We start from the raw sequence: 114,217 nt of genomic DNA, 5'->3' as shown, positions 1-114,217 counted from the left end.
GTATGCAGATCCCTCACTACCTGGGGTGATATGTTCTGGGGGTCTTGCGGCCCACCTGCACATGTGGGCGGAGCTACAAACAGAAAATGAGATTTCACCCATTCATGTCAATGGAAAGGATGTAAAAAGCTGCCATTCTCACAGTAATTCCAACTATAAAACACTTTCTATGACACTATAACCACTAGGGACATCGTTTCTATTCTACCACGGACACCATACATATAGAGTTTGTATGTTCTAACTGTGTTTGTAACTGTTTCCTTCATGCACCCCAGTTCATAATGTTATTACATTACATGAGTACTCACATATGCTGAACTAGGAACACAGGTTCCATTCTGAACCGGGAAAAAACTGCATGGAGTTTCTTTTCAACCTGAGTTTCCACATATTGAGTTGTTTAAATCAATACTGAAACTTTTGGATGCCACTTATTCCAACATATCTTCCTTTTCAGTTTAAGAGATTGCAAATTCCAGTGAGACTTGCATTCTCTATCACAATCAACAAATCACAGGGACAGACTATTACATACTGTGGAGTGGATTTAAGATCCCCCTGTTTTTCCCATGGACAACTCTATGTTGCTTGCTCAAGGGTGGGTTCACCCAAGAATTTATATGTTCTTGCTCCTGGAGGTGAAACTAAAAATGTTGTTTATAATCAAGTTTTGTGTTAGTTGTATTGTATTCATTTTGTCAAATATTTCACATTATAATTTGAATATTGTACTTTTTATAAAGCTGTTAAAAAATAATTTCATTCACCACTATAAAGTATCTTTATTTGAATCCATTTACAGTGTTATTGCTATAATTAAATACCCATGCAATGCCGGGGCATCAGCTAGTCCTTTCATATAATCTTGAAACTTGAGATTCAGAGACTGACGCAAATGTATGCCAAAAGCAGTCAGATGGAATTTCCTCTGTAGAATTTCCTCTGTAGAAATTCCTCTGTAGAAAGATAAAAAGAATGATCGATTTCGATTGCAGAAAAAGATTGTCTAATAGTAGCAATTTTATCTTGAAAGAAGCAAGCTAAGATTTCCACAGAGGGAGATGAAGATTGATCAGATTTGGAGGGAGTGGTAGTCAAAGAGTGCCAAAACTTGAAAAGAGTGCTACTTTGGTTAGAAGACTTGACTATTTTACAGCCATAATAAGATTTTCTTGCTTTTCTAAGTTCGAAATTGTAGGATCTAAGTGCATGTCGCCATATTAACTTGTCTGAGTCTGAGCGAGATTTTTCCCATCTCTTTTCTAATTTTCTACAATTTTTTGGAATTCTGTGAGAGGGTGAAAAACATGGTGCTTTCTGGGTTTCTGAAACTTCTTCAAATTTGGACAATTGTTCAAAAACTACACACTCTACAATCTCTATGATTTTTGAAGTAATTCATAAATTTGCGTTAAGATGGTAGTTCTCTGGTTGGAGAGATGACAATGATGAGTTTTAAAGAATTAGGCGACTGGTTGCTGTTTTCTAATCAGGTGGAATTTTACCAAGAATAAGACTTGAATTAACCAAGTACAAAATGGGTGGCAAAACACCATGCCTAGAAATTTTTATCCAGCTAGAAGGGATGGGGTCAAGCCAAGAAGTAGTGAGATAGATTTTGGAAATAGTTTTTGAGAGCTGATTTGTGAAGGGATAGCAATGTGGCAGCACCGCTCAAGCAAGGAACAAAATGTTGGTAGATTGCCTAAGGTTTAAACCATGGAGGGGCATAGAACATGCATGTGCACATGTACGTCAGCGGCGCTAGACATCCCTGAGAAACACGCAATAATCAAAAGATGTCCAACTCATTCGATTATTTGAATAATAGACGTACTGCGTACAAATGTCCATAGAAGAAATATAAAGATGACTAAGAACTGAACATGACCCATAAGACATCCAAAGTTGGCCCAGTTCCATTGATTATACGACCCCCCTAGATGTATATGTTTGGCCATCCATTAGTTGTTCTGGCACATGTCATAATGATGTCAAAATGTTGTCACACGGTCCTCACCAGTGTACTACATGCCCATATATAAACCTGCATGTGGCATGATGATTTTTTGTGGGTGTAGTAGAATGGAGTGTGGAGGTTGGAGATGTGTTGGAGGTGCTATGTGGTTAGTGTTCAAAACATCGAGTTCTGAGTGATATTGGGGGATAGGAGAGAGATTGTGAGTGCCAGTGTGAGAGAGACTGTAAGAGTGACAGACAGGAGAGACAGTGGGAGAGTGAGAGACCATGTGAGTAGTGCGAAAACTGATGGCAGCCATTCAGAGTACAACATGGGACCAAGCAGGCATGCAAAAAGCGCGCACCTGCATCATGCACTGCTCTGCCGCTGGTGAGTGAAGTACCTTCATCCTCGGAAGCACCTAGCCACCTGTATCCAGCGTTCTTCCTTTGGCAAACAGGGGCAAGTTGCGGAGACAAGACGCCCGGCAGCAACATGCCTCCATCCTTGCTGGCACATGCATCAACAGCTGAGTCAGCGCGGGAAGCAACAGTGAGGCTTGAGAGCTCCGGTGGTATGAGTGTGTCAGGAGCGTGAGTCGGGTGCACCGCATCATTACACCCAGTGAAGTGCTTCCGTTCTCGGGAGTGCCCAGCCACCTGTGTCCAGCATTTTTGTTTTTTCATTGGCAGAGTTGCAGCAGCGATCCAGATCAGTAAGTATGGAAAAGCTTGGGGGCCTTGAGGGGGGGGGGGGGATGAATTGGACATAGGCCTGGAGCTCTGAGAATGGGGTAAGGCTGAAACCGCTGCACATGGGTCCCCACGTAGCAGCAGCCTTTCCTTATTTCATGGTGACTAGGTAGACGGAAGGCTGCATTTTTCCTGTGTTTCAGCCTGACCGCTGTGTGGCTGGCCAGTTTCCAGGGGCAGGCACAAATAGGGAACATTAAAAAAAAAAAAATGAAATAACACTATAGGCACTATTCTGGCAAGTTTTAAAGCAGCTGGGGCAAAAGTTAAGGTAATTTATGGAAAATATGTTCAATAAGGTACTCAATGTGGGGAACGTTTTAGGGATTAGGGATGTATCTGCCCAGCAAAAATAAAATAAATATTTCAATTGCTTCTATTGTCTCAACTAGATTACTGTATTGTATTGTATTTTTGCATGCTTGCCTGGTCCCACACTGCACTCCGAATGGCAACCGTCAGTTCTTGCGAGTCCCGCAAGAACTGACGGCAGCAATTCGAAGTGCAGCAGGCGCAAAGCAGGCACACAAAAAGTGTGTGCCTGCCTCATGCACCGCTCTGCCACTGCCGGAAGAGAGCAGGGGAACCGAGGCAGGAGTGTGGAAAGCGCGCTGGACCGCCGGGATGGGAGAAAAGGTACAAAGGAGGAACGGGACTGCCTTGGGGCTAGCTGGCTGCCATTACACGTGCCTACCACTAGACCTGCCCTGTACCCTGTCCTGGCCTACCACTAGACCACCATAGGGGGGACGGTACAGGGCACACTATTTGGTTCAGAATTTTTTTTCTTGGTTTTTCCTCCCCTACAGGTGGGTGCATCTTATGGTCAGGTGCGTCTTATAGAGCGAAAAATATGGTATTGTGTTTGGGCGACTGGAATGAGGATGACGCTGAAGTAATCGCTTGCCCTTTCTAACAGTGGTGCGGCAGTATGTAGAATTTTATTTGGTTTTTTTTTTAAATCGATAGCGGGACACTCTTCACGAGTTGCTGAGGATTACAGCTTGTTTATCTACAGCGTGGTTCCTGTATCGATATTGTTGGCAGCCCTGCAGTGCTTATTGTCAGCTCCACCCAACTGAGAAACAACTTTTTTCACAGCTAAGTACTTGGCTTTTTTGTTTGACTACATGTAGTACACTGTTTTGTATTTGAGCACTGAGTTTTTTTGCTCTACATTCGGGTAGGTGCATAGGTTTTTCTTAGGTCTCGGCCTGAGGTTTGTTTGTTTGTTTGTTTTTTAAAGTTCCCCCCCTCCCCCCCACACACGTTTCTAAGAGAAGCCTGTGATTAATAGACTGTAGCCTTTGTGGCTTTGAGTATCTGGCTTGGACGGAAATGTCCTGCCTGTATGTCTGAGGCTCGTTTTGTTTAAGAAATATTGGAGGTCAGTGGCTCATTACAACACAGCACAAGTTCTATTTTTGTCAAGTTATTCTGTATGGTATACATAAATATTTTTTGACAAAATTACCTTTTGAAATTTATGCAGGATTCTATCCTATGTCATGTCATTGCTGCCACACCTCAGAGCTCACTCCCTTGTGCATGTGTCCTTACCTGCCAGCTGTTCTAGTATGCAACCCATGCATGATGTGGTCATCCTAACTTTGTTCTTACCACACAGGCCAAGGACAGCATGCTGCTGAGGAGCTGGCCCATGAGGTAGCACAGGAGCCAGTGTTGGATGCTATAGAGGAGGTAGCGGAAGAAGTGGCTGTGGAGGATATGGCGGCAGAGGATGCTGCTGCGACCGAAGTGATGGTGGTGGAGGTGGCAAAGGATGTGATGGTGGTGGACCAGTGTTCATGAGCGGTACCAGAAGACCTCTACATAGTCATGCTGCCTCCGAAGGGGGATGAGGATGGAGTATGAAGGTAGCTGCCCAGCCCTAACGACCTGCTGTCCTAGAAGTGCCCCTAGGAGTCATCACCCCCCCCCCCCCCCCATAATCAGACGACTTCTAGGCGGTTCACACTGAAGAAAGTTGGACAATCAGTGAATTGCAATATGCAAATTATTAAAATACAACATTTTACACAAGAGTGGACATATTAGAAGTATTAGATTTAGATTTAGTGCAACTTCTGTTTAGGAGATAAATCTATCAAACAATGCAGTTTTAATTTTTTTCCTAAAGGCGCCGTAGGTCAGTCTAGCAGCTCCATTAATGTAGTTGCCTAACCAAGATTGCTATTTGCTTGCTTGGTACGTAAGAGTCCTATCCAGAAAGGATTTGTATTTACAGCCAGTAATGCTTGGGTATGCAAATAGATTGCAGTTTCTGAAATGAGATAGCAGGTACGTAGGAGCTAGTCCCCAAACATAAAGAAGGACTCCCTGTCACTTCATGCCCCTGAAATGTCTCGCACACACACTTGCAGGGTGCTCACAGAATGTATCTAACACCCACCAAGGTAATATTAAAATAGCCTGAATTTCTTACCTGGCCCATACGCACAGATTCTGGGTGGTACATAAGTACATAAGTACATAAGTACATAAGTAGTCGCCTCCGCCGGGGCAGACCAGAGATCCATCCAGCCCAGCGGTCCGCTCACGCGGCGGCCCATCAGGCATATTGCCTGGTCAGCGGTCCCTGACTAATTTTATTGCCTACCTCTACAGTTATCTCTAAACCTTCCACTGCTCTTATCTGTACCCCTCAATCCCTTTGTCTTCCAGGAACCTATCCAGGTCATCCTTGAAACCCTGTACTGTGCTATTTCTTATCACGGCCTCCGGAAGGGTGTTCCATGTGTCCACCACCCTCTGTGTGAAAAAGTACTTCCTTGCGTTTGTTTTAAACCTGTCCCCCTTCAATTTCATCGAGTGACCCCTTGTTCTTGTGGTTTCTTTCAAATTGAAAAATCTGTCTTTGTCAACCTTTTCGATGCCCCTCAGGATCTTGAAGGTCTCTATCATATCTCCTCTGAGTCTCCGCTTTTCCAGGGAGAACAGCCCCAGCTTCTTCAGTCTGTCAGTGTATGTAAGGTTTTCCATACCCTTAATCAGTTTAGTTGCTCTTCTCTGGACTCCCTCAAGCATTGCCATGTCCTTTTTGAGGTACGGTGACCAGTACTGTACACAGTATTCCAGATGCGGGCGCACCATAGCCCGGTACAGTGGCAGGATGACTTCCTTCGTTCTGGTCGAGATACCCTTCTTAATGATACCTAACATTTGGTTTGCTTTCCTCGAGGCTGTGGCGCATTGTGCCGACGCCTTCAATGTCGTGTCTACCATCACTCCCAAGTCTCTTTCCAGATTACTGACCCCTAGCATTGATCCCCCCATTTTGTAAGTGAACATCGGGTTCCTTCTCCCTATATGCATGACCTTGCATTTCCCTACATTGAAGCTCATTTGCCACTTTTTCGCCCATTCTTCCAATGTCGTAAGATCCCTTTGGAGATTCTCGCAGTCAACCGTGGTTTCAACCTTGCTGAATAGTTTGGTGTCATCTGCAAATTTGATGACCTCGCATTTTGTTCCCGCCTCCAGGTCGTCAATGAATATGTTAAACAGGAGCGGTCCCAGCACCGATCCTTGAGGAACCCCGCTCGTGACCCCTTGCCAGTCCGAGTAATGGCCCTTTACACCAACCCTCTGCTTCCTGTCTGCCAGCCAGTTTTTGATCCATCGGTGGACCTCCCCGTGCACCCCATGGTTCCATAGCTTCCTGAGCAACCGCTCATGTGGTACCTTATCGAAGGCTTTCTGGAAGTCTAGGTAAATTATGTCTATGGGTTCTCCTTTGTCCACCTGGTTGTTTACCCCCTCAAAGAAGTACAACAAGTTTGTGAGGCACGACCTACCCTTGCAGAACCCATGCTGGCTCGACCTTAGCTGTCCATTTTTTTCGATATGGTCACAGATGCTGTCCTTAATCAGTGCCTCCATCATCTTTCCCGGGACCGATGTGAGGCTTACCGGCCTATAGTTTCCCGGGTCGCCCCTAGAACCCTTCTTGAAGATGGGCGTGACATTAGCTATTTTCCAGTCCTCCGGGATCGCTCCAGTTTTTAGGGATAGGTTGCATATTTGCTGAAGTGTCTCTGCTATTTCATTCCTTAATTCCTTGAGCACCCTTGGGTGAATGCCATCCGGACCTGGCGACTTGTCGCTCTTTAGCTTGTCTATCTGCCTGAGGACATCCTCCTGGCTCACCTCTAATTTGACCAGCTTGTTATCTTGATCTCCATTTTCTATTTCCTCTGGTTCCGGAATGTTGGATGTGTCCTCCCTCGTGAAGACCGACGTAAAGAAGTCATTTAACTTGTCAGCTATTTCTTTTTCCTCCCTCACTACTCCCTTTCTATCCCCATCATCCAAGGGCCCCACTTCCTCCCTCGCTGGTTGCTTCCCCTTTACGTACCTGAAGAATGATTTGAAATTTTTTGCCTCTCCCGCTAGTCTCTCTTCATATTCCCTCTTTGCTCTCCTAACCACTCGGTGGCACTCCTTCTGGCTTTCCTTGTGTTCCTTTTGGTTGGCCTGCGTTTGATCCTGTTTCCATTTTTTGAACGATGCTTTCTTGTTACTGATCGCCTTTTTTACAGCTGCCGTTATCCATGCTGGGTTCTTTATTCGATTTTTCTTGCACTCTTTTCTGAACCTGGGGACGTACAGGTTCTGTGCTTCGTGCACCGTACGCTTGAGCAGGGTCCAGGCGCTTTCTACGGACTCTACCTTCCTTGTGCTGCCGTTGAGTTTCTTCCCCACCATTTTCCTCATTGCATCATAATTCCCTTTTCTGAAGTTGAGCGCTGTTGTTGTGGTTCTTTTCACCCTGGATGATCCCAGTTCTAGTCTGCACTGGATCATGTTGTGATCGCTGTTTCCCAGTGGGTCTAATACCGCTACTTCCTTTGCAGGTCCCCCCAGTCCACTGAAGATTAGATCAAGAGTAGCTTCTCCTCGTGTAGGTTCCATGACCAGCTGTTCCAGGAAGCAGTCCCTCGTGGCTTCCAGGAATTTGGTCTCTCTCTCGCAACTTGAGTGCCCGATACTCCAGTCTATCCCAGGGTAGTTGAAGTCTCCCATCACCACCACACTTCCATTCTTGCATACCTGCCGCAGTTCCGTCTCCAGGTCCCGGTCGATTTCTTCCGATTGGCCAGGCGGACGATAGTATAGACCCAATTTGATGTCTGCTCCAGATCCTCCTGGTAGCTTAACCCATATTGATTCCAAGCCTTCCGACCTTACTGCTGTTTCCATTTTGGTTGAGGGTATGGAGTCTTTTATGTATAGCGCTATTCCTCCACCCTTCTTGTGTGTCCTGTCTCTCCTGTAAAGTTTGTACCCTGGTATGACCACATCCCATTTATTATCATCAGCCCACCACGTTTCTGTGATTCCAATTATGTCCAGGGCTTTTTGACTGGCTATAATTTCCAGCTCTCCCATTTTGGCCCTGAGGCTCCTCGCATTTGTGTAGAGGCAATATAGGTCCTGATTTGTCGCCCGCCCTGCTGTTTTCTTTCCATGGCTCGGCGCTCCCTCCTGGCTTGCCTTTACTCGGTCATCCACCTCCCGTGGCGTGTCCGTTTTGCCCCCATCCAGTATCTCCTTTTTTGGATGGTCCTCTTGCTCCCATTGTTCTCTTTCAACCATGCCTGTTAGGCTCGTTTGTGCACTGGGCCCCTGCATTGCATCTGTGGGCCTTTTTTCTGAAGATTTCCACTCAACCCTTTTGTTTAAAAGTTCCCTCCCAGTCCCTTTGTCCAAAAAGTCCCTCTCAGTCCCTTTGTCCAAGAGTTCCCACTCGGTCCCTTTGCCCAAAAGTGTCCCCTCAGTCCCTTTATCCAAGAAGCCTCTCATAGTCCCTTTGCCCAAGAATTTTCTCTCAGTCCCTTTGTCCAAAAGATCCCACTCGGTCCCAAGCTCTCTTTTGCAATGTCCTTGTTCGGTATCATTTTTTGATACCAATGTCCGGTGTGTCGAGGCCAGATCGACTTCCGTCACATGACTACAGCTCCAGCTTACTTTATCAAAGCCTCTCCTTACAAAGAAAAAAAAAAACAACCTCTCAGGCTGCCTGTCAGTACATACTGGACCCAATGTTGGCAATTGTGAGACCGCTGAACTCAGCGGGACATGTCTCCCTGCTGCTCTATGACTCTGGTCCAGGCAATGATGACATCATCCTGGTTAAGAGCCCCCAAGCTGTGAGAAAAGGCACTGCCTACAAGATGAGTAAGACTGAGAGACTTTGAGTCAAGTAAGCAATATAATTTATTTACATTTTGGGTCCAAAATGGGTGCCCTCTGCACAAAATTGGCAAGAAGGACACACCCACAATCTTTAGTTGGGCCATCCTGCACATCTGCTCATTGGGTACAGCAGTACAGTTCACAAATTCAAATCCTTCACACCTACTTCCTATCTCTCAACCCCTTATTCTTCAGACCCTGGCCATATTCACAGTTGCCCATATTTGGGCACTGTTCCCTCCTTTCACATACTCGCCCCTCACATGACATGCTTAGGCTATCTTTTTAAACAATAGTCCTTATAGTAAATTCTGCTGATCCCTCTTGATACAATGTTCACTCAACTGCAGGCACTGTATTCAGTGTCCCAGGAATGCCCTCTCCCATCTTTGAGTCAGCAATACTTCTTACTGCACAATGTTTTAGACAAACTCCTGGAATTTTACCAGTATTTCATTGTTTTCCATTACCATTTTATTAATATATTCTTTATAATATTACCTCTTTAGTGACCCCTGCCTTATTAGAATTATATGTATAAGTAATATCTTTATAGTTTCTCTGTAGTTATTTGACCACACCTGATCATATGCAAGTGTTATACAATTACAATTTAAGTGTTCACCTCCTCTGTGTTATTCTGCAATAATTAACACCATTAGAAAATATTAGTATTTTCATTTTTTACACATCCCCTCAATTTAATTAGGGTCTAATTAAGAGCTTGATTTTTTTTTTCTTTGAAATGTGCAAAAATTTAACATAATTTTTCATTGTAAGCTCTATTTTTTCTTTAAACAAGGTTACTCGTGAATATTTGCAAATGATAAAATAAAATAATTAATTAGTAGTCTTGTCATAGAGCTTATGGGGACAGACTTATGGACCTCATTATGTATACTCTGGAAAAAAGGTGGTAGATAGGAGCTATGATTGAGACATTTAAATATTAAATGGCATTAAGGTCTCCTTTTACTAAGCCGTGTTAGCGGCTTTAGCGCGCGTGACTTTTCATCACTCGCTAACCCCCGCTCTGGCCGAAAAACTACTGCCTGCTCAAGAGGAGGCGGTTGCGGCTAGCGCGGCTTTTTAAAAGGAGCCCTAAATGTACAGAAACAAACCTTTTTGTTTTTTCAAATGAATAAAAAAGTCTGCAGTGAGAAGGCATAGAATGAAGTTGAGAGGTAATAGGAGTAAGCTAAGGAAATACAGTGGTACCTCGGTTTACGAGTGCACTGGTTTGCGAGTGTTTTGCAAGACGAAAAAAACATTCACAAAATCGGTGCCTCGGAAACCGAGCGTGCCTCGATTTGCGAGCAGCGCCCCCCGCGATCCGGCACCGGCACCCCCCCCCTGTGATCCAGCAACCCCCTCCCCCGCGATCCGGCACCCCCCCCCCCGCCGCAATTGGGCCCCCCCTGCCGCTTCTTACTGTCATCTGGGCACCGGCACCGGCATGTCCTGTGCGTTGGTGCCGGTGCCCAAAGATCGGCCTCCTCGTCTTGCTGGGTCTTGAGCATCTGCGCATGCTCAAGAATCTTGGAGAGAGCGTGAACTCGCTGACCTTGAGCATGCGCAGATGCTCAAGGCCCAGCAAGAAGAGGAGGCCGATCTTCGGGCACCGGCACCAATGCACAGGACATGCCAGTGCCCAGATGACAGTAAGAAGTGGCAGGGGGGTGCCCAATCGCAGCGGGGGGTGCCGGATCGCAGGGGGGGCCTTCAGGGGGAGCAATGCTGGTTCTTATAGGGGGGGGGAATAGAGCAGCGCCGCTGCCCTCGGGGGTTGGGAACGTATCAAAGCAAGTTTCCATTATTTGCTATGGGGAAACTCGCTTTGATAAATGAGCATTTTGGATTACGAACATGCTCCTGGAACGGATTATGCTTGTAATCCAAGGTACCACTGTAACTTCTTTTTTTTACACAGAGGGTAGTAGATGCCTAGAAGCCTCCCAGTGGAGACTAATGCTCCCTCTAAGGATTTGTTGGGTACCTGTAAAAAACTTTTTGTGCGAGTGACAAGTACTTAAAAAAAAAAAATAAAATTGTGTGAGCAACACATTCTAAAAACCAGATTTGCAAGTCTTTTTGTGAGTGACTATATAAAATCTGTGAGCAAGAAAGCGTGAGATAGACAAGTGGAAATAGTGGGTGCTGTGGATGGGCAGACTGGATTTATCTGCCGCCAAGTTTCTGTTTCCACGTTCCAATACCTGCATTTTTAATACACCGAAAATCAATTAACCAACATAAAACAACTGTATATATAAAGTTTCAAGTTTAATGGTTCTTTTGATTAATAGCTTAATCATAATTCTAAGCGATGAACAGATATCTAGCGTTCATTACTTGAAACCAATAAATCCCAGCCATTGGTTGTCTCTGCACAGTTATAGTTCCTCTTCAAACAAAAAATTTAACTCTGAACTAGAGGTCTGTACGGGAACAGGGGTCCTGCGGGGATGCCCTCCAAGGCCCACAGGGATGGAACTGGGGCTCCTATCTTCCCGACTCGAGGTCTACCTTATTTCCGGTCCGGCGCTGCATTGAACTCCGAGTCCCGACGAATCAGCAGCATGTCATGTAGGCATGGAGCTCATCACATAGGCAGTAAGCTCAGCACAGGCACATATTGGTTCAGCTACAGCACAACGGGCCAATCACAAACTCAGGGTTCTAAGGTCGTTTCTGATTGATCCATTCTGCTGCAGCTAAACCAATGTGTGCCTGTGCTGAGTTCCAGAGGAGGGAGAGCCGGCGGATGAGTTGCTGCTTCTGGGGATCTGCAGCGCTTCACTTTCCGTTGCCTTTGTGCGAGGAGCGGGATGGCTCTCTGGCTTCTAGCTGCGTTCTGCCCTGCCCCCACCTGAGCTGGCCAAAGTTGTGTGGGGTGTTGGCACTGGATCTGGAGAAGGGAAGGACCTCGGAGGGATGGACGGGCCAGAACCCTGCACCTCCCCCTCCATGGCTCTCCACTGCCATGGTGAAGGTGGCTGCAGCTCCTGGGCACTGGGGTGGTTGGCTGGGAGAGGGCCTACTCCCCCTGCCAAACCACTTGGCAGGAACTGCTGAAGTCAGGTTAGTGGGGGTGGGGAGGGGGAAAGGCTTGGTGGGTTCTGGGACTTGGAATGCATGTGGCAGGTGGGGGAGGAAGGAGAGGAGAGTCAATCTGGCCCACAGGTTAGGCAGGGGTGGGCTTGTGATTGTGGGGGACAGCAAGGGGGGAGGGAGAGGAAAGTGACAGGCAGGCCTGGGTAAGGAGAAGAAAGAGTGAGAGCTAGCATGAAGGGAGAGAGTGAGGCGACAGGGAGACGAGGTGGGCACAATATTGCAAAGACAAGTAAGCAGGCAGTATGGCTAATAGGAGAACTAGCAAAAGGGACAAGTGACTACCATCATGAGGGGTAGGGAGAATGAGGCAATGGTGACATGGAGCAGGGGATGACAGGTGGCTAGAGAATAAAGTGGCAAACTGGCCAGCCAATGTGATAGCCTTCCACCTGGGGCAGAGAGAGGTAGGGAGAGTGAAGTGGCAGGCTGGATGGGGTGAAGGGGAAGGGTCAGGCATAATGGGGTACAGAGATGGTGACAAGGAAGCAAGTGGGCCAGTGTGAGGGGTAGGGAGGTTGTGTTCTTTATGTATGAAAAGGACTGTTTTCTTTTAGTGTTGACTGTGCAGGATTGATCTGTATTAATCTGGCTTCAGTTTAACAATGGATATATTGATGTTCTAATGCTCATTGCAGTGTTTATGATGCTCCCTTCTCCTAGGCGCACCCTTGCTTTGTGACTCATGGATTATTACTAAAAAATATATTTTTTATAAAAAGGAGAGTGTTAAAAAATGATTGTATTTTGTTGGTGGTTTAAATAAACTAAGGCTTAAAAAAAATCAAAACTTTCTGAAGTAATTGCTGCTTTTTATGGGGACAGGTAACTTTTATGGGGGGATGGGCGGGGAAGGAGGGGATTCCTCACGGGGACGGGTGGGATTTCTGTTCCCGTGCAACCCTCTACTCTGAACTGGCTGACGAAAGCAGACAGTGCACCAATCGCCACAAAGGATGGTAAACACCAGAATGAGACTTTGACACAGATAGAGACAATTGGAGCACCAGAATGAGGCTTGGGACGCACTAAGAGGCAACCGGCATAACAGAGTAAATCTTGGAACGTTCATTGGTTTAATAGCGAATACTAACCCCCCCCCACCGCACACACACAAAAGCACGCCGACGCGTTTTGAGAAAGTACGCCAAAAGAACACATTCCGCAACCATAAAAAGTCTCCCGCCTTCTGCCTATGTGCTGTCATAGCATTTTTTTCCCTGCGCATGCTCAGAACGTTATGTTTGTCTTTCGGTGTTTAATGCGACTTTTGCTGTTATGGCGGCTTCTTTGAGTGGCATGTATTCGAATCAGTCTTCGGTTCCGACAGCCGGGCATCTCACTACACCTCCGGGGCTTAAAACCCCCAATGGCACGTTAGTGGACGAGTTAGAAGCATCATTCGAGGTAGGAGCTGATGGTTTCTTTTATTTTTCTTAGCCATTTATTCGCCAGTGAGCGAAGGCAGTTAGTTGCCTTCTTTCTGGAGGGAACGGAAAGCGGCGTAAGTGGTATTTTAATGGACAGGGAACTGGAATATTGGTAATATCTTTTTAAATATGTAAAATATTTTTAGGAAACAAGAGGGCTTTGATATACTACCTTTCTGTGGTATAATCAATACGTGGTTTCCATTTACAGTATTATATACCGATAACTATCTTTTCTTAGTGGGCTCACAATCAATTTTTTTTTGTGTGTGTGTATGTGGGGGAGGGGTACATGGGCCAACCTAGAGTTAAGTGACATGTCCAGTATTACAAGGAGCTGCAATGACAAAAATCTTCCCTTCCTTTTAAAGCTACTGATGTTTCCCGTTTAGGAAGGGAAAACTGGGTGTTTGGCACTCCAAAGATATGCCCCCAAAGACACAAAAAAGGGGAGGCTGCATTAAGATTTTGATTTCAGTTTATCTGAGACTGATAATGTAAGGTTTTGAAAGTGTAAACACCATATTTTGTGTATGATAATCATCTATAATAATAGCAAATAGTGGATATTAGCAAGCAAAAATAAAACAGCAGGTTTCCAAAAATGTTTGAAACAACTTATATAAACTGATGATCACATTTAAAGTATACATTTAAAGTGTGACCAATTCTTCGATATAAGCAGATATCTATAGGGAATGGGGGATGTGGTGGCTCTGCCATTCTAAAGTGTGTCTCACAGCAGGAAGGGATGCGTGGGTGGGAGGGTATGTAACGTTAAAACAAAAACCTCTAAGACCCAGGACATTTAGACCCAATTCTCTTATACTGTCTCCTAACATGAGTTCTTTATAGCATTCCGGCTATGCTTCCTCCCTGGCTTCTCACCAACAGTGTTGCTTCTCTTTCTGGTTCCTTCTAAGCTTCCCATGATCTCACTTTCCTACCTCCTCCATGGTTGCCGCCATCCCTGCCAACCAGTAACCCCTCTTCATCCACAGCTTTTTCCAATGGGGCTCCATAGAGAGCAGCAGTACAGAATATGAGTAGAATGGCTGCGCAACATCTGCAAATTCCTGGGGTTTGCCCGCCTCCCTGCAGACCACTACTGCTGCAGAGCTTTGTAGCAGCAGTGTATAGTGGTGGGTAACCCACAATGGTTTCTCCATGGAGCCCCGTTGGAAAAAACTGCAGAGGAAGAGCTGCATAAGAATAGCCTTACTGGGTCAGACCAATGGCCCATCAAGCCCAGTAGCCCGTTCTCACAGTGGCCAATCCAGGTCTCTAGTACCTGGTGTAGCAATATTCCATGCTACCGATACAGGGCATGCAGTGGCTTCCCCCCCGTGTCTTTCTCAGTAACAGACTATGGACTTTTCCTCTAGGAACTTGTCCAAACCTTTCTTAAAACCAGTTGCGCTATCTGCTCTTATCACATCCTCTGGCAACGCGTTCCAGAGCTTAACTATTCTCTGAATGAAAAAAAATTTCCTCCAATTGGTTTTAAAAGAATTTCCCTGTAAATTCACCAAGTGTCCCCTAATCTTTCTAATTTTTGACCGAGTGAAAAATCGGTCCACTTGTACCTGTTCTACTCCACTCAGGATTTTGTAAACTTCAAACATATCTCCCTCAGCTGTCTCTTTTAGAAGCTGAAGAGCCCTAACCGTTTTAGTCTTTCCTCATACGAGAGAAGTTCCATCCCCTTTACCATCTTGGTCGCTCTTCTTTGAACCTTTTCTAGCACCAATATATCTTTCTTGAGATAAGGAGACCAGAATTGAACACAATATTCCAGATGAGGTGGCACCATGGAGCGATACAGGGGCATTATAACATTCTTAGTCTTGTTAACCATCCCTTTTTTAATAATTTCTAGCATCCTATTTGCTTTTTTGGCCGCTGCCATACATTGGGTGGAAGATTTAATTGTATTGTCTGCGATGACACCCTGATCCTTTTCTTGGGCGCTAATCCCCAAGGTGGACCCTAGCATCTGGTAACTGTGATTCAGGTTATTCTTCCCAATGTGCATCGCTTTGCATTTGTCCACATTAAATTTCATCTGCAGATTGATGGGGATGGCGACAACTGTGGAGGAGGTAGGGAAGTGAGATCCTGGGCAGCTGAGGAACTAGAGAGGCAACGGCACTGTTGAGGATAAACAGTGAGAGAGCTCAACTGGGATGCTGGAGAAAACTACAGGAATTACAATGAGCTGCTGTTAGAGGTCACAGCAGGCATTTTGAGGAGTAGCTGCTGCAAGGGGCAGGACCACTGACCCCCTGCTGGACCACCAGGGACAAAGGTAGTCTCGGGACGCGGGGTTTGTTGCAGTCTGGGAAGAGAACAAAGGGGACATGTTTTGTTTTATTTTTTTAATTAAAAAAAAAAAAAAAAGCTTTGCAGGTCCAGCCCAATATTCATCTGAGGCAGCATAATTTACATAGCCATAGCCGAATAACAGCCTGGAGGGGGCTGGGATACTCAGATGATGCTCCCATATTCAGTGCCAGTTCCTGGATATTGCCAGGTGCTGAATATCAGGGCATAATTTAGACAATGATAATAATCAGTGTTTAAAAAAAACACTGACCACCACCAGCTGAGTATGGGGTGGGGTGGAGGCAAGTGCTTAAACAGTGGGATCTCAAAGATGGCACCTAAATATCTGCTCCTGGGTGGGAAACTTGCCAGCATTTCCTTGTTTCGCCATGTTCTGGAATGTGAATGTAGATATTTTTTTTATTTTTATGTACACTACCCCTGCCACCAGCACAAGAAAGCAAATCTGGGGCCTAGCACCTTCCTACCTGCAAGCACACTTTGCTCTACACAACCCCACACGAACAACCAGAAACAAAAACATCTTCGCCTATCCTAAAATTACTGGCTGCAAATACAAATCCTACCTTGACAGAACCTTCATGTTCCAAGCTAACCGACAACAATCCTGGCTGGGAAACTACATAAATAAAACCAGACAGACCTACAATGCATTCCGAAAATCTATCAAAACCACTCTGTTTGACAAATTCATCACCTAAATAGACCATTCTGCGCTCTCTATGCTTTTTCCCCCTTCAAACCCTAAGCAATCTTCAGGCAATTCCTACCCCCCCTCACTTTCCTCCCCTTTTTCACCCCCCCTTGCTTTCCCTCCCCTACAACCCTTTTCTTCTGTAACATTCCCCTCATGCATTTGCAATTCGCTGAATGTCAAGCCTTCTTTCGATGTGAACCGCCTAGAAGTTGACTGACTATGGCGGTATAAAAAATAAAGTTATTATTATTATTATTTACCTCTTTGGAGGAAGTTTTGCTATATATTTTTGAGTTCTGGGTATATTGGTGATAGTTGTGCAAGGAAGGAAGCCTATATTCCCACAGCCAGAGGTCCCTTTTAGACTCTCCTGTACTTTTAGGCATCCTTGCACACTCGTCTTCCCCTCCCCTAGCTTCCTATCACCTTGTCTCCTGCTTTATTCACAGTTGCCATGGTCCTACACTTTGCTTTCCTATGCTGGTGGCAGGGGTAGTGTACATAAAAATAAAAAAAATCCTATGGGCCATCACTTCACCTCATCAACACCAGAAGAGCCTGGACCTGCAGCAAATTAAAAAAAAACCCAAAACCAATCATAGGGAGTCTGTCAAAAGAGAGGCAGGAATGTTGCAGGGTCATGAGCCCTACAGTGACGCTGAGACTCTGTGCATGTTTTTCACTTCTCTTTGGCAATAAAAAAGGTCCAAGGGCTGAGTAAAAACTGCATTCAATGCCATGCACCTCTAGATCTGCTAGCACTTTTAAGTGGAAGTGCTTCAAACAGCTTGCTGCCACCCCCATATCCCTGAGGCACAAAGACGTAAAAGCCCTATCCTCCAGAAAAGTCAGATTGCCCAGGTCTGTCGGTATTTTAAAATAGTTTGGGCGCCTATCAACACTTTGCAGATTAGTACCTCCTCTCCGGTGCCTCTTTCCTCATTCCATTTCTTGCTTCTCATAGCCTATGCTTCTGTTTTTGAACATGCAGCACATATGTTCAGATAGAAGAAACCTTCCTAACATACGCTCTCATTGAATGCTATGGGTGGAATATCACCTGGATAGTGGTTAAAATTATTTGTTTGTTGAATCTTAATGTATATATATATTTGTTTAACCTAATAGGCTTGCTTTGCTTCACTTGTAAGCCAAGACTATGTGAATGGAACTGATCAAGAAGAAATTCGAACTGGTGAGCCTCATTTGCTTTGTGGATTTTAATTTTGGAATGCGATATTTCCAGTTTAGTTGAACTATATATAATATTTACAAAGAAATTTCTTAAAATATGCTTTCTTCTTTCTTGATCAGTGTTTGTATAAAAATCCTCTCCTGGAAGCACACTTAACTAATTGAATTTTCTTCAAAATTTACCCAATTACTTAACAATTGAATTTTCTTCAAAATTTACCCCCTCTGCCGAAGCCGATCTGGAAAGCTTCCCTCCGACGTCAGCTCTGACATCAGAGGGAAGCCTTCTGTCGGCTTTGGTGGAGGGGGGCCTATTTATAAATGGAAACCCCGGCGCTGGTGAATGCATTGGGTGCGAGGGTGGGGGACTGTTCGACCCACGATAGGGTTGTAGGATAACTGCTGAAATCGCAAGGGGGGGATGCTGACCCGGAGGAGTGGGAATGGAGGCAGCTAGCGGTAGATCCTTTACTGCGGGGACAAGGCCATTCATCGCTTCATGGGGCGGTGAATGGCTTTGTCCCCGTACGTGCGGCAACCAGATGAATTCCCCCCCCCCCTGTTCTGGTGGGTTACCCGCAGGTAACAGTCACCATGTCATTCTCTACTTGTGGGTACTAATTGATTGGTATTTTTCCTTGCTCCCTAGACCTAAGGAATCTCTTACTTCCAGGTGCAACAAACATGTTATCACAAAAGCTCCTTTCTTTTTTTTTTTTTTTACCTGCCCTTATGGTCATCCCACTGTTTGTTAGAAAACAGCTGTAATGCATGGTTATCTGCAGCCTAGCTACCAGCCCTCCAGCATTGCCCTTATTTCTGCTGAGATAAAGACCCAGGTATAGCTATCCATCACATGGGTGAGCAACACAGCCCACCTGTTGCTGGTGTGCCCTCACTATACCGACAACTTGCTCCTGCTTTATTCCTTACCATTGTGCAGTCAGGGAGAGGTAGGCTATATAATGTTCTGACTAGTTCAAATAACTCTAGTGAAATGTACACTTGCCTCACCCAGTTTTCACTGAAGCCAGACATGCAACTAATTTATAAGGGAGCATCTTACTACTAAAAGTTGTCCTGGTGAATACTTGGTAATTTGGGGCTAAGAACTGCAGAGACTGGTCATTCAGAGTGATCAGATCTCCATTGCCTGCTTCTCGCTCCCAAGATAGTACTGCTGAACACTACCCCATTTTATCTATGGTGAGTTGCTTAGGTGTCTGTTGGAGTTTCTCACTTACCACCTTGTTGGGAGAAAAAGGCTGAGGGTTCAGCTTAGAAAACTGATCCTTCTTTTCTGCAGTTTTTTCTACCATTGCTTTTCCAATGATGAGGCTGGCCTGGCTGCTTAGTTGCATTCAGTAAGGTAAATGACTAGAACAATTTCCCGCACCCACAAAAACCAAATACACTTCCAATCCCATCCATCTCTCTTCCTTCCAAGATGGAGTTGAGCATATGTTGGGGAAAGAGTGATGAGTCACCATTGTCTCATAGCCCTTAAAATGAAGTGGAGGTTATTAGTAAAATTAGGCCCTTGGTTTTTGTTCGCTAGGAAACTGGGGGCCAGATTCTCAAAACAAAATCTGCATTTAATGTGCTCGCTAGATTCCAGCTGATTTAGCGAGCACATATTATAGCGGTGGTTATCAAAACAGCTTACTGAGGTCTTTTGCGAGCTTTCTAGCATCTCAGACATTGAGAGTGGTGTCGACTTTTGGCGACAAAAGTCAGCGACTGGTCCGGGGGTGCCCAGCACTACGGAAAACACATTTCTGGCGTGTGTTTTAACATGCAATTTTTTTTTTAAAAAACCCAACCCAAATTGATGTTTGGCAGGAGAAATGCCCTCTCCTGCTTCATCGCTGACAACCACCTCCTATCCTCCCAACCACCCCCTACAGCAGGAGAGATGCCCAATCTCTCTCACTGCCAGCTAACACCCCCCCTGCACTAGGATAGATGCCCAATCTCTTCCACTTCCAACCGACACACTCCCATGTAGTGGGAGAGATACCGAATCTCTCCCGCCACCAACCGACACACATCCTATGTAGCGGAAGAGATGCCCAATCTCTCCCGCCACCAACCAACACATGTAATAGGAGAGATACCTGTGCTCTCCTGCCGCCAACTGACACCCCTCTCATGCTCTCCCGCTGCCAACTGTCACCCCTCCCCCTCCCGTGCCTCTAATGACCCCCATCCTCTCTCCCTTACCTTACTTTAGATCAGTGATCCTGGAGTATCCCCTTGCCAGTCAGGGTATCCACAATGAATATGCATGAAAGAAATTTACATATAATGGTGGCAGTGTATGCAAATCAAGTTAATGCATATTCATTGTGGATATCTTGAAAACTTGACTGGCGGCAAGGGGGTACTCCAGGACCGAGTTGAGAAACACTGCTTTAGATGGCTGGCATGAGGAATGCTTACTTCCTCCGGCCAGCTAGCTCGCCTCGCCTGGGATGCATTGGGGAAGGGCCTGAGGCTCTGATTGGCCCAGACTCATAAGGCCTCTCCTATAGGAAGGGCCTTAAACAGCCTGAGCCAATCAGAATCTTAGGCCCCTTCCCGGTGCATTTGGGGAGGGTCTTGAGGCTCTGATTGTCCCAGGTTGTTTAAGGCCCCTCTCATAGAAGGGGCTTTAAACAATCTAGGCCAGGGGTAGACAATTCCGGTCCTCGAGAGCCGGAGCCAGGTCAGGTTTTCAGGATATCCACAATAAATATGCATGAGATAGATTTGCATCTCGAGGCAGTGCATGCAAACCATCTCATACATATTCATTGTGGATATCCTGAAACTTGACTTGGTTCCGGCTCTCGAGGACTGGAATTGCCTACCCCTGACCTAGGCCAATCAGAACCTCAGGCTTCTCTCTGGTGCATCCCAGAATTCACTAGGGAAGGGAAGGCCCACCATTTTTAAGAGGCATGCTAGCTGGCTGGAAGGAGTAGGCATCCCTCTGACCAGCCATCTAAAGTAAGGTATGGGGGAGAAGATTGGTGTATCGGAGGCATGGGCGGTGTTGCGTGACAGCAGGAGAGCGTGGGCATCTCTCCCGCTGCCAAGTGGAGTTAGGGGTGTTGGTTGCGAGAGATATTGGGCATCTCTTCTGCAGGGTGTATCGGGTTGGCGGCGGAAGAGATTGGACATCTCCCGCTGCTGGGGGGGGTGTCCGTTGGCGGTGGGAGAGATTAGGCATCTCTCTCGCAGCTGAGGGGTGTGTTGGCGGCACTGTTTTGGTTGGCGGTGGAAGAGTTTGGGCATCTGTCCCACTGCTGGGGGGGATATGTTGTGGCAGGAGAGGATGGACATCTCTCTCCTGCTGGGGGGGGTGTTGGTTCGCGGCAGGAGAGGTTGGGCATCTCTCCTGCTGTTGGTTTTTTAACTTGCATTTATTCTGCGCATGTGCCCATCACTATCACCAGCGATGGGCATATGTAAATTAAGCGAGTCTTTGTTACTCTCCACCAACCTCATTTACATGAGTGTTTTTTGGAGAATGACTTGCTTTTTTAAAATCGTTACTATAACAGCTGCAACAGCAGCCCGTTGGTTTTTTATTTGGTTTTTGAAGAGTCTAGTCCTGGGTGAATAGAAAAAAATGAGGCATGGAAACGTTTCAAAATCAGAAGCCTCTTCTACAGAAATCAGAAGCCTCTATAACAGAAAGGTACAGCTTACCTTTCTGTTATAGACACTGGCAATAAGGATTCTGCAAATTGACTTTCAAGTTTGACATTGGCTATTTTTTAGACTCTAAATGTACTGCAGCTACTGCAGAGAGCCCAGCTTTAGTTTATCAAATTTATTTGTGAGTGATTTTATTTTTTTATATTTGCAGGAGTAGATCAGTGTATTCAGAAATTCCTGGATGTCGCAAGACAAACTGAATGTTTTTTCCTACAGAAAAGACTACAGTTATCAGTTCAAAAACCAGAGCAAGTTATTAAAGAGGTAAATTCTTCAATTTGTAGATTTTCATTATATTTGGATTTAGGCTTGCTTACAAATTGAAGAGCAAAGCAAGCTATGCACAGGTAAAGTAGGTAGACTATAATTGGCTTTAAGATGGTCTTTGTATTATGTCTGCATTTTGTCTGATAATTTTAACCATTTTTTGATTTTGTGTATTAATCTTGAATTTGCATTATGGCTGTTTCTCTTTGGGGATTGTCTGCCAAAAGGTGTTAAGCGCTAATGTGCCTGTAACACACATGAAAACTTACTGTAAAGTGCATTAAAGCGTTTTGTGGTACAGGGCCTTTTTGTTTGCTGCCTAAGGATTGGCTGGGTATGTGCAAATCTTTTCTCGTGTAAGCTAAGTTCTAAAAACCAACAGTCTTTGTGAAGGTGGTATATCAGGGGTGAAGAATAGGTGTGGATTTGTTATTCAGCCAGCACATTTTGATTAACGTGCACTAACTGGTTAGTGCATACATAACATGGGAGCCTTTAGTGCCTCATAAATAGGAGGAAAGTGCTCCAGCATCAATATTTTTTCAGGCAAACATTAGCGCACAACCGGTAAAAGAATACAGGAAAATGTCCTATTTTCTGGGTGTATTAGAAACGGGCTTAGCACACTGGAAAGTCCTATGTTGGCACAGGAATTTGTCCAAACCTTTTTTAAAACCAGCATTAACTGCTCTTACCACATCCTCTGGCAATGCATTCCAGAGCTTAACTATTCTCTGAGTGAAAAAATATTTCCTCCTATTGGTTTTAAAAGTATTTCCCTCTAACTTCGAGTGTCCCCTAGTCTTTGTAAAACTTGATGCAGTAAAAAATCGATCCAGTATATATATTTTTTGAGATTAAGGAGACCAGAATTAAATGCAATATTCAAGGTGAGGTTGCACCATTGAGCGATACAGAGGCATTATAGTGGCACTAGAAAAGGTTCAAAGAAGAGCAACTGAGATAATAGAGGGGATGGAACTCCTTTCGTATGAGGAAAGACTAAAAAGGTTAGGGCTCCTCAGCTTGGAAAAGAGACGGCTGAGGGGAGATATGACTGAAGTCTACAAAATCCTGAGTGGAGTAGAACGGGTGGCCGGGAGAGGATGAAACTCGCTTTGATATACGAGCACTTTGGTTTACGAGTATGCTTCTGGAACGAATTATGCTCACAAACCAAGATTTCACTGTATTTATTATTTATATGGCCTTACTAGACATATACAGCACTGTACACATTATCCCAGGACAAGCAGGCATGATATTCTCACATGTGGGTGACGTCATCTACGGAGCCCCGATGCGGACAGCATTTCAAGCAAACTTGATTGAAGATTCAAGCTTGCTGTGCTGCACCACGCATGTGTGCCTCCTGCTCCACTAGAGGGCGCATCCCCTCCTCGTGGTCTCCAGTTCGTTTTTTTCCGCTGTGCTAAGAAGACACGTTTTTTCTTAGCTCTGCCCCAGTGCCTTCTTTGCACCGCGATTTGTTGTTTTTTCTTCGTTAAAAGTCGCTGTGCGTATAAAATTTTTTCTTCTTCCTGCTCTTCGCGCTTTTCGTGCTTTTTTCTCGCGATCCGGGGGCTCCCGGGTCGTTGCGGCCGCATGGCCTGATTGGCCGCGGTCGCCTGGACTTCCTATGTCCCGGCCCGTTTCAGGCTTTAAAAAGTGCACCGGGTGCGAGCGTCTTCTATCATTCTCAGACCCGCATCGCTGGTGCATCCTCTGCCTGGGGGCCGATCATCCAACATAAACTTGCCCCCGGTGCGCAACCTTCCAACACCGGGCGCTCCGCCGACGACGGGCCCGCATGGCGGACCTATTTGCTGCCGATCAACCCTCGGCCTCGAGATTGGCCCCGGCCTCGATCTCGGCCTTGGGTACCTCTGCCCCGCCTCGGTACTCGACCTCGAAGACCCCGAGCTCTCAGAAGTCTTCGGCTCCGGGTAAGTCCCCTCTTCCTTCCTCAAGTTCCATACCTCCAAAGAAGCCAACCTCGGGGACAATGGCCGGACAAGGGGTGAGTTCCTTGCCCATGGCCCCGGCGAAACCCCCGAAGACCTCGGGACGTGCCTCCACCACTTGGGAATGCTCTGAATCGAGATCGCCCCCGGTGGAGTGCACCGCGGCCTCGGACATGCCGTTGATGCTGTCCGTGCCGGTATTCCAGGAGCTGCTCCGAGCAATGATCACAACGGAGCTCTCCGCTGCCATGGCTCACCTTCAACCGGCCTCGACCTCAACCTCGCGTGCGCCGGACCAGCCTGAGCAATGCGTCGAGACCCCTCGAGGCAAAGCACGCCGTTTTCGCCGCCTCTCTTCTTCCTCGGATTCCTCTCCGAGGCACTCGAGGCGCGCGTCCCCAGCGGCGCACCGCGGGGCAAAATGAAAATCGAAGTCCCTCTCTAAAAAGGCCCGGAGTTCGCCTCCGGTTCGAGGCCGCTCCCCCTCGACCCGATCAGGGGGACCGCTACGGGTTACCTAGCTGTCTCTTGAGGCTCCAGGCTTTCGCCGAGAGAGTCCGGGGAGGGGTCCCCGACCCGACATCGGTCGGTACCCCGTACCCCGGCGTCGTCCCCGAGGGGCTCCTCGAGGCGACGCAGGTCCTCGACCCGGGAGCATTTCCATAGCGCGTCCCCGGCGTCGGATTAAGGGTCCGAGCGAGAACCTCGCTATTCGAGGGAGGCTTCCCCTTCCGTCTCGGTCACCGTCCACGCAAGGGGCCACGGGATCCCACCGACCTTCCTTCACGAGGTTCGTCCAGGACATGGGACTTGCCCTTGACTTGGACTTACAATCCGACTCGAGGTACTCCAAGGAGTACCTGGCGGAGCTGGATATGCCTTCCCCGCCCCGAGAGTCCCTCCGGCTACCGCTGAACCCGGTACTCCGGCAGACCCTCATAAGGAACCTCAAGACTCCCTACATGGTGACGGCGGTCCCATCTAAAATGGAGTCTAAGTACCGAACGGTGCCTTGCCCGGGGTTTGAGCAACCACAGTTGTCCCACCAATCCTTACTGGTGGAGTCTTCTCTGAAGAAAGCTCACCCCTCTAGAGTGTCCGCGGCGGTTCCTCCTGGACGCGAAGGCCGGACACTAGACAAATTCGGACGCCGTTTGTATCAGAACTCTATGATGGCCTCTAGGGTCCTGAACTACACTTTCACCTTTTCCTCCTACCTGAAACACCTCATTGGGCTGCTGGCTTCCTTCTCGGGGGACCTACCTGCCCCTCATCAGGCAGCGTTTGGCCTCCTCCTCGAGGATTTTTCCAACCTCCGACTGCACTTGTTCCGTGCCGCTTACGATGGCTTTGAACTGTCTTCCAGGGTCGCAGCCTTCGCGGTGGCCATGCGCCGACTGGCGTGGCTAGGGCTCGTCGATATGGACCCTAACCTGCAAGATCGGTTATCTAACCTCCCTTGCGTCGGGAAGGAACTGTTTGACGACACCATCGAGGCAGCTACGAAACGGTTGTCAGAACACGAACGTTCCTTCGCATCCCTTGTCCGGCAAAAACCTAAACCACAAGCCTCTTGCCCCTTCCGGGGATTGCCTCGCTGCTACCCCCAGAAGTCTACTCCGGCCTTTTCCAGACCGCCGCCGCGACGCCCCCAGGCTCACTCTAGGGCTCCACCAAAATCACAGCCCACTGCGCCTACGAAGCCATCTCCGTCCTTTTGATGGGATGAGCGGACGGGGGCGGGCCCCCTCCGCACCTCCACCTGGTCTCCTTCCCATCAAGGGCCGCCTACAAGCTTACTACCCTCGCTGGGAAGCCATAACGTCGGACTCATGGGTCCTTGGCGTGATCTCATCAGGGTACTCGCTCAACTTTTGGGAGGTTCCTCCCAACAGCCCACCGAGTGTATGTCCTCCCAATCGAGCGCAGCTGTCCCTCCTCCTCTCCGAGGCACAGCACCTCCTTCGCCTGCGGGCGGTGGAACCGGTTCCCCCAAATCAAAGGGGCCAAGGGTTTTACTCCCGATACTTCCTGGTACCGAAGAAGACGGGAGACCTGCGCCCGATCTTGGACTTGAGGCGCCTGAACAAATTTCTGACGAGGGAAAAGTTTCGGATGCTTTCCCTTCCGATTCTTTACCCCCTGATCGACGAGGGCGATTGGCTCTGCTCCCTCGATCTGAAGGAGGCCTACACCCATGTTCCGGTGCACCCTGTTTGTCGCAGTTTCCTCCGCATTCAGATGGGGGACCTCCACCTACAATACCGGGTCCTCCCCTTCGGCCTGTCCTCGTCCCCCCGAATCTTCACGAAGTGCCTCGGAGTGGTCGCGGCTGCCTTGTGCTCCCAGGGTCTGCAAGTATTCCCATACCTGGACGATTGGCTGATCAAAGCCCCGACCAGGGAGGGGGTTATCTCAGCGACCCGACAGACTATTACTTCGCTTCAGTGTCTGGGGTTCGAGATAAACTTTCCAAAATCCCAGCTGTGCCCCTCTCAGTCCTTACAATTCATCGGGGCCGTGCTGGGCACGGTCCGTCTTCGTTCCTTCCTCCCCCCTCAGCGGCGGGAGGCATTGGTAAATCTGAGCTGACAAGTATCGAGATCGACCTCGGTCTCGGCACGACAGATGATGACGCTCCTCGACCATATGGCCTCCACAGTCCACGTTACCCCGCTTGCTCGCCTTCACCTGCGGTTACCACAGTGGACTTTGGCATCACAATGGCGTCAGGGTCGGGACCCGATCAACCGCCATGTGACAGTGACTCCTTCCTTGCAAAGATCGCTCCGTTGGTGGACCGACTCTTCGAATCTTTCCAAGGGTTTGCTCTTTCTCGCCCCTCCACACCACAGTGTCCTAACCACGGACTCTTCAGAGTACGCTTGGGGGGCTCATGTAGACGGTCTACACACTCAAGGTCTGTGGACCACAGAGGACCGTCGCTGCCACATCAACGTGCTGGAGCTTCGGGCCATTTACCTCGCCGCGGTGGCTTTTCAGCATCTGCTTCACGACCGGGTGGTTCTTGTCCTCACAGACAACCAGGTGGCGATGTACTACGTAAACAAGCAAGGAGGGACGGGGTCTTGGCCCCTCTGCCAGGAGGCCTTACGGCTCTGGGAGTGGACGGTCTCCCAAAACATCTCCCTTTGAGCGGTTTACATCCAAGGGGAACAAAACTGCCTGGTGGACAGGCTCAGCCGCCTCCTCCAGCCACACGAGTGGTCCCTGCATTCTCAGGTGCTGCGACAGGTGTTCGACACGTGGGGGACTCCCCAAATAGATCTGTTCGCCTCCCCCGACAATCAAAAACTGCCTCTCTTCTGTTCAAGGATATACTCCCCGGACCGTCTCGAGGCCGATGCCTTCCTCCTAGATTGGGAGGGAAAGTTCCTCTATGCGTTCCCGCCGTTCCCTCTGATTCTGAGGACGCTGGTCCATCTAAAATCTCTGAGGGCCACTCTGATCTTGATCGCTCCTCGATGGCCCCGCCAGCCTTGGTTTTCCCTACTACTTCAACTCAGTGTCAGGGAACCTCTGCTTCTGCCTGTCTTTCCCTCTCTGCTATCTCAGAGTCGGGGTTCACTGTTACATCCCAATCTTCAGTCTCTTCATCTGACTGCTTGTTTTCTTTCCCCTTGACTTCCTTACCTGTATCTCAGTCGGTCAGGGAAGTGTTGGAGGCTTCTCGGAAAGTCTCGACTAGATTCTGCTATTCTCAGAAGTGGACTAGATTCTCGTCCTGGTGCTCCTCTCACCGCCATGACCCGGTGTCGGTCCCTGTGTCTTTGGTTCTGAAGTATTTGCTCCATTTATCTCACTCTGGCCTGAAGACCAAATCCATTCGAGTCCATCTCAGCGCCATTGCTGCCTTTCATCAGTCCCTGGAAGGGAAGGCTCTTTCACTCCATCCCTTGGTTTCCTGTTTCATGAAGGGGCTTTTGAATGTTCATCCTCCCCGCAAACCGCCTCCGGTGGTTTGGGATCTTAATGTGGTTCTAGCTCAACTGATGAAACCTCCATTTGAGCCCATGGATAAGTGTCATCTTAAGTTCCTCACTTGGAAAGTGATCTTCCTACTCGCTCTCACTTCTGCTCGGAGGGTTAGCGAGCTGCAGGCCTTGGTGGCGGACCCACCTTTCACAGTATTCCACCATGACAAGGTGGTCCTCCGCACTCACCCTAAATTTTTGCCTAAGGTGATATCTGATTTTCATCTCAACCAGTCCATTGTTCTGCCTGTGTTCTTTCCCAAGCCCCACTCTCACCCTGGAGAGGTGGCGCTCCACACTCTTGACTGCAAGAGGGCGTTGGCTTTTTACCTTCAATGCACTCAGTCTCATCGGACAGTTCCACAATTGTTTTTGTCCTTTGACCCTAATAGGTTGGGACACCCTGTTTCCAAGCGCACCTTGTCCAACTGGTTGGCTGCTTGCATTTCTTTCTGCTACGCTCAGGCTGGTCTCGCGCTGCATGGTCGAGTTACGGGGCATAAAGTCCGAGCGATGGCAGCTTCGGTAGCTTTCCTCAGGTCCACGCCCATTGAGGATATCTGCAAGGCTGCCACATGGTCTTCGGTTCATACTTTCACCTCTCACTACTGCCTGGATACACTGTCCAGAAGCGATGGCCGGTTCGGCCAATTGGTATTATGTAATCTGTTTTCTTAAATTGCCAACTTCCCTCCACCCCTTCGTTATTAGATTGGAGGTCACCCACATGTGAGAATATTATGCCTGCTTGTCCTGGGATAAAGCACAGTTACTTACCGTAACAGGTGTTATCCAGGGACAGCAGGCATATATTCTCACAACCCGCCCACCTCCCCGGGGTTGGCTTCTTTGCTGGATATGTGAACTGGAGACCACGAGGAGGGGATGCGCCCTCTAGTGGAGCAGGAGGCACACATGCGTGGTGCAGCACAGCAAGCTTGAATCTTCAATCAAGTTTGCTTGAAATGCTGTCCGCATCGGGGCTCCGTAGATGACGTCACCCACATGTGAGAATATATGCCTGCTGTCCCTGGATAACACCTGTTACGGTAAGTAACTGTGCTTTATATGCATGTCCCATGAGTCCACTAGGTCGTTGTCCCTAGTTGGCCCACAGTCTAAGGTGTGTTTGTACCTGAGGCAATAGAGAGATAAGCAACTCATTCAGGATCACATGGAGCTGCAGTGAGAATTGAACCCTGTTCCCAGGATCTCAGCTCATTGCACTATTAGGCTACATGTAAATACAGTAATATATTCAGAAAAATAAATTTAAATATTCTTTGAAGGAGACATTCATTAAGTACTTTCTCCTGTTTTATTGCAGGATGTTTCAGAGCTAAGAAATGAATTGCAAAGGAAAGAAGCTCTTATTCAGAAACATTTAAGTAAACTGAGAAACTGGCAACAGGTCCTTGAAGACATCAGTGTGCAGCACAAAAAATCCACAGAAATACCTCAAGGACCACTGGCCTACCTTGAACAGGCTTCTGCAAATATTCCTGCTGCTATGAAATCAACATGATGAACAGATGTAGAGATCTTCTCTACATGTTTAATTATAGGGACTGATTGACTTCTATAGGTGCTGATGTGCTGGATAAATGCTCTTAGTAACCTCAGTGATATTTGGTGCACTTGACTGTTGCCAATAATCTTATCAGAAAATGAAAAAACTTCTAATTAGTGCCAAAAGACATACCAGCTATGTGCTTATGCAAAAGAATTTAACACCATTGAAATTATGAGCCAGAACATTTAAGGACATTTTAACTTGTAGTGCATGCTATATAAAGATCTAGTATAGCCAAAGACCCAAGTGGAGTACTGTACAAAGTCGATTGGCAGAAAAGCATTTTACATACTTACAGATAGAATCCACCTTATGCTGATTGGCTACAAAAGCTACCCTATCACAGGATATTTCTGAATCTACATGCTTTGTTTTTGTCAAGAAATATAAACATTTATTGTAGTTCTAGCTCACAGAAGTGGGTAATGCCATTTTTATACAAGTAAATAACCATGGAACTGGGCAGAATGTTTGCTGAATTGTCAGTTCCTTTAGCAGAACAAAACATAGTAAACAGTGTTATGGTTTAGATTTTTGTTAAACTCGTTTCAAAGTAGATGATGCAAGATAAAGACCAATGTGACCCATGCAATCTACCCATTATGGGTTTAAATTATCTTCTCTACTGAAGAGGCAGGAGACAGGTCTGTGTAGAGTTCACCTGGTAGCTCTCCCATTGAAATCTAGTCACCCTACTTATCTTTAGTGCAATCTGCTCTTTCCCTAACTGTAAAAAGAGATGAAGACAATGTTCTGAAGACATGTACAGTTAAGAGAAATGGTTTTCATAGTGCATTGTAAGCCATGAACCTAAATGGATACTGGATGAGCTCCATGCCTCCTCCAGTGTCTGAACACGTCTCACTCAGGAGTCCTGCTCTCCTTAGGTCCCTTGCTTCAAATGGAAAAGACTGGGAAATAGTTGCTGAGATTTTGGTGAGGGTGGGAGTCGGGGGAGGTAAGCCCCTTCCTAGTACTCACCCCACCAATGTGGTGTGTTGGTTGCTGATCTTGGCGTCCTTACTGCCTTTCCTCTCAGAGCTGGAGTGGTTTGGTTACTACAGAATATATATTTTGTAAATAAATAAACTACATTTCCAGTGCAATAGGAATGGTATTCTGAACTTTATGGTACTCTGTCCATTCTCTCAAGCATACTGCAGAAAGATGTCAATCACAGCTTTTAAAACCTCCTCCCAGGAGTCGGCTGCCTTCAGTTTCTCTTTCTGCAGGCAAGATGAAAGGTGGCTTCTGAGCTGCTCGGTTTATTTCTTTATTTTGCAGTTGTTTTGTGGTTTTTCACGCTAGTCATGGTATTTTTCATAAAATCAGAGATCCTTTTCATAAGTCTACTCTGTCTGTGTAGAGAGGCACAGATTTTAAATCTGCAGGTGAGGGGGAGAGTGTGGTGCAGTGGTTAGAGCTATAGCCTCAGCACCCTGAGGTTATGGTTTTAAACCCAGCACTATTCCCTGTGACCCTCGGCAAATCACTTAATCCTCCAGTGCCCCAGGTAAATTAGATAGTAAGCCCTCCAGGACAGATAGGGAAAAATGTTTGAAGTACCGCTTTGAGCGTGGTTGTAAAACTACAAAAGGGGAACCCTTTCCCTCTTTCAGGGACCTGTTTCAGCCAGCCTCCTAAAGATTATTGAAGCTCAGGGTTTGCTCGCCCTTTTGACTTGGTCAGGGACTGGAGTGCAGGCTGTTTAGGTGTTAATAGCATTCCTTTGGGGGTACTCGTGGTTCTGGCTTCATTTCATTTACCCCCCTTTTTTTTCCGTAAGAGGTCTAGGGGGTGTTGGTCTGTCTGTAAAGACCTGTCTGGCACCCCAAAGATACCAGTGAAGTAGCTGAATAAGTGGAAGCAGAGGTCCTCTCCTAAAACAGCTATACCTGAGAGGAGCTGAAGCAGGCAGCAGCAACAACACCGTTTCCCCAGCACATGGTCTGTGAGTAAGACTGTAACAGCCTATGGGAAAACTTGGGGGGGGGGTTTCAAAAGCTGTTTTTAACTGTTTCTGCTGCTAGGGCCTTGGCCCCCTCCCCTAAAATCCTGTTTCTTAAGGTTTTTAATCATCGCTGAGGTGATTTTAAGTTGTTTTTATTTCTAAAATTCACTACCATTGGCCTTGGATTTTCCCAATTTTTATTTCTATGTTTTCAAACTTCTCCAAAATACCTCATTTTGCTTCCAAAGTTGCAGGGATAGCAGAAGAGTGCCCTTGGGCCACATGCTGTGTAGAGTGAAGTAAGAACATAAGCAGTGCCTCTGCCGGTCAGACCATAGGTCCATCCTGCCCAGCAGTCCGCTCCCGCGGCGGCCCAAACAGGTCACGACCTGTCTGAATCACTAGAAGGGGCTCCCTTGCCACCTTGGTATCTCGTTTAAGTCCTGCCTTCCTATCGAAGTCCTAGCCCTCCAGTCTTGCACATGCACGACCTGGTTGGTTTATACTCATTACCTGGTTAACATTCTATACTTGTGTTACATCCCAGCTCCTCCCTCAGTATCCCATGATCCCTTTATCCGTCAGGAATCTGTCCAATCCCTGTTTGAATCCTTGGACCGTACTCTGCTTGATCACTTCCTCTGGTAGTGCATTCCAAGTGTCCACGACCCTTGGAGTAAGGAGGCGGGAACTTCAAGTTTAGCTCCTATGCAGCCTCGGGGGCATGGCACACAGCTTTGGAGCCTATTAGGGGAGTGAAAATTTCCCCAGGAGCCCTGGAACAGCGGCACGGCTGCCAAACTGCCACAGAGGTTCCACAGCCAAAGGAGAGGTATCTCCCATCTAAAGGGGAAGGAGAGTTGCATACTAAGGCCTTTACCCCAGAGTTCATTAATCTTCTCTGACAAGCAAATGCGCACAGCCAAAATACACAATTTAGGACTGCTGAAGAGCGACTCGGTGCATGCCTCTAAAATCCTCAGAGCATGTCTTCTATGAGAGTGGAGCGCCTCCCTGACTGTTGGACAGGGATTCGGGAGACAAAAGTTCAGTCTTGGAAGTGAGTCCTCCCAGATGAGAAATTCGGTCTTCTTTGTTGAGGATCAGGATGGAGTCCCAGCCTTGGACCCAGGAAAGGATCCCTCCATACAGTGGCTGTTCAAGTCTTCGGCCCTGCCAGACATTATTACTGAGTCTCTGCGAGTCAAAATTTGATCTGCTTCAGCCCCAGTCATCTCAGTGTTCTGCGAAGGTGTTATACTGAAGGAAACACAGGACCACAGAGTGGATATGGTCTTCAGGAGGCAGTTTGAGACTTTGATCCTAGGAGTTAAGGCAGCGTCAGCTGCTTTTTTCATAGGCACAAAAATCCAGTAACATGACCATTTTCATAACTTCCAGGAAAACATTTATCTTTTTTTTTTTTTTTTTTTAAAAAAAAAAAAAAAAAAAAAAAAAGGCCATTTCATAAATGTGTGTATAGACAGTGCATCAATCCTTTTAAACCATTTTTGGAAAAAAAAAAAAAGTCCAAAAGAAAAAAATGCACAAAACAAGCCACTGGCCATAGACATCCCAGCAGAGCAGTGGGGTACCTATGAATTTCACATAAAAAGTTCCAAGTATACATCTTACCATAACTTCCTTATATTGTGTGGTGAGCCTTCCAACACCCACCCACAGAAACAGAAAGTAGGCAGGACCCGGCAACAAGAAAGGCCCAAAGCAAGTAAAAGCAGCAAGTTGTAAGCTTCCCTCCGTCGCTGACCTATGAAAGATAGGTCAGCGATGGAGGGAAGCTTACAACTTTTCTAGCGACTCTACCGACAGGTTTGTGAGCTGGGAGGGATGGGAAGAGAAATGCTGCTGCTGCACCGAATAGGGGAGGAGAAGGAGAAGAAAAATATTCTGCTGCTGCACCCATTTTGGGGGGAAGGGAAGAGAAATGTTGCTGTTGCACCCAATTTTGGGGGTAAGGACAAGAGAAAAGCTGGTGCACCCAATTGGGGAGGGGGAGGGGAAGAGACATGCGGCAGCAGCACCCAATTGGGGAGGGGGATGAGAAGTGCTGCTGCAGCAGCACCCAACTGGGGAGAGAGGGGAGAAGGAAGACCAGGGAAGGGAGAGGAGAGGCAAGAGACACCAAGACCATGGGAGGGAGGGAGGGAAAAGAAAGGAGCTACCAGATCATGGAGGGGGGAGAGATATCATCGCATATGGGGTGAGGAGGGAAATGCCAGGGCATGGGGGAGAGAAGGGAAGGAGATAGAAATGCCAGACCATGGGGTGGAGTGGGAAGGAAGGAAGGAAAGGAGAAGAGAAAGATGCCAGAGCCTAGGGGAGGGGGTGAAGCTGAAATGAATCATGTACAAAGGAGAGAAAGGGCACAGGATATACAGTTTATTGAAGGAACATAGAAAGAGGGAAGAAGCCATATGGAACAGAGAAAGGGTGGACACTGGATGGAAAGGGCAGAGAAGGTGGACAGTAGATGCAAGGGGCAGAGAGGATGGACAGTAGATGGAAGGGGTATAGAGAGAGAGGGCAGAGGCTGGGTGAAAGGGGCAAAGAGAGGACAGATGTTGCATGGAAAGGAATGAGGACAAATGCTGAATAGAAAGAAGAGAGCGAAGAGAAGATGATTAAAGCAGAAACGACAAAAGGTAGAAAAAAATTTATTTGTTGCTTTATGTAGAATCAAGTAGTATTGTAACTGTATTAATTAAAGTTTATAAATAGGAAATTGAAATAAGGCAGGTTTTTTTAGGTCTAAACCCCTTTTCTCAGGTCAGGACAGGATACCATAACAGCAGGGGTGCCCAAATGGTCAATCGCGATCGACCAGTAGATCGCAAAGGCAATGTGAGTCGATTGTGTTGCCTTTGCAATCTTTTTCTTCCTGCCTCCACGAGCCAGGCCAGGTGCATACAAGTGCCAGACTCACAAGACTTCACCTCCGACGTCAATTCTGACGTCGGAGAGGTAGTTCTAGGCCAACCAATCGCTGCCTAGCTGGCCTGGAACTTCCTCTCCGACATTAGAATTGACATCAGAGGTGAAGTCTTGTGAGTCCAGCACTTGTACGTGCCTGGCCTAGCTCAGGGAAGCAGCAGGGAGAAATCGGCGTGGTGGCTTAGGGGGTAGGGAAAGAATCGGGGAAGTGGAGAAATCGGTGTGATGGCTTGGGAGGGTAGGGGAAGAAAGAAAGAAAGTCAGGCAGGGGGAGAGAAAGAAAGAAAGGCAGAAATAAAGGGGCAGGGGGAGAGAGAAACAGGCAGTCAGGGAGAGACAAAGAAAGAGACAGAAAAGGGAAGTGGCAGAAAGAAAGAAATATTGGATTTACAGTCGGAAGAAGGAAGTGCAACCAGAGACTCATGAAATCAGACAAAACGGTAGGAAAAATGATTTTATTTTCAATTTAGTGATCAAAATGTGTCCATTTTGAGAATTTATATCTGCTGTCTATATTTTGCACTATGGCCCCCCTTTTACTAAACCGCAATAGCGGTTTAGTAAAAGGGAGGCCATAGTGCAATAGGGAGCCTATGAGCAACGAGAGCAGCACAGGGTATTCAGTGCATCTACCTGCGCTAAAAACCGCTATTGCGGTTTAGTAAAAAGGAAGGGGGTATATTTGTCTATTTTTATATAGTTGTTCCTGAGGTGACATTGCATAAATCATCTGCCTTGACCTCTTTGAAAACCCGCGGAATATAAATGATAATTAACATTTTCTCTGCGTACAGTGTGCTTTGTATGTTTTAACATTTTATTGTTGGTAAATCATTTTGAATTGGTCATTTTAAAAGTAGCTCACAAGCCCAAAAAGTTTGGGCACTCCTGCTGTAGAGCCATTCTTGTATGACTGGATGAGCTATATTTATCTATTTTTTTTTTAGTTGTTTAAATTCATGCAGAAATAAATGGCTAGATTGAACCTAATGATTTCATTAACACCTTTCCCTTTTTAAACCTCTATACCATGGGTGTCAAAGTCCCTCCTCGAGGGCCGCAATCCAGTCGGGTTTTTAGGAATTCCTCAATGAATATGCATGAGATCTATTTGCATGCACTGCTTTCATTGTATGCTAATAGATCTCATGCATATTCATTGGGGAAATCCTGACAACCCAACTGGATTGCGGCCCTCGAGGAGGGACTTTGACACCCCTGCTCTGTACCATTTAAAAGAGGGCAAATAACTAATTCCCTTCTAGCATTGGATGCTTCTTAAATTTAGTAAAAATATTCTGGCACAAGTGTCGGACCTTAAAAAAGGAAGTCATATTGAGCATTGGAAAATAATAATAATTAACTTTAAAAAAGTACACATTTAGGGCTCCTTTTACTAAGTTGCGAAAATGGTTTTAACGTGTGCTTAGCGCATGCAGAATTACCACGCGCGCTAGACGCTAATGCCAGCATTGAGCTGGCGTTGGTTTTCCCGCGTAGTGCAGGAGTTTGCGCATGCTTAAAATGTTAGCGCACCTTAGTAAAAGTGGGGGTTAATTTTCCCCACCACCAAATTTCCCCATCCCGCCCCACCCGGCTACTTTTTCATGCCACCTGGTTGGAAAAAATTTCTGGGGAGAACACTGATAAATGCTACTCCAGAAACCTGCTTGCTTCTCTGATAGGAGTAGCTATAACATCTGAAACTGCCATACAGATAGATATTTACTGTTTCATTCATAGTTTTGGAGGGGTGGGATGGTGTCAGTGACCACTGGGGGAGTGTAGGGGGGTCATGCCTTCATCCTTCCAGTGGTCATATTTTGGGCATATTTTGCACTTATTCATTATTAACCACCCCCCCTTTTATTTTTACAAAACTGCCGGCTGCGCTCTGACGCTCATAGGAATTTTATGAGCATCAGAGCTGTTACCGCCATTAAAAACTATGCTACGGTTTTGTAAAAGGGGGTGTAAAACAGGTCTAGCCTTAAACCTCTAAATTCTTCCCTGGATGTATTCTGCAATGTTTCATTATTGCAGAAAAACTTCTAAATCATAAGCCTACCTTTGTCCTGCCCAAAATATGTCTCCAACATGCCCCCTTGAGAGATTTAGATGCACTGAAGACAAACAGCATAGAAATCCATCTACAAAATTGGTTTAGAAATAGCGATTTGAAAGGTTTGATAAGAAAAATGTCCTTATGCCCCAGAATTGAAAAAGCTGAAATATGCAGTATTTCATAAATACATCTTCACATTTTTTCCAATAAACTAATAGCTTTTCTTTCTTTGACCATGTAACTGCAGAAAAACAAAACAGGAATTAAAACACAGATATGCATATTTCAAAAATATGTCTTCAGACCTTACCTTAAAAAAAATAAAATCTTTTTCTTGTGTATAAAAGTTGGCAACTGATTCCAGAGTCAGGGGCCAACTATAGAAAAAAATTTATATATTATATACTTTTGCACCATCTGAATTTTGTACATGAGACACTGGAGCGTGAACTAACTTACCAAAGGTCACAAAGAGTGCTAGTGTGAAATCTTGGATTTGAACACTGCTTTCACTGATTCTTAACATGCTGTCTTTAACCACTAGGCTACTATCCCACCTGTAACTACCTTTGAAATAATTTGCTCTACAGCATTTCCTGATGCTTCATATTTCTTTCAGGAGTAGACCTTAAATCTACATTGATCATATGTGTGATAGTGTTTTGCGAGTGTTGAACATAGAAGGTTCGCTGTAGAAAACAAAGAAGTGGTGACACAAAGTGTCTACTCAATATGAACATTTATTACAAGACCCAATCAATTAAACAGTTCATGGCATTCACAGAAGCCCATTTGACATATTCCAAAAGAAATGCCAACTGATTTTAATGAAGTGCCAAATTGAAAGCACATTTTAAAATGAAAAATATTTAGTAAACCATTCTGGACGTTTGGGAGCATGGTCCTGAGATTCTTTGGTTTTGGATATTTCTTTCCCTTGGGTCCTGGTAAAATAAGAAGAAATATATATATAATAGTCATAAAAAAACATAATATGAAAATTGCATTTGCTCTTTCTGCACTTTGCTCCTTTGCTTCTCAAGTTTATTTGAGATCAAAATACCATACATTTAAATTGTGTTTGTAAAGTATACCAGAACCAATTAGCTTAAATGGGTGTGCCTAAAAGCTATGTAACACACTGGTGCTTAGCATGATTTTATTAGGTGTACATATCTTTTATAGAATCGCGCTAAGCACCATTCTAGACGGTGCCAATTGTTTTGGTGCCATATGTAGAATTTGCTCCTTCTTGCCTAATTTCCAGTATTAACTGGTTAAGATTAGCCAGGTCACCCAGCTGCATTAGACAGTCAAATTATGACCAGCCAGATGTAAGAGAATATTTAGTTGAAAATCCAGCCATTTTTGCTTTGTTTTGCATATAACTAGCCAAAGTTAACATATCGTCTTTTCAACTTAGTAGGGTTTTTTTTAACATGGGCCTGAGTCATATTATTAGAGTGACTGTATAAAGTCTGCATAGCGTGGCAAATCAATAGGAAAAGCTAATTGGCTTAACCACACATGATGAATGAGACTGAAATTGTTTCTGGCCAATATGCAGCTAACACAGTCATAAATGTAGCACATAGGACTTCAACAAATGACAAGCAGAAAAAAAAGTGCCTATACTTATGCAGGGATTGGCTTAAATGTTTTCAAATCATTAAACGTAGGATTTGAAATGTTTGAAACCTTCAACATGTTTTATAGAGTCTGGCATAGAGAGGGCGGTTAATGCCTGGGGTGGTGGTGCCTGGCCATGTGCACCCCCCCCCCCTTTTCCCTACTGCTTAAGCACCCTCCCCACACTCCCCACTGCTTGAGTGCCCCATCTTCCGTGTGTCTCATGAAATGTTCGTAGGCATGAGCAGCATGTTCCACCTGCTGCTTGCGCAGGCCTTAGCTCCCTTCTGATGTCGCATCCTGGTCCTGAGACCAGGAAGTGAAGTGGGAAGGGAGCCAAGGCTCATGCGAGCAGCAAGTGGAAGATGCTGCTCATGCTGGCAAATGTTTAAAGAGGTACGCTGGGGCAGTCCACCCCCTATCCCCTCTTACTGCATCACTATATAGGGTCCTTCCTCATTAACCCAGATTTTGACAAAATCTGTCAGACTCGCTATACATTGGCATACATAACTCTGAAATTCAATACAAATATATTTACAGTACCTTATTATGGGTTTAGAATCCAAGAATTCAGCTGATTTTTGGCAAGGTCTTCTAGTGCAGGGTGTCTGCTCTACACCTGGAGATTTTGCTATTGGAGGGGTGCCACATTTCAGGATTAAGTCACCCTTTGAAAGATTCTCATGCGAAGCTAAGTTTGGAACGCTGACAACACGGTTGGGTGCTTCTTCCATTTTCTTTCTCTGTTTTGTATTTTACAAACCATTTTTATGCATGTACAAGTCATCACATTATGCACACCAAATACACAGTAAATATCTTGAGTTTATGTTAATTTTTTAAATGTCAATTTATTACCCATGTGTGATTGTGAGGGCAATTTTGTATGCAAATATTTTGCAGCTTATTTTCAAAGGAAAACCACTGGATTGTTTCCCTTTGAAAATTAACAAATACAAAGTTTGCATGTAGAAAGGACATGTGCTTTGCAACTGGTATCTGTGAGGTGGCCAATCAGGAGCAAAATATCTGAAGCTGTAAATGTACAAATACTGTTTTTTCTCTCAGACTAAACAAATGTTCAGAAACCCCTCTTTTTAGCCCTTTTACCAGTGGGTCCACCCAGTGACAGCATCACATTGCTCTCCTCTCAACTGCATGGTTTCCCAGCATCTACCCTTCTATATCTGAACCCTGTCCCTCCCAGGTGTACCTTACAGGTGTTCCCAGCACCAGCAGTGATTTATTTTTGTTGCTGGTACCAGCCCCCCAGGCTTCCCTCTGCTGCCTTCTGTCAGACAGGAAACAGGAAGTGACATCAGCGAGAGCTAAAATAATCCAACTTGTGCTAAAATAACATACATGTCTTAACTTCTCTCCTTAGCCTCCATTTTGATAAAGTGCATTATCAACATGGGCTATTGTTAAATTAACATGAGACTTAGGGCTGTATTTATCAAAGTGGGTTACTCTGCAAATGTGTTAAGAACATAAGACTAGCCCAGTATCCTGTTTCCAAAAGTGGCCAGTCCAGGTCACAAGTCCTGGCAGAAACCCAAATAGTAGCAATATTCCATACTACCAATCTATAGGAATAGCCATACCGTGTCAGACTAAGAAAGTCTGAATAGAACAGCTCTTTTCTGCTCCTCTCTTGTGCACAGAAAGGGCTTGTATGGGAACTGAACCCAGGATCTCTCATTCCCAAAGTGAGAATTATACTGCTAGAACAGCGGTCTCAAACTCAAACCCTTTGCAGGGCCACATTTTGGATTTGTAGATACTTGGAGGGCCTCAGAAAAAAATAGTTAATGTCTTATTAAAGAAATGCCAATTTTGCATGAGGTAAAACTCTATAGTTTTATAATCTTTCCTTTTAGCTAAGTCTTAATAATAATTTTGTAATTTATAGCTAAAGAGACATATGATCAAGAAACTGTTTTATTTTACTTTTGTAAAATGCCCAGATTGCCAAGATTAAAAAATGCTTTTGCACCCTCTGGAAACTCTGTACCATCAAACACTACTTTGACTTCCTCTCCTTTCGATTGCTGGTTCAGTCACTAATCTTAAGCACCTTAGACTACTGTAATATCATATACTTGGATCCTTTAAGAAAACCATCAAACGTCTGAGAATCATACAGAATACTGCCGTCCGTCCCATTTATGGTCTCAAAAAGTCAGACCATGTAAGCCTGTTCTACAGAAAACTTCACTGGTTGCTAATGGAGGCAAGGGTCATCTTCAAATTTGCCTGCCTTTGCTTCAAAACCATAACAGGTTCATCCCCAATCCACCTGTCACACCACTTCGTATTTCCAGGCACCTCCCGCACACGTAACACCTATCTGTTTGCCTTCCCCTCCATGAAGGGCTGTATCTACAAGAGATTCCTTGATAGAACACTGTCATTCCAAGCTGGCAAATGGAATAAATGTCTAACCACCCTCATTTTTAACACATCATCCTACCAAGCCTTCAGGAAATCAATCAAAACCTATCTCTGACAAATTTTTCTGATTCCTCCCTGCCTTGTTGTATCTCTGACACACCTATTGCATTTCCGACTACTCTACCAATGTAACTGACAATATTCTCTGTAACATCGCTGTCTGTGTAGTCTCTTCCTATGTAAACTGCTCTGAACTGCTTCTGGTATTGCGGTATACAAAATAAAGTTATTATTATATTATTATGATAACCAAACCGAGGGCCTCAAAATAGTACCTGGTGGGCCGCGAGATTGAGATCACTGTCCTAGACCATGGGTAGGCAATTCCAGTCCTCGGGAGCTGGAGCCAGGTCAGGTTTTCAGGATAGCCACAATAAATATGCATGAGATAGATTTGCATCTCAAGGAGGCAGTGCTTGCATACATATTCATTGTGGCTATCCTGAAAACCTGACCTGGCTCTGGCTCTCGAGGACCAGAATTGCCTACCCCTGTGACTTAGAGCAACAAGCCACAGATAGCTGATATGGGAAATTAACCTGAGTCCCCTGTTTATAGTCCACTAGTCTACTTCTCAGCTCTAAATACGTCAGAGCCTAAGTGCTAGAAGTTATTCCTAATTTCATAGGGTTACTAGACATCTGGATTTTTAGAGGACTGTCCAGGCATCCAGACTGGGTTTCAAAACTCGGCATGTGCGTGGATGTTATGTTATGCGCATACGTGTGACATCCACATCACATCCATGCATGCACAGACGCTGCCTTGAAGAAACGGGGTTTGTGTGGGATTGGGGGTGGGACAACGTGTTTGCTTTTTTTTTTTAGGACAAAATTTGGCAATCCCATAATTTCATGTTAGTTGTGACCCCAGTACAAAGTTCCACTAGTGGTATTTGAACCTACCCCCCTGGATGATACGTCACCTGCTATGACCACCTACCTGCTATGACCACTAACCTGTGCTATTTTAGTATAGGTCCCAAATGCCATAACCATGCCATACAATTTCTTATATCCCACAATTTTCTACATGGATTCAATGCAGCTTACAATAAGATTTGTAACAGACATAGCAGTTATGGTAGAATTTGTGGTTACAATTCGACAAAGGTCATAAGATTAGAGAGAGAAAGGATCTAGTGCTGCCTACAGTAAGATTAGTACCGGTCATGGTAGTTACAGTGGAGTGTCAAGAATGCAAATGACCATTAGTTGCTAGATTGCAGAGTGAAGAGGTGTGTTTTCAATTTCCTGAAGTGTTAGTAGGAAGAGACTTTTCGTAGATTTAGTGGGAGATGGTTCCATGTTTTGGGATCTTGAAGTGCAAAGCTGGTCTCAATTTTTTTCTGTGAACTTTTAGAGGTGTTGGAAAAGTTAACTTGTGCCATTGCGCAACTCTGGAAGTTTGGAACAAACTGTTGATTATTATGGAGATGAGTCCCTTCAAGTTATCCCCATTTACCACTTTATGAACCATGCACGCTATTTTAAATAGAACTCTTCTTTTTATTGGTAGCCAGTGCAGTACTGGCCTACAGTGTCCAAGGGTCAGACACAACTGAATGGAAAGCAGTAGCTGCTGTACCTGAATATTCACTATCTCTTTAGCCCTCAGGTTTTGCAGGTACATTTGATATTTAAGTGCAGTAGGTATATCTCTGCTTCTTGAGGGCTCACATTTAAAAACAAAAGGGGGGCGGGGAATTGAGTTGAATTGGGATTTGAACCTGGGTCCCCTGGTTTACAGTCTACCTTCAGACCTGCTTGCTTTTGTAGTCAGATTGCCCTTAATACCCAATGTTGTCAGGGAGCCTAGTTTCCCTTTCTTATGTCACTTTCAGGATTGAGAGAAAGGGAAAGTAACCACAGTGGGATTAAGGAGGGGTTATATTCAATCAGAGGAACATTTTATATCCCAGACATGATTGAAACAGGACTTACTTAGGATGCCCTTCTTTTTGACTTGGATGTTTCTTCCAGTTGGATGTTCTAAATTTGGGTCCTCTTTAGTCCCACCTTAGACAAACCCACAACGTGCCCCCCCCCTTGCTATTTGGATGAACTGTAGTGTAGGACAGTGGTCCCCAACCCTGTCCTGGAGGACCACCAGGCCAATCGGGTTTTCAGGCTAGCCCTAATGAATATACATGGAGCAGATTTGCATGCCTGTCACTTCCATTATATGCAAATCTCTGTCATGCATATTCATTAGGGCTAGCCTGAAAACCCGATTGGCCTGATGGTCCTCCAGGACAGGGTTGGGGACCACTGGTGTAGGACATCCAAATTCTGCCTTTCAGAAGTTTTTGGTAGTTTTTGGTAGATGGACTTTTTTTGGCCATTTTGAGATGTCCATATGCTTTAAAAATGAGTGCCATTGTCTCTATCCTCCCCCCCCCCCCCTTTATACAAAACTGTAGTGCAGTTTTAAGTGCCGGTCACGGCAGTAACAGCTCCGATGATCATTACCGCCATGGCTGGCGCTAAAAATTGCACTACTTAAGGTTATGTAAAAGAGGGGGTATGTTACCTATATGGGAAGATGCTGGCCAATGGTTAACGCAGAGACTACGCAGTTACTGCACATTAAGTTTAGCAACTTTTTTTAGACATGGTAACGACAAAACTTTAATGCAACTTGGTAAAGAGGGGCTTTAGTTTTATTCAGAGGAAAACTAAATTCAATCAGCTTCCTTTTTACTCATATAGCTCATATTGGAGCCCTTTTACTAAAGCTGTGACAAAAATTGGCCTTAGCACAGCCCTTACAAAGGTCTTTCCCATGTGCTAAGGCCATTTTTACCATAGTCAGAAAATAGCTCATTTTCCCATTTTCCAAATTAATGGTCGCTCACTAATTTGACCAGAGAGAAAAGCCAGAGAGGCCTCTACAACGAGGAGAACAATCCAAATACAAGAGTCATGAGGAAAAGATGTCAACCATACAGCAGTGGGCAATCCAAAGCAAACTTGATTTTGCCAGCAGCATATACGCAACACTGACAGTGTTTCAGCAATTCTGCATTTGTCAAGCGTCCCTCGCCTAAATAAATATATGTGGTTCCTTAGTTTCCAATTCACATTCGGTGGTCTTACAGAAACTGAAGGAAGAAAATCCCCTGGCAACAGTGCACATGATAATGTCACAAGCGAAAGAGGCTCTTAACAAAGGATTGTCCACTGCTGTATGGTTGACATCTTTTCCTCACGACTCTTGTATCTGGATCACACGCTAATTTTGTTATTAGCACACAGCAACTACACAAAATAAAATGTGTGAGCCCCTACTGCCACCTATTTTGTAGGTGGTAAGGGCCCCTGCACTAACTCCAAGCTAATCAATTAGGAGTAGCAATACCTCAAGTGTTGATTAGTGCTGTCACATTCACTCTCCAAATTGCCCATTTTACCACAGAACACCTGCAGTAAGGCTTTTTAATGTGCAGTAAACACACACTAGTTTTTATTGAAGTTCAGTAAAAGGGCCCCATTATTTCTTCTGAGAAGAAAAATATCATTATTTTATTTCCATAGAAACCTCTGGGAACTGCCCTTTCACTCTGAGTTAATTAGAATTAAATTTGAAAAATGTTAGGTAATAAAAGCAAGTCAAAATGTATTAAGTTAGGCCAATACAAAAGGCATAATTTCATCTTCTTTTTTGTTATTTCATTTCTATGTAATACCTTATAAACCCCCGCTTTTATCAAGCATTAGAGGTTTTTAGTGTGGGCTGGTAAGATAAGTGCTCCAATGCTCATAGGAATTCTATGAATGCTGAAGCTTTTACTGTGCCAGGCCACACTAAAAACTTCCAGCACAGCTTGATAAAAGCCTGACAAAGTACACTAACACAGCTAACACACCAGTTAAAAAAAGAAAAGAAAATCCAGCTTTGGAATGGTTTTTCTGTTACTGCAAGTCCGCTACTTTAACATTTGGATATGATCACCAATATTAATTTAGGATACTATTTTTCATAGAATTGCATATTTTAGTGGCGCTCAGGAAAAAATAGTCACTATGAAAGACTATTTAAGTATTTACATACCACTTATTGCCTAAGTGGTTTACATTCAGGTACTTGAGCATTTTTCCCTGACTGTCCTGGTGGGCTCACAATCTATCTAATGCACCTGGGACAATGGGGGATCAAGTGACTTGCCCAGGGTCACAAGGAGCAGTGTAGGGTTTGAACCCACACAAACGAGACTGTGGAAACTCAATGTTCTCGGACCTTTGGTTGTAATTTATTAACAAATACTCTTGACAAAAGCAAGATCAACAGTACAAACTCTATCCACATATGTCATAAAAGGACCCAACATGGGCTGTGTTTCGGTTAAACATGCCTTCCTCAGGGATCCAAGATGTAACGATACAGTCTTTGACAGATGTGGAAAAAAACTGTGGAAATCGATTGTAGAAATCAAGCAAAGCTCAGCGTAAGATTGCGGTACTGTGAAGAGTACAGGAGCAACTGTTCACATTACCACAATCTTATGCTGAGCTTTGTTTATCTGAATTGCTTCTGTACCGTAATCTTACGCTGAGCTTTTCTTAATTTGTACAATCGGATTTCCACAGTTTTTTCCACATATGTCAAAGACTGTATCGTTACATCTTGGATCTCTGAAGAAGGTGTGTTTAGCCGAAACACGGCTGGTGTTGGGTCCTTTTACAACATATGTGGATAGAGTTTGTACTGTTGATCTTGCTTCTGGCAAGAGTATTTGTTAATAAATTACAACCAGAGGTCCGAGAACATTGAGTTTCCCCAGTCTCGTTTGTTTGGATTTGATCTTTTTCCTGTGGAAATTTGGGTCCTCTTGGTTTTGCTGTTCCTGTGGGTTTGAACCCACAACCTCAAAGTACTGAGGCTGTAGCTCTAACCATTGCACCACAAACTCCCCACATATGACTCAGGATGATTCTGACTACACATACAGCAGGTCAATTAAAATGTCATGATCTGCTACAATTAAGTGCAAACAATTTTTATTGAATAAAGGAAGATACACTCAACAAACGAACAGTGGTGGTGTTCAATATAATATAGAAAGAGTCCCAACTCAAACCCCTCCTCCTCCCATTATGCAAAACAATTATTGATGATAAAAGAACAAGAATAATAGCGGAAACAGAAAGGTACAGTCATGGCATCAACAATTTTCCCACGTGTTCTAAACTAAGATAGAACCCCCCCCAATACATGTCCAGTCCCACATCCCAAGGGCCAGTAGCAAGAGAGAGAGAAAAAAAGGGTACCAGACAGGAAATAACCAAAAATAACACCTAAGTCCCGCCCAACACTCCCCACCCCAAGCTAGCCCTCCCAACCCCCCAGAATAGAGACGAGGTAGAAGGAAACCAAAAAGCAGTGGAAAACAGGGTAGACTTAAAGCAAATTCCAAATTTGGCTGTGTTTTTGAGGTGGTAGAGAATTAAGATAGGGATCCCAAACAGCTAAAAACTGCTTTTTCTGCTTGGAGGTACCTCGTGCATCCTTAGCCTCCCAACCCAATAACTCAAGGATAGTCAGTCTCCAACCCCAATACGAGGGGGAATCCGGTGAGGTCCACACTTTCAAAATCGCTTTCAATCCCAATATTCCAAGCTTCTGAAACCACAATCGAGCTCCCTTCCCTCTAACCCAGTGGTCTCAAACTTGCGGCCCGGGGTCCACATGCAGCCTGCCAGGTACTATTTTGAGGCCCTCGGTATGTTTATCATAATCACAAAAGTAAAATAAAACAGTTTCTTGATCATATGTCTCTTTAGCTATAAATTACAATATTATTATTAAGACTTAGCCAAAAGGAAAGATTTATAAACTATAAAGAGTTTTACATCATGCAAAGTTGTCATTTCTTTAATAAGACATTGACTATTTTTTCTGCGGCCCTCCAAGTACCTACAAATCCAAAATGTGGCCCTGCAAAAGGTTTGAGTTTGAGACCACTGCTCTAACCCCACAGGAACCCAAGAAGCCCAAAAGGAGCACCTCATAAAGAGCAGCAAGGGCTGGCCCAGAATGATCTGCTACAATTAAATTGTATGGCTTACTTTGATTGTGGCAGTCAAACACCCATGATTCGGGTTGCAAGAAAATGATCTGTTTCTTTGTGTTTCCACGTTAGACAGAACAGTGGCTTGGAGCTTCCGTTCATCCTAGCAAGAGAGAAGTATTTACATTTTTGCTATATATAAACACCCAGTAAAGGTCTCAAATGATCTACTGCGACACCAAGGACTAAGGTCTCAAATAAGTGAGATTTAGGATTTAGGAGGATTAGGCACATAATTTTAGGACTCTATTCACCAGACTGGCCTCTAAATAGTGGCAGATATTCAAATACTTGTTGAATAGCAATTGTCATTAAAACAAACAGGAGTAGAAGAGCCAGCACAGCTGTTCCATTAACAGCCTCCACAATGCCTACAAACATCAATTCACTTAAAAAAGACAAAACTAACCCCACCTTTTACAAAACTGTAGCACGGTTTTTAGCACCAGCCCTTGCGGTAATCGCTCCAACATTCATAGTGAGTGTTGGAGCTATTAGCACCACGGCCTGCGCTAAAAAATGCATTATGATTTTGTAAAATAAAAAACCCCAAGAGGGGGGGGGTAAGTCCAGTTCACTATGCCATGTATGTGAAATTCTGACATAGTAAAATGCAGCTCTTTTCTCCCCCACCCCACCCCAAAAAATAATGAAAATCAGAGATGGCAATGGTGAACTATCTCATAGATTAAGATTTATCACACAAAGGAGTGAGATTGAAGCCCAAAGAGTAAGATTTTACAGATGGCACAGTACATCCAGGATATAAATGTAGAATGAATGCAAATGAATCAAGGCAGCATTAAATGATACTGAATTTTCTTTGAAGCCTCTGAAAGAATACAGACAGTATTTGGCTTTGCAGGCCAGCGGCAGCCACACAGAACGGCTGCCTGTGGTCTGAACTGAATCTTTCCTTTTGATCTGAAATGCCCCTTTGCATGTTCGCAATCACTAACCTAGATATTTATATTCTTTGATTTGTTCAAGGTTCATTTATTCCTTAAATTCTTCTACAGCATTGGTATTAATATTGCTGATTAACTGAATTTTTATCTTCTACATACTGTATATGAGCACAGTAGGAAAAATATTAGTAGATATTGGCCAGGTTTACCTTTTCTGTAACAATATATAAGTACATACAGTACAAGAACTGAAGCAGAACGAGACTTAGGGGCAGTGGCGTACCTAGGGTATGTGGCACCCGGGGCCCATCATTTTTTGACACCCCCCCCCCATGTAAAAAAAATTTTTTTTTTTTTTTTTGCAATAACCATGAAATGGAATAAATGGTCAAAATAGAAACAGGCAGTGAAAATTTTATTTTATTGAACCTCATATATGTAACCATTATTCCAAACATAACATAACATAAATTATGTCTAAATTGTCATGACATTAGAAGTACATATGGAGTAGTTGCAGGTGATGCTTGGGACAGTTCTGATTGTGTTAGTTCGGTTTTATGTGTTTTTTGAATAGAAGGGTTTTTATTTCTTTTTGAAGGTTTTGCAGTCTGTGGTTGATATCAATTGGTTGTAGAGTTGGGGGTCGAGTGTTGCAGCTCGAATGGCTAGGAGGTTGTCGAACAGTTTTTTTCTTTTGACGTTTTTGGTTGGAGGGTGTGTGAATGGTGCACAAGTTCTCCTATGTCTGTTTGAAGTGGATTGAATTATTTAGCTGAAGAAATTAGTTACCCCCCCATTCCACACACATTAATTCTCTTCCATTTTTGTTCCCATTATAAAAAACACTGATAAGTTCCCAGAAAAAAAATACATTAAAATAAGAAGTGAAAACAAAGGCCCCTACAGATGAGAACATAACATAAGAATAGCCTAACTGGGTCAGACCAATGGTCCATCATGCCCAGTAGCCCATTCTCACGGTAGCCAATCCAGGACACTAATACCTGGTCAAAACCCAAAGAGTAGCAACATTCCATGCTACCGATCCAGGGCAAGCAGACACTTCCCCCATGTCTTAATAACAGATTATGGACTTTTCCTCCAGGAATTTGTCCAAATCTTTCTTAAAACCAGCTACACTATCTGCTTTTACCATAACTTCTGGCCACTTCATTTTTAAGTTTAGATCTTTCCTTTCAAACAGAGACCTTGCTAGATGTCAAATACAGCACAAGTTAACTTCACATGGACTTAGCTGTGCAGGAAATGTGAATCTCCTCATACACCCACCATATAGTGCAAAAATGTGCAAAGGTCTGTTTTTTTCTTTCGATCACTACATAGCCTAATGCCACACAAGCAGCGCTGTTACAAACATATTCTGTAGGTCAATGCTAAGGATAACAAAGTTTCCTTCCTTGGACCAAAAGGAGATAAACCACTGGAAGAGATCCCAAAACAACACCCAAAGACCCACTCAGTGTGTGAATCAGTTGAGTGGAGTGGACTAACTGGGGGGTGGAAATGGGCCCGGAGTTTGCTCAGCAGAATTTCCCAGACCACCTCTTCCTCTCAACACATTGACACGCTGCCACCATCACCACTAGGAACACCTCACTGGGTAGGCCAGCTATGCTATAAACTTTATAAAACACATTATTATATTTTCTTATAAAGCACATATTTTAACTGACCTCTCTGACATCCTCAGCCTTTCCATTCACAAAAATAGAAGGAAGAAAAGTTCCCATTTCCTGCTGTCTCATGTCCCCGGCCTATACAATATTTTTTTTCTGCAGACCCTTCAAAAGTCTGACCAAATCCTCGTTTCACTTGCATTATAAAGTACTGAGGATGCCATCTCTCCCCAATCCCAGGTCCTAAAGTCTAAGACAGTAGCGCAAACTAATGCTGCCAGATACAGGAAAAAAAAATTTTGATTCGATTCAGCCCTATTGAATTGGTTTTTCAATTCGATTTTCCTGCCCAGTTGGGTGATTTTTTTCAAAACTCCTGGTGGGTTTTATAGCTTTTTCACCCCCTTTGGCTTCTCCTAACCACACTGGCGCTGTGGTGTAAATAAAATAAAGAAACAAAAAGGACTTTTCCTCTTTCTGTTAAATCCTAGCTCACGTTTGCAGTCCAACACCAGCTCTGGCAGGATACACATTTCAAATCTGACATGTTATAATCACAAAACAGAAAATAAAATTAATTTTTCTACCTTTTGTTGTCTGGTTATATTTCAAATCTTGTTGGTCCAAGGCTCTGGTTTTCTTCTGATAACTTGCTTGCCAGGGTCTCCTTCTTTCTGCATGCTAACCATCCATCTGCCAACTCTGTCCTCCCTTTCCATTTCCCTTCCCTTCCCAGGAAGTCTGGTATCTTTCCTTTTTTTCATCTCCCTCCACAGATCCACCTTTTCTTAAATACCCTTTCATCCGGCATCTCTCCCTCCTTCCCCACCATCCCAGAGTCCACCATCTCTCCGTTTCTTTTCCTAATTACCCTCCTATCCAGTATCTCTATCCCTCCTCCACACCATCCCTTGTGTCCAATTTCTCTCCCTTTCTGTTCCTTCCCTCCCTAAATCCCATGGTCCATCATCTCTCTCCCTCTCCTCTATTTTCAGACCCATTATTTCTTCCCCCCCCCCAAAGTTTGGCATATGCATGTCTCTTTGAACACCCCCTTCCCTCCGTGTACTTCTAAATCATGGTCCCCCCCCAAAGGCCTGTCCCCCCTTAAAGGTCTGCCTGTCCCACCTTGAAGGCCTGCACCCCCCTTGAAGGCCTGTCCCTTCCCCTTGTAGGCCTGTCCCCCCCTTGAAGGCCTGCTTGCCTGTCCCCCCTTGAAGGTCTGCACCCCCCGAAGGCCTGCACCCCCCCGAAGGCCTGTCCCCCACTTGAAGGCCTGTCCCACCCCCTTGTAGCTTCTCCCCCCCCCTTGTAGGCCTGTCCCCCCTTGAAGGCCTGCCTGCCTGCCTTTCCCCCCTTGAAGGCCTGTCCCCCCTTGAAGGCCTGCACCCCCTTGAAGGCCTGCACCCCCCCCCCTCGAAGGCCTGCACTCCCTTGAAGGTCTGCACCCCCCCCCGAAGGCCTGTCCCCCACTTGAAGGCTTGTACCACCCCCTTGTAGCTTCTCCCCCCCTTGTAGGCCTGTCCCCCCCCCCTTGAAGGCCTGCCTGCCTGCCTTTCCCCCCCTTGAAGGCCTGCACCCCCTTGAAGGACTGCACCCCCCCCGAAGGCCTGCACTCCCTTGAAGGTCTGCACCCCCCCGAAGGCCTGTCCCCCCCTTGAAGGCCTGTCCCCCCCCTTGTAGGCCTGTCCCCCCCCCTTGTAGGCCTGTCCCCCCCTTGAAGGCCTGCCTGCCTTTCCCCCCTTGAAGGCCTGTTCCCCCCCTTGAAGGCCTGCACCCCCTTGAAGGTCTGCACCCCCCCAAAGGCCTACACCCCCCCCGAAGGCCCGCACCCCCCTGAAGGCCTGCCTGCCCCCCTTGAAGGCCTGCACCCCTTGAAGGCCTGCCTGCCTGCCTGTCACCCCCTCCCCCTTGAAAGCCTGCTTGCCTGCCCGCCCGCCCCACCCTGAAGGCCTGATGCCCCGACCCACCCCGAAGGACCGCTCGCCCCCCTGGCCTCCCCGCACCACCTATGAAGCAGCCGCAGCAGGATCGCGAAGTCAGCGTCAGCGATCCCTGCGCTGCTTCCTGCGCCACGGTCCCGCCCCTCCTCTGACGTCAGAGGAGGGGCGGAATCGCGGCGCAGGAAGCAGCGCAGGGATGCTGACGCTGACTTCGCGATCCTGCTGCGGGCTGCTTCACAGGTGGTGCAGGAAGGTCAGTGGGGCGAGCGGTCCTTCGGGGGTGGCGGGGGACTGAACGGCAAGGCCGGGAACACCCCCTTAGGGCTGGTACCCGGGGCGGCCCGCCCCCCCCGCCCCCCCCTAGGTACGCCACTGCTTAGGGGTGATCGTCAGTGAGAACATGAAGACTGCCAATCAAGTGGAGCAAGCTTCATCAAAGGCAAGGCAAATCATAGGTTGCATACGCAGGAGTTTCGTCAGCCATAAGCCTGAAGTCATTATGCCATTGTATAGATCCATGGTGAGGCCCCACCTGGAGTACTGTGTACAGTTCTGGAGGCCGCATTACCGTAAGGATGTGCAGAGACTTGAGTCGGTCCAGAGAATGACCACCAGGATGGTCTCAGGACTCAAGGATCTCCCGTATGAGGAACGGCTGGATAAATTAAAGCTATATTCTCTCGAGGAACGCAGAGAGAGGGGGTGATATGATCGAGACATTCAAGTATCTCACGGGCCGCATCGAGGTGGAAGAAGTTATCTTCTTTTTCAAGGGTCCTGCAGCAACAAGAGGGCATCCGTGGAAAATCAGGGGCGGGAAACAGCACGGGGACACCAGGAAATTCTTTTTTACTGAAAGGGTAGTTGATCGCTGGAATAGTCTTCCATTCCAGGTCATTGAGGCCAGCAGCGTGCCTGATTTTAAGGCCAAATGGGACAGACACGTGGGATCTATTCACAGAGAAAGGTAGGGGAGGGTCCTTGGGGTGGGCAGACTAGATGGGCCGTGGCCCTTATCTGCCGTCTATTTCTATGTTTCTATGTTACATAGTGTAATGGCAACAATGTGCTTACCATGAGCATTTTGACAACTTGATCTTTCTCGGTTAATTTATCCTGCAAGCGACCTATGAGTTGTAGATCTTCTAGTCTAGATTCCCACTTTCTTGGCTTTGCTTTTAGTTCTTTAAGTCTATGTAAGAAATTGAAACATTCTCAGGCACTATGTAACATTGGTATTTTGAGTGACTTACAAAAATAGTTCTAGATAACAAATAATAACTTCTATAAAATATTAATGCTATTGTTTATATCAGTGTTTCTCAACTTCTTCAAGCCAAGTATCCCCTAAGCCTAAGAAATATCAACCGAGTTCCCCCGCCCAAGCTCCGCCTGGACCCTTTCCCCCCATAATAATAGTACTAATTGTAATGCAATTTCTTCCATCCATTTTTCATATACACAAAATATAATCTAATTAATACATAATGATAACCACAAAACTAAAAAACACAAAGCACACTGTACGCACAGAAAATGTTAAGTATCATTTATATTCGGGGGTTTTTTCAAAGAGGTCAAGGCAGATGACTTTAAAATATGCAATCAGTAACAACTATAGAAAAATAGACAAATATAGAGCAAAATATAGTCAGCAGATATAAATTCACAAAATTGACACATTTTGATCACCTCTGGCAAGGGAAGGGAAGGCCTGACAGTTCTTATCTGCTGTCATATTCTATGTTTAGAACATTTAAAAGCATTTTAAATAAATATATTGCTCTTTCCTGAGCACACAGAGGTTCAATCCAATAATAAATAATTGATCACTTACTCATTTTCTAAGGAAACTATCTTTGCTTGGAGATGTGCCTGAGCGCCGCTGAAGTCGACTACCAAATTTTGGATTTCCTTCTTATGATCCTGTCTTAAAGCCTCCAGTTCAGTTTTCTGTTTAGCTTCAAGGTCTTCTTCCATTAACCTTTAAATAAAATGTTCAGAATGATTTAAACATTACACACTGTGGGGGGCAATTAAAAAAAAAGTCAGTTTTGTGAGTTTGTAGCCACACAAGCACATGATGACCTGTTCATAAAATAGCAACCGCCGTAAAAGTACACATGACTTTTTTTTGTTTTGTTTTACTTAGGACAGCAGTGCTCCAAACTTTACCATTCTCTCTATGCTAATCAGGTATTGTAAGGACTGTACTTTTCTGCAGTCCTATCTGCTCTCTTGGGCCTCCCGCACACCTGTCTCTCACTTCTTCAATCCGTTCAAAATGCTGCTGCGCAACTCATATTCTGTGAGAGCTACTATTCTCGCATTACCCCTCTCCTCAAGTCGCTTCATTGGCTCCCTGTTCATTTATACAGTTTAAACTCCTCTTGCTGACCTACAAGTGCATTCGCTCTGAAGCCCCCCCCCCCCCCGATATCTCAACTCACTCATCTCCCCCATGCTCCCCCCCCATGATCTCCACTCATCGGGCAAGCCCTTCTTATCTGTACCCTTCTCTTCCACTGCCAACTCCAGACTCCGTCCCTTCTTTCTTGCGGCGCCGTATGCCAAACTAAAGGCCTACTTTTTTGAAACTGCTTTCAACTCTTCAACTCCCCCTCACTGCTGTCAGATACGTGGACCCATTATAATCTCCCCAACCCTGAAATGTCCTGTCTAAATTAGATTGTAAGCTCTTTCGAGCAGGGACTGTCCATTGTATGTTAAAATGTACAGTGCTGCATATGCCTTTCAGCACTATAGAAATAATAAATAGTAGTAGTAGTATTTAGCTGTACAGATTCTAGTACTGAATATTGCTGGCACCCATTTACTGCCAGCTTCTCCCCAGCTCTGTTCTCCTAACACTTCTCTATGGCCAGGCTCCAAAATGGCTGGTTAGAGCCAATATACAGCAGCCCCAGGTGATTTAAGTGGGTTGGAGTCACTCCTGCCCACTTATATCATTTAGAATATTGACCCCTTAATGTGTATTTGGTATCTATTCTATGTGGCTGAGACCAAGTATTCTGTTCACCATTAACATTCATTTTCTATTTATTATTATTCTTTATTTGGATTTGGCTCACCACCTTTTCAGTAGGAGCTCAAGGTGAGTTATATTCAGATGCAGTAGGTATTTCCCTGTTCCCCAATGATATGTCTACCAAATTAGCTTTCTGCATGCTAATACAGGACTTTCCTATACATTAAAGGGGCTGATTCTGTAAGCAGCACTTGCCGTGGCAGGCACCTACAAAACAGGTGCCTGCTGCATGTCGGTCACGAAAAGGCGCTGCATACACAATCACGGCTACCAAAGGCCCTAGGTGCCAGAAATGTAGGCCAGGGTTTTACAGACATACATTTCCAGCACTTAGGGTCCTTGTAGAATTGCGGCCAGCAGCACCTAGTGGCACCAAAGTCCGGCGCCAACCCTTAAGCGTGTCCACTTCCGGGCTTCAGCATCACTAGACGCCACTAGGCGCTGGTCCTGGAGGCCACCTAACAGCACCTAATTCATTTTTAAATTAGCGCTTAATTGTTTTTTAATGGTATGACCAATTATCACGCCACTTAAAACCAATTAAAACATTTACATGAGGTGCCAGTAGGCACCTCCTGGCACCTGACTTTCAGTGACTTCTTTCAGAATCCGACCCTAAGCCCATTTTCTAGCACACCCAGGAAATCAAACAATTTCCAGTACATCTTTTTCAGATCATGCGCTAATGTTTGCATTAGCACACATAACCTGGAAAAAATTGTGACAGAAGCACTTAAGGGGCAAATTCTATAAAAAGCCCCCAAAAGTTAGGTGCCTAATTAGGCACTGTTCAGCGCGATAAAAGTAAAATTGGGTGCTGTTTAATGAATCACGTTGAGCGGAACCTATTTTGGAGGTGCCCAAGAAATAGGCCAGCTCTAGGCACAACTAAAAGTTAGGCGCCTAGCTAAGCGCTTAAGTGCGCTTTAGAGCAGTGATTCTGCAACAAGGCGCCTAACATGTAGCCATGCCCATGCCTATGCCTAACATGCATAGCGCCTATTTTTTTGAAGGCCGCCTAAATTTTTAGAATCGTGTTTTCTTGATAGGCGCCTATGTTTCAATCAGTGCTGATTAAAAAGCTTATTTGAGCTTGTTATTTAAATTAGATAGGCGCCTATCTAGTTGGGCGCCTCCAAAATAGGTGCCTACCTTTAGGCACTGGTTACAGAATTTGGGCCTTACTGCCTTCTATTTAAGAGGTGCTAAGAGCTCCCGTGTTATAGACACGCTAACTAGATAGCATGAGGTAATCAGAACACACTAGCTGGATAGCATGCCCACACCTATTATCTACCCCTAACACGCTCCCTCCAGAAAATAAATACAAATAAAAAATAAATACCATGCATTTAGCATGTACAAGCAGATTATTTATTATAAAATGATTTGTGCTTTTCGGGAAGCATTTTTACATGCTCTAAGTGTGTCTTAAGGCTTACCACCCTTTAGAGACATACCCAAAGTCACAAGAAGCAGCAGTGGGATTTGAATTGTGCTTTTTTGGTAATCACCCTGCTGCTCTAACCACTAGGCTACTCCTTCACTCCTTATATTGTGATTTGTGGTAATTTGGCTTGTTCAGTTTTCTCAATAGATGTAATGGAAGGGTCCTTATTTTGGAAACTAATGCTGGCATGATGGATTTGCTGTAAGGTTTGAGTGACTTTTTATAGCCTTTCACTTTTTGACCTGATCAGGTAAAAGGTAGAGAGAGAGAGGGGAGTTTATGGAGCAAGAGGGGAAAGAAGATATGGTTGCAGTAGGGTACAAAAAGATGAGTACAGGGTCGGTTGGGTTTTGGAATGATAAGAGAGAAGGAATGAATGCAAAAAGGGGTACAGAGGAGAGGTGTTTGGGTAGAGGGGAAAATCTATGGTGGCAAGTGGGAAGAGAGACAGGGTCAGGGCAGAATGAAAAGAAAGAGGGGAGTATGGGGTTAAAGGAGGGAAAGAATGGAGTGGTAGGCAGAGTGAGGGAAATTCAGGGCATAAGAAGGGAGGAGAGAAAGGATGGGCCAGAGAAGGGCGTATTTGATGGGGTCAGGATAGGAAGAGAGGGAGTATGGATACAGGAGGGGAAGTGAAGATAGTGGAGGTGAGAGGGGGAAGAGAGAGGAGGTAAGTGAACTGCAAGATAAAAGGACAGGAGTTTGTGGGTGAAGAGAGATCAAAGTGAGGGGGAGTGCAAGTGGTAAGAGAAAAAGAAGATGAGGGAGGAAGGAAGAAGGAAGGGTATATTTTACAGGGGGAAAGAAAATTTTGGCAAGGGATATGGTGAATGTTCTTGTTGGGGTGGAAGGTATTTTGTTAAGGTCACCAAGTCCCACTGTCTCTAATGGGGTGGGAAATACTATGTTGGAGCTGCTAATAAGCCCCTCTTATTTTTTCATTGGAGTGGGAGGTACTATGTTGGGGGTCACCAAACCTCCATAGGTTAACTAGTAGACACCAGTTCCCTTAAAAGCACCTTTATTGCCCAGTGATTCAATGAAATTACCAGTTACTGCTAAGGTATCTCTTTACTAAATAATTACGGTAAATTCACTTCATCGTATTCTGGCTACCAATGTGTTCTGAGCAAAAGAAGATGGTCCTACACCAAACAGGAAATGATAACAAAACAGTGCCACATAGGTCAAGCCAGAAAATATTTTCTCTTCATCTTCACATGCCACCTTCTCAGCAAAAAAAACCAAAAAAACAGGCCTAATTCAGAATGCACACTAACCACAGCTAAACTTTTTTTTGCATTTTTTTAGGGGGTATATCATGGTGGAGAGTGGGAGTTCCCACACTAACCAGTTATATCTACATTACCATGTGCTAACTGGTTAGCTCATGGATAACACAGGAGGTCTTACTGCCTACAAAATAAGTAGTAGTAGTGCTCCCGCAGTAATTTTAAAATGTGGACAAACGCTAATAGCAGTATTAGCAAACTTTCATTAACGAGTTATTGGGAACAAATGTGCACTCTGTGCAAATTATGCATTAACTCTGAGGAGCAGGCGCACTATAGGGACAATTCTATAAAGCGTGCTAAAAATTATTCTGTAATGGCATCTGGACACCCATATTCTGTTGTAGAACAGAAACTAAACTGGCATTTGGGCACCAACAGTTAGGAACAACACTTACACATAAAAGGTAGGAGTAAGTAAATGTTAGTGCCTAAATGTTGGCAGCTAGGCATGCAATTTATAGTATTCTATAAGTTTGACACCTAAATGTGTGAACTGCCTGGCCCATGCCCCAGCCACATGTACAACCCTTTTGTGGTTAGTGCCTACATGCTTTAGTGCATAACTTATAGAAAAGCTCCTAAGTTCAGTTAAGCACCTAACTGCCCATTTGGACACCTAATTTGGATTTGAACATCTAAAGTTAGACTTAACTTGCATAACATCTTAAGTTGTGCATAACTTGTAGTGCAATATATAGAATTAGGGGGTATATGCATATAGTGCACACTCAGGAAATAGCATTTGTTTCAAATGAATGCCTATCCCTACAATATGAATGCCTAACAGAATACAGCTGTCAGATATACAAGGTGGTACAGCAAGTTAACAAAGACAAGAAAGCTCCTATCTCCATATTTATGTGAACAGAGTGCTTGTTTTCAGATATGTAAAGTGTATTGCTTTAAGATAAGCTCCCAGAGTGCACTGCTGTTCGCCTGGTGGGCCCCCTTTCTCTGGCTACTTATCTTGTGTGTGTAGAAATAGCTATCTCCATTTTAGAGCTGCATGTGGCTATAGAGAAAATACTGTTCCCCTTTTGATATTTACCTTTGTATCTGCTTGCCTCTAAGTAACTTGGTGTTGCTAAGCTTTAAAGTACAGGATTACCATTTCACAGAGAGTATGTAAAAATACACTGCCGGCTTACCCTAATCTTAAGAGGTACTAATTGACTGTGAATTCTGAATCTTGAGAAAATAAATTCCTTAAGATCTACTGAACTATAAGTTTATTTATTTCTTTGTTTTAGATTTTATAAAAAAAAAAAAAAAAAAAAAGCTTGTTTAAGGAATCACAAGAGTTGTGATTCCTTAAACAAGCTTTCTTTTATAAAATTTATAGGCTACAAATCCTATGAGTTTATCTGTCTGGGATCCTCTGAGATAAGCCTCAGAACAGTGAAAATCAGAAGCTGCTTGACAATCCTGAGTTGAGAGTGAAAAAGTCAGAATAATATGGGATAAGCTACAAAAGCCTTGAGTGAATTTCTTCAAAAGGTGGTAAATAAATTCTAAAAGAAAACATGAAATAATAAAAGGCAGCAACTTGAGGCAAACCTTCTTTGCTGCTTTTCCCTTTCCTGAAGTTGCGTGGCCTCGTGCTTCTGCAGTTCTGCTTGTGCTCTCAGTAACTCCATGCTATCTTTGAGAAGTGAATTCTTCTTTCGGAGGGCAGAAACCTCACTGCAACATTTGTCTAGTTCATCATTCAGAGTTTTCATCTGGGTTTGTTTACTTTCTTCCTAAGAAAAACATACATTTTAATCAATTAGGCTTCTATGTAATCAACTGCCTTAGGTGAATCTCTTCATAGAGGCGGTTAATAAATCTTAAGCTAAGAGCACTGGATTGTAAAAGCTAGACTTAAATATAAGGCTAGATTTACTAAAAGATGATATTGTCTTAATGTGTGCTAATATGCTTTGTCACAGGTCTTATTTTATGCAATGATCTATTAAATAATAACAAAGTGGTAGTGCACTTTAGCAAATCTAGTGTTCTGTGAAATTTGTTAAAACGTGAAGTAAGCAAATATCTTGACAGGAACAACAAAGAACAATGAAAACAACAGCATGAATAAACTAAAACACCCTTCCTATACTTATTGTACATCGTAATATGAGGTATCCAGTGTATACATATTGGGGTCAATATTCAGCTGGCAGTGATCAGCATTATGGCTGGAAATTTAATGCCAGGCCACCCAAGTGCCAACTCTGCCCCCAGAATTCCCCCCCAAATAGCCGGTTTTGAGTTCGGCACTAACCACTTATTTTCAGCAGCAATAAAGAGCTGTTTCTGGCTGATTAGAAACATGATGGCAGATAAAGGCCAAATGGCCCATCCAGTCTGCCCATCCTCAGCATCCACTATCTCCTCCTCTCCCTCAGAGATCCCACGTGCTTATCCCATGCTTTCTTCAATGCAGACACATATTTGTCCCCACCACCTCTACCGGGAGACTATTAGATGCATCTATCACCCTTTCTGTAAAAGTGTTTCCTTAGATTACTCTAGTCCTCTGAAAATCATTCAGGGTCTACCACACCTCCATCTCTATTTGCGTTTAACTTCTGTGGTCCTGTTCCTGGCTCTTCAGCTTTGAAAACAGAGCAGAAATATTTTTAAGCAATTCAGCCTTATCTTTATCAACTTCCACATATTCCTTCCCTTCATCTTTCAGTCTCATTATGCCACTTTTGTACTCTCATATCACTAACATATCCAAAAAATGTATTATCCCCTGTTCTACATGTCAGCTATTTTTTTTCCAATTGCATTTTTTTGCTTTCCTGACTACTTGACCAGCCTCTCTTAACTTTTCCTGATATTTTTGCCTGTCTTCCTCTATCTGTGATCTTTTGCAGCTTATGAAAGCTAACCTCTTTTTCCTTATCATTTCAGCTACTACTTTTGAGAACCATAGCTGCCTTCTTTTCCTCTTACTTTCATCTCAAAATGGTTTGTTGCCTTTACAATAACAATTTTCAGTTTTGCTCACTGGTTTCCTACTTCTTCCAGATGTTTCCATCCAGACAACAAATCCTTTTAAAGTCTAGAACCTTCAATTTCAAATGAGCTCTTTATACACCTGTCTTAATATTAAACCACACCATGTGGTGATCACTGGATGTCAGATGACCACCTACTATAACATCAGAAGCACTTTCCCAGTTTTTAAGCATTAAGTCCAGTATTGCCCCCACCCCCACCCCAACTGCTGAAACAGTTCTTGTAGAGAATCCAAGATCTCCTTACTTCTAGGAGACCCCACAATAGGGAAATTCCAATCAACATTTGGTATATTAAAATCACCTATTAGTAGTACTTCCCTTTTTGTTGCTATATTTTGAATATCTTCTATTAAATCCCTGTCCACTTCTTTTGTGTGTGAAGGAAACCTGTACATCATACCAATGAAAATACATTTTTGATTTCCTCTTTCCAGATTGACCCACAGTGCTTCTTCCTTACTCTGTAGATCCTGCAATTGTGTTTCTTTAATATGATATTTAACATATAATCCCACCCCCCTCATGTTTATCCAGTCTTTCCTGAACAGATTATATCCCAGGCATGGTTGTCTGTGAACCATGCCTCCGTGATCGCCACTAAATCCAAATCAGCCTCTTCCATCACAGCCGTCACAGATTCATAATCTTGTTTCCCATTCTTCAAGCATTAGTATACAGTCAAACCTCAGTTTGCGAGTAACCCGGTTTGCGAGTGTTTTGCAAGACGAGCCCTTCCAATTTATTTAAGAGAAGAAAGGGTTTTGGAAAAATTTAAGAGCAAACTTAAGGGTTTTCTTTTTAAAGATGCATTCAAGGATTAAATGAATTGCCTATGCCTTTAATTCTTCCATAATATTATAATGAGTTGTCTTTCCCCTTTCCCAATGTGTTATTTACCTTAATTGTTTCTTTTTGGAACTAAATTGTATTTCTTCTCTAAACTCACCTTATGTTTGACCTTGTATATATTTAATGAATTTTATTATGTTTAATAATAGTTTTCGTTAGTCATGTCTGTTTCCCTCTATTCTGTAATTTTTAACTGTACATCGCTTAGAATTTGAAATAGGCGATTAATCAAATATTATAATAAACTTGGAAACTTGGAAACTTGTCTTGCAAACCGAGTGTTGACTCCAAGAATCTCGGCGAGAGGGAGAATTAGAAGGCCTTGAGCATGCGCAGATGCATGCTCAAGGCCGGCAGAGGCAGGAAAATCTTCTAGTGGCACCGGCACGTCCTGTGGGCTGTGTTTCCGGTGCCAGACAGGGGGGGTAAGTTCAAGTTCAGGCGGGGGGTGCCGGTTTGCGCAGAGGGGGGGTGCCGGTTTGCATGGGGGGGGGCCTTTGCGAGGGGGAGGGAGCAGCGCCGCTGGCCTCGGGGGGGGGGGGGAATGTATTAAAGCAAGTTTCCATTATTTCCTAGGGGGAAACTCGCTTTGATATACGAGTATTTTGGTTTACGAGCATGCTTCTGGAACGAATTATGCTCGTAAACCAAGGTACCACTGTATTCCGCTTTCCAGACATTGGCCCTTTTTCCCATGTGTGTAGAAGTATTTATCCCCTTTTACAAAAGTGTAGTGTGGTTTTTAGTGCCAGCCGCAGCTGTAACAACTCAGACACTCATAGGAATTCTATGAGCATCAGAGCTGTTACCGCCATGGCTGGCACTAAAAACTATGCTATGCTTTTGTAAAAGGGGGGGTTAATGATTCACTCACCTGGTCCTAACAATTCTAGTTTAAAGCCCTCTTCAGTAAGTTAGCCCGTCTGCTCCTGAAGACACTTCTTCCCTTCTTTGATATATGCACACCATCTCTGCTGAGCAGCTCTTGGAAAATCATCCCATGTTCCAGGAAGCCAAAATGCTCTTAATGATACCATCCGCATAGTCACACATTCATCTCCAGCATTCAAGCTTTTCTGCCTTGGCTCTTACCCTTGACCTTCTCTCCCAGAGCCATGAAGTCACTTTTGACATGTTCAGAACAGTATTGTTAGTGTCAACATGAATGTGCAGCATCAGATAATAGTCATTAGGCTTGATGAGTCTCGGCAAGCTCTCACTAACATCTTGAATTATAGTACTAGACAGACAGCACACCTCCCAGGATATCATGTCTGGTCTGTAGGTGGATGCTTCTCTACCCCTCAGAAGGGACTCACCAATCACCACTACCTTTCACCTCCTAGTGATCATGGATCCAGAATATTTGGGGATTCAAAGCTTTGATTCTTTCTCTCCCTCGGATGCTCTCATCTCTTTCATTTTTCAGGGCTGGATGCTAGTTCTTTAGTTCAAGGGCAGCTGAAGTCACAGTATCGATCTTGTGGGGTCCAATTGTCCTCCCTCAGCATGTCCTTCTCTTCTGCAATGCTGGAAATCTTTGATGCCTCATGAAGCATCTCATCGATGTGCTTCTCATTCTCGTGGATGCTTCTCAGTCTTGCCACTTCCTCTCTTAATTCCTTCACTTCCTTCATGAGGGATTCAAGCTGAAGACATCTTGCACATGGAACCACCCCTTCTTCTTGGGTAACATTTATGCACAAGTGTCTTCTTTAAAATTAGCATGCTAGTCGCCTAGTGCTGTACCTATGGACGGAGCATGGGCATATCGTGGACTTTCCACTAGCAATGCATGCACCTTATAGAATAGTATCAGGTACACACATTGCAAGACATAGTTAGGTGAACCAGTTTATCCCTGCTATTGACCTAGTATATGAAAAAAGAAAAAGTCACTGCTTGAAAAATTCACGTTATAAAGATATAATCATAAATCTTTGTGCACTAAGACTTTATGCACAATCTTGTACAAAGAACTCTGCTCAGAGATATGAAGGCATAGTGTTCCGCCTCACCCACCAATCATTGCAGTGTTCAGTACATAATTGATATATCCAATTTTTAAGTACTAGACTGTTGTATTGCTAGCTGCTAAAGCTATGCTTAGTTCTTAATAGCAATAGCAAAAATCAAAGAAATTTTGCACTTATCTTTGAAAAAATAGCTGGTTCCGACGTGCCACGTTTCAAATCTGCGTCAGGAAACCGACACAACAATTAAAGTTATAGACTGGAGGTACAAGCTCTGAAACCAAAGAATATATAAACATGCTTAATAAATATGCAAAGTGTCTGTGTGTGACATTTCTTAAAAGCTCACTTTACACCATAAAAGCTTATGCATAGTTCTATCTAGATGGGAGTACTCCCCATTAAATAAGAATGATAATTTTCTGAAGGTATACAAAACCCGATTTCATCCCGGTGTACAAACGGCGACTGAATGCCAAGAGAACAATTTAAAGGACTGTGTTCGCGCCAAAAATAGCGTGATGATGTCATCGCGCAAAAAATTACACTGGAACTGTCCCGCTTAATGAAATAAAGAAAAGAGTCAAAAATCAAACAGTGAGCAACAAGCCACCGATTTGTTGGCTGAATTTCACCTGTTTTCTTCCACCGAACAGAGTTCACTACTTTCAGATTGGGATCAAGTTGAATCTACTCAGAAAAGAATCGTCAGGGCTGAACTGCATGCAGCAACTCTAGCAGAATATTGCAGAGTGAAGCGGATCCCTAGAGGTCTGCGCATGAGAACAGAGCCTCGTTTATTTTTGGATAATAGTAACTTCTTACAAAAATGGAATGCTATCCTGAACAAGTGCTCATATGACCTTATGCTTCTCATCATAGAAACCACCAAGGTAGAAATAGATCAATATAAAATTGATCTACAATCGTATACTGATTACTTGAAAACTACTGTCCAACCAGATGTATATGACACCCAATTACAAGAGCTCACCAAAAAAATTGGAAGATTTTAGAGCCGATTTAAAAGGTTCTAAAATCAAAAAATTGAGACGTGATGAGCTTGATTATCAAAGGGGTTTCGTATACACCTGGATGGACAAAGCATGACGTAGACCCTTCAAGCGACAAACATACGCACAAACATCTAGTGATACATCAGAGGATGACTCTCATCAATCTAATCTAATCTAAACCTTAACAGTGAAAATTGTACCCACAGCCACTGGATCTACAGGGGCCATTCAGAAGAAGCCATTTTTGTCCATCAGTACAAAAGGCACCAACCAACGATCGACCAGACAAAAGAATCCCAGACCATGAGTTCTGTTTCTAATGTATTCAACTTATCTCAAAAAGTTTTTTCTACTGTTGAATTAGAACTCTTAGAGAAGGGTTGGCTTTTGTTCCAGTGGTTAAGTACAATTCTTTGGACACCCGTATTGGATTATTCAAATTCATCCGTAAATTGAAGTTAAAACATTTTTTTAATTCACAGCAAGAGCCATCAGTTTCTCAAGATGAAGAAGAAGAACAAACAGAACATAGATTACAATCTAAGAGACTTTGTTCTAAGTGGTGTCCTCCGGGCCCTATTGATCCACACATTAAAGTGTTTGAACAATTTGTGGAATGGGATATCACAGCATTGGAAATGCAGCACACCTTTATAAAGGACAATTTGACCGTTGCACAGAGAAGAGCTTTAACAACTTTGATGCCAGACCCTAGCATAGTCATTCGTCCAGCAGATAAATGTGGTGGGGTGATTGTTATGGATGCTGAGGCTTATGAACAAGAAGCTTGGAGACAGTTGTCGGACACCACATATTACCAGCACATAGACAAAGACCCTATTGATGAATTGCAGGAAGGTATTTCTCATATACTAGTGCAAGCCTTAGAAGCGGGGGTCATCACTGAAGGGGAATACAAATTTTTGTTTTGTCAACACCCCATCACTCCTGTAATTTATTTTGTGCCTAAGATCCACAAATCGTTAGAGGCACCTCTGGGGCGCCCCATAGTGGCTGGGATAGGGTCTATCCTTGAACCTCTTTCTGAGTTTCTAGATTTGCAATTAAAGAATGAAGTCCCACTATGCACTTCATATGTCAAGGATACTGGGTCTATGATCAAATTTTTGAGCACTCATCAGGACATTCCACACCATGCCATATTAGTGACTCTTGATATTACAGCTTTGTACACCAACATACCACAGGAAGCAGCTATCATGATTATTCGCCATCATTTAGTACATATGCAACTGCCTTCTACAAGGATTGATTTTTTGGTTACCATTGCTCGTATTGCTTTAAGCAAAAATTATTTTGAATTTGACCACCAATTCTTTTTACAAATCCGTGGCACTGCCATGGGTGCTAAAATGGCCCCCACAGTAGCATGCCTCTCTCTACGTGGCGGCTTTTGAGGAACAGCATTTATACTCTTCAATGTATTATTCCAAATTGCTTTTATGGAAACGCTACATTGATGATGTGTTTGCCATGTGGACAGGTACCCAATCAGAATTTGACAATTTTTTGGATTGGCTTAATCAAGAAGACCCTAATTTGAAATTCACAGCCCAATCCAACATTCAATCTTTGCCGTTTTTAGATATAAATATATCTCTAATGGATGGTAAATTTTGCACCACGATCTATAAAAAGCCTACTGATCGCAATAACCTTCTGAGGTATGAAAGTTTCCATCCCAGACATTTGCACAACAACATACCTATTGGTCAATTCTTACGCCTCCGTAGGCTTTGTTCTTCCAAGAGTGATTACATTTTGAAAGCTGAAGATATGAAAGTCAAATTCAAAGAAAGGGGATATCCAACATCAGTCATCAAAAAAGCTTATAAAAGGGCACTTTGGTCCAATAGAGATGATCTATTATTGCCAAATAATCAACAAACTGATGCTGACGTCGTCTGTGTCCTTCCTTATTCCCAACATGCTTTTAAAATTAAGCACATCATCAACCAGCATTGGAGTATATTACAATATCATGATGTTTTTCAAAAACCCCCAAGATTTGCTTATTCGCGAGGGTGGAACCTTAAACAGCATTTAACCAAGGCCCAATACCACTCTGAGGCATCTGACACTAGTTCAAAAGGTTTTCATTCCCCATGCACAGCTTGTTCTGTCTGCCCCTATAGCGTGAAATTATCTGACATGACTATCCCTGAATGGGTGAAGAATCGCAAATTTTTAAAAAGGACTAATTGCAATTACAAGGGGGTAGTCTATGTCATTGAATGTCCATGTCATCTGCTTTATGTAGGGCATACCATGAGGAGCGTTCGGGTCAGAATAGGGGAACACATTAGCAGAATAGGTAGGGAAGTTATGGAAGCACCCCTTACTCATCACTGGATTGAAGCTGAACATCCCATTTCTTCCATACGTTTTTCTATTCTGGATGTTCCTACGCTCCCCAGAGGGGGAGACCTTAAAGCTAGACTTCACTCCTCAGAACAGAAATGGATATACACTCTAGGTTCTCTGACTCCTCGGGGTCTGAACAACGAAATAGAGTGGCAAGCCTTTTTGTAAACAATACTGTTCCTTTTATGTACAAACAGAGCAGGATAGCCAGTCAGTGTAGATTTTTGTTGGTAATGGCGTTTTTGTTTGATTTTTGACTCTTTTCTTTATTTCATTAAGCGGGACAGTTCCAGTGTAATTTTTTGCGCGATGACGTCATCACGCTATTTTTGGCGCGAACACAGTCCTTTAAATTGTTCTCTTGGCGTTCAGTCGCCGTTTGTACACTGGGAAGAAATCGGGTTTTGTATACCTTCAGAAAATTATCATTCTTATTTAATGGGGAGTACTCCCATCTAGATAGAACTATGCATAAGCTTTTATGGTGTAAAGTGAGCTTTTAAGAAATGTCACACACAGACACTTTGCATATTTATTAAGCATGTTTATATATTCTTTGGTTTCAGAGCTTGTACCTCCAGTCTATAACTTTAATTGTTGTGTCGGTTTCCTGACGCAGATTTGAAACGTGGCACGTCGGAACCAGCTATTTTTTCAAAGATAAGTGCAAAATTTCTTTGATTTTTGCTATTGCTATTAAGAACTAAGCATAGCTTTAGCAGCTAGCAACACAACAGTCTAGTACTTAAAAATTGGATATATCAATTATGTACTGAACACTGCAATGATTGGTGGGTGAGGGGGAACACTATGCCTTCATATCTCTGAGCAGAGTTCTTTGTACAAGATTGTGCATAAAGTCTTAGTGCACAAAGACTTATGATTATATCTTTATAAAGTGAATTTTTCAAGCAGTGACTTTTTCTTTTTTCAAATTGTTTCCTTTAGTCACTCTATGGTATTTATTTAGTGGTTGAGTTTGTTACCCCTCCAGTATTTATTGACCTAGTATAAGCTGGCATGCCTAAATTTTAGCATGACAAAGTGGCTTTGCACTACTATTCTATAATGGTTAGGGTTAGATACATTTTAATGCTGTTATAGCAGATGCATAGCCAGACCTGCCATTTTGGGAGGGCCCAGAGTTAACCTGGATGGGTCACTCCCATCCCGATATATATATACAATTTGTTTTAAACCTATCCCCTGCCCTGCATTCATCTCTCCTTCTCTTTTCCCTTCTATCCCTTTTGCTCCTAGTCATGTGTCTTCATATTTCTCCCTTTTCTCCTCCCCAGTTCTGGCATCTGCCACTTTTCCCCACCTGCAACCCCATATCTGCCTGTCTCTCTGAAACCCCTCCCCCATTCCCAGTCTACCTCAGAGCCATTGCCGGAGGTGATGGCAATCTGCACTGGACCTGCAGACTCCCTTCTATTGCATTCCTGCCAATGAAGAAACAGGAAGTGACATCATTGAGGGTGGGATACAGTAGATGGAAGCCTGAAGGGCTGGAACAAGTATCCTACAGGGATTGCCTCTTGTAACGGCTCCCACAGACCATGGGGCTGGGGTAGGGCTTTTCAGAGAAAGAGAGAGAGAAAGGGACAGATGCCGGGCGGCTAGCATAGAACAAGGAGAGATGGGAGTGAAGCACCACCACTCACGTGTTATGGGGCCTCATGGGCCAATAGACCCACCCAGGCACACCCATAGCTACACCATTGAATTGGTGCTACATGCTCTTCTAAGTGGCATTGTATAAACTGGCCCCCATTGTTTTCATGCAGGTGTCTGGAGGCTCTGCTGTGGTAACCTGGAAGAAACTATCGGCCCAATACTCAGCAGCACTTATCTGGTTAGCAAAAATACTATTCTAAGTTATCCAGAGAGCAGTGCTCAATATTGCTGCTTTTAGGATTATGGTAATACTGAACGCAGTATATGGATATTCAACACCAATCTCATAGAAACATAGAAACATAGAAAGGTGACCGCAGAAAAGGGCTACAGCCCATCAAGTCTGCCCACTCTACTGACCCACCCCATCAAGTCTGAGTGCTGCTCGACCCACGTAGGGATCCCACGTGGATGTCCCATTTATTCTTAAAGTCGAGCACGCTTGTGGCCTTGATTACCATCTGTCCACTCCAGATGCCAGCATTGAATATTCAGACTGAATTCGTCCATGGTAGCCAGCATTTTTTTAAAAAAACACTGACTGCCCCAGCTGAATATTGACCCCCAGTAATTATTATCTAGAGGTACAGAATTTCCCTGCCCCTCCTCCAAAGAATATCCATTTAAATATGTTGTGTTGACGTAACAATTAAGCTATACCTGTTGCTTTTTTATTCTTTTGAGATGTTTCAGTTCTTGCAAGAGTTCCTCAATTTGCTTTTTATGACTTGCACAAGAGTTTTTTTGTTCTGACAATTCTGCCCTCACAGAATCTAGTAATAAAATCAGAAAGCAGGACTAAGAAATGCAGAGTAAGGAGAGAGCAATGTGCTGGAAATACATCTAACCACGTGTTTTCATTCAGTTTTTGGAGGCAGATGGGGGGGGGGGGGGTGTAACACAGATCTGTCTTAGACCTGAAACTTCTAATGATATATACGTTAAAGAATACTTTCTTTTCTCACTATAATGTATTGGATTAGAATTTTCTTTGGGAGAAACCGGTCAATGTACTTTTTAATCCAAGGCCAGGCTTTCATTGTCGGAAGAACATAAGAATTGCCGCTGCTGGGTCAGACCAGTGGTCCATCGTGCCCAGCAGTCCGCTCACGCGACGGCCCTTAGGTCAAAGGCCAGTGCCCATTCCTGCATATGTTCTAGTTCAGCAGGAACTTATCTAATCATTTCTTGAATCCCTGGAGGGTGCTTTCTCCTATAACAGCCTCTGGAAGAGCGTTCCAGATTTCTACCACTCTCTGGGTGAAGAAGAACTTCGGAAGATTGCGAGCCATGGAATCGAGGATGAAATACTCATAAGGGATTAAAAACTGGCTGGCGGATAGGAAACAGAGGGTGGGGGTAAATGGACAGTACTCGGACTGAAAGAGTGTCACCACAGGGCTCGGTGTTTAGACCCGTGCTCTTCAACATCTTTATAAACGATCTGGAGGTGTTAAAATTTGCGGACGATTAAATTTGCGGACGATACGAAGTTATTCATAGTGAAGACGCAGGGGGACTGCGAAGATCTGCAACGTGACATAATCGGGTTCGAGGAATGGGCATCGACATGGCAGATGAGGTTCAACGTGGATAAGTGTAAAGTGATGCATGTTGGTAATAAAAATCTCAGGCATGAATACAGGATGTCTGGGGCAGTACTTGGAGAGACCTCACAGGAAAGGGACCTGGGAGTTCTGATCGACAAGTCGATGAAGCTGTCCATGCAATGTGCGGCGGCGGCAAAAAGGGCAAACAGAATGCTAGGAATGATAAAGATGGAGATCACGAACAGATCGGAGAAGGTTATCATACCGCTGTACTGGGCCATGGTGCGCCCTTACCTGGAGTACTGCGTACAGCACTGCTCGCTGTACATGAAGAAGGACATGGTACTACTTGAGAGGGTCCAGAGAAGAGCAACCAAGATGGTTAAGGGGTTGGAGGAGCTGCTGTACAACAAAAGATTGGAGAAACTGGGCCTCTTCTCCCTCGAAAAGAGGAGATTGAGAGGGGACATGATCGAAACATTCAAGGTACTGAAGGGGATAGACTTAGTAGATAAGGACAGGTTGTTCACTCTCTCTAAGTTAGGGAGAATGAGAGGGCACTCTCTAAAGTTGAAAGGGGATAGATTCTGGATGAACGTAAGGAAGTTCTTCTTCACCCAGAGAGTGGTGGAAAACTGGAACGCTCTTCCAGAGTCTGTCGTAGGGGGGAGCACCCTCCAGGGATTCAAGACAGGGTTGGACAGGTTCCTGCTGAACAAGAAGTGCGCTGGTAGGGCTGGTCTCAGTTAGGGTACTGGTCTTTGACCTGGGGGCTGCCGCGTGAGCAGACACGATCACTTCGTTCAACTTCATTTAATCTTCTTTCCGTGCCTTCAATTAAAATGATAGGAAATAGAAGACACGACATGTTCTCAGTTATGGCCCCACATTCATGGAATCTTTTACCACAATACATTAGAGAACTAAAAGATCTAACACTGTTTAAAAAAACGTTAAAAACCTTTCTTTTTAAAGTTGCGTATGGATCTTAGGACACTAAAAAATCGATTATTTTTTAACTGCAACCTGGAGTTTGTTTGTTTTTTTTTTTTTTAAACAGCTATTATTACCCCTCCTCTTGTTCTGCCCTTTTATGTTTTTTCTTCTCTTCTATCAAAAATTGTAACTATTCCCCCTCTTAACCACACATGTCTTGTAAGTCTTACCCACAAAATTATTTTAAAGTTATGTCTACACTCAGTTTGTTAAGTTTGTTAAATTTTAACTAACAGCAAATTTGTTTTTATGTCAACATTAACATTTTATTTGTTTAATTTTATTAATTTATGTTATTATTATTGTACATCGCCTAGTAATTTAAATAGGTGATTCATCAAGAATAAATAAACTTGAAACTTGACTGCTGGGCACGATGGACCACTGGTCTGACCCAGCAGCGGCAATTCTTATATTCTTATGTTCTTACATATGTACGGAATCTATCCCTTTTTAACTTTAGAGAGTGAATAATTTCTCTTTTTCTACTATGTCAAGCATTGAGGAAGCAGTGCAGGGCCGGCTGGATGCTGAAAACATCGCTCCTACCCTGCACCGCGGCCACAACATTGCAGGAGGCAGCCATCAGCCATCCAGAAGGGAGCTCCAAGTACGGGGGACTCGCTGTACGGGTACGGGGGACTGATCTACTAATGGGGTGGCTTATCTACGATGTCTTTAGATAAGCCGCCTCATATAAGGAAGCCGCACCCACGGCTTCAGATTGTAAAACCCATGTATAGGCCACGGCCTATACATGGGGAAATATGGTATACAAGTTCTACATTTTTTGGCCCAGCTGTGCACAGTACTTGCATCAACACAGTCATCACCATGAACAACCCGCATGTGCAGTGGCGTAGTAAGGAGGGGTGTGGGCAGTCCACCCTGGGCGCCATCTTGGTGGGGGCGCCAGTGACCATTTTCCTCTCTGCCCCCAATCCCGCATGCATGAGCCCCCTTCCCTTTCCTCATACCTCTGTAATGTTCATGGCGTGAGCAGTAACCCCAACTTGCTGCTCGCGCCAGCATCGGCTGTTCCTGGACCCGTACCTAGGCCGACTGGTGCGAGCAGCAGGCTGGGGTTGCTGCTCATGCTGGGAATGTTAAAGAGGTACAGGGGAAGGGAAGGAGAGTACGTGCGGCAGGAGGGGGCAGAGAAGGAGTGGATGAGGTAGGGCGCCTCTTACCCTCGCTACGCCACAGTGCATGTGGCAGTGAATTTCAATTGGAGGGACTCCTTCAACAGTCAGAAATGCTATCATGATATATTGCTTATATTGTACTGAGTATTCACTGCAGGCTTCCATTTCCCAAGCAATAACAAAATAGCCTCTTCACAAGGACACGTCTAGCCAGCTGAGATGAAGGAAGCCATTTCTGAGAACAAGTGAACAGGTGTAGTGCATCAGTGCTGCCATCTGTTGATGAATTAGGGAGGTGGAGTCTAGTCTAGTCTAGTCTTCGGTTTATATACCGGGTCATCTCCTAGCAGAGCTTGACTCGGTTCACAAATAATTAAAACCAGAATATATAAAAGAATACGAACCTTGGAAAGTGATTGTGAACATGGTATCAATTCATCATTTCAGTAGGTAAACCATTAAGATATTGTGTGAACAATAAAGTTTTTAGGGCTTTACGAAATTGTTGTAGCTGGCCTATCAATCTTACAGAGTCAAGGAGTTTGTTCCAAGTTTCTCCCAGTTTGAACGCACGAGATTGGCTAAGCTTCCCAACAGATTTAATTCTTCTAAAAGAGGTGAACGATAACTTATATTTCTGTGTAATCCTCGAGTGGCAAGATCTAGTAGTATTCCAATATAAGGGAACTAAAGGGTCAAATATTCCATAGAGAAGCTTAAAGATAACACATGCACACTTAAACTGGATCCTAAAATGAACTGGGAGCCAGTGAAGCTTTCTCAACAAAGGAGAGACATGGTCGTACTTTCTTTTCCCAAAAATAAGTTTAGCTACTGTGTTTTGTATTAACTGTAGTCGATTTAGACTGCCCTGCTTGATGCCCGTAAAAACAGAATTACAATAATCCAACTGGGCAAGCACAATATACAGTATCAACATTACTTCACATTTACGGTAACCCTTGTATATGTTCACTGGCAGCCAATGAATAAAAACTTTCAGTCACTAATACTATGCTTTTGCCTCGAACACTCAGATCTCATAATCAAAACATTTAGACAGATATTTCTAGATTCCATACATAATTCCATTTTTTCAGTGCAGGGTCCGGAACTATGGAATATAGGCTTCAATCTTCCCTTTTTACTTTTAAGAAAGACCTCAAGACTTTTCTATTTACTGATGCCTTTACTTAGGCAACTGATTCTAAAATTCGTAATTAGAACATTCCAGTCAAACAATTTACCTGCCCCTTACTCTTATGTGTTACCCTTACTTTATGTTCAAAAATTGTAGTTCTCCCTTTCTCCCTTTGTATTCTGTGATGTTTTGTTAATGTTTTAATTTAAATGTCATTTGTATCTACAATGATTTCATTGTAAGCCGCTTAGTTGTAAAACAATTTGCAGGATATCAAGAACTAATAAACGTGAAACTTTCCCCATTAGTGCATGGCCATTAGCACGGGAGAATTTACCGACATCTATTTTCTAAGCAGTAATGGCACCCGTGCTAACGACATGCCAATCATTTGGTACACACCACCAGTGCTAAAAAATAGAATCTATTTTCTTAGCATGTGGGAATTTGTGATCCCATAACAGGACGCCTGAGAGTGTCCTGCGGTAGTGCATTTTAACCTGCGGCAAGCATGTACTAGTGCTTACCACCGCGTAATAAAAGGGCCCCTATATCTTTACTCCTGCTCTGATTTAGAATAAAGATTCAGCACTAAAAAGAGGGCGAAGAACCACATCAAAATTCAAGCACAATTATGAATTTGACTTTTTGTATGAGGTTTACCTGCCTGCCTTGCACTAACCCCCGCTCGTTTATCAAGCTGCACTAGTTTTTAGCACAGGCCAGTGAGGTATGTGCTCCGATGCTCATAGGAGGATGTTTGTGCTTAAAACCTGTAGCGCAACTGGATAAAAGGGGCCCTAAGGGGCTCATAAGCAAAACATTAAAACATCTTAAAACCTGCCTAAGTCAGCACTTTGATATCCTAATAGACAGGACGTCCAAGTGCTGATGACCAAACCCACTTTCTGGACGTGTAGCATGACTTTTTATGCCTCTCAATACCGCTGTGCACCCAGAGATGAAAGGGGTGTATCTGGAGTAATCAGGGCAGTATTTGGGCGGGATGTTTATGTGGCACCCTTTATGTGAAGTTCACAGCAGTGCCCTGCAAGGTGCCCTACTGCTCTGTTGCCATGTCTGGGTGGCCAGTCCATTACACGATTGGCCCCTCCCATGTCCAAATGGTCTTGTTCTGGCCATTTGGGAGTTATATGAAATTTTGGTAAAAAATGTGGTATAAGATAGACGTCCTGGCGGTCTGGGTGACCCATTGGCCTAGACGTTCAGATAGATGATTTTAAAAAAAAAATTCTAGATGTATGGTGATTTGCCTTTCAAAAATGGGCATTTTCCCACTGCTGACTTTGGGTGTCTAGCACCATATGTCCAAATGGGACTTAGATATATGTTTTGAATATGCCCCTCCACGTGTTCTTACCTTATTGGAAAAAAGTTTAGTGCAGGAAAATCAGAAGTAAGTTGCTGCACTAAAGGATAGTATAGTTTATTACATCTTCACCTCTGCCTCTCAGCCACATTCCAGATGTTGTCCACTCAACTGTTCCATACCTAAAGGTAAACTATGCTGTTTTTGAATGCGCTCACGTTCACGTTGTAGCTCCTGCTTTGCTTTCTTTTCCAAGGCCTGAATTTGTAGCCTGTGAGACTGATGCTCTCTCTTGAGACTGTCATTGTATTCTTTTCTAAACCATTCTTGAGCCTCCTGTAACGGATGGGAAATGGAATCATGCTTATGCACAGAATCAGCATACACTCTGCGCATGTAATGCGGAATGTCATTAGTGCAATTACGGTAGATTTCTCTACCATTCTTTTACCAGATTAAGCTGTAGAGTCACCAATTATCAAATGATAGTACTGCCATATTAAGGCGATTATTGAAAGTAACTAACTTGTACTATTTGCAATCTGGACATGTGTAAAACCAGCATTTAGATATCTAGGTCATATATGGGTGCCCCATGTTTTGCAGCACCTACTGGAAGGATTAGGGAAGCCATACAAAATACAAAAAAATTGGTATTTTAGATGATGATCTCTCCTAGGATGTCCCTGGGGGTGATACGAAAAAAAGAAAAATCTATATTTCCCCTAATAGAGTATCAAAGATACAATCAAACAAAATAAATCAAAGGAATCAATCAGTACGGGCCCGATGCCCTCGATTCAGCCAATGGCCCCGGGCGGTGTTTATGCAGTGGCAAACACTAAGAAATGAATCCAAATAAACCCTGCCCAGTACATCATATTGTTCCTTTGAACAATATGATTAGGGAAGGTCATCCCCTTAATCACCCAATGTTTTTCTCTCCCCCTCCACCCCCTACCCCACTAAAAAAGATAATAGCAACTGATATCAGGCACTGTAATAACTTGACATTGATGTATATGTTTCTGAAATGCAGACATACATATTGCTGCGTTAACCCCCTGTTTTACTAAGGCATGCTAGCTGATTTGGCACAAGCTAATGATTAGCGCGTACTAAATGCTAATGCGTCCATTATATTCTATGGACGTGTTAGCGTGCCTTAGTAAAAGGACCCCTCATTTTTTAGAGGTTGACTGTTGAAAAAATGGTGCTGCTGCTGTATGGAGCCAGCACATACTTATCCATTCCTGCATGTATTTTACAAAAGGATCTATGTTGGCAGGTTCTTTTTTAAAATGCTAACGTCAATTGACATGTCTTAATCTGAATGAGTAGAGGAGAGGTTCTGATTTGAACATTCTTTCTAAAATTAGCCTTTACATTTTTGTATGAAATGTTAAACAAGGTGATCATTATATTACCTTAAGTTCCTGATTCTTCTTTTTCTCTAGAACTTTCAGAGACTTTTGATGAGAAGCCTCCAGCTGAGCCTTCATCATTTGGTTTTGTTTAATGTTGTCCTGGAGATCCTGTAGAAGTTTCTCCTTTTCTTTGATGGACTGCACATCTCGCGCTTTCAAAACTTCCTTGTAGTTGGCTGTTTGTTGCTCTAAAGTTTGCTTCAACTGTGCAATCTGAAAACATGATATTTGTTGAAGATTATATGGCATATATTGATAACTCAGAACAAAAAGTACATGTCATTTTTTTACCTTTATTTTACTAGGAAGTTGTATAAAAACATTACTTAAACACCCCAACACACACAACCCCATGTTCTCCCCCCCACCACTCCCAACAACTTTAAAAAAAAAATTGCCACAGAAATTAGAGTCCTGTGACAATTCAGAATTCATTAAAAGTGGATGGACAAATGGTTATGTGATCCTGGACTGTAAGTAAGCCCTGGGATATAAAGGGATACAGAAGAACTCCAATTCTTAGCCTAACTAGCACTTAAAATAGATATTCTGTTTCATGGAAATTTGCTCCTTGGATGGAAATTCTTCAAACAAGAGAGAACAAAACAAAACAAAAAAAAGGGTCAAAAGTATTGTTTTATGTCACACTGCTTTCTTTATATGCACTCCATTACAGAATGCTTCCTTAAAAACATGAGGAGAGGCATAACATAGTAAATGATGGCAGATAAAGACCTGAATGGTCCATGCAGTCTGCCCAACCATACATGCTCCATAAATTAATTTAATTTAAATGGTCTTTTTTCTTAGATATTTCTGGGCCAGAAACCCAGAGCCCTGCCCGGTAGTGTGCTTAGGTTCTATCTACTGAAGTCTCTATCAAAGCTCACTCCAGCCCATCTTAACCATCCCAGCCATCAAAGCCCTCTCCAGCCAATCCTCAACTGAATGTCCATATACAGGAAATAGACCGTGCAAACTTGTCCAGTACTGGCTTAGTTCCTTCATTGTATACCCATTATTTTCAGATTAGAGATCCTCTGTGTTCATCCCATGCTTGTTTGAACTCTGTCACTGTTTTCTTCTCCACCACCTCCCTCGGGAGTGCATTCCATGTATCAACCACCCTCTCCATAAAGAAGAATTTCCTAACATTACTCTTGAGTCTACCACTCCTCACCCTCAAATTATGCCCTCTGGTTTTACCATTTTCCTTTCTCTGGAACAGATTTTGGAACAAGTATTTGAACGTCTGAATCATATCTCCCCAGTCCCTCCTTTCCTCTAGGGTATAAATATTCTAGGCTTTCAATCTCTCCTCATACATCTTCTGGTGCAAACCTTCTACCATTTTCATCAACTTTCTCTGGACCACTTCAAGTCTTTTTATGTCCATTGCCAGATACGGTCTCTAAAATTTAACACAATATTCCAAGTGGGGCCTCACCATCGACCTGTACAGGGGCATCAATACCTTCTTTGTATTTAGTCGAAACATCTTCATTATATGACCTTCCTAAATTGCCTATCTTCCACCAAGGATAGGTAGGGACCCTTTTGCTAAGCTATATCAAGCAACTACAACAGGTTTTGCCATTAGATAGACATTACCACAGACCCATGCAAATATCTAATGCACTATGCAACTAGCCAGCATAGTAAAAATCCTGTTCTACCTGCTTCATGTGGGTGTGACCACTGTTGGAAATAGGATACTGGGACTAGATCAGTGTATCGTAAACTGTGTGCCTCCTGAGATTTCAGGTGTGCCACGGCACACATGGGAGGAGGAGAGGTGCCGGCAAGAAGCGTGTCCTTTAGGCAATCAGCCGGCGCCAGAACCTCTCTTTCTCTCTGGCCCTCTTCCCTGCTGGCACCCCACATTGGCACATCCAAAAGACAAATGCATAAAACAAACCATTGGGATTTAGGAGGGGCCAGCAGTTTTAGCAGACAAGTCACACAAACATCCCAGTAGAGCAGTGGGGCACCATACGGAGCAAAGCAGTGAACTTCACAGAAAAAGGCCCAGGTACACATCTCGGCATAACTCTCTTATATTGTATGGTGAGCCTTCCAAAACGCACCCAAAACCTACTAGACCCAGACTTTATGCCTGTAAGTGGCACCTATATGCAGGTACAGTGGGATTAGTTTGAGTTTTGGAAGGCTCATATCTTCCACCATAAATGTAGTAGTTAGAGTGGGATATGGGCCCGAGTCCCCATCTCTATGTTTGACTACACTGCCTACTAGGCTACTCCAGGAGCCTGCTTGCTGCTCTACTAAGACTGGCCATAACATCTGAAGCTGTCATACAGGCTGGTATGCATCCTCTCATTCGTATTTTTGAAGGTTTGAAGGGGGTCAGTAACCAGTGTGGGAGGGTCATACCTTCCTCCCTCCAGTGGTCATCTGGTCAGTTTGGGAACCTTTTTGGCACTTATTCATTGTTAAAACAGGTCTAGCCCCAAACATCCAAATTGTGCCCTAGATGGTTTTTTTAAATGTTTGATTGAAGAAAAACATCCAAATCATATGCCCACCCTAGTCCCACCCAAACCACCTCTCTATCATGTCCCCTTAAAATTAGGCACACTGTGAACAGGCGCCATTGAAATCCATCTAGAAAATAGAACATAAGAATAGCCTTAATGGGTCAGACCAAAACATTTCTTTTCAAAAAAACACGTCCTTACTTAATATTCCCCTCCCCAATCGCACATGCACTCTCCCCAGCAAATAACACACTAGTCATCCCCTTGAACCTCATTTACCAAAAATATCCAAACTCCTAAATAAGCACCTCCCTTAGGTATCCATTTAACCTTCTCCTAAATAAGCATCTCCCTTAGGTATCCACTTAACTGATTCCTTCAAAGTTAGGTACCTTTCTTCAGTTGCCTATATTGTTTTCCCCACTAAACCTTGTAACTACTTGAACCCTGTCAAATTATTCTATCGATAAATCCAGATATCTTATACTTGTATTTCTATACCACAACATGTAATTTACTTAAATCGTTGTAATGTAATTCTCTCGGTAATGTCATGATCTCTTTTAATTGTAATCCGCTTAGAACTGCAAGGCACAGGCGGAATAGAAATCACAAATGTAATGTAATGTAATGTAACCAATGGCTTGTCTAGCCCAGTAGCCCGTCTTCACAGTGGCTAATCCAGGTCACTAGTACTCAGCAAAAAAACAAATAGTAGCAACATTCCAATCCAGGGCAAGCAGTGGCTTCCCCCATGTCTGTCTCAATAAAACACTATGGACTTTTCCTCCAAGAAATTGTCCAAACCTTTCTTAAAACCACTATGTTAACTGCTCTTACCACAATCTCTGGCAATGCATTCCAGAGCATAACTATTCTCTGAGAGAAAAATTATTTCCTCCTATTTTTCTCCAAACTGCCCCTGACAAAAACTCACAGGAAAGGTCACCACTTAGATTTGATCACATTTCTTTCTAGTGCTCAAACCACCCCCAGTGTAGGCTTTAATGGCGTAACCTAGGCCAACACCCCTTGGTCAGACCACCTCCTATGTAATTTTGAATTATACTGGCGCAAAAAATTAATCAAAATGAAATCTAGGATCAATCACAAAAAGAAAATGATATGGACTAGAGGACAACTAAACCCAGTGGAATTTTGGTCACACTACAGCCTAATATCCATCCCTGATTCAGACCCAAATTTCATCCTAGGTTGGAAAAATTTCAGTAATCAGGTTCTCAATGACATTGCACCTCTGAAAGCATGTAAAAAAAGACATTGTTTATCAGCCAGCTGGTTTGATGCCGACCTATTAGCTCTAAAATGTGAAGTACGTAAATTAGAAAGAATGTGGTGCAAATCAGGAAAAGACGTCAGGTACAATTGGCGCCTAAAAGTTAAAGAATACAAAAGAATACTTAAAGAAAAGCGTTGCAAACATTAATCCCAAAAAATCAATTCTCCTTCGCTGAACAGCAAAGAACTCTTCAAAATAGTCAATTCCCTATTTGATATTGATCTACATAAACGTTCCCACATAGATCTCCCACCCTCCGCTGCAAACCTAGCCGACCACTTCGCCAAAAATATTCGCACTCTGAAAATATCTTTCGTAACTACAAGCACTGACCCTTCAATCAATCTATCTGCCCCTGAAAGCGAAGGCTCGGTTTCAGACATGATCTGGAATCATTTCAAAAACCCAGACTGGAACCAATTCCTCAAGCTCTACTCTAAATATGCAAAATCCAACTGCCTTCTAGATAATTGTCCACCAACTATCATGACAACTGCCCCCTTCCCATTCAAAGCTGAACTTTTCAACTGGGTCTCTCTCTGCCTGTCCACTGGCTACTTCCCGCTGGAACTTGGCCATATCCTATCATCAAAACCCCCAAAGAACCTGTCTCCTCAGCTGCCAACTACAGACCCATCGCCAATATTCCTCTCTTCCTTAAACTAATGGAAGGTCTAGTTAACCTTGACCATATGGAATACCTAGAGAAATTTAACATCCTTCACGACTCTCAATCAGGATTTTGCAAAAATTACAACACGGAAACTGTCTTATCATCGTTGACTAATCACCTCTTCCATCTATTCTCTCTGGGAAAAAGCGCATTGGTACTTCAATTCGACCTAAGCAGTGCCATTGACCTTGTCAACCATGACATTCTGATCAGATGCCTCGATTCTAATGGCATCTCGGGACAGGTACTAACCTGGTTCACAGGCTTCTTAAAAAACCGCACTTACCAAGTCCACAGCAATGAAACTTATTCCCAATCCTGGAGCAACCCCTGCGAAGTCCCACAGGGCTCCCCTCTCTCTCCCTCTCTGTTCAACGTCTACATGGCTTCATTGGGACATATGCTATCCAATCTAAATCTGAAATCATGCATTTATGCAGATGATATTACATTCATAATCCCCACAACCTCACTAACACAATTGAACAACTCACCTCTTCTATTCTCACCAAGATAGAGCAATGGACCACTCAATTCAAACTAAAACTAAATCCAGAAAAAACTAAGCTTTTCCTGGCAAGTCTCAATCACAAACTAACGAATTCCTCTCTGAAATTAAACGAGCTAACCTACTCAATCAACCCTACCATCAAAATCCTAGGAGTCATCTTGGACCGATGCCTAACGTTTGAAGAGTACACCAATGCCCAGATTAAAAAATGCTTTTGCACTCTCTGGAAACTCCGCACCATCAAACACTATTTTGACTTCCTCTCCTTTTGATTGCTGGTTCAGTCACTAATCTTAAGCACCTTAGACTACTGTAATATCATATACTTGGGTTCCCTTAAGAAAACCATCAAATGTCTGAGAATCATACAGAATACTGCAGTCCACCTTATTTATGGTCTCAAAAAATCGGACCATGTAAGTCCATTGTACAGAAAACTTCACTGGCTGCCAATGGAGGCAAGGGTCATCTTCAAGTTCACCTGCCTTTGCTTCAAAACCATTACAGGTTCATCCCCGATCTACCTGTCGCACCACTTCGTATTTCCAGGCACCTCCCGCACACGTAATACCTACCTGTTTGCCTTCCCCTCCCTGAAGGGCTGTATCTACAAAAGATTCCTTGATAGAACACTGTCATTCCAAGCAGGCAAATGGAACAAATGTCTATCCACCCTCATTCCTAACACATCCTCCTACCAAGCCTTCAGGAAATCAATCAAAACCTACCTCTTTTACAAATTTCTCTGACTCTTCCCTGCCTTGTTGTTCTCTGACATCCTTATTGCATATCCGACTACTCTACCAATGTAATTGTCAATATTCTCTGTCTGTGTACAACATTCACTGTCTGTGTACAGTCTCTTCCTCTGTAAACCGCTCTGAAATGCTTCTGGTATTGCGGTATACAAAATAAAGTTGTTATTATTATTATTATTATTGGTTTTAAAAGTATTTCCCTGTAACTTTGAGTGTCCCCTAGTCTTTTTAATTTTTAATATTGATCCACTTGTTCTACTCCACTCAGGATTTTGTAGACTTCAATCTTATCTCCCCTCAGCTATCTCTTTTCCAAGCTAAAGAGCCCTAACCTTTTAGTTTTTCCCCATACGAGAAGAATTCCATCCTCTTTATCATCTTAGTCGTTCTTCTTAGGCTTCGAAAATAGCAAATTGGAAGGGTTTGGTGACAGAAATGTCTATCTGTCTCTTATTGCCACATTTTGGAAGTTTTTCATCCACACAATCTACCAAAAAGTCAGCAGCACTTTTATATCAACAAAGTAATGTCATGCCTTGTTTAATAAGCTTTTTCCCAATAAACACAGGATGGAAGAAAAACTTTGCTGAATCAGGCCTATAATTACCAAATTCATCAATATTTCCTTTCAGAAATAAACAAGAAGAGCGGAGATTTTCTCTATAACAGCCCCACAAATTTGGAATCGTCTTCCTTCTTTTTTAAGAGAAGAAAAACAATTAGATAAATTTAAAAGTATTCTTAAAAGTTTTCTATTTAATGATGCCTTTCAGAATTAGGTTCTGAAATGGTTGAAATCTTAATGGTTGAAATTGATATTATCCATTAACAGTGATAGATAGATAGCCTCTCCAAAATACCAGAAACTAGCCTTATAAGGCTAAAACCCCTCCCTCCCTTAATGTGCTTACCTTGAATGTTTCTTTGCTTTTAAAAATTGTAGTTCTCTCCCTTTTTCCTTCTTGTAAGTTAGTATTAACATATGTATTGTCTATATGTCTTCTTTTTATGTATCATTTTTTTAATGTAAATCGCTTAGAAATTGCATTTTATCAAATTTTTAAAAAAACTTGGAATATGTATGAGATATATTGACATGAATCAACTTAGTTATTAGACCCAATCTATGAAAATCAAGCTCATATATTTTCATTATGGATATCTTTCTAACTACAGCCTATGGACTGGATTAAGAACTATAACATTGTACTACATATTAATGATTTCTATGAATAAGCATGTTTTCTTCAGAGCTGAAATTTGTATTAGCACTTTTTAATTAGTTTGAATTTGAACATATTTGTCATGTATACGTGAGATCATAGTGTAGGTCTCTAGAAGCACTGGGCTTCCTATGTATTATGATCTTAGTCATCTAAGTCTTGGACTGACTACCTGTTTGAGAACTGTGGAATCTTCACTTCCTTTCCTGCTGTGATTTGGTTTTTCAATAATTTTCTGCTGCAACTGATTTATTTGACTTTTTAATTTATCTGCTTCTTGGATGGCTTCACTCTGAGATGACAGTGCAGTTTTCATTTGCTCTACAAACAAAGATTTAAAAAAAAGTGTTAAAACCATTGGGACTACTTAGATATGACTATAATGATATTCCTTCTTTATACCAGTTTTAGTATATATTTCATTCTCTTGCAGTATGAGTCTCTCTTTTGCTACTGTCAGTTCTTCCTCCATTTTTTTCAAGGTATTTCTTGATTCCAGTGTTTCATGTTGTGCTTCTCTGAGCTGTCTTTCCAAGTCCTAAAAAATAATGTACATGGTATCAGAATTTCTCTTCTGTTGCCTATTACATTTTGTCCAATACACATTGTAGATCATTTAAGAAAATAAAGATAATATATCTGTGAGGTTGTAGAAAGGTAGTGAGGTATTTTGTGCTAAATTATAAACTAAGGGCTCCTTTTACAAAGGTGCGTTAGGGCCTTAACGCGTGGAATAGCGCACGCTAGACCTTAACACCAACATTGAGCTGGCGTTATTCTAGAAGTATACCATGCGGTTAGCACATGGTAATTTTGTGCATGCGCTAAAAACGCTAGCGCACCTTAGTAAAATGAGCCCTAAGTTTGATACATGTATAGTACATGCTTTGGATGCAAGAGAAATGATTGAAAATGTACAGGGTGAGGCAAAAAAGTAACCCCCTAGAGTGTGTTTACTGTTTTCTAAGCAACCACTTGGAGAGTGGAATGAAATTATTTTTAAACACAATGAAGTTACAGACTTTTTAGCATGACCATCCAGTGAGTTTTGCACATTCAAAAATGTACTATCAATTGGTTACCTGGTGTGTGCGATGCCGGCGTCCTGGCCGGTAGATGGATGGAGAGCTGCTAAAGCTCAGAGTGGCTGCGCCCAGCCACTAAGCTTTTTCCAGCTGAGCGTGGCGCTTCAGTGAGTTATTCCTCCAGATGAAGATATTGAAACTTGGCCTGAGTTGAGGGGTGAATACCGAGTTTATGTTTGATTTTTTTTATTTTTATTTTCATTATTATTTTTGTTTTTTCAGCACTGTTGAGTTTCACCAGTTTTTGGTAGAACCAGGTTTTTGGTCAGACATGGGAATCCACAACGGCATAGGACTTTTGATATTTGATTTGTATTGGATTCATTGGTGACTGACATGATTGATGTTTGGGACACACTGTCTGGACATTTGGACCGTAACGATAACAGCATATGGATCTATCATAAGAAGCTGGCAATCAGACAAGTTTCATCATCTTTCATTTTTTATTTTTAATATCTTTATTCATTTTAAAGCTTAAAATAAGTGCAACATATTATACAGACATTTTACACTTTAACAGCACTTAAATTCAATCAAATTATATTTCATAACAAATACATGTACCCTCCCCCCCTTCTGTACACCCAACCATAATTAAATTAAAAGTATTTCCCCACCCTGGACGTGTATGTTCAAAGGGCAAAATCAACAATCACTCCTTACAGAATCTTGTCAATGGCTCCCAAACCTCCTTAAATTTCCTATACTGACCCTGCTGTAAAGCAATCATATGTTCCATTTTAAAAATGTGGCATAAAGATTCCCACCAGAAATTATAATTTAACCGGCCCCAGTTTTTCCAGTTCTTCAAAATAAGATGTATGGCAACTCCTGTCATAATAAAGAGAAGTTTATTATTATGGGACGATATTGGGCTTTTAGCCCTCATTAACATGCCAAATAGCATCTTTCAGATAAGTGCTATTTTAAGTATTTTTCAATTTGTTTGCTATCAATATATTAGTTACAGAATCTTTATGATTTAGCAATTTAACATATGCATTCATAAGCAGTTTCACCATCTAGCGCAAACAGCGCAGAACAAATAGCAGGGTGCGGTAGGCTATCCTGGGAAGGATAATTTTTGTTTGATACATGCAAGTATAAATAAAGACACTTATTTTTCATATAACTCAGGACTACCTAGTTAGCAATGCACTTGTTGTAGATAGGGTTAACGCCCAGTTAAGAGCATATAAAAATTTGAATATGGATTGCAGCCAAGACCAGAAAAACAATAGGGATTAATAGTAAGAATAATCATAATAATATTCAGTATATTTGTGAATTGCTGGATAAACAAAAGTATATTTACTGTATATATAGAAAATTTATGGAGAAGAGGTGAAGGTAAAAATTGTAAGGGTTCTTTCTTTCTTTCTTTGTCTAAGGGCTTTGTCTAAGGCGCGTTCAACCGCCTGCTGCGCTAGTAGCTAACACCTCCATTGACGAGGCATTAGTTTTTTGGCTTGTCGCGGGGGTTAGCGCGTGATGAAATGTCTGACGCGCTAACCCCCGTAGCACACCTTGATAAAAGGAGCCCTAAGTTTCGCGCCTAAAACCATCATGGTTTAATTAATCTCAGATGGTTCTTAGGCTGGCAGTAGTAAGGAAAAGATATAGGATATCATATTCCTGAGCAAGACAGTCTGTATCTAAAGATATGCAATTTGATAATAATTATTGAATATGTGATAGATATGAGTGTGGCGTGTGAGTGAATGCTTGGAACCCCAGATTGTGTGTGTGATTCTATATGTGTGTTTAAACATAAAACTGTCTTGCAAACTTTATATTTTAAACTTTGAGAAATCCTGAGAGGTAACATATGGAGTTTGACCTACCTGACCTTTAAGCTAGGTTACCTTGGAAACTCTTTTAAGTCTGTGACATTCCAAGAGGCCTGCTTGCCTTCTAATGGAATGCCCTTCCATTTGATCTTCGATTATAGAACTCTTGAAAAATTTAGAGCTAAACTTAAAACTTTTCACTTTAAAGACACCTATACTCTTTAGTACCAGTCCTCGTTTCTCTAACCCCTAACTCTCGTGAAGCCTTGAAACACCAAACGATTCTCTTGAACCGATTTCCACCTTAATGTCTCACCACTCCCCATTTACCTTCCTTTTTTACTTATTTTACTTCGGTGTATTTTTTAAAAAACCTCCCCTCCCCAACTTCCCTTTTGTTCCATGTACATCAATGTGAATCCGTCTAGTATTTTTAATATTTGATAAAATATTGCTTTTATTTACCTATTTTATTGCTTTCTTCATTCTTATTATATGGTATACTGTTTAGACACTTGTTTTGATAGACGGTATATCAAAAATAAAGAAACTTGAAACTTCTTAGATGTTAAGGGAGGCCTTTTGAGCCCAGTATAGGAGAACGTTAGCTATTCTCATTAAAGGTTTTTTTTTCTGTTTAACCTGAGGGTTTTCTGTGAAACTGTCAGTTCTCTAGACAGACTGTCAGTTTTGCAAACAGAGTTAAATTTGGTTACAGAGGCTACATTTGATTCATCCTGTAAGACATAAGAAGAATACTGATAAAAATATACTTTCTTCGTAGAAAAAAAAACAAGTTTTTCAGGGTGCTTAGGAATTCCTTTGTTCAAATAAGTCCAACCTGTTTTCAGTGACGTGTTAACTGAACACTGGAAGATGGAAATGACGTTACTGGTCATTGCGAGAGTACATAAGCAGGCACCAGCTTTTGATCAGGGGTGAGATTCCTCTCTCTCCATATATGCCAGTTAGCCTTGGGAGAGACCGACCCCCCCCACACACAGACTGAATGTTTTACAAAGTTGGTAAAAAATGTAATGCAATTTAATCTTAATTCTAATTGTAACCTCAAGTTTAATTGGATATAAATTGAAAAATATTATTTTGATTAAATGACATGTCTGTGTATGAGTTACTAGCATGAAATACCCTATATGTTGGGACGTGATGCAAATCCGCATACTCAATGGTGATGGAGAACTAAATGTTGCAATGATGGTTTTCTGTCCTATTGGTCTTAGTTTTAATGACCGGTGTATGTGGGGGTACTGAGCACATTCACTATGCACTATTATCAAAGTGGTTGGTAAATTAATAAACTTTTTTATAGATAATTTCATATAGAGAGAGGCATTTTGGTTTTATTTTTTGCACTGTAAAACTACCATTACACTTCTCCCACCGTATTCACGATTTCATTAATCGTGGTTTCAATTATTCATGGATTTTAGCTTGCTGGCTTCTTTCCCCTAATTACATCAGCTTGCATAGAGAAATCGCTGATTCCAAGCATTTACAGAGAAAATTGTTGATTCCCAGCACTTTCTTCACCGTGTTTTGCCTCTCTTTCAGGAACAGGCCAGGTCTCCCGCTATGTTATTTGCAGTTAAACGATGGTTTTTAAAAAAAATTATTATTATTTATTTATAATTATACAATCTAATTTTACAAGATTAATTCTTGTTACATTAAATACAGGGAAGAAAATTACAAAGCAATAAAACTCTTACAATAATCATCATACTGATTAACCCCTTCTTAGACCACAATAATAGGGGGTGACCAAAACATAAATTAGAGAGAAATTTAGAGGAATACTACAAAAAAAAAAAAAAAGGCATAATGTATCAAGCGCCCATTATTACCAATATCCCTTAATCCTTGATGATCTGCTTAACATCTAGAAATTCCTTCAGATGGTTAGGTGAGAAAAAAGTACCTAACCATGCATTTGCAGGGATACGGCAATAAGAATGTTGCTCCAATATTTATAGTCTGTTGTCGCATTGAAAGAAATTATTTCCTCCGTTCTTGTGTGGTCTTAGCAATATCAGGATATATCCATATTTTCCGTCCCCCAAATAATTTTTGGGAATTTTTAAAAAACAATTTCATAATCATATTCACATCCTGTTCAAAAACAAATGATACTAGTAACGTTGCTCTATCCGTCTCAGATGTTATCGTTTGTTCCAGTAAAGCCGTCACATTTGCAAAGTCTATCACGTTTGTCTCTCCTTCCCTTTCTTTTCCAATCTCGTTTCCAGTTACATTTTCATTAGGCATCTTTTTATTTGGTAAGTAATAAATTTTGTTAATTGGAGGAATACAGTTTGAAGAAATTTCCAAATTCTCAATGAAGTATCTTTTCAACAATTCAATAGGTAACACACCTGAAGTTTGAGGAAAATTTAGAAAGCGGAGGTTCAAACGCCTATTAAAATTTTCAAATTGTTCTAATTTCTTATGAATAGTGGAGCTATCTTTAATTGAAGCCAATTTAAATTGTTGTAAATGTTGTATATCCACCTGCATCTGCTTGGCTTGGCCTGTATATTCTAATCTCATAGATTCAACTGTCCCAGTCAATAATTCAAATTTTTCATTTAATTTTGTTACCTCTTCAGTTGACTTTTCAATTTTTCCTTCCATCCGCTGAAGCAATTGCCAGATGCTATTCATAGAGACCTCCGTCTGGGAGAGAGAAAGTTCCCCTCTCTCTGTTATTCTCTCTATTGTTTCTATATGCCGTTCCGCCGTCAACACTGTGCCCACGCCGGGAGACCCCACGCTTTCACTTCCGGGAGCGTGTGTCTCTCGCCGCAGCATTTCGGCTGTTGCCGGGCACGGAGGCGTCATGGGAGCTGGGGGAGATAATGATATATCAGTGCCCGAAAGGGCCAATGACTTCCTCCCGTCACCGCCCAACGCTGAGCTCTCCACTCCGGCAAATGTGAGCGCCGGAGAAGGCGTGAAGAAACGATCCATCGTCTGCTGAATCGGGGTGGACGTCAGGGCCGACGAGGAAGAAACCCTAAGCACCCCTTTCCTCTTAGAATGAGGCATCAGCACAAGGTATGAGTGAGATAGTGCAGGCTAGGAGATTGTTAACTGCGTCTCTCACAGCTTCTCTGCATCGCCGCCATCTTGGTCACCCCGGTTTTTAATAGAAAACAGCGAATAACATATGAAAAAGTTATTAGCAGTTTTTCTGTATTTGCGGTTCTGTTAATCACCTATCACAGCAAATATGGAGGGAGAAGTATATTTGGAAAATAAAAGGGGTATCAGCTTACCGTTAATGATGTCATAGTGACTGTTAATGATGTCATAGTGACATAGACTTTTATCTGAGGAACAATGCTGGAGGCATGTCATAAAAAATTGCCAAACTCCAGGAAGTGCTGCAGATGATCTGGGACAGTCTTTCACGGGGACCAATCGACAAGACAAGAACTTCCCAAAGTGACTAAAGGTCTGTGTTAAAGTTGGAGTAGACCCTTTGAGAATTCACAGTGACAGCAAAATTCTGACACCTTGTTAATTATATCATTCAAATGATGTTGTTATTTTACTGTGTTTTGGCTTGAACATTTTTAACATGCAATAATCACTAGGTAGTAAAGCTAAAATGTTAGCAACATCCACAAAGTTTAAGATAATTAAATGTTGTAAGTATATAAGTATGATGACTAAATAAGTATGCACAATTTATTGTTGAATTTCAAAGCAGTTGCTGAAAAAATGGCAAAGAACTCTAGGGGATTACTTTTTTCCTCACCCTGATTAAGAAATGTTAGTTGAAGATAAAGAAGAGTTCAGTTTCACATCAAGTTAATTAAAACCTGTTATAGGGGAAAACACCCTCCAGGGATTCAAGACAAAGTTAGACAAGTTCCTGCTGAAACAGAACGTACGCAGGTAAGGCTAGTCTCAGTTAGGGCACTGGTCTTTGGCCTAAGAGCCGCCGTGTGAGTGGACTGCTGGGCACGATGGACCACTGATTAGACCCAGTAGCGGCAATTCTTATGTTCTTAACTACAACAAGATATGGGAACACATATTTGAGCAATAAAGGATGGCCATTTAAAAAATGTGGCTGGGTATTTTCCATGATAGACCAGTTTTCTTGCAGTGCCATGCAAGTTTTCTGAACATTGCTCTTAAAGGTAAACCCTGATATAATCCTCAGTAAATTTCTAGGTATAGCATTTGACTCAGCCAACAGATGACCAGTTGACCTGAAAAGGAAACCTCTGACTAGCCTGAGCTGATATCATAAGACTTCGACCTGACAGTGGAATGTGCTTCTTCAGCTGCAGGGAAAGAACATTTTTAACATAAAGGGACAGAGGGAGGCAGCATGACAATATATTTTAAATTATGTTTGATGGCTGCTGTGTTCTCCCCTTTGTAACTTTTGGAGGTTGGGTCCCTTCCTTCCCCTTTCCTTGCTACTGTTACTGCCTCAACCACTTTAATGGGGTACCTTCAACAAAAGGCTCCTCATTTGAACTTATGCCACTATAGCCAGCTAACTGTAGAGTTTGGTGGTCTGTATGAATTTCAGTGGCACAGTCCAGACAGATAATTACAGATAAGTAGCAGATAAGTACTTCTGAATATCCAGCCTTTAAGTCTTAATTAAAGAGAAAGAATAGTAAAATTGTTTCTTCCACTTTACCTGCACCCTCTCCTTCATTTTGTGAGAGTGTTTCTTTAGCTCATTTATCTGTTGGCCTTTGGTGTCCATGTCAGCTTCCAACTTCTTCACTTGCTGTAGCAAAGTAGCTTCTTGTTCTTTAATCACTTGCCTCTGTTCTAGTTCCTTATGTTGCCATTGCTTTGATGTTTCTTCCACTGACTGCTGTAGCGTCTTTTTCAAAACCTCTTTCTCTTTTTCATAGGTAGCTTCCAATTTGTCAGTTTTTTCTGCATACTCCTCTGTTATTTTTTGGTTTTCCAACTTAAGGTTTTCCAGTTCATTTAACAAAGCTTGCACTTCTAAATTGTGGTTTTCTTTTACTTTCTCCTTTCCTTCAGACCTTCCTCTACCGTTTACTCTGCATTCTTTTCTCAAGTTGTCTGCCTCCTGTTTCAAGCTCTGAAGCTGGATTTCAAAGTCCTTCTTCATGTCCAACATCTCCTTGGAAAGAGTTGTTATCCTTTCAGCATGTTCAGTCTTTGTTCTCAGTTCTATGTCTTTAGCTTGCATTCTATAAATGGCAAAGTCAGCTAAGGCTTCCTCCTTCAGCTTTTTGTCATGATCCAATACTTCTTCAAGGGTCTGAAGGCGTAATCGCAGGTCCAGCTCTTCCCCTACCTTGTTTTTATACTGGAGGATCTCTTCCCTTGTTTCACTGATGATTTGATCAATCTCCTCCTGGTGGGCTTCTTTCAAGGCTTGAATATTGGCTTCAAGCTCATCATTTTTAGAATTCAAAGCATATATCACCTTAAAAGATACATAATAATATTAATCAATGATAGCAAAAGATTATCAATTCAGTTTATCTGTTGTAAATTTAAGACAATTCCATGAAAAAGCACTAAAGGCTTGATTCTCTAAAGGACACAAATCTCGGTGGTCGCCTATGAAGCGGCCACTGATTGCATGTCAATCACATATTGATGTCCGTTAGTGAATCACATCTATTTTTTCTAACAGACACATTAAATTGTGAAATACAACAATAGGGATCTTTTATTAAATGAATCAAAACAACGAGATTCCTCCATTAATGAGCCTTGCTCTACCTGTGTTTTAAAACATTCTACATCCAGTGCCCAATTGAAGAAAATCATTAGAAAACATTGGACCATCATTCAATCTCTCCCTGAATTTGAAAACAACAGATTACGTTTTGCTTTCTCAAGAGGAAAAAACCTATAAGAATTTTTAAGTACCAACAAGGTTCAAGAGACTGGAATTACTTCCACATGTGTAGGGCATTTCAAATGTGGGCATTGTACCTATTGTGATTTTTCCATACAATCCAAGAATTTTGTCAATCCCATCAACAAAATTACATATAGATTCAATCACTTCAGCACTTGTCAAACAGACCATGTGGTTTATACCATAATGTGTCCCTGTACCAAGATATATGTCGGCATGACTACTAGACCGTTTAAAACCCGTCTGGCCGAACATAAATCGAATATAAAAAGAAGACAAATGAAAGAACTTCTGGTACAACATTGTATAGAAGCTGCCCATACATTTGATAACCTCAGAGGATGTGTTATTGACGTCATTAAGAAAAACAACAGGGGAGGTGACAGAACTTTAACCTTGAAAAGACGTGAAACTTTTTGGATCTTTACATTACAAACCCTTTATCCAACAGGGCTGAATGACAAGATCGATTGGTCAAGTTACTATTAAACATCTCTTTTCTGTTTTGATTATTCCTTTTTTCCTTTCTTGATTTTTCGTTTTCACAGACTTTTAGCCGTTTTACAGGCTGAAGATAAAAATTTTTTTTTGCATGTTCATTGGTCACGTTCATTTATCAAATGTCAGTAGTTTACTCACGTTTGTTACGTGAGTGACGTAAGTACCGGCAGGCCCGCATTGGGCAGTTTAAATAGCTCAGCGTTCTCATAGTTCGTCGCCATTTCAGAGAAATATATGCTGAGGAGCTAGGTCTTTTTTCCTGTTCCGTAAGTTGCTAAGTTAAACATTGAATATAAAATGCAATATTGTATTGAACATAGATTTCAACTTGAGTCATTATATCGCAAAATATAATTGAACATTCTTTGTTTTAGGCACTGTCAACGATTTCCCCTGATGAAGCCATACCAGGTGAAACGGTGGCCCCATTGGGTTTAAAACAGTGCTGACAATTGATCCAGATAAGTGCTTTTTTGAATTCATGCACTATCATTAAAATTTTGAGTTTGGATATTTATGACGTTTTAAAAGAACAAATTTATATAAAAAAAGATCTAAAAAATAACAAAAAAATATATAAAAAATATATAAAAAATTATCTAGTGCAGTTAGCACATGCCAGTTGCCAATGATCGAGACTCTGACCGAAGAATGGCATTAGTAAACCTTGCTGGATGACTCGGTCTCTGAGGCACGGCATAACATACAGCTTATATGCTCAATATAGCGGTGTGTGCTTTCTACAACGTTTGTTAGGAAGTAAGTTTGTATTTTCACAATTCTGATTGATACTTCCTTAGTATTTGTATTTTGGTTACACTTACCAACTCCCATGGCCACTTCCAGTAGAAACTACGTCCATGCCAGCCATGGGCATCAGTAGGTGTGCCAAGATGCCTCCATAGGTTTGAGTCAGACACCTATATTGTAGATGTCCATCCCAGCATTATTATTTTTTTAAAGTGCATTCTGATTGACTGCTGCGATGGTGGTAGCATGTCTACCGCCTCCTACAATCAGGACACCATTTGGAGAATCAGCTCCTAAGAGTTGGGAAATACCTGCATATGTTACAGAATAGTGGCATATATGCAGGTAACAGGTGCCACAAATTAGCACTTAATAGTGAATGTGATTAGCATTATTCTATAATATACATGGGATTTGTTGTTCCTGCATGTGTGTGAGGTGGGAGCAGGTTAAGCAATGGATGGGATCTCCAGATTTACATGTAACTTACAAAATAATGTAATTATTACATAATAGGTGCAAAATTGCTACAAGATGGTCACGTACTCTTACACCTGCCATTGGCATTGCACAAGTGATCACAGCTACATATCGGCATACATCTCCCTCTTTATTTCTATGTTCTATAATGGCATGTGCCCACATACTTGTCATTATGGAATACTGCTTGGTGCTATTGTTTTTGGTGCTCATTTCTTGGTAGAAGAAGTAGGGGTTGACCAAATAACTTCCAGCAGCCAGGTGACAACAATCAAAAATGTATTTGCAAAGCAACCACAATGCAAAAACCCATGCTTGACCTACTTGTCGGAGAAAGAAGCTGCTGTACCCTTTAGAATCCATTTATGACTGCCCATTGCTAGAACTGCAAATTTCCTCTGTGTGATCTCTCCACTTTTCATTATAGGTCTACAGGCATTTTGACCCCTGAAGTAAGACAATTTACTACTGAAACACAGTCCCGTGTCAGGTCTTTATATTTTAGGTGCTTTGGAAATTTATTTTATTTATTTATTTAGCCCGACCTTCCAAAGGAGCCCAGAACGGGTTACAAGAGTACATTCACAGGATAAACTTTGGTGGGAAATAAAAACTTGGTGGACATAGAGGTACAAATTTCAGCTTTTACAGTATAGTCAAAACATACAGATTTGGTGGACAAAGAGTATTTTAAAGTTTCAGCATTTTCCAACAGACATATGGTGGAGTGCCGCAGGGTTCGATGCTTGGACCCGTGCTCTTCAATATATTTATAAACGACCTGGAAATTGGTATGAGTGAGGTGATTACATTTGCAGATGATACGAAGTTATTCAGAGTAGTGAAGACACAGAAGGATTGCAAAGACCAGCAACGTGACATAAATACGTTCGAGAAATGGGCAGCAACATGGCAAATGAGGTTTAACGTGGATAAGTGTAAGGTGATGCATGTAGGTAACAAAAAATTTTATACACGAACACAGGCTGTCCAGTGTAGTACTCAGAGAGATCCCCCCAGGAAAGAGACTTGGGAGTACTGGTCGACAAGTCAATGAAGCCATCCGCGCAATTGGCGGCAGTGGCGAAAAGGGCGAACAGAATGCTAGGAATGATTAAGAAGGGGATCACAAACAGATCGAAGGTTATCATGTGGCTGTACCGGGCCCACCTGGAATACTGCGTCCAGCACTGGTCGTCGTACATGAAGAAGGACATTGTACTATTCAAAAGGGTTTAGAGAAGAGCGACTAAAATAGTTAAAGGGCTGGAGGGGAGGAGTTGCCGTACAGTGAGAGATTAGAGAAACTGGGCCTCTTCTCCATTGAAAAGAGGAGACTGAGAGGGGACATGATTGAAACATTCAAGATAATGAAGGGAATAGACTTAGTTGATAAAGACAGTAACAAGAAGATGAGGAAAGCAAAAACCAGAGAAGACAAAGGTAGAACAAAATTTTTCTATTTATTTATTGCTTTAGGAGACATGTGTCACTGTTTCTGTGGTGTTGCATTGTATGCAGAGTCCAGCTTCTTGCTGGTTCAATTTAACCTTTGTCTATGTATTTCTATTTTATTCACCCTTTTACAAAATTGTGGAGTGTTTTTTAGCGCCAGCCGTGGTGGTAGCAGCTCTGATGCTCAGAATTCTATGAGCGTCAGAGCTGTTATCACCGTGGCTAAAATCCACACTACAGTTTTGTAAAAGGGGGAGGGGTTCGTTTGTGATGACATATTCCATACTAGGCGAAGGTGTTTTCTGTGTTCTGTGTGTTCGAAAGACATGGTTTTCTGTTAGGATTGACGGTGTAGGATTGATCTGTATTAGTCTGGCTTGTTTAGTTTTACAATGGGTGTATTGATGTTGTTCTGCTCACTGCAGTATGTAAGATGCTGCCTTTTCCTAGGTACTCATGTGTGACGTGTTGCTTGTTACTAAAAATCATGTTTTTCGTACAGATGGGGGGGGTGCCAAAAAATGATGGGCCCCGGGTGTCACATATGTTAGGTACGCCACTGGGGTTACCTTTGGAAACTCATCATAAAATGCATTGAGTTAGTCCAATAAAAAAGGTGTTACCTTATCTCCTTTGTTTTATTTCTATATATTACCAAAATCTAACATACAATTTTGTATGATGTTTGCTTGATTGCACTGTTTCTTCTGCCCTCCACAATACACATAATTGAGTAAAAGACAAATTACCCTTAAGATTAAAAATAGATTGCATATACTCCAATCACTATGGAAGGTATTCTTAATAAACCATTTGGCTAGAATTTGGCTCAGACAGCTTCTGAAAAGGTCACAAACTCCTCTGCCTCCAGTGAAACTGTTTTAGTTCATAGCATCAGATTTCTGTCTCAAGACATCCATGAAAAACCTATGTAATTAAATCCAGCTATGCAAGCATGAACGGCATCCATTGAAAAAGAAAGCATAAGCAGTGGGCAGATTTGGAACATGTATAACATTATGCAGTATCATATTTCTGGAGCCATTAAAACAATAAGAATAGTCTTTCTTGGCTATCAATCTTCTGGTGGACATTTACCTAACAGCATACGAGCTCCTCTTTATTTTTATCTTTTTTTTTTCCAGGCTAGATTAAAAAATACATATAGAAAATATAAATTTTTCATTTTAACCTTATTCTCAGTTACATTTCATCTACCGTTTTTTTTTTTTTTTTTGTATTGCTTTGTCTTCAAGTATATCTATGATCACTTATTTATTATTAGACTTTGGAAAAGTTATGTAATGCTAAATTTTGTGCTTATGGTGAATGGGTTCTGATTCATTCCCATATGTTTGGTACCTACAAAATGTATGGGCATCTTTTCCTTTAGAATATTGCTACAGTAGTTTTAGTGTGAATCATATTTAAGCACAAGAAGACAGGTGCAGATGTGTGCTGCCATGTCTCCCCCACCCCTCATTTGCCACAAGTTTTCCATGCATATTATTTGAATATATTTAACTTGAATACATGATGAAGTGTGATGTGATGAGCTGCCTTTGTGATGAACTGCCAGGTGATGAAATGCCACCAAACCTTGGTATATAGATTGTACCTAAAAGGAGATGGCATTCCCATTCTGGTTTCAATGGTTGTTATAGAGAAGAGGGCATGCCACAAGTTAGATTATGTTAAAGATCTAGTAATCCAAGGGTTCCCTTGTCACTTCATCATGTATTTAAGGGGCCTGCCAGCACACATCTGTGCCTATTTTTTGCACCTAAATATGTCACAAGGCTCATATATAGGTGCAGAACAGTGTTTTCATGATCTAACGCTTTATCATGGACAGAAAGCTAAATGCACTGAAAATATATGCATGAAAAACTTGCATGGTACAATAAGCAAAGATAGTTACAGTACATTTAAAAAAGCACAAATCAAACTATACACACTAGGGGCTCCTTTTACGAAGCCGCATTAGCGGTTTAACGCGCGCAATAGTGGGGAAATTTAGCGCATGCTATTCCACGCGTTAGAGCCCTAACGCACCTTTGTAAAAGGAGCCCTAAGACTGGTTAGACTCCTACTTGAGAGGATGGGAAGGAGTGACAGTTGACTGGGGTGAGTAGTGAACCCAGTAAATTGATGTGGGATGATAGCGAATCATGCAGTGATACTGTTATGTTATGAAGGAAATTAAGGTTATTTGTATTTGAATGACAGTATTGGGGGTGGGGGGGGAGGAGGAAAGCTGAAGGAAGTGAAGAAAAGACAAATAGGAAAGTCTGGTCCTGAGTCAGTTCAGCAGCTGAGGGAAAGCCCAATGGGATGCTTGTCAAGTGACTGTACAGATAAACTGCAGCCCCAGATTGTCCTGCCAGATGGGATGGGTTTGGAGGGGTGAAGGACTGTACGGCCATTTGTAAATAGATGATTAATGGAGCTTCTTGTCACATTAACTCCTCAGGGATACTCCCCGAAACCATACTGGGCCACAAAAAGAAATTCAACCATGTCACATCGCTTCCTTTACATTACCACTGGCTCCCCATTTTATATAGAAATCATTTTAAACTATTATTGACACATAAAGCATTGTACTCCCAAGAACCCAGTTATTTGAATGCTTTGACAACTCTGTATGCTCCCTCATGTACCCTCAGATCTCTGAAAGATAACAGGCTAGATATACCACCGATCAAGAAAACAAAATGGTGAGAAGGTTGCTGTATCTAGATTTTCAGAAAGCTTTTGACAAAGTTTCTAATGAGAGGCTCCTGAGACATGGGATAGGTGGCAAACTTCAGTTGTGGATTAGGAATTGGTTATCGGATAGAAAACAGAGGGTAGGGCTAAATGGTTATTTTTCTCAACGGAGGAGAGAACAGTGGAGTACCACAGGGATCTGTACTGGGACCGGTGCTATTTAACTTATTTATAAAAGATCTGGAAATTGGAACGATGAGTGAGGTGATTACATTTGCAGATGACACTAAACTGTTCAAAGTTGTTCAAACGCATGCAGATTGTTAAAAATTGCAGGCAGACCTTAGGAAATTGGAAGACTGGGCATTCAATTGGCAGATGAAATTTAATGTGGACAAATGCAAAGTGATGCACATTGGGAAGAATAACCTGAATCACAGTTACCAGATGTTAGGGTCCACCTTAGGGGTTAGTGCCCAAGAAAAGGATCTGGGTATCATTGTAGACAATATGATGAGACCTTCTGCCCAATGTGCGGCGGTGGCCAAAAAAGCAAACAGGATGCTGTGAATTATTAAAAAAGGAATGGTTAACAAGACTAAGAATGTCATAATGCCTCTGTATCGCTCCTTAGATTGTCATTGAGAGAGACATGGAGGAAGCCACTGCTTGCCCTGGATCGGTAGCATGGAATGTTGTTACTCTTTGGGTTTTGGCCAGGTACTAGTGACCTGGATTAGCCACTGCGGGAATGAGCTACTCAGCTTGATGGATCATTGATCTGACCCAGTACGGCTATTCTTATGTTCTTGTGTTTTTATGCGCAAGAGCTAAAGCTTTTTTTCTACCAACTCCTTGCTTGTGGAACCAACTTTCCAATTATTTGTGATTAGAGACACTCCTTTAACCTTTTTTTCAATGGGCTTTTGGTTAAGATATTCCTCAAAATAATTACATTTATTAGTTTTCTATGGTTGTATGAATAAGGTTGCCCCGAGAACAAATTTTCTTTTAGGTTGAATGTGCCATATGTATGTTAAGTTTGTCCTTTACTTTTTGAGTAGTTCTTTTCTTTTTTAACTAATTTTATAATTGTAAACCGCTTTGAACTATTGTAAACTGTAGCGGTATATCAAATTATAATAAACATAAACATACCAGATAGAAAAAGAGACTTGTTTTGCCAAAGCTCTACCAGTAAAAATCTCAGTTTAAAAGCATTTCTGGAGTGAGAGAGTATTTTTCTTAAGACTGTGTTATAGTGACTGAAATCTTAAACCCCATGGTCTACTGGGATTCAACCTGGCCCCAACCTGCTCCCAGTTCGACAACCTGAACTCTGTTTTGTACATCCTAGTCCTGGATACTTGAACTAAAGAGCTTAGCTGGTGCCCAAAGACTCTGTGAGCGGGACCGGCGGTGGCGGCAAAAAGGGCGAACAGAATGCTAGGAATGATTAAGAAGGGGATCACATACAGATCGGAGGTTATCATACCGCTGTACCGGGCTATGGTACGCCCCCACCTGGAATACTGCATCCAGCAGTGGTCGCCGTACATGAAGAAGGACATTGTACTACTCGAAAGGGTCCAGAGAAGAGCGACTAAAATGGTTAAGGGCCTGGAAGAGTTGCCGTACAGTGAGAGATTAGAGAAACTGGGCCTCTTCTCCATTGAAAAGAGGAGACTGAGAGGGGACATGATTGAAACATTCAAGATATTGAAGGGAATAGACTTAGTTGATAAAGACAGGTTGTCCACCCTCTCCAAGGTAGAGAGAACGAGAGGGCACTCTCTAAAGTTAAAAGGGGATAGATTCCGTACAAACGTAAGGAAGTTCTTCTTCACCCAGAGAGTGGTAGAAATCAGGAATGCTATTCCGGAGGCTGTTATAGGGGGAACACCCTCCAGGGATTCAAGACAAAGCTAGACAAGTTTTTGCTGAACCAGAACGTATGCAGGTAAGGCTAGATTCAATTAGGGCACTGGTCTATGACCTAAGGGCCACCGTGAGAGCGGACTGCTGGGCACAATGGACCACTGGTTTGACCCAGCAGTGGCAATTCTTATGTACAGAAGTTTTAACAAGCCTTGTGTTTAGGCACAGATATGTGTTGACATGTCTCTCCCCACATTTGCCATAAATTTTCCATGCATATTATTTGAATGCATTTAGCTTGAACACTTGAAGTATCATGTGATAAAATGTCCATGGTGATGAAGTGTCACGTGATGAACTGGCTTGGTGAAGTGATGCAGTGATGAAGTGTCAGGAGATGAAGTCTCTCCCACTCTCAATACAAACTTCTCCCTTTGATCAGGTCACCCTACCCAGCACCATAGAGATCGGATCTCTCCCCAGTCAACAGCCCTCTTCTTAAGATCCCATTAGAGCAGAGTCCTCTCAGAGCAAAGTCCCTTGGCCAAAGAAAAGCCCTCCTCAATCCAAGTCCCCCTCCCCCCTACAAGGTCTACACTCTATGTCCACTCAATCATTTACCCAACTAATCCCTGGTAATCTAGTGTATAGAGCAAGAACAGTCATCTTCACTTCTGCCCCCTGAAAGTCCCGGATTCAAAATGGCAGTTATGACCCTTAACAGTAGTCTCATTGTTTTAGAACTGCAAGAATATTGCTAGGGGTTAGAGCTTCCATTTTGAATTCAGAATTTTGACAGGGCAAGAGCAGAAAGAGCCCATTCCTGTAACATACACTAGAGTAAAACAGATTTCTTGGGTAAAAGGGGGTATCAGGAAATGTCAGAGGAGACCTCTGGATCTGAGAAAGGCTTTGATCTGGAGAAGGATTTTATTTCAAAAAGCAGGCTTTGCTCCAGGAGTCGTATGGGAGACTCTTGACTTAGGAGGGGATCAGATCAGGCAAATCAGATGGGAGGTTACTGATCTGGTAGTGTGTAGCATGATCAGGAGGCCTAATCAGTAGGAAGGCCTGATCAGGGGGAAGGGTTTACATCAGGGGAGGAATAATTGCTTCTGGGGTTCAGGCTGTCATTTTGGCTGCACTTAACCTTTTCAGCAACACTTTTTAGTACTATTTCTTATTTTATGTCTCCCCCCCCTTTGTTCAAACCTTAAATGTCTCTCTTTACTATAAACATTGTAGTCCTCCCCCTCTCCTTATGGTTTTTTTGTAAGTCTATTTACGTGTATTTAAGTCTGTTGTATTTTAATTGTATCCCACATTTTTTTTTATCATTGCACAATGCTTAGAAATACTGATAAGCATTAAAATCAAATTTTAAATAAACTTGAAACCTGTTGAGGTTAAGTGCAGCTATGCTATTAGCAGTCATGAGAGTTAGTGTAGGTAGCATCCCATGTGCTAGCTGTTAGTGCCAGCCATGACCCATCTCTATCTATGACCTACGCAAATCCTGCTCCTACCAGCACCAAGAAGATAGTTCAGGATTTTTACCATACTGGCTGGTTTTAGAATCTGGTAGCTGCATGATACAGCTTAATAAATATTCTCTATGGCACTTATGTGTTTTTTTAAATAAAATACCAGCACAAAATTGCAGCTAAAAATACAGCTATACTGTATATATAGGTGTATATTTTGTGACTCCACCTATGATCCCCCAAACTCCTCCCCCAAGTACACCTAGAATCATAGTACATTTGGATCATTTCATAAGAAACACTGATTGATTTTATTAGAAGTATTTTATATGTGTGCACATAAAACATCGTTTATAAATTTACCCCATGCCACATATTTCTCTCTTAAAAAACCATTGCCAGTTTTCACCACACTGACATCTTTATTCATATGAAAGTATAGCCCATAGGTTAACTTGAAATGCCAAGAGGTTCAGATATGGTCTGTTGTCACTGGATGTTTCTTTCTTTTCTATTTTCATATCATACAGTAGACAGTGTAGCTAATCTTCAGTGGTAGTATTTCAGTCTGTCTGCACTTGTCTGTTGTCTGTACTATTTTATCATGTCAGCATATCATATTTCCAAATAGTCTAGCATGGCACAAATGTAGACATTTACTATGGGTTCCTTTTTCAAAGCAAAATAAAACTGACATATGAATAACTAATTATTGAGTGCTTCTATAAATCACTTTGAGTGCTATGAACAAAAGTAAACACAACAGGATGTCTCTCATGAAATAAATATAGAACATGTCTATGCCAAGCTTATCTCCTGTCCTAATAACTACCCTTGCAGTTTCAGGACCAATAATGCATAATTGCTATAAAGTACTTCAGGATTTCTAAGAACAGAAAACCATCAAAGGTTATTTTAAAATAAAGCATGAGCTATGCCTCCTTACACTTCTATTTAAGTCTGGAAATAAATGTCTCACAGTTGGTTTTTGTTTTTTTTTAATAGCTCCAAATGAATTCTAATGTAATACTCAGAATTGAAGAGGTGATTTTAGACCTGGCCACATAAGTGTATTCAGCCAGTATAGGTATAAAAGGGTATAACTTTTTAAAAAGGAAAGTACAGTTTGTCCTTGGAGCAACAGAATCTGGAACAGAGGACAAGTGCCAAAAAACAATAAAGGACCCGTTTATCAAGCCGTGTTAGGGTTTTTTTAATCGCTAGCTACTGTGGTATAAGCTCCGATACTATTAGGAATTCTATGAGCGTTGGAGCTTTTACTGCAGCGAACGATAAAAAAAAACCCTAGTGTGGCTTGATTAAAGGGGGTCAAATTAAAAAAAATTATTTAAAAAGGATTAACATTTAAAATAAAACATAAAAAGGCATTAAAGGTTATCATGCCGCTGTACCAGGCCATGATACGCCCCCACCTGGAATACTGCGTCCAGCTCTGGTCGCCGTACATGAAGGACATTGTACTACTCAAAAGGGTCCAGAGAAGAGCGACTAAAATGGTTAAGGGGCTGGAGAAGTTGCCGTACAGTGAGAGATTAGAGAAACTGGGCCTCTTCTCCCTTGAAAAGAGGAGGCTGAGAGGGGACATGATTGAAACATTCAAGATAAAGACAGGTTGTTTACCCTCTCCAAGGTAGAGAGAACGAGAGGGCACTCTCTAAAGTTAAATGATTCCGTATAAACGTAAGGAAGTTCTTCTTCACCCAGAGAGTGGTATAAAGCTGGAACGCTCTTCTGGAGGCTGCTATATAGGGGAAAACACCCTCCAGGGATTCAAGACAAGGTTAGACAAGTTCCTGCTGAACCAGAACATACGCAAGTAAGGCTAGACTCAATTAGGGCACTGGTTTTTGACCTAAGGGCTGCCGCGGGAGCAGACTGTTGGGCAAGATGGACCACTGGCCGACCCAGCAGCGGCAATTCTTATGTTCTTATCAAAAATGTATAAATTCATACTATACATGCATTTAGCTGGCATTTATCCAAATACTTACTGAAAATACAAAACATCAAGAACAATAGACTTTCAGAACAACAGACACTGCTTTCCCTGTATAGTCTGTTCTGAGGATGGACTGAACACATAAATATTCCGCAATAAAATTGCGTCTTATATGTGTGGCCAGCAGCAGCAGGCACACTTGCATAGTAACATAGTAGATGACGGCAGATAAAGACCCGAATGGTCCATCCAGTCTGCCCAATCTGATTCAATTTAAATTATTATTTTTTTTTTTCTTCTTAGCTATTTCTGGGCAAGAATCCAAAGCTTTACCCGGTACTGTGCTTGGGTTCCAACTGCCGAAATCTCTGTTAAGACTTACTCCAGCCCATCTACACCCTCCCAGCCATTGAAGCCCTCCCCTGCCCATCCTCCTCCAAACGGCCATACACAGACACAGACCGTGCAAGTCTGCCCAGTAACTGGCCTAGTTCAATCTTTAATATTATTTTCTGAGTCTAAATTTACATATTTACATATTTACATCTACACTGGAGCAAATGTAATTACACACATGTATGTCTGTTCAATTAGGCACAGATCATTTTCATGAATTTTGCCCAACTCTGCTCCTGGAATATCTATTTTATACACATACATGATGGTGGGCAGACCTGGTAGGGAGTGGGGTCACTGACTAAAGGAGCATAGAAGCAACAGGACAGCACTAGAAAAGAAAGCTAGAGAGTGCATGCACTTATTTATATTTCTGTGTCTCTAAAATCTCATATATCTAAAGCTTATCTTTGAAAATCTAGGCTGGAATGGAGAGGTTCATTGGTACCTGTGCATATGCTTAAATGGAGGGAAATGTTCAACTCAATGAATTTACCATATTAACTATTAAATTGCTTGGACAAATTCCTTGAACATTGTCCCAATACTGTCTCTACTCCGCCAATATCCTTTCAGATGCATTTTTAAAAAAAACCCCACTATTTTATTTTGCTTTTTCTGTTTGTGAACCTTTTCTTTCACTTGTAAGAACATAAGAATTGCTGCTGCTGGGTCAGACCAGTGGTCCATCGTGCCCAGCAGTCCGCTCACGCTGCGGCCCTTAGGTCAAAGACCAATGCCCTATTTGAGTAAATCTTTGTAAATTTATATCTTGTGCACCTTGCCCTTAAATCTCACAGTTTTGATCAGTCCATCCTTGGAATCTCTGGTTTGTATCAGAGGCAATGGAGATTGAAAATGACTTGCCTAGCTTCCCTGATTCTCAGCTTACTGCTGCAGAGCTGCCAAGATACCCAGCTCCAGGAGGGAGACTTTTTGGCCAGTCCTGTTTTTGAACTTACATCCTAATAATAATAATCGGCACTAGACGAAATGATATGTTCTCAGTGGTGGCCCCTTCATTGTGGAATTCCCTTCCAAATTTTATTAAAAATGAAAAAGATCTTATTTCTTTTAAAAAATTTCTAAAAAGTTATTTATTTCAAGATGCATTTGATTTATGATATGACCTATTCTAGATTTTTTATATCCTAATAATCAACAATATTATTTTCTCACCTCACCCCATTCATACCTAATGTATTTTCCGTTTTATGTAAAATTTTAACAAACAATGTAATTGTAACTTTCCCCCTCCTTCCTACTTATTCATGTTTGTCCAAATTGTTTTGTCAATTGTCTAACTCATATAAATTATATGTATTACCACAATCTGTTGGTTTTTAAATTGTACATCGCTTAGATATTGTAATAAGCGATGCATCAAATGTAAATAAACTTGAAACTTGAAACTTGAACTAATTAACCCCCTCTTTTACTAAGGCATGCTAGCCGATTTTGCACGAGCTAAATGCTAATTCGTCCATTCTATATAATAAAAGGCTAGCCGCGCATGTGCACTCCTATTTGCGTGCTTCCGTGATCAGTAGGTCTGTGGTCGCAGGAGTGCGCATGCGCGCTTATACGTCACCAGCCGCCGATCGCCTCCACAAGCCGGGACCGCAGCTAGCCGCCGATCTCCGTTCCTCCAGCAAGGGGGTGGGGGGGTCTGGGAGGAGAGGGATCGCGGCCGCTCAGCGCCCCCACCGAGGAGCCCAGCAATTTTCTGCTGCCCGGGACCCGAGTCCTTTGCCGCCCCCCCTTCCCTTCTCGCGGGCCCGACTGGCAATTTAAGCAGCGTGTGCAGCAGTCTTCACACACTGCTTCGGGCCCTTCTACTGCCCTGATTTGCTCTGCCGTGTCTCTGATGATGTCATCAGGGACATGCCAGAGTAAATCAGGGCAGTAGAAGGACCCGAAGCAGCGTGTGAAGATTGCTGCACACGCTGCTTGAATAGCCATGTGTACTCGGGCCCGCGGGAAGGGAAGGGGGGGCGGCAAAAGACTCGGGACCGCGTTTGTAGTCGGGACCGCAGGAAGGGAAAGGGGGGTAGAGGAAACGCTAATGCTGCTGCACAGGGAACTGGTGTGGGGGTGGGAATGCTGCTTTGGACGGACAGACAGACAGAGGGAGGAAGGGAGACAGAAAGAAAAGAAGAAAGACACAGGGGCAGGTGCACAGGGAACTGGTGTGGGAGGAGGGAAATGGAGGGGGAGGGAATGCTGCTTCAGACAGACAGACAGAGGGAGGAAGGGAGACAGAAAGAAAAGAAGAAAGACACAGGGGCAGGGAGATACACAGAAAGACAGACAGACAAAGGGGGCCAGGGACAGAGACAGACAGAAAGAAAGACAGCGGGAGTTGCGTCAGGAGGAGTGCGGGATGCGGCAGAGGGAACTTTTCCAATGGGTGCAACTGGGCGGCTGTCAGGAACCTCTGATCAGGGGCACAGCAAGGTAAGTGTATCATAGAGATAAGAAGGAGGAGGGGGGGGGAGAAAAAGGAAGGGATGCCTACTGCTGGACAGGAGGAGAAGGAAAGAGGTGCTGATGGATGGGGGGGTGAAGAAAAAGGAATGGAGCCTAATGTTGGACAGGGAGAGAAGGAAAGAGGTGCTGCTGGACAGGGGGGAGGTAAAACAAAGGGAGAAGGGCTGCTACTGCATAAGGAGAGCAGTGAAGGGGTGTTGGTGGACACAGGGGGACGTAAAAGGAAGGGACAATGGACAGGGGGAGCAGGCAAGGGGTGGTGATGGACAGCCAAGGAAAAAGAAAGACAGAAAGAAAGAAAGAAAGCGGCTAAGGAGAGAGAGAGAAAGAAATAAAGACAGACACACACACACATATTCTAGCACCTGTTAATGTAATGGGTTATAAGACTAGTAGAATATAATTTATGAAAGTATGTAGTCCCTGAATCTACCAATTGAAATCAGCACTTCAAGTCACACAATGTACCAGGAAAGGGTTGCAGAAATTCAGGACAAACTCAAATGGAATGCATCCTATATAATAAAACGCTAGCCGTGCATGCGCACTCAGACCTGCGTGATCTGTAATCCCTGATCCGTAGGTCCGTGGCCAGAGTGCGTATGCGGCGGCTAGACAAAGCGGGAGAAACAGACTCGAGCGCTGTGGCCGACTCAGGATGGGAGGATGCGCCGCAGCAAAGTGCTGCACAGGTACTGGAGGGGGAGAGACATATCGCTTCTGCACATACCCGTACAAACCTCCCTCCAGCGTTGGCAGCTGCAGCACGTTAAACAGGCGACTTTCTCCTGCAGTTGAGTCTCTCTGCCGCGTCACTAATGAAGTCATCAATGATGCGACAGAGAGACTCAACGGCAGAAGAAAGCCGCGAACCAGCCTGTTTAGCGTGCTGCGGCTGCCAACGCTGGAGGGAGGTTTGTTATTAAAGTCATCTCGCCGGGAGGGTCGCAGAGTCAGCGGGGGTTGGGCTGGGAGGGGAGGGTCGCAGAGTCAGCGGGGGTTGGGCTGGGAGGGGAGAGAAGCGTCTGCCTCGGGTGCTTCAGGCAGCAGCAGCGTTTACAATTCGCTGCTGTTGCGGCTTCAGGCCTTCCTCTCTGGCCAGTCCTGCCTACTTCCTGTTTTCATGAACACAGGACCCGCCAGAGAGGAATACCTGAAGCCAGCAACAGCAATGAATTGTGAATGCTGCTGTTGCCTGATGAAGTAGTTGAAGGAGGAAAGTGAGCAGAGGGGGAGAGAATGGCTTGGAGGGAAGATGGCAGGGCATGGAGGGAAGGAGGAAGGTATGCCAGACCAAGGGAAAAGGAAAGAGGAGATGGAGAGAGGCCATATGGGACAGAGAGAGAGGGGGCGGACACTGGATGGAAAGAGAAGAGAGGGCAGTGAATGGAAGGGGCAACATAGAGGGTGAACAGTATTCTAGCACCCGTTAATGTAACGGGCTTAATGACTAGTTTCATACTAATTTGTAGAAAGATTCAACATGGACTGTTCAATAGTTGGGTATGTTTACATTTTCATCTTTGGCAGTCAGTGATTTTTTTTTTTTTTTTTTTTTTTAAATACTTGCTGTTAAGGGCTGCTGTCTGGATAATCAGCAGCACTGACTGCTGCTGACAGTTATATATTTATATATAGCAGTGATATTCAGCTGCTAGTCATAGAGCTGAGCAGTTTAATTTAGACCAGCTTATATTTGTTCCTAAATTAAACTCCCTAGCCATACGTATAGCAGCTGAATATTGCTCCAATCAGAGCAATTCTATAACATATGCACTGTGATGTGTTCATTATGTGCATGTCATTAGAATAATGGTATACCCTTGCAAATGCCAAAATTTTGCCTAGGCATTATTCTGTAAATATATGCATATAAGTCCCTTTGACACTTATCAGCACCATTTGAATTTTACAGCTCACAAATCAATGCATTATGTGCCAGATTCTGTAACCGGTGCTGACATCGTCAACCGCCTTAAAAGTGGCTGTCAATCACATGACAATCATGCGTTGGCACCAGTTTCAGAATCGCACCTACAGGAAAGATGGGCACGGGAAATGTAGGCCAGGGTTTTCTGAGCTTACATTTCCAGTGCCTATCTTTGTGTGATTCGTGCCTATGTAGGCACTTTAGGCTGCCAAATGCCACTTCCGGCACTGGCACTGCTGACTTTGGCATTCAGTGGCCTAAAATGCCTAAGTAGGCGTGATTCCTTTTATTGAGGCACTGGTAGGAGCTTCACCCTTGCCATTTGTTGTAGTTTCTAAAGGCATTCTTCAATTAACTCAGGTGCCAGTAGGGCGCCTACCAGTGCCTAAATTTAGGCACCACTTTTAGAATTTCCCTCTATGTGATAACAATCTTGCTCCTTTCTTTGGTGGAGAATGTTCCACCTTTAGCTCTCATTGGGCTCCTTTTACTAAACTGCAGTAAGTGTTAGCTTGTGCTTTCCATATGTTAAAAAGTCTTACCGTAGGACATTTACTGCCATCCCATGGTAAATTTCCCTTTTTATTAATATTTTTTTTTTTTTTGAAAAATTTTATTATTTTATAAACTACAACAGTGTATTACATTTGATTGAATACAGAAAAATATTAGAGATTACACCATTTTATACAAGTGGAGGGGCATAATCGAAAGGGACGTATAAGTCCATTTACGTTCATCTCACAAGTCGTCCAAAGTAAAAAACAGCTTAAGACACATTATCGAAAAATACGTCCAACTTTTTTTTTCATTTCGAAAATCATCTAATTATATGTTCTGACGATCTGATCGTCCATTTTTATACCACATTTTCGTCCAACTTTCCGTCCAAGTCCAAAACACCTAGAACAAGCCAGTTGGACGTGGGAGGGGTCTGCAAAGTGATGGACTGCACACCCAGACATGCCACCTAAATAGTGGGGTACCTTACAGAGCACTGCTGTGAACTTCACAAAAAGGGTGCCATGGCTTCTCCTCACTACAGCTCCCTTATAGGTCATGGTGAGCCCCCCAAACCACCTCCAGAATCCCCTAGACCCACTTATCTACCACCCCAATAGCCCTTATGGCTGCAGGAACCACTTATATGCCAGAAGAAAAGGGTTTGGGGGGTGTATAGGGCACATGTTTAAGTATCAATGCAGTGATTACGGGGGCTTATGGGCATGGGTCCTCCTCTCTATGGGTCCCTAACCCACCCCCAAGATGACTTAAGCCGCCTCTGTGCTGGACAACTAGACTTTCATCTATGCCAGGCGGCCAGGTGATGATGGTCTGGAGACTGAATTTTAAAGGTGTAATTAATATTTTTATGAAGGTGGGGGTATGTCGGTGATCACTGGGGTAGTGTGTGGGGGTCTGTATTATGTGTTTTCAGTGCTTATCTGGTGAGTTTAGATGGGTTTTTGTGTCCAGGTTCCGTCGATTGTTGGGTATATAACTTTCGGTTACACATGCTGTATGACTAAGTCTAAGCAGCCCACATCGCGCCCAACTTACACCCTCAACACTTCTCCTGAAATGCTCCGTTTAGCTTTGGTCATTCAACGGCACTATGAAGGCCTAGGTCGTTCAGAAATACGTCCAAAACTCGTTTTTAGTATCGGCACTTGGACGTATTTGAGACTTAGGCCGGTTTTTGGACGTATTTCTCTTTCGATTATGAGCCCCTTAGTATATAGAACCAAAACTTTACCCACCCACCCTTCTATCAATTATTAATAATACAAGACAACTTTATTTATTACATTGATATGAAGAATTAATATCAATTTCTCAATTACCTCTCCCTCCCCCACCCCGGATGTGTAAGGAAAAACTTAGAGAAAAATACAGAAACCATTATTGTTAAGCAGCAAATAAAGCCAATGGACTACATACTTTGTTAAATGAAACACTGGACCCCAAACATTCTGCATTCATTCTCTCATATTTGTATATATTACATACATTTGTCCACCAAAATGTGTAGTTTAATCTATCATGGCTTTTCCAATTTTTTGTGATCAATTGAACAGCTATTCCAGTCAAAACCAGGAAAAGATGGCTTTTATATTTATCAAGGGGAGGTTTAACGTGTAGCATAGTACTGCAAATTATGGCTTCATATATTAAGGGACTATCCGATTCTAAAACAATATTTATTTGTCCCCAAATTGACTTCCAGAAACTAATAAATTTCCCTTTTTCCATGTGTACACTGTGTCATAAAATAACTTTCCTAATTTTCTTGAAGGGATGTGGGGTGGAGAGCGGGTATGACAGCACTAATCAGTTAGCACCTGAGGCATTGCTGTGCCCTGATTGATTGGTGCAGGCTTAGCAAGTGAGCCCTTAGAGCCTGATTCTATATAGGATGCCTACATTAGGCACTGCTAGGCACCCTAATTAGGCCTAGCAACGCCTAAGTTTGGGATCTGCATGGAACTTTTATTTTTATTGGCTTAATCAGACCTTGCTGGTTTTCAGCCTATCAAAAGAAATTGATAGGCTGAAATATTAATGAAATATTAATGAAACAATGTAAGAGTTGGGCGCTGAACTCTTAGGATTCCTAGCGATGCCTAAGTGGAAATGCCCTCCCACGCCTAAGGATGCCTACCAATGATTATCTAAAAAGTAGGCATAGTTAGGGGCAGAGAATAGGCATGGCTGAGTTAGGCATCCAATGTAGACGCTGGTAAATTAGGCCAGTGAAAACCTGGCGTAATGGAGCTGCGCCTACCTATAGGATGCCCAGCGACACCTAACTCCTCTTAGACACCGCTAGGTGTGATACCATAAATGGCACCTAGCACTTGATTGACAACCATGACAAACGGTGTAGGTACCACTAAGTGCCGTTTATAGAATCAGGCCCTTACTGCCTACAAAATAGGTGTCAGTATGGGTTCATGTGGTAACTTTTATTTAATGGCTGCATGCTAATGGCGAAATTAGTGCATGGCCATTAATTTTGTCTGAGGTGAATTCCAGGTGCAATGTATAGTGAATTTGTGTTTGTTTTTTTAATGAAATTATATAGATTTTTATGGTGTCTCTATGAGATGTGTGAGATCTTGTTTGTATATTGATTGTATATATTTTATTGTAAGTCACTTTTTTTTAAATGGCACATAAGTACTGTAAATAAATAAAATGTGTCATTTCTGGCCACAGCACAAGTGGCCTTAGCTTGCAAGAGATAATTCCAGCATTGTACTGCAACAAAAATAAACATTTTCTTACATGAAGATTATGAACTTTAATGAGTGAATAACATGATAAGAAAGCTTATTCTTCTGAATTGATAGAAAGGCGATCAATGGGTAGTGAGACTAAGGCCCTCTTTTATAAAGCCGAATAGTGCAGGCCAGCAAGTGCATCAAAGCCCACAGGGATTGAATGGGCTTCAGTGCATTTGCTGTGCAGCCATTGCTACTGCGGCTTGATAAAAGAGGGCCTAAGTGAGATAGATAACCTGCACACATACCATAAAGAACTTTGAACACGTGGAGGGGCATTTTTTTTTTTTTTTTTTAATCTAAGTCCAACTTGAACATCCAAAGTTGGAGGAATAGAAATGGCTATTTTCAAATGGCAAACTGCTGGACGTCCAAAGATATATATTTTTTTGAAAATCGTCTACTTAGACATCTTTGCCAGAGGAATGTCTAGGCCGCCAGAATGTCTAACTTTATGCCCCATTTTCGATCAGAAAAACATCCATGTTGAAAATGTCCAAATGCAGACTATTTGGATGTGGGAGGGGCCAGCATAGTAATGGACTGCGGTGAACTTCACATAAACGATTCCAGATGTATATCTCACCATAACCCCCTTATAATTTATGGTGATCCCCCAACCCCCCAAAAAAATCTACTATACCGACCTCTGTTCCATCCTAAACCTTTCTGCTTTAACCCTCCCTGTTGTTTAAATCTTGTCTTACTTTCTATCAACAATTGTATTTTTTTCCTCTCGTAGCGTATGTCCGTGCGTCAAGTCTAAGTTGAGTGTATAGTTCCCCCATAAGTTGTAATTATAATTATGTACATTGCTTAGAATTTTGATTAAGCGATTTAATCAAATTTTTAATAAACTTGAAACTTGTTCCACCTCAATAGCACTTATGATGGCAGGTGGCACATATATGGCAGTAGTTTCGGTGGGCTCACACATTCTACCATAAATGTAGTGGTTAGAGTGGCTTGGGTCCTCCTCTCTATGGTTCACTATCCCACTCATAAGGCTACTTAAGACACCTGTGTGCAGCTCTACTAGGCTTCTCCATACTAGGTGAAGCTGTTTTAGAAGGGTATTACTACCAGAACTACCAGAACTATCGGTATTACTACCGATACCTGCCATTGTATCGGGCAATGGTGCGTCCGTATTTGGAGTACTGCGTCCAATATTGGTCGCCGTACCTTAAGAAGGATATGGCGTTACTCGAGAGGGTTCAGAGGAGAGCGACACATCTGATAAAAGGGATGGAAAACCTTTCATACGCTGAGAGATTGGAGAAACTGGGTCTCTTTTCCCTGGAGAAGAGGAGACTGAGAGGGGATAAGATAGAGACCTACAAAATCATGAAGGGCATAGAGAGAGTAGAGAGGGACAGATTCTTCAAACTTTCAAAAAATATAAGAACAAGAGGGCATTCGGAAAAGTTGAAAGGGGACAGATTCAAAACAAATGCCAGGAACTTCTTCTTTACCCAACGTGTGGTGGACACCTGAAATGCGCTTCCAGAGGATGTAATAGGGCAGAGTACAGTACTGGGGTTTAAGAAAGGATTGAACAATTTCCTGCTGGAGAAGGGGATAGAAGGGTATAGATAGAGGATTACTGCACAGGTCCTGGACCTGTTGGGCTGCCGCATGAGCGGGCTGCTGGGCGCGATGGACCACAGGTCTGACCCAGCGGAGGCATTGCTTATGTTCTTATGTTCTCATTTTTGTGTGGTGGAAGGGGGTCAGTGAGCACTGAGGGAGTGTGGGGGTGTCCTACCTCAATGCATGCAGTCTCCTTTGTGGCACTTAGGGCTCCTTTTACTAAGGTGCGCTAGCGTTTTTAGCGTGCGCTACCCCCACACTACGTGCCAAAAACTAATGCCAGCTCAATGGAGGCGTTAGCGTCTAGCGCACGTGGCATTACAGCGTATGCTAAGCGCGCGCTAAAACTGCTAGCGCAGCTTAGTAAAAGAAGCCCTTAGACTCTGATAAAACAGGTCTCGTTCCAAACATCTAAGCTCCATCTAGGACATCTTACAAAATGTTAGATTATCTCTGCAAGACGTCCAAGTCTAACCCGCCCTTAGGTACGCCCAAAGCCTGCCCATAATACACCTCCACCACACCCATCAATTATCGGCACTTGGACGTCCTCGCGATTAGGACGCTTTTTGGCCGTTTATATTTTTTTATTATGAGCCCCATAGTATAAAATCTTTAAATTCAGTTCTAGCCACCGCTAGGAGTCAATGTAAGGATTTCAATAATGGAACAATGCTGTTGTAATGAGATTTATTCAGAGTAATTTTAGTGACAGTGTTTTCTAACAATTGACTCTACGTTAATAAATTATTAGGAAACCTATCCATAGAATTGCAGTAATGAAGTCTGGAAAAAGTCAGAGTATGAGCAACCTTCTGCAGATCAAGAAGTGATAAATGGGAATGTATTTGTTGTAAACATCATAATTTGTTGAAGATAGTGGAATCTAACCAACACCTAGCTAGATTCTGAGCTAGGTGTTTGCAGTTAAATTGATTTACCATCTAATGTAGGATGTTAGTTTGGAAGAGAACAGCTTCTTCTCACCCAGAGTAATGTAGTCTTATCAGAATTTTAATTTTAGGAGGTAAGAGCCCATCTGATTTGAAATTTTTGAAAACCAAAAAGCCATGCAATTAACTAGTAGAGTTCCTGAATAGTGGTAGTTAATGGAAAAATTAACTAAAATGGCATCTGAGCACCCAAATTCCATATTAGAAAAGTAATGTAAGCTGGCATTGGCATGCCTAACATTTAGGTCCCCACAGTTAACACCAACCACAGATCTGGCACAACTGTGGTCATGTATATGCAGCAGAAGCACACATACCTTGCAGTATTTTGAAGCTGGGCATAAAAGTGTTGACTTCGCCCTTGCCCCTCCCATGTGAATACTTCCCTTACATTTATGCACTATGCCACTTACATGCATCCTTACAGAATATAACTTAGTCACTTTACTACCACTTATCCGTGAATATACTGGTATTCTGTATATTTACGCATGCAGGCAGTACATAAATATAGGCACCAAGTTGTAGAAATGCTCTTCAAATGCTGTGCAGTAACACTTTTACATTGCAGGGTATACAGCAGAGGTGCCTGATGTGAATATTAAAGAAAAGCCATAAGCAACATGCCCGTTAAGAGCTCATTTGAAATAAAGTTCCTGCAATGGCCGAGTGTGCCTTCTAAAAGAGATTTAAATAGCTCTCTTTACCCTGGTTATTTCTACAGCTGTTAATACACACTCTAGCGGGCACACTCATACTCTATCTCTCTTACCTTGGTTAGCTGTGCAATCTTCTTGCACATTTTCATGTGGATTTCCTGACTGTATTCCTCTGCAGAGTTGAACTGATCACTTTTTGATCCATTGCAAATCCCAGACAGATGAACCTTGCCTGAGGTCATCGTGCTCAAAATGTTAATCAGGTTTGTGCTCTGTGAGCTGCACCAACTATGACCAGTTCCTACTGTACTGTATTTCCAATGTTTTGACTGACTAAGACGACTTACAGAAATTATCTTTCACCCAGTCTCAATCTCTCTCTTTCTCTTTCTCTCTCCATATGTTAATATCCTTCATCAAAGGAGCCAGATGCTCCAACCAGCAACAAGTGCCACTCCCCTTTGGGTGATATTTGGCAGTGACTGAGTTTCCGTTTTGACATAAGAAGTTATTGTCGCTGGACACTCCAAATTCCAGGGAAGCAGGACACACTTTGGGAGATACAATCAGCAAGATATATATTGTTTTGTATTTACAGCATTTCACAAAAATTAAATCAAATATAATAAATGTTGACTTATAAAAATAGAACTAGTTAAAGAAAAAACATTAATACAACAGTTAGAGGTATGTCTACTAAAGGGTGTTAAGCCTTACTTGTACTTAGCACTTGTGAAAATGCTTACTGCAAAACATGTTAAAATATTTTTGGGAAGCAACCTTTTTGTGTGCACTAAGCAGGCACTACGTACTTATATTTT

General features: G+C 42.8%; 2 protein-coding genes across 3 annotated transcripts; one reads left to right on the top strand and one right to left on the bottom strand.

Moving 5' to 3' along the window:
* Positions 1–13,160: 13,160 nt before the first annotated feature.
* On the top strand, positions 13,161–30,322 carry MED28 (mediator complex subunit 28). The gene is made up of 4 exons (XM_033948705.1): positions 13,161–13,452; positions 17,647–17,713; positions 21,569–21,681; positions 28,971–30,322. Exons 1-4 carry the CDS (start codon positions 13,324–13,326, stop codon positions 29,166–29,168), a joined length of 507 nt encoding a protein of 168 aa, XP_033804596.1. The 5' UTR covers positions 13,161–13,323; the 3' UTR covers positions 29,169–30,322.
* Positions 30,323–36,807: 6,485 nt separating this feature from the next.
* Positions 36,808–113,688, bottom strand: FAM184B (family with sequence similarity 184 member B). Of its 2 annotated transcripts, none has more exons than XM_033929840.1 (13): positions 113,510–113,688; positions 89,657–90,427; positions 82,497–82,632; positions 82,267–82,415; positions 75,132–75,344; positions 73,887–74,040; positions 68,203–68,315; positions 58,183–58,367; positions 52,669–52,815; positions 51,906–52,023; positions 46,339–46,443; positions 38,360–38,559; positions 36,808–37,128 (listed from the first exon to the last, which is right to left on the bottom strand). In XM_033929840.1, exons 1-13 carry the CDS (start codon positions 113,636–113,638, stop codon positions 37,038–37,040), a joined length of 2,511 nt encoding a protein of 836 aa, XP_033785731.1. In that variant the 5' UTR covers positions 113,639–113,688; the 3' UTR covers positions 36,808–37,037. The 2 variants fall into 2 exon arrangements, with proteins under 2 accessions (XP_033785731.1, XP_033785807.1); XM_033929916.1 differs by having other exon boundaries at positions 73,923–74,040.
* Positions 113,689–114,217: the final 529 nt, after the last annotated feature.

Source organism: Geotrypetes seraphini, chromosome 1 (assembly GCF_902459505.1).
Source record: "Geotrypetes seraphini chromosome 1, aGeoSer1.1, whole genome shotgun sequence".
Classification (NCBI taxonomy): Eukaryota; Metazoa; Chordata; class Amphibia; order Gymnophiona; family Dermophiidae; genus Geotrypetes; species Geotrypetes seraphini.
This window is presented reverse-complemented; position numbering and strand designations above follow the sequence as displayed.

What these genes read in the sequence shown, in the direction of transcription:
- MED28 (XM_033948705.1), top strand. Translation starts at nt 13,324, where the DNA reads ATGGCGGCTTCTTTGAGTGGCATGTATTCGAATCAGTCTTCGGTTCCG. An exon ending in TCAAGAAGAAATTCGAACTG is followed by an intron (nt 17,714 to 21,568) that starts GTGAGCCTCATT and finishes TTATATTTGCAG; the next exon opens with GAGTAGATCAGTGTATTCAG. An exon ending in CAGAGCAAGTTATTAAAGAG is followed by an intron (nt 21,682 to 28,970) that starts GTAAATTCTTCA and finishes GTTTTATTGCAG; the next exon opens with GATGTTTCAGAGCTAAGAAA.
- FAM184B (XM_033929840.1), bottom strand. Translation starts at nt 113,638, where the DNA reads ATGACCTCAGGCAAGGTTCATCTGTCTGGGATTTGCAATGGATCAAAA. An exon ending in AAAGAATAAAAAAGCAACAG is followed by an intron (nt 58,368 to 68,202) that starts GTATAGCTTAAT and finishes TGTTTTTCTTAG; the next exon opens with GAAGAAAGTAAACAAACCCA. An exon ending in AGGGAAAAGCAGCAAAGAAG is followed by an intron (nt 52,816 to 58,182) that starts GTTTGCCTCAAG and finishes TTTTATTTAAAG; the next exon opens with GTTAATGGAAGAAGACCTTG.